The sequence below is a fragment of the Magallana gigas genome, chromosome 1 (assembly GCF_963853765.1).
Source record: "Magallana gigas chromosome 1, xbMagGiga1.1, whole genome shotgun sequence".
In the NCBI taxonomy this organism is placed as follows: Eukaryota; Metazoa; Mollusca; class Bivalvia; order Ostreida; family Ostreidae; genus Magallana; species Magallana gigas.
The window spans coordinates 20,460,971-20,595,278 of NC_088853.1; the positions used below are offsets into that span (position 1 = coordinate 20,460,971).

General features: G+C 32.7%; 4 protein-coding genes and 4 long non-coding RNA genes across 8 annotated transcripts in view; 4 read left to right on the forward strand and 4 right to left on the reverse strand.

Moving 5' to 3' along the window:
- Positions 1–36,144: 36,144 nt before the first annotated feature.
- LOC105333333 (uncharacterized) lies at positions 36,145–38,263 on the reverse strand. Its single transcript, XR_010711548.1, has 3 exons — positions 37,748–38,263; positions 36,579–36,752; positions 36,145–36,499 (listed from the first exon to the last, which is right to left on the reverse strand). It is a non-coding gene; the product is annotated as an uncharacterized lncRNA (long non-coding RNA).
- Positions 38,264–49,590: 11,327 nt separating this feature from the next.
- Positions 49,591–53,537, forward strand: LOC117685039 (uncharacterized). The gene is made up of 8 exons (XM_066085458.1): positions 49,591–49,835; positions 49,946–50,023; positions 50,613–50,648; positions 50,735–50,755; positions 50,885–50,969; positions 51,079–51,126; positions 51,255–51,308; positions 53,515–53,537. The coding sequence occupies exons 1-8, from the start codon at positions 49,767–49,769 to the stop codon at positions 53,535–53,537; spliced, it is 414 nt and encodes a 137-aa protein (XP_065941530.1). The 5' UTR covers positions 49,591–49,766.
- A 3,359-nt stretch (positions 53,538–56,896) lies between these two features.
- Positions 56,897–64,102, forward strand: LOC136273363 (uncharacterized). The gene is made up of 4 exons (XR_010711554.1): positions 56,897–57,164; positions 62,987–63,233; positions 63,540–63,617; positions 63,799–64,102. It is a non-coding gene; the product is annotated as an uncharacterized lncRNA (long non-coding RNA).
- A 13,645-nt stretch (positions 64,103–77,747) lies between these two features.
- Positions 77,748–79,326, forward strand: LOC117687383 (uncharacterized). The gene is made up of 3 exons (XM_066085464.1): positions 77,748–77,963; positions 78,212–78,280; positions 78,567–79,326. Exons 1-3 carry the CDS (start codon positions 77,748–77,750, stop codon positions 78,786–78,788), a joined length of 507 nt encoding a protein of 168 aa, XP_065941536.1. The 3' UTR covers positions 78,789–79,326.
- Positions 79,327–94,995: 15,669 nt separating this feature from the next.
- Positions 94,996–99,358, reverse strand: LOC136273370 (uncharacterized). The gene is made up of 3 exons (XM_066077788.1): positions 99,039–99,358; positions 97,895–98,068; positions 94,996–95,358 (listed from the first exon to the last, which is right to left on the reverse strand). The coding sequence occupies exons 1-3, from the start codon at positions 99,340–99,342 to the stop codon at positions 95,108–95,110; spliced, it is 729 nt and encodes a 242-aa protein (XP_065933860.1). The 5' UTR covers positions 99,343–99,358; the 3' UTR covers positions 94,996–95,107.
- An 18,728-nt stretch (positions 99,359–118,086) lies between these two features.
- Positions 118,087–124,924, forward strand: LOC117692321 (uncharacterized). Its single transcript, XR_010714781.1, has 3 exons — positions 118,087–118,441; positions 118,898–119,076; positions 123,326–124,924. It is a non-coding gene; the product is annotated as an uncharacterized lncRNA (long non-coding RNA).
- Positions 124,925–127,500: 2,576 nt separating this feature from the next.
- LOC105333349 (uncharacterized) lies at positions 127,501–131,913 on the reverse strand. The gene is made up of 5 exons (XM_066085470.1): positions 131,273–131,913; positions 130,664–130,913; positions 130,094–130,165; positions 129,041–129,208; positions 127,501–127,763 (listed from the first exon to the last, which is right to left on the reverse strand). Exons 1-5 carry the CDS (start codon positions 131,288–131,290, stop codon positions 127,501–127,503), a joined length of 771 nt encoding a protein of 256 aa, XP_065941542.1. The 5' UTR covers positions 131,291–131,913.
- Positions 131,914–133,867: 1,954 nt separating this feature from the next.
- LOC136273380 (uncharacterized) overlaps positions 133,868–134,308 on the reverse strand; it is a 4,775-nt gene continuing 4,334 nt past the window's right edge. Inside the window, exon 4 of the long non-coding RNA XR_010711574.1 lies at positions 133,868–133,967. This is a non-coding gene — a long non-coding RNA (uncharacterized lncRNA). The remainder of the gene's footprint in view (positions 133,968–134,308) is intronic.

Below are 134,308 nucleotides of genomic sequence, written 5' to 3' on the forward strand. Positions count from 1 at the left end.
GGTACAAAAACGGTAATTGAATGGAATAACTCTACCAATAAGTTAACTTCAAGACTTTTCAGTCGACATGATTATATACTGTGGAATCAATAAAATTCGTGGTGGTTCAATTTTCGTGTTATTCGTGGGTAGCACTCACCTACGAATTAACACCCTCGGCAATAATAACTTATGAAAGCGTTACTTTTTTTTTTACATAAACAGGAAACAGATGCATCACGAAATAACACCTCCAAGAATAAAAAAAACCCCACCATCCAATCGAATTAAAATGATTCTACATTAGTTAATAAACTGACATGTGTTTATCTTGTATAATGTATATGATAAATTAATTGGAAGTGCCGTCACGTAAAATGGAACTTACTTAAAGAACCTGACACGGTCCAAAGCCGGATTTCCTGGTCGTCGTATGCGAACACGGTTTCACATAGGGATTGATCTGCCTCAGGTATAGAATTAAAGGTGACCCCTGTAAAATTGTTAAGTTATTAGAAAATAGTTAATATGTTCATGTAAATTACATGTAGTATAAAAGGATGCCACTATGAGGCATAAAAAGAGAAAATCCATTATGATGATGAAATGATTGCACATTCAAACCTATTAAAACGACACCACTAACTTTTTAATTTATATGATAAAACGGTGAGCTTTCCATCCATACCAAAAAGTAATAAGTAATAGAACAATTCTTTTCTGTCTAGAATTTATTTCGGTTTATCTATTACTTTTCAAAAGCAGTTTTCAACTTTTCTTAAATTTACCGATATAGATAATGATATGAAATCTAATTCATGTTTTAAACTTAAAATAGAATATGGAGTGATTATATCTCACCCCCTGCCTCCGAAACATAACCATTGTTTAGCTTCAGCTGTACAACAACAAGATCGGGATACCTCCCTATTCCATGAGACAGACTCTGGTAGTTATTTACTGTAAGTATATAAAGAACTGGCAATAGTACAGTTGGCAATTGTATACAGTAAATACAGTCATGCGTATATATTAAGTGATCACTCACCACAGAACACAGCACAAACTAAAGTCAAGTTTATTGAAATGGATATACTCTTGCCGCATGATCATAAAGCAAATTCAGTCAGTCTTAAAAACTATATTTTATCATAAAATGGCGAATGGGATTTGTAATTCAAACCGTTTAATTCAGCCACGTCTAATAGCTTTTAATATTATTTGAGTTTCAACCAAAACTTATGAATTTTTTAAATTAAGTTTAAAATCGTTTCATTAAATCTGGAGCTAAATGATACTTTCTTTATAAACCTAACTATGTATGCCTATCCGGGCCCGAACAAGGCAAAGATAAAATGGTGAACATAATAAAAACAGATTTCGACAGGAAGAGACTGTAAATCGTACTTATAGATATTCTCGTTGTTCCCGGCAAGGAGAAGCTTGCTTTTGGAAGATCACACAAGCCCCATACTTTCACTCTGACTATCGCCTGTGCATGCGATGCTTGGAACGGTCCAACAAAAGAATCGTTGCCTATACAGTGAGGTGAAAAAACCTCATAAGAACGTGAATTATGTAAAATATAATTTAAAATGACATATTACATAGAACACAGTTTAAAAAATATAAGTTAATATACCATGTTACCGTATGTTAAACTAATTTTAAGCCATTTCATTCGGATAGTGTATACTTGGTATTGTTAACATGATGCATTTATTTTAATGCCAACTTTATAGGAAAACAAAAATACACAGGTTTGGCTGTAGCAATGGCTTTTCATATTTTGAATTGGCATTAAGAATAAAACAAGGATCTTGAAATATAAACCATATACACAAAAAGCAATTAATCAAACAAAATGAATAAAATGTGAATGTAAAAAATAATTATATATTTTTCAAAAGATAGAACATCACAGCTACAAACGAATACGGTAACATGTGTCACATATCATTGCAGTAAGACCGTATCATTAAAAAAAACAAGGATCAAATGCTGAGATGCCATACCTGTATAGATAGCAAGTCCTTTGTCTGATGTATTCTCTTGGACGGGCACGAATATCTTTATATGGAGCTCGTTGTAGATAAAAACAACGCCCCCGTACACATTGTCACTATCGTCATCACGTTGTGCTGAACCGGAAGCTGGAAAAATATACTGACTTCCGCCTTCTATAACTTTTACCTGCACTTCGACCTTTGCAGGTATATGCCCTAGAGGATGTGTAATTATGATAGGACTGGTCACCTGGGCTTGTATTGGAACCCATGGACTCAAATATAAGGAATTAACTCCAGTAGCAATGACTACAACAACAAAAACCGGATTTAATTTGAAGAGTTTTATGCAATAAAAAGGAACTCTTTTTAAATTTTCAATGAGCATAAACATTAATATATCAAAGTGATTCACAATATAAATCAAAAAAGTGCAGAGCGTGTTTATAATAAATTATGCTAGACAAAAAGCAAAACCTAATGTTAACGTTAGTCTAATTTACTTTAGTAATAAGATCAAAAGTTTTTAACATAACAATCTTATCTTTAAAAGTTCAGTTCAAATATATATATATATATATATATATATATATATATATATATATATTATTTGACACAATGCACTCTTTTAATTGCTACGATGTAGATAAATGACATCGCACGAATCTTTTAAAAACGTGTTGAATAAAACACATTTTTCATTGAATTACTGTATCCAAGGTGGGTTTTTTTCGCGACGGACTATTTTCGTCATTTTTCCATTGCAAAAGTTTTTTCCATGTTTTGAATCTCCCCGACATAAGTGTGTTTAAAAAGCGATAGTTTGAATTACAGTTTTAAATTATCCCGCTGTCAGCAAGGAAGAATGAGCAAAAAAATAACAGGACGAATATTCCCCTGTACACAGTAAACGTTGTGTTATTTATTCTTCAGGCATTTTTTCCTTCGGTTTAAATTATCTCAATCAACCCCACGTTGTTGCCCTTAATAGTAAGCGGTGTTCGTTTCCTCAAAGTCACATCTTTTGTTTATAATAAAAGTAGTCAGTACCATAAAAAACTAACCCTAATAAATCATTTCTATTGTTAACCTTACCAATGCTGAATACTATGTACCAATCACAATTCATTCCTCTGATGTACGGTACCAACGAGTAGTTGTTAAACTAGTTATATCACAGCTTTTTAATGACACAACTACTTCAGTGACCTCTATTAAGCCTTTATATCCGGTTCGATAGCTGATCACGATGCAACCAAGGTTAAAACGACATTGCCTGATATTTTCATTGATTTCACCAATTAACTGTTCATACAACCATTATTGTTAAATGAACTTTATAAACGGCGAAGTCAAATGTACATTTTAGACTTATATATTTAAAGGCTACACTTTCAGTTTAGTTCATTCTATTTATCCAAATCTAAGCCATGCAAATGGATTGAAAATTCGTTAATAAAAACGAGCAAAGGAATAAAGTATTTTTTTAAGGAATGAACATATTTTGTAACCAAATGTATGACCGATTATTTTAGATTGTCCAAAAAATGTTTTCGTTATAGCACTTTACTAGAGGACTCGTAATTATTAGATAGCTATTTCGTTGTTAACAATTTGTTTCAATATTAATTAACAATACACATTTTCTTTCTAGTCTGTATAATAAAAAACAATCATATTTTTACAAACAACAAATTTTATGGACAGCCCAACTCATCAACGCATGATATGATGCATCACACAGATGGGTTAAGATATATTAGAGAGGGGTCTTAAGAGTTTGAATTTGTAATTGCCTGCGTTTTCCTCAATTATGCTTAAAGAGGTTATGAGTTTGAATAGGATGTTTCAATATATGATAGGATTTGGCTTTTTGCGTGATATTTTTTTCTAAAATCTTCACTTAATTTCATCAAGGACAGTCCTTTGTAATGTTAAATAAATTTAAAAAAATAATAATAAAATTGACACAACGGTATTTTCTGTGAAATAAGAACGCAAGGAGGAAATAAAAAGTCAGAAGTCGGTATCTCTTATACATTGTCTATAAAAACTCAAAAAACTCTCCAACTGTTGAAATACCGAACAAAGTTAACATCTCTCTTTAGATACATGTAACAAACACAAAAACCTGACGTTAGATATAATTCATTTATTATAAGATTAATCCAAGTACTATAATAATAACAAGGTTCGTTAAGGTCGGCATTTTGATTTTTTAGATCGGCTCATTTCTTTAATTTTCTGGCTGCGATTTTGGTAAATATGATAGGTAAAAATGCTTCTACCACTTGCAACTTCACACGAATTTCGATAAAACCGTTCCTTTTATTGAAAGTCATACTCTGAATTTATTCCACTGCTACCTAAATCTATAAAACTAGTAAAGGGATGCCGGTAGTGAATGAATAACGTCATACTTCCGGGTAGAATTTTCCCGATTGACGGTTATGTTTGTCGTTAAAAATAAAGCAAAAGAATGATGAAGACGATAACTGATAAATACACCAAGAGAAGTCATTTAAAGGACTGGTCAGAAAAAAAGCAACTTATAAGTATCCATATCAGTCACTTAGTGCATATAGGAGAGGGGTGTCATATTTTAGGGAAATAATTCATATGGCAATCATTATGATATGTTGTATTGACAATAGATAAAGCAATTTTTATTGAATGATGGTTTGAAGTCGGTAATTAAGGCGATTAATTAAAAAATAATCGATTTTGAAAATTTCTAATATGTGCATTTTTTGCGTGGACCCTGAGGTCCACGCAGAAAATATATAAGCGAGGTTAAACCGGATGCTATGGGGAAAATTCAGCCTGCGCATGAGCTAGCCTGGTTCCTGTGCGTAATGGGTAGCTCAGGGAACTTTATCTGAATCGGGATCGGGATTCCATGCCATATGCACACATAAGTTCAAAGGCGCTGTAATTGTAAAGTTGTCGGTAAACAGTAGTCAGTACAAAGTATTCCTTTTAAAGAAATAATCGGCATGTGATATGAACTGTCAGTATTATGAAATAAGTTAATGTTATGCCGAAACTACAACATGCATCAAATAGCATAATATATATTTGGCTTGCAATGATTTGTTGTTTTCCGTATACACATGTAACTTAACTTTACTTGTATAGTAGGCGAGGCTAGAGAACTTCCCGATCAATTTTTTTAAGCATTTAGGTGTGATTGAATTATTATGTCACTGTATAAAAGTTTAAATCTCAAGAAAATGCATCAAAATATGAATTTAATTTTAACAAAGCTGTCACTGCATATATAGTTAACAAAGTAGTGCGAATCGTAATGTGTGCGCAAATAATAGAATTAATAATAATATCAAAATCAGCTATACAATGCCAGCGATATTTATATATTCTTTTAAATTCTACAATCTAACATTAGTCGCCGGCAGCCAGTTTATCTCGGAAAAATCGTAAACTAAAGTCGTCGCATGATATCAATCAGTTTTATGTACATGAGATCTTAAAACTGTATATTCTTACAATATATTTAAATAATTAGAGAAATTGCTGTTTCATGACACAATATCGAAATCTGAGTGGTTGCGATAGAGACGATAGCATACTTTCGCCCCGAACCAGTCTTACTAAACATTATTTACATTGAAGCAAGCAGACTTTAAATGTCACTATAATTCAAGTTTACCGAGTAATTAACACACATCAACTTAATTTATGTGTATCAAACAATTCTATATACATGTAATGGAGTCAGTTGGTAAATACATAATTTTATTGTTGATGTTTTTATTGTTTAATAATAGATACAACAATCTACAGACAATACCTCTTCAGGAATCTTTAGAATGATATATTCTTCGGGCGTGCAAAGAACTCCCTGGGTCAAAATGATTACAACAATCTTCACATATTTAAAATTGTGAACTATCGTTTTGTAAAAAGAGAAAAAATGACGTACTACAAACTTTAGCCTTGGCGCCAACGATCTGTCAGACGAAGTATGAAATATTATCAAGTTACAAAACAATAAATTCAGTTATTTTTCATACTAAAGTCTGTACCAAGTTTGATATTGCTTCCATCACCTTTTGATGATTTTTTAATAAAAATACACACAGTGAATACTGTGAAAGAAATAAGTTGAAATCGATAATGGGGAATACATCAAAAATATCTTTATTGAACAATTAAATTTGTTCACTCATAAAAGTTCACAAAAATCGAAAACAAATTTCTTATGAAGATTTATAATGGTAAATGTTTACATCTTTTCTCATTCGGAAGTACTCGGAATACCTCGCGCAATTTTTCAACGTTATCATCCGGGCTTATCAATGGCTGATGCAATGCAAAATCCCTGTAGACTTTCTACTTTTGGATGTGTATTGATACCTGATCCGGTAGAGGGGGCGTTTCAAAATAGATAGTCTGGACATTTTTCATATCAGTGGATGAACGTAGTTGGACACAAAAATATTCATGATTACGAAATATTAAGCGAAAAGTGATGGAAGCAAAAAATCGGAACATAGTATCAAAGAGTACGTTTATCAAATATCGGACGGTCGATTTTATTTGTTTACTCTGGTAAACAGTATTGTAAGTTGAGGTTTGCAAAAATAGGGTTTACTTAATTCAATTGTATTGCTTATTATTATTACTCACTAACACTTTCAAATTTGGGTCTCTCCCATTGTCACTTCCATTCAGCGCCGATAGGTGACAATTGTCCACGCTGACATTACATGGTTGGTTTCTTTAAAGCTGACATAAATTCATAAATACGCATTATTTCTCTTTATCTTCGACTACCGCCATATTAGTTGTCGATTTATATTGTTCTGGCTGCTCATCGCTACACACCCTCTATATAAGACCGATATAACTATTCATGCTTCACCGCATTCATGAATTTCATGCACATGAACACGTTACCTTAAACGAAAAGACGTGTAGAAACGCGTTTTGAAGAAACATTAAATGACATCCATTGCACTGGCAAGATATATCCAATAAACGACGGAACAAGACCGACTGAAATCCAGGCGCAGATACTTATAAAATTCCTCGATAATTGTGGACCTTTTCCTGTGTATGTACTAACATCGCACATGTGTAAACCATGCACTGTGGCAGAACGAGCAATGTCAATGATCGCATGGATTTTAGAAACGATGTGTTTTTGTAGGAACGGATGGAAACGATGTTACGTTGCTATATCTTGGTTTCACTATCATTTATGTACTTTGTTGTATGTATTGCCGCCGGGGTTTTCAAAAAGATGCAGACGTTATTCACTCTTTATGAACGACACACGTGTTCGATGTGCATGCAAAGTAAGGCAGCACTGTCTGCGCAAAGTTATAAAGATACTTTGCAATCTTTTGAAAGAATAAATATATTTTGTATTTCATTGATAGTTGTTTCCTTTATTCTTTACTATAAACATTTTACTACAATATGTAGTTCATGCTTTAGAAGTCCGTGCAACCTGAATGCCTCGATAGGAAAGCAACCGACCAAACTTTCTAAACCGGTATATATACCCCAGTGGCAGTAGAGGAACGATTCAAACTAATATGGCGACCAAATGCGTTTATGAATTCATGTCAGCTTTAACTTCTAGCTCAATAATTAGCGGGCATAAAATATTATTACGATTCTCCTTGCTTGTGTTATTTTAAGGTGACTCACTACAGCGTGAAATATCTTCTCAAATCAGCAGAAAATTAATTGTGTAAATTAATTGGTACTTGCCTTTGCGATACAATACACATGCCAAAGAATCGTTTTACAATAGTATGTACATTAATACATTTTGCTACCAACAGGAAAATCACACATAAGGTCTAGTTCATCAACATTTTTTTTTCCTCTTTCCTAAAATTGTGTCCAAAATATTGTAAACGTATCAGTTGCTGATGGCCAGGACACGATAGTGCTCGCACACGTAATAATATTTGCTGTTATCAGTGTTGTCAACGCACGTAAAACTAGTTATCCCGTAGGCTCGCAGACGAATTTCCGAGGAAGAATTGCTCATGCTGATAGGACAAAAGTCTGGCATTGGGCTTCCATCATGAAACTGCCACTGCTGGCCAACCTTTTCTCCTTGTACCCACACCTGTGTCACTGTATTGTTGGCGATTGGTACTAAAATATATTACATCAAATTTTGCTTTACTTACAAATTATCAATGCTTCAGATGCTCCGATTTGAGCGTAAAAAAGCCGTAGTTTCTTAATTATATGTTTTTGCTAGAGCATTTTCAAAGAAACTCTGGTATGCACAGTTTAAGTAAAACATACACAAAATGTAAAGAAAATGGTTAAATGATGGAATGCTACTAAACGTTTTGTAGCGCATATTATTCATCAGTCGAATACTTAGAAAAACTTACAATAATTATAATAAATCATCCGCGAAATGAGCGAAATCTCATTTTGTTACTTGAAATATACTTTTATATATATAATGAATATATAATATACACATTCGTACCAACATAGTGTTTGAATATGTCGAACTTTTCCTGTGAATCAATCTTAATAACACTGCTTCTTTCCGCTTGACAGTTTGCGACAGCTGAAGGATACGTGACATTGACACCAGTAAACTTCAAACACGTTTGGAATGAGAACAAGTCGTATGTAACATAATGGTATCCACATTGTGCTGAAAATAATTTTATAAAGATGAAAACAAACACGTCGTACAGCGTCACACAAACTTTTCCCTCCATTTTTAGAATTTGTTATACTACAGAAATTAAAAATGGTGACGCTGCTTTGATTATGTTAAGGAAAGAAAAAAAATAGTCATTAAGTTTTCACTTACGTGGGATATATGTCTTCCAGTTTGAACCAATGATGTCACTTCCCGTAATGTCATCACAACACATGCATGTATGTGTTTCCATATTGTGGCTGATCATAATGAGCATTTCAAGTGTAGTTCCGCAAACCGCGAGACATCTTCCCGTACTTTGAAATTTACCAATGTCCAGGCAAGAGGATTTTGGGTAGTCATTTGTTCTTTCTCCGTAAAACATTTTCAGGTACGTTTCTTTGCTAAACAGGATGATGATTGCAAGAACAACAATACTGTATGAGTTTTTAAACATATTGCTTGTGCCTCAAAATATTTTCATGCACAAAATGAATTTTGTAAAACAGGTGAACATATAAGTAAGTAAAATGTTTACTTTAAACCGGTTTCTATTAACTTGTCGACGAACGAAAGAAAAAATGTTTGCCTATAAACATATATAAACCTTATTGATGATATCTTATGCAAAAAGAATAATTCATAAAAGATTTCCATTATAACGATATGAAATCGTTTAAAAGCATTTGCATTTATTGGAAATATATAAAACGTCTAACCACTTTAGTTCTTTGAAATAAATTGATTATGGATATAATGGTAATCTATTATACTGTCTTGAAAACGGAGTGTTCTTAATGGAGTTGAAGGATTGATTTCTGTATCATATTCATATTGATGGATCTTAGTTGGTTCAGGCTTAGTGTATGTAAGCAATGTTATATCAAAATTGTATCAATTAAGAAACGGCGCATTAAAAGCATAAAAAGCTTTATCGATATTCTGTGTATTTCAATCAACGATAGCTGAAGATTGGAGATTTGGAATGTAACAGTGCTCGACTTATATGAAAAAAGTGATTAATCATTACGGATGATTGTGCTATATGAGTCAACACTTTTAAAACAATCAATTTCTACTGCATTTATTTACCTTTCCATCAAATGCTTGGTCATAAATGAATCGCGCATAACTCTGAATAAAATATTCATTTTATCGATCGTACTTAAGTTATCCCATGGGTAGTCATTCCTAGGCATACAAAACAACGCGTATTATCAAACAGACCATTTACAAGGAAATCGGGAATAAGATGTCCTAGTTTCCCCAATCTCCCATTTTACATTTGACACACACAAAATTGTCTTGGTTTGATATCTTATGGTAATCGGTTAAATATTTCGTAAGGAAATATCCAAAAGGTAATTCCTTTATTTTAAACAAAATATCTGTGTCGCGTTTCTTTTCTTTTTGAATTCAAAGGAACATTCTTTATAGCCCAATCATGTTAACATATAATAATTTTAATAAATGTTGTTAGAATATATCCACTATAAAAATTCGAAAGTTCTGCAAAAAAAAAAAAAAAATAGATTTCGAAAATTAAATCTTAAATATTTTTGAAGACAATTATGTGCACTAGTCTTTTATAGATCCACGGAATAAGTATTTGTTATGAATATCTTAATATATTTTTTAACACATTGTCTCATTTTGCAATCAATAACATAAATTCAACAGTGATATAATGACTATTTACTGAATGAAACAAAGGCTCGCAAAGTTTACAATAAATTGAATATATAAATGAAAACAAGTTCAATCATCATAACAGAACAATCTATTGATAAAAAAAAGATCTTAAGGGAGGATTAAATGTATTCCAACTACTTGCTTAATAGTGACTTGCAACATAAAAAAATGCATATATGATATACAACTGTACATATGTGATTATAAATTTACTATTCATATTATTATGAAACAAATTATAGCATGATGTAGGCATTACTAATTTTTTTTTTTTAAATACATATCATGACAATATGTGTCTAGTAAATATGCTATCTTTTAAACATCTATCTAATTGATACATTTGCCTCAAAACAATACTTACATGGTTCAACAAAATAGCTAAATAGTTTCATTTTTAAGTGACAGACAGATAGAAGGATGGGTACAATCTTTGAACACGGGGAACACTAAACCTTGCGATTTATCGAACAGTGTTCTTATGGTAACTGTATATGGCTGATTATCGAATGTACTCGCACGAATAGTGAAATGTACTGCTGCTCGAGGAATCTTCATAGTATAGATCTGTACTATCTTGGACGTGGGCTCGGACGTGTACCTCAGATTGATATCCGCTCATTTCGATATGGCATAAGAGTGGCATGCGAGAACCGTCATGAAACTGCCACTGACCATCGACCTTGATTGATTCTATCCACACTTGAATGAGTGTATTGTTGGCAATTGGCACTGAAATTGAAACATTTAAAAATGGTCAATTTTAACAATCGAATGACGGAAAAATAAAACGAGCTAGATAGTATGTCCTTACATATAACATTTTGTTTTTAGGAACAAAGAACCAATATGATTACGTAAATTAACAGTTGCAGTAAATATACAAGATTTCGTCTTTAATGCTTTTTAACTACAAAAATGTATAAACAGATCATACCTTTCAAAACATCACAGAAGTATAAAAATGTCCTTTAACATTTTTAACTTAATTTTTATTTAATATAACTTAATATAAGATCAATATTACTTAATGAACCAGTATTAGCGATATAAACACTGACTTGTCTTTAACTTGATGATTCGGAAGCCGGCACGAGTAATTCCGTGAACTCGCTTTCGGTTTACAAATATTGTAAATCAATATAAGCGTTAAAAACAATAGAGAATTAAGTGCGGTATTAATAGTGTCAGATTTGTATTCATTTAAAGACGAAGCTAACATCACTATTATTATTTGATTGAGATGCTAAAATTATATATATATATATATATATATATATATATATATATATATATATATATATATATATATATATATATATATATATATATTGTTCGTTATAATGAATAAATACATTAGTAAGACACATTAGGTTTTCAAACATATGATCATACAACTTGTTTTGTACTCAATTGTACTCTAGTCAATAATATATATATATATATATATATATATATATATATATATATATATATATATATATATATATATATATATATATATATATATATATATAAAACTTAAATGAATAAAAACACAAAGTCCGAGTAAAACATAAGCGCTTTCATTTTCATCTTCAGATGACAGTTAGTTGTAAAACATCTGAAGATGAAAATGAAAGCGCTTATGTTTTACTCGGACTTTGTGTTTTTATTCATTTAAGTTTTCTATATCTTATCCGACCATTGTGAATTTTTTCTGGATTTACCTATATATATATATATATATATATATATATATATATATATATATATATATATATATATATATATGTGTGTGTGTATATATATATATATATATATATATATATATATATATATATATATATATATATATATTTTAAAATTTGTATGAAGTTAGATAAGTGATATCAAGAAATATTCTTATTAAATTACAAAATTAAAATCAGATATCATTTTTAAGCTCTTTTAAGCAGATGTTGCACTTTTCTGAAGTCTACTCCCGTCTTTAACGAATATTTATTTTGTAATCGAGAAATGATAAAAAAAATTATTTAGTTGTATAAAAATACAATAATTTCAACAATATAAACATACCATGGTAGTCCTTGAATACGTCGAACTTTTCCTTGGAATCAATCTTAATGAGATCGGCACCGTCCGCCTGACAAAGGGCTCTAGCTGATCCATATGTGACTGGTACTGGGAAATACTTCAAACATATTTGGTATGACATCACGTCGTAACTCACATAACCGTTAGCACAGGGTACTAAAAATTAAAGAAAAAAAATCAATCGTAAACACTTCCTTTGTTTTGCAGAATATATTGTTGTTTTATGCCCGTTCTCATATGATAGTTAAAAGGGTTGAAGAAACTGTGGTTAAACATATCCCTCTACAGTTTGTATTCTTGCCGAAAGTCATTTTTTTCATTATGTTTACTTAAAGTGATTTAAAACCGTGTATTGACTTGATGATTTGATAGCAAATGGTTTGAAAGCAATTACTTTTCACTATAAACAATAACAGATAACCATAACTTATTAAATTAAACTTCATGTTGATAAAATGGGAATTTTGTATTACATGTTGTTGTGAATTCAACACTAGAATTTCTTTTTTTTTATTCTATAGGTAAATAAATATTAGTAACACTAGCCTTTAACCCGTACGTGCACGGGTTGACATTGCATATGACATCGGACATTTACGAAATAAGTACATCGACACACCGTATTGGTGACATTTACATATCCAAGCTTTAAGACTACAATAGTGCTTTTTATTTCACTACACTCTGCTTAGTTAGAATAATCTAACTGTGTCTCGGAACAGGCCTTAACCACAGTTTATATACCTCCCATATACCCGTAAAGTAGCAAAAAAAATTCAGAATCGCTTCGAAACGATTTTGGAGAAAATTAATGAGGCTGCATTGAAAATAACAGTCAAATTTCCATCTAAAATTTATATTAATTTTAATGAGGAATTCAACACTTTTTCACCAACGTTTTTTACTCGCTTCGAATTTACACAACTTGTTGACATTCGGAACTCTTTGGGTATTTCATTTTAAATGCACTGAATTAGAGTTATCTCCCGTTTTCTTTGATGAACAGAATATAAGACACATTTTCAATGAAACAATACACCTACTTGTAATATCCTTTCTGAGTTTATCCATGCAAATGTGATATTGTGGAAACATAAACTAAAGAGCCTCCTGTGATTTAGCATGAATGTAATGCACATTTGCAGGATTGTAAAATTAAAAAAATCAGATAATTTCTGGATTTTTAAAAGGAATTTTCGTTGATTATTAATTGGCTAAGCTTGATTGAGAAAAAATAAAAACAAATTGGTAATCTTCAAGTACCAAGTTTAAAATAAATAAAACAAAAGACAGTACTCTTCCGATTTCTCAGTATTAAAGGCCAAGAATTTAATATTAATAGTAGTATAGATTGAAGCTCAATGTCAATTGACAAAGTCACGGAAATGTTCAATAGGAGAAAAGTATTACAATGTACTCCTAATACCTTGTCCTCCTAGTTCCTTAGAGTTTAACAGAACCGAATCATTATTTAAATAGCAACGTTATTTTTTAACATCTATTAGCAAAAATAAGTCTCAATCAAACCACCTATTAAAAAGTACATATCTTCACGAAATTGTTTACATTCCAGCAAAATCATCTTAATTCTATTAGAAGAAAAACTAAAGTGTAACGAACAAAATATTATGTAAATGCAATTTCAATAAATCGAATTAAAATTCAAGCCGCTAACCTTACCTCTAATGATAAACTGGATTTTTCTGTCTATATAATACTGTTTATGATATCATGTTTCCAAAGAACTGCGAACGCTAACGTCCGTTTCCCGCTTACATTTTACATCCAAATATTTCGGAATTTCTGTCAGATATTCAAAATCTAAGTTTTCTACTAAAAAGTATAATCAAATCCTGTTCAATTTATATCAAAATAAAATTTGTAATTAATTTATTATTTTTTTTTTAAAGTTTTGCCAACGCGGGGTCTTAAAAATTTCATTGAAATCAGTCTCTATGAGTGAGGAAAATATTATTTAGCGGCCAATATGTGCATAAAAACTTAATAATAACATATTTACGAGATATATTAAAGTAAAATTTCATTTTAATTCATATCTGTTAATTATTTTTCAAAAATTTACAAAGCAAAATTCTTTTTTTAGAATGTATTTCGGTCTGTAGACATATGTCCCCCCCCCCCCCCCGTGAAACAACAAACCCCTTGGTAAAAATATGCTAAATAACAATAATTAAAACCCCTCAAAAGGTTTCACGGGGGGGGGGGGAGAGATGTTTTAAAAAACATTTCCGTTTTCCGTTATTTTCTATTATAAAATGAGCTATTTTAACCCAAAATACAAAGTTATCTCTCTTTGTTTGACCAAATCATTCATGAAAATATACATAAATGTTTACATTATTAAAAAAAAATAAATTTAATTAGACAACTTCCAACAAATGACTTTCAGTTAGGTGGCTAGACAATGCTATCGTTCGCAGTCTTTTGTGAGAGGGAGGAAAAGGGATTGTCTGAGAATTCAAATTTCTTTATTGAGTAAATTTGTTTTCCTAAAATTATTTGTATGAATGCAAATACTAGTAAACAGATTAAATGCTGCAATTTGTTGCAGAAGACTTATACAATATGTTGATACGAAAAAAAAAATTACTTACATGTACGTCGAACATACGATTTCCAGTTCGGACCACTTATGTCATCCCCAGTGATATCACTGCAACACATACATGTGTTTGTAGAATCATCATGGCTGATCATGACAATCGTATTCGTTGTATCAATGCAACGGTGCAGACATTCGCTCTCGCTAATTTCATTCTGAATTTTGTTACACGAAGATTTCGGATATTCCTTTGTTTTAATACCATAAAAAGTTTTAATGGCAGTTGCTTCAATGCATATATGAAGAACCAGAAATATCACGCGAGATGCCGTTGGTAACATATCTTTATTCTTGGTGTACCATTTAAAGGGAACATTTACGCAATGAGCCACTGCTGTTCAAAGTTAAGTTTCATACTTATAGGAATGTGTGTATAATTGTATGAGAAATTGTAAAACAGCACGTGTTTTAGAAAAAAAGAGCAATAAATAGGATATATATTCTTGTAATGGTAATTTTGTCTTGTCTTGTAATTGCATGATTTTCTATTCTGTTTGAACGTTTAAATTTTTATTGACTAATTGCTTTGATGGAAAAAATTCCATTGACTTATTTTTCTAATAGTCATGGAAAACCAATTATGATGTTGTATATATTAATGGTTAATCGGTCTTTAATGTTTCAAAATTATCACGGCGCATCATACCAAAGTATTTTCCATTGACTTAACTTTATAATATTCATGTAAAATTAATTAAATTGCTGTATATAATGGAAGGTAAAGTGGTCTTTAATGTTTCATAATTATCCCAGCTCATCATATCGAATCCAGGTAAACAATTAACATGAACACAATGTTCTGGTAGCAAATGGCATGACATTATTAGTATTAATATCTTGAAGATATATATCTCTCTACATATATTATTTACAGTTCAGCATTAAAACAATCAATACCTATTGATTAACTTTGACGAGATTCTTCTTTTTAGACTACGAAACCATGGCTTGAAGAGGTACTTAAGGTCTAAAGTTCTAATTACTTAAAAAAAATAACAATATCAAATTGTCAACCACCTCAAAAATCCATAAAACGAAATACAAATTCAAAGCAGAGCAACACGGACCTAGAAAAAGATAGAGGTAGGCTCAGGTGCCATGGAGCAGTGGGCATCATCTGCTGACTGGTCACACCCGCCCTGTGCTCGTTGTCGAAAAACGGAAAACTCCGTTGACAATTAGGTGATTAATTATAGTTTTACCATTAGTGTGTAAAACATTAGTCAGCATGCGACCCAATGAAAAATTGTATTTGCTGACGATATCGTTGTATCGATATTAGAACTTATGAAAAGATAACCGCAAACGAGACTGTTGATAGTCCTGTTTATTTAACTTGTTTGTCAGTATCTTGCCTCGCCTTAGAAACAGTTTATACGAAGGCTCTTTCGTATAGAATTGACTGAGAGACCAAAACACCAAATGCAGGTGATAAAGGAATATTGCTACATAAGTAAGTAAAGTTGACTATAGAACAATTGAAGTCATAACGTTTATCATTAATTTGTGTTGTAAGGTTACATTCAATGTCCATTTCCAGTAAGATATCCAAATATGAAACAGATGACACAGACTCTGAGGTCTCTTTTATTTCAGGTTCACTGTCACTGGGATATATCGAGTCGACGCAAGTATGGAAATAACAATTGGTAATTGATAATACGTCGTCGACATACCTGAATGTTGAGTTGAAGGCCACAACAAGTGATTTATTTTTTTCCAGATACAAGTTTTTGAATAAATTCTGCGTCAAAAGAGTACAAAAATAGTTCTGCTAACAATGTGTCACAATTAGTACCCATGGGAATTCCAACAAATTGTTGGAAGACTTGATATCCAAAACCTACATAGATGTTGTCCATCTAAATCTCAAGCATCTTTTTTAATGTCAACTTCAGAGTACTTGCTTTTTAACAACATATTTTTTTAGATTTCCAATTACAAGGTAAGCACATCTATCACATTATTACAAATATCACATTACGTCAGAGGTTTCTATTCGTTAAAAAAACAAAAACAAAATACTGACATGTAGGGAAAATGTCTTGTTTAAATGATGATTTGCAACAGAAGCAAGTTATATGTTTGCAAGTCTGCTATGTAAACTAATATGAAACAGGTTTTAGCATGGTTTAAGTATTATTTATTCTAGCAATTTTTTCATTATTTTTTTCCATACAAAAAAAATCCAAAACGGATTGTGTCAAATCAATATTTTTTTCGAAATATTCATTTCAAAGAAATGCTTTCTTGGCTGAACCAAAAATGCATTTTCTTTTGTTTAAATAAGAGAAAGACGAACATAAGACCAAAGACGTTGGACTGCGCGGGCAATTAAAATTTCAATATCTAGTTTTTTGGTAGCTGTATATGGTCGACAATTGACTGTACTCGCACGAATAATGAAATAAATCTTCGTTAACGTCATTTTGATAGTGGAGATTTGTATTGCACACGGGCCCGTACATGTACTTCTTCCGGTCCTCTGCTCATTTCGATATGGCATACGTGTGGCATTAAAGAACCGTCATGAAACTGCCACTGACCTTTATTGATTCTATCCACACTTGAATGAGTGTATTCATGGCAATCTGCACTATATTAAAATAATTGAAAATGATTATATTTTCAAATGTATGATGTATATAGAGAGGGTTATAATTACTTGATGGATTTAACGAACAAGATAGTTTGCCCTCATAAGATAATTGCTATTTGTTTAGATTGACAAATGATAGATATAACATAGCTTTGACATCTGTATAAAAATGATCGATTCCCGCTAAAAGAAATCAGCAGAAGACATTTGATATATTTGTATTCACAGCACTTCAATTCAAACATACCATGGTATTTCCTGAATCTGTCGAACTTTTCCTGGGAATCAATCTTAATAAGATCGGCACCGTCCGCTTGACAAAGGGCTCTAGCTTATTCATATGTAAATTGTACTGGGAAATACTTCATATATGGTATGACATAAAGTCGTTACTCACATAACCATTACCACAGGAACCTGCCAAAAGAATTTATTAATCTTATACTGTAAAGCAGGAAATTAAATCGCAGAGCTAATTTTCGCTATATTCGCTGAAAAAAATCCGCGTATTTAACACCCAGTGAATGATTATATGCATTTAATAATGATGAAGTAATAAGATTTACCAAATTCTCTTTTTATTATGAAAAGACACACCACAAAATATGTTTCTGTTTTAATGGTATACATGCAACAATATAGTTAACCACACTTAATATGATAATTTTTTGTCAGGAAAAAAAATGTTAAGCAGTCTATCGTATTATACGACCATGACTATTGCTAAAATTTTCGGGTGAGACCTCTTCAGCGATATACTTTTAACTGATATGAGAACTGCAGCTTTTAAAGGGAATGTAGGGATAACGGTGGTTAAAGAGAAATATGGCGGACAATTAATGCATATCTTCAAAAAGGTGTTCAGCTTTAAAAGTTCAATAAATTTTGTTACTTGCATATGAAACTGAAAAAAACAAAGGCTTTTTTTCAAATAAAGTCATATCCATGCACAACATCAATACGATATTTATGTAAAAATAAAAGGGCCTCATATAGAGGAAACAGTTTTCCCTCAAACAGGGATAAAATGATAATTGTTGATCAAACCTATAAATCTACCCAAAAGACCTAGCTGATCATACAAATATGATCTGTCGGCATCTGTCATCTCTCGTTTTAATGCTTTGAATTCACATTTTATAGAAATTATATTATAATGGTTTTTATAAATCTTATTTTGCCTAGCACTGACATTTTAACAAAAATGCAGTGCATAAGTGTCCTGGTGATTTACCTATAATCTTGTTGCCTGGGTGGATACATTTCCGCCATGGTTGTTGTGGATTTGGGAGGTGCCGATTTCGGATGCTTGATCCAGCTGCACTTCACATCTGTCTTACTTGCTCTTTTATATCTTAAATATCATCATAAATACCAATGTTAAGAAAAACTATTGTAGCAGTCTCATATTTTATGATTTAATTACAAGTACATGTATATTGCATATGCATCATTTCATTTTGATATTTTCATGATTTTTTGAATGCATACATATTGGATTCTATAATTATTTTATTGATCTTAAAATACATTAGTGTGCATTCATTCATGACAACTTAATTTGTAGAAAGGTCCAGAGTTGCCTTTAGGGCAGTAATTATATTTTGGTCAAAGTTAAGTTGTGTCTTTTAATCTCATTGGTGTTTTAGTTTGTTTCTTGTTTGTCTTTTGGTTGGTCGATTTCCCTCCAAAAGTTCTATGGGTTTTAGTTTAATCTTTGTCAAGAGTTTGAAGAGAGCGGACTGTAATAAAGGTGTGCAGACGTTTTTGACAAATTAGATCTCTTCTTGGTAAGTTAGTCTAATATTACTAATATTTATATCATTTATAATATTCCTACTAAATGTCAAATCAGTATTTAATCATATTTATAATTCTTTTGCACTTTCTCTGATTGATTGAATAGTAAGAGAGAGACTTTTGAATTAATAAGTAAAAGGTAAAATAGTTATAACAACTGAAGTCTCCCTAGATGTGCTTTAATTAAAATTACTTTTATGATAGTGTAATAAATGTATAATTAATTACAGAATGCACATATACCTTGCAATTGAGTCGCATTGAACTTGGTTCAACTTGTACATGGGGCCTATTCCCATAGAATGGTATGTGTATGTTCATATGCTTAGAATATCATATTAATGTATTATATGCATTACATAATTATAGCAATGGTTTTATAACTGAAATGTAAATTGATATAAAGGAGATACTATGTAAATTGTAGTTTACTTATATGAGTTATCTCCCTTTATAAAGTTAAATTACTTCAATATATTGATTGTACATCAATACGTAATTACTTGAAGTTTATGTGTTTTATGCCATATATTCATACTTGTTATATTGTTTTTACAGGGTCAAATCAATCTATTTATATAACTGGTGATGATAATAAAAGCCCGTTATTCGAACCCTAACAGGAGTGTTGATTTCTTCTTTACATCAACGGATAAACCTGTTACACTATCATATAGATGTATTCTTTAAACTGAATTAATAGACACTGGAATGCCGAAAATCAGCTGACAATATACATTAAACACTTATTACAACCATGATTAACACAAGAAAGCTGATTAGCATGTGTATGAGAATAGATTATTAATGATTACCCAAACAGAAGTGCAGCAGCTATAAACATTTTAGAATGAAAAATATAGGCATTGCCTTTCTGCTAGTATTTTAACGTGATTTTTCATCGATTACACAATTTAAGGCTAAATTTGTCATCGGTCGGAAACTAACTCAAAATAATATTGCAATCAGGACAATTCTTTAAAATACTACTGATATGCTATTCAAACGATGCGTCAATATTGTGAAAAACGGTAAAGTTTAAATTCACGCTAATAGTGTAAATATCTACGTAAATTCTACATTGCAAAAAAAAAATTCTATAAAGTACTCAAATGATAAGGTTGAAAGTTACGCAAGGAATTACGAGTGACCTCAGATGTAAAAAAAAAGTTAACGTTCACCAATAAAATCTCCGTTAGAAATCGTTTTTGTGTGAATTATTTTGAGTGAAAAAATAATGTGTCATTCAAGATATACTGATATAATGTTTTCTTTCATCGAACTTAATCGCACCTTTATCTTGCAGGCATATTTAAACAAAAGTGCTGCATAAACATATTGGGACATACTTTAGACTCGGAACGCAATGTACGGCAATGCATTGTTTTATGGTCTGAAGACAGTTGTTCAATTTATTATCCTTGAACTTTACAACTCATCGGAATACAAATTATAATACATATAAAATTATATACAGATGTGCAATATGCAGTAAGTGAGTGGACATATTAAGACAATCTAATCATATACATATCTTAAGATATGAATGGACATAAATGTATGATAAGTAGCTTAAACTGTAGTATTATTACAATGCTGCGCTCTCATTTTGGAAGCGCTAGACAAATATTTTCCTAAATTATTAAGTTCCTTTGTATTGTTAACACTTAAAAATTTTAGATAGCTTAAAAACACTTGGTTTTTTGTAATAAAAACTCTTTATATATTTCTTTCGTAATTCAGCATAAAAAGGACATGAGTATAAAGTGGAATTCATCTTCTAAATCTGTTTTTATTACAATGATTGCAAAATCTTTCCTTTTTTGGCACCTTGTTGTGTCGACCTTTTTCAATACTTAAAGATTGTGATGAAGTTCGAAAAATACTTATAATTTTTTTTAATTTAATTAATCGGTCTCCTAAGATAAGTTTGCAAACAAAAATTATCCACAAGGTGTTGATTTAACCTACTCTTCGGAGATGTCGAAAAAAGATGACATCAAACTTTGTGGATAAATATCTAATATTCTACACTCTATTATCTTGTAGGTTTTACATTGATTTGAACAAGTTTCGTCAAACTAATATTTTAGACCCATGCTAGATAACTCGCTTTGTATGGAAACCATCCAGTTATCGTTATTGACAAGCATGCTTTCGTACGCCTCCTTCAAGATAATGTTATTTGTATTTTTAATTTTTAACAAGTATTTGAAAATTCGTAGTTTTCTTCTAATATACAAAGGAAATCTACCCATTTCTACCCAGTTCATAATTCACTAAATTATTTGTAGTTTTTTTTTTTGTTGACCCCCAAGAATTCTCTTTCAAAAATTGAGATGTATCTTTTCTATATCGGGTGCTTTGTGGAAACCCCAAGTTTCACAGGCATATGAAAGAATACTATGCACATACGTATCAAATACAAAACATTGAGTTTCAACATTAAAAGAATAATTTTTCATATTGTTTGATATTGCAAAAAGTGCTTTCCGTCCTTGATCTGCTACATATTTTTGTGTTTGTAAAAATTTGAATATTCCCAATTTAAGCTCACACGCATCCCGATGAAGAATATACTTACTTTATAAATGCTACCTGAGAACTCCTGATGTATCTACGAAAGCCGAGAAGGATCATTTGGGATTCGAGATTCAAAATACGAGATTCGAAATACGAGATTCGAGATTCGAAATTCGAGATTCAATATCTAAATTAACCAATCAAATCATGGATCTGAAACCTGTATCCTAGCAACATCAAACTGTTCTAAATAAAGATCATTCGTACATGCTCTTTCCTACAAATAAATGTTATGTTCACTTCTCCCTACCTAACTAAATAATTATTTGTATTTACTTTTACACAGAATATCTAAGTAGACTAGTAATAATGCAGTGTGCTTCGCGGATCTAAGTGATTTTGTTTGCCCTGGTGCATTTCCACCTGATGCGTTTGAACCCTGGGGTATCCCCGAGTACCCAAACTCCGTCACCATATGCAGAAAACAGTCCGCGTTTGCCCGCAAATTATTTTTTGCGGTTTTTATCATTTGCAATCACTAAATATAACATGAAACGTTACAATTTATAAAATTATTTACAAAAATATTTTCATTATTATTCAAATAAGCCCTCTGAATACGACGTTTATCACACGTGCTATCATAACTTATGAACCTAACTCCGTCACCCACATGATCTATGATACGCCAAGGAATGAAGACACATTAACAATTTAGTTTAAAGTCAACTTGTATCTAGGCCAAGTTATAATAAGTAAAATCGGTGTATACAATTTAAATTGTATATCATTTCATCAAAGTGAAATGATCGCCAGAATTAAAAAAATTGGTCCTTGTAACAACAATCACAATGACCTTTTCAGAAGTATGGTTGTCGTTTGATTTCTGTCCTTACATGTTTCAAATATATCATATCAATAATGAATATATTAATGATTATATTATTTATTTATTACATGTTTAATAAATGTAGCGTATTCTATAACTACCGACACACCGTATATATCTGTAACCCTGTATAAGGCAAAAATTACGGCATGAGCGATTTGACGTTATCATCAGTGTAGTGCATAAAGGCTATTGAGGACTGAAAAAAATGTATTAATTACCTTAATAAAAAATAAATTACATGTAATGTTTCATTTTGACCTCTCTTAAAATGACTGACCACAGTAAATAATCAAAAAGGCGCGCATGTCAGAAATATCGTTATTTTAGTGCACCCGTAAAAAGGTGTTAGCTGATTTCACACAATTATTGTTGCATAAAATGAACAGGGTGTAATTTTGTTATATTTTAACACATTCTTAAATTTAAACGTTGTAAATTGTTGACATTTGATTGAGGATTTTTGACATGCAAAAAATGACGTCATAATCGCACTTGATTTCAAACGGCGAGGAGTTTCCCGAAAGTGACGGAGTTAGGGTAGTGACGGAGTTAGGGTGCTATGCGATATTTCACCACCAGTAATATTTTAAAACCCGGGTTTATTCACCCCTTTTGTGTAAAAATGCAGTTATGGTAGAGAACTTCATAAGCGTAGCTAATTTTTTCTGTAGGGGGTCCTAGGCCAATTTTAAGAAAATGTACTATGTTAATTTAACAAGCTCCAATTTTCCCGAGGAGGGGGTCCAGATCCCCTGACCCCCTCCTTTCTAGACCCCCGCATGAAGATTAGTACATGTATCTAAATAATCTAAATACAACTAATCTGTCCTGTTTCACTATTAATATAAGCATTACTTATCGTTTTATGTATGCATACAGTGATACACTAGTACTATGATTATAAACAAATCATTGAGATATTATCACATCATACGGAATTATTAATAAATACAATTTTTTTTCCTTTTCCTCAGTAAAAAACTTATTATGAGTCTTACTTTTGGAATTGTTTTCAATATAGAAGGATACCTACTCTCTACAATTAAAGGTAGGGATGATAGGGTGCCAATTTGTTCACATTGCCGATTTCTTGTGCAGAAAACAGTAAAACTTTTTAAAAATTTGATTGTGCATGAATATTTCAAAAATTAATTGTTGTACATGTATTTTGTTATAATTCATTTATTGATATATCAACAAGAAAGAATAAAAGCATATGTTTCACAGCCAAGTTAAGTTTCTCTGTAGTTTCCTACCCCCCCCCCCCCCGCACCAAAATTGACAATAATTACATATAAGTCATACAAATGTTTACTTTTTTGTAAGTAAATCTCTAAAGATGTAAATAAGCACTGCAAACAAAGTTATGTGTATTTAATATACTACTACATTACACTTAGCCAGATAAAATGTAATCAGGATGAAGCTACAAGGGGTGAGTGGTGCATATTTACCAATTTGTCGCCATACACACAGAAAACCAAATAAAGAAACAGTGAGTGGTATGTGGAATGCATAAAAGATGGCGGCAAATTATCTCAAATAATCAGTGCAAAAACCCACAAATAGGCTGTTATTTGTTACCTATCCTGCAAAAACATTGATAAAAAATGTTATCGTCCCATAACATAGCCGACTAAGTTAATGTATACATATGGTCAACGTACATGTAATTCTAATATACAAGAAGGCGGACGTATCAGGCGGGGATCCAGAAAATTAAATTTCAAAAATGATCGGTTGAATTACATAAAATGCTTTGAAAATTGTTTTAAACTATCGCACGGGTCAAAATGCATGATAGAAGCTATGTACAGTGTAATTGGAAACTTTCATTTTATATCAATAATTATGTAGTATTACCTATTATAACAAATGAGAGTATAGCACAACTGCCACAAGCAATACATGTCCTTTACCGGCACCACCTCCCTCCCCATAAAAAATGAAACAATTGTCGTTTTATTTGCTAAAATGTGTGTGGTTCAAGATTTTTCTAAAGGACATACCCGATTAGAATTGAAAACGAGTCGTACGTTTAAAACTAATTATGTCAAAATTTTTAGATTCATTTGGTTATATTTTGGTCCATTTGGGTAAATAGATGCACCAGCGCAGCTCTAATTTGTATATAATCAGGCCATAAATTCAAAATATTTTCAAAAATTAATAGCTTTAAATCCAGTGGATGAAAAAAAGGAAAGCAAGTCAAACTCGATGAGTGCTAATACCTGTGTTGAATGAATGGTACAGTAGGATATGCGCAAAAAAGTCTCGCCTACTCTTCCTACCCTATATTTTTTGGAATATTAAATCCGATTATAAGAGTCAAATCAAAAATCAAGTACGGATATGTACCTGTTTATCAAAAGTAAAACTACTCATAATTTATCTACAGTGCATCGTTATGGAGCTACACAGAAAGTTTTATATTAATTTGCCGAACCAAAAAAGGAAATGCTAGGTGATGAGAGAGAGAGAGAGAGAGAGAGAGAGAGAGAGAGAGAGAGAGTAGATGTAAAATTAAAGCTTGCTAGTTGGTCTGCCCTACCCTAGCTACCTCCTCTCTTTTCTCCTTTTAGAGGCTTAATTATTGTCTATATATGCTTGTAACAAATCAAATTAATTTCAAATTCTAAATCAAAACTGAATTTGACACTACAAAACTCTCTGTCTGTCTGTCTGTCTGTGTCTGTCTCTCTCTCTCTCTCTCTCTCTCTCATCACCTAGCATTTCCTTTTCCGTGAGGGGGTTTGGGGTATTTGTGATGTCTTACATTAGCTAGCGAAAATGATAAAAAAACATGAAATATTCCTATTCCTATCTGGATTGTTGTCGTTGAGGTTGTAAATCATTATATCTTCTATGGTTTAAAACTTTATGATAACCTATATTTTGACATGTCGATTATTTCATTGAATTTCGTTTCATAGCTAAAACCACACTCAGTTTTTATTATTTAGATTAAACAGATCTTTCTTCGCGAGCCGATTTTTACACACTTGGGGCGAATACACAACGGGTTAAAATGGTTCGGGGGAAATACATACAGGACAAACAAAATCACATAGATTTGCAAAGCCCACAGTGTTATCACTAATTTAATTGTTTATCCTGTGTGGGGTCAATTTATCAATGTTAATTTAACCATTTTATAACCACAATATAAGAGCTATTAAGACATTTATTTGTAGGAAAGAGCATGTACGAATGATCTTAATTAGAACAGTTTGATGTTGCTAGGATACAGGTTTCAGATCCATGATTTGATTGGTTAATTTAGATATTGAATCTCGAATTTCGAATCTCGAATCTCGTATTTCGAATCTCGTATTTTGAATCTCGAATCTCGAATGATCCTTCTCGGCTTTCGTATGTATCTGTATTGTTTTTCATAATTTACTCTTCCGTCATGAATTCTTTGAACTGGACATACATACCGCAGGTATATACTTAAATTAGATTAAGTTAGGTGAAGCAAACTTTAACTGTTTTAATTAAACACTTTGTCAAACATGTTTTGTGTTGTTTTGATTGAAAATACCGTTTTCCGTGCAAACTTTATAAAAGTTGGGAAGGTTTTACGAGAGCCGGATGAATAACTATTTAATCAAGAAGCATATAGAATTCTAGCAGCGGTTTTAGTTAAACTGAGATGTTTTGCCTTCACTTGGTACGTTTATTTTATTTTGGAAACCGCGGGGTAGTGTTGTTCTATCACATTTTATGTTAAGGAATATACGTGAGCTTTTTACATGGCAGTAATGTACTCCCGATTTAATTGCACTGACATCTATTTTAGAGGATAATACTAAGTTTTTTCTCTTATTCAAAAACGTTATTTAATTTCACGATTTTGAATATAACAGTCAAAAAAGACGCTAAATAACCCATATGCTTCTTTAACACCCCTGTGCATAAACATGTTATCCTAAACCTGAATAACTAACATTATATTTAATAGTTACTTTATGTCAAAGTATCAATATATAATATAGCAAGACATTTCTAATGATCAACCAAAATTTGAGCGTCAATCGTAGAATTATAAGCAAAATGCATAGCTTGGTTTGAGTCATGTTTTTGTTCAAATGAGTTTATTACATTAAACTTAAGATTTTTGAACTTGGTATTTCCTATTCAGCATAGCTGCATTTAAAATATAAACGAACTGACGCATGATCTCAGCTGTGTGTACAAACATACAGTAGCATTGTGCGCAAAGCTCTGTATCTTGCTTATAACTCGAAGCTTGACTCTCAGATAAGTGAATAGAAATTTGTAAACAATTAAAACAAGAGAAAAATGCACTTAACCAAAGAAAAAACACAATTTATTTTTCATCATATATATATATATATATACTTATATATTTCTAGCAGTGAGAATAATCTCCGTTTAGATTGAAATTGCTGAGCATCTTAATAAAACATGTTGCATTAATCAACCATTACGTAGAAATCGTACCGAATTACAATTCATGTACAGTACCAACATAATGAATAGTATTTTATAATATGTTGTTAATGCATCAGATTTTGCGCAGGTACATGTAAACAATCAGCTGACTGATTTACCGGTCTACACGTAAATTAATTTAAATTCTAAAATAAAAACAATGGTTGTTTCTGACATAGATTGGTCCTCTAAACTGGTTTTCGATATATGAAATATCGAGCCCGAAGTTAAACGGATTGACCCCCATTCTCTCTGTCTTATTATTATTTTCGTAAATTACTCAAATTTGAAACAGAATTAGACCTAAATTTTTGCAATTTGCATTTTCCTTCCCAAAATGATGATTTATGCTAAATTACGTAAATTTCGACTCAGTAGGTTTTGAGAAGAAGATTTTTAAAAATGAACCGCCTTTTTCTACAGTTTCGAGGTTTTCTCCGCTTTGAATAAAGATCGGTCTTTCATTCCTGCAATTGATATTTGCCTTCCCATAAGGATTCTATGTGACAAATTTGGTTGAAATTGGCGAATTGGTTTTTGAGAAGAAGTTCAAAATGTAAAAAGTTTACAGACGGACAGAAAGAAAGACAGACAGACAAACAGACGGACGACGGACAAAATGTGATCAGAATAGCACACTTGAGTTTTCAGCTCAGGTGAGCTAACATGGTTGGCTACATTTTCTGTATTTTATGATTTTGTCACATCATTGTCAAATAATTGGACCAAAACCCGTATATGCGCAGTTTGAGTAAAATATAATCTTTGAATATATTGCAGGTTTAAGCATTATATCATTATAAGCATATCCAGTGTATTTCCGCAAACCTGGAAACATCTTCCCGTACTCTGAAATTTGCCAATATCCGGACGGAAGGATTTTCGGTAATTATTTGTTCTTTCTCTGTAAAACATTTTCATGTAAGTTTCTTTGCTGCACAGAATAATGGTTGCAAGAAAAACAACACTGGGTGAGATGGTGACATGTTGCCACTGTCTCAAATATTTTCATGCACAAAGTGGATTATGTAAAACAGGCGAGAGTAAATAAAAGTAAAGATGTTAACTTTAAACCGATATCTAATATAAAATTGTTTGCATATAGTTATCCATTTTCGATTGTATCTCATGATTAAATAAATGATTTATAAATGGGCTCCAGTTTAACGATACAAAATCGTTTAAAAGCATTTGCATTATTTAAAAATCTCAAAAATGTCTAAGCAATTTTGTTCTTTGAAATAAACTGATTATAAATATAATGCTTAGTTAAATATACTGTCTTGAAAAAAGAATTTTCTTAATTGAAGGATTTTATTCTCTGTTATTTCCATATATATGAATTGTTATTGGTTAAGGGTTGTGTTATATTAAAAGTATATCATTTAAGTAACGGTGCATTGAAAGAAAAAAACTAAGATATCTATGAGCAAATGCTCACTAGTAATATTCCCGATCTTATACGAATATACAAAATAAGCAAACCGACATTTAACAGGAAGTTGACATCCGATTAGTTAAAACGAGTAGTTTTCAACATATGGCATGCCTAAACAAAGAGTGTACTTAAATTTCAAGCACCTGCAATGAATAGTTGCTGAGAAAAATGACAAAAATTTTTGTTACGGGCAAATATAAAGACAGCCGGACAGAAAAACAAACACGCAAGGGTAAACCAGTATACCCCTCTCCTTCGGAGCGATATTTTGTATATCACAATCAAAGCTAGTGGGCAATGAAGATAGAATTGCTGTTTGTTTATACTGAGTTCAAAAATTGTTTGACAAATATATGTAAAGTATGTACTATTGGTTAATAATGTGCTTTAATTGAGTTGTATGTCACTAAAGTAATCATATTTTTTCAAGAAACGAGAATAACCAGCAATTGAAGACACAAATTTGATGATAGTTATATTTTATCAGAGATATTCAGGACGCATACTTATGATGGAACACTATCTGGTTTTGATATTAGAAATATAGCAGTGCATTATTTATAAAAGTAAAGAGTTTAATCGCTACAGATGCTGATGTTATATTATTTAACACTTTAAAACAATCAATTTTTGACTGCATTACAATTCCGTCAAATGTTTGGTCATAAATGGATCGTGTTTTACTCTGAACAAAATGTTTTGGCATTTTTAAAATCGATCTTACTAAATTTATCCCCTGAAAAGTTATTCCTGGACAATACTTACTGGAATACAAAACAACGCATGTTATTAAAGGTGTCCATTTACTAGGAAATCAGGAATAAGATGTCATGGTTTCCCCAATCTCCCATTTTACATTTGACACACACAAAATTGTCTTGGTTTGATATATTATGGTAATCGGTTAAAAATGGTGGAATGAAACATCCATAATTCTCATGTGGTAATTGAAAAATGCTATTAATTGATAAATTTATTCACTTGGTCAGATATTAATTGATACAGGTCTTTGGAAATTTAATTTATGACATGGTATTTGAGATTTGTTCACTAAATTTGGTTTTGAACTTCTTTACAAATTATATTGCAAATTATATTGCTGCTACTATCTTTTACATCGATGCATTAAAGATTAAAAAATATGGCAACGAAGGACAATCCTTCAAGGCAAAGGTTCAAGAATCTCTATACACGAAAAACATCAAACTTAACGTTTCGACATACATAAATACCCTTTGTTTTGGAGTACTGCGTCCCGACTTGGTACATTGTTCTATAAGATGTATGAAATGTTTACCGAACTCTAATTAGAGACGTATTTACTTAAAACATGATGTCTCAAGTCTTTTAAATTACATTAATATTCAAATAAAACTATCCACAATCAAAATGATAACAATATGCAAAAAGGTTGCAACTGAACAAGTCCATTTGTTCCAAAACATGAATTTTAACGATCGCACGACATAGAGTTTTTATGTCGCGGTAAAAAGGTTATTCATTTTTTTTTTTGTTTACATCTAATGTAAACAAAATATCTCTGAAAATAAACTAAAAAATATTATTTCAAAACAGGTGACGAAATAATAACATGTTCGATTATTTTTTTGAACGTCTTAGGTGATTGTCTTTTAAATATAAGCCCAATTTAATTGAGTTAAGACGTTCTTTATAGCCCGATCATGAAAAATATAATAAATATATCAGCTATACAAATTCGACATTTCAGCGAAAAAAAATATCTTTAAAGATTTTATGAATATTAAATATTATTAATATGAATTATTTAATAATAAATAAATTTTTGAAGACAATTTTGCGCACTTGCCTACACAAAGATTCATGAAAAAAGTTTAAGCTGTGAATATCTTTTTCATATATCTTATAAAATCTCTCTTTTCAATCACTGATAGAAATTCAGCAAATATACAATGACTATTTACTGAATAAAACAAAGACTCACAAGTTTACATCAAATTAATTATGTTAACAAACACAAACTCAATCAACTTAATAGAACTTTCTTTTGATAAAAAAATGGTCTTTAGGCGGGATGAAATGTATTCAATCTACTTTTCAAAACAATGAGTTGCAACAACAACAACAAAACACATACGTGATAACATATATGATTTTACTGTGCAAATTAATATGATACAAATTATCAATAGTTTGATTTAAGAATTTTTTATTAAATCATTTTTTTCTACTAAAAACATTATCAGAACAGTATGTGTCTTATGTTTCTAGTAAATATTTCTAATTCTATAAATAGATGTCTTTTAAATAGATAAATTTACCTTAGACCAATGTTTATAGGGGCATGATCACGATTTTGGTCAAATTTTGTTTTTCTGTTTTTATTATTTAAAATGCTTTAGAAATTCATTTCTAATGATCAAATGGAATTTTAGAGTCAGTTGATAAGTTATAAGCAAGATACAGAGCTCAGAAATCTTTGTCATATAAATAAGACTCGTGTCCTGTTTTTGTTTACATAGGTCAATATACCAGTAAAAACATCTTTTTCAAGCTGATTTGTATATTTTTTATTCATTTTTAGCAAAAATAAAAGGTTCCTAACGTTAAAAATATTCATTTTAGGTCTAAAATTTAAACTTTTACTTCAACATTTAAATTTAAAAAAAAACTTTATTTACACAGCAAAAAATTGTAAGCTCGGTAACTTGCCTATAACTCAACAAATGACACTCAAATTTTGGTTGCCTATTAAAAATGCAGTGTAAACATTGAAATTGGAAAAAAAAATGATTTTTGCCCAAAATCGTGGCCATGCCCCTTTAAGTGGTTAAAATCAAATAAGCCAAATATTATTTCCTTTTAAGTTACAGACAACAATAAGAATGGAAACAATGTCTTTGAACCCCGGAAGTAATAAAACTTGCTATGTTTCGAGAAATGTTCTTATTGTTATTGTAGATGTTTTACTATGGACTGTACTCGCATGAATAATGGAAGGGCGTGTTCTTTGGGGCATCTTGGTAGTAGAGATCTGTACTGCCATGGATACGGGCCCGGACATGTACTTCTTCCCGTCTTCCGCTCGTGTTGATAAAGCATACATTTGGCATGCGAGAACCGTCATGAAACTGCCACTGACCATCGACCTTTATTGATTCTATCCACACTTGAATGAGTGTATTGTTGGCAATCGGCACTATAATTAAAATAAATGAAAATGATTTTATTCTTCAGTTGTATGATGTATGAAAAACGCGCTAGCCTGTATGCCCATATGCACGGCATATTACTTTCTTTTCTTTCTTTTTTTGGAAAACGACAGATCACTTACATAACGTTGTTTGTTTTGTTTTCTAATAACAAATTATATATTGATGCATATATCGTATCGTGTAATGCCAACTTAAAAAAAAACAGCCAAAAAAAAAAAACCCCCAAAAAACCCAACAACAACCCATACATTTATCAATATGATTATGTGAATATAAAAACTATTGTGGTATGATATTGTATTTGATGTTTTTAAGTTAAAAATATAAACGATTAATATATATCAAAACACCACAGAAGTATGAAAAATGTCCCTAAACATCTTTAAATTCATCTTTTAAATGACTGGACTAAATTAATTTTGCTCCCTCGACTTGTATCTGCGGTAGAAACATTGCATTGTGATTTGATAGCCGGCACGAATAATTCCGTGGACTCGCTTTCGGTTTTCTAATACTATATCTCAAAATAACCTTAAAAAACAATATAAAATTAAGTAGGTGCAGTATAGTGTCAGGAACGCATTTATTTAAAGACGAAGTCATTATCACCATACTAAATAATCAAAATTTATTTTGTAATCAAAAAGCCTTTATTTGTTTGTATTAAAATACAATTTCAAAAATGTCATCATACCATGGTAATCCTTGAATACGTCGAACTTTTCCTGGGAATCAATCTTAATGAGATCGGCACCGTCCGCCTGACAAAGGACTCTAGCTGAATCATATGTGACTGGTACTGGGACATACTTCAAACATATTTGGTATGACATCACGTCGTAACTCACATAACCGTTAGCACAGGGCACTGAAAATATAATTGATCAATTTAAAACACATCGTATGTTTTCCATAATATATTATTTTTATCTTACATATGATACATATTATCTCAAAAACATGTGCAACCTCATGTAATAGTTAAACGAATGAAGTGTTTTCAGTGAATTTTAGGTTCTTAAGTTAGCATTATTCTTATTGAAATTCAATGCCTGTGTATCTACATTCCACTTTGAATGCTGAAAAATACAACATCACTAGCGAAAATCAATGTTCACGCTTGTGGCTGTTACAGTGACCTCCATTTGTATGAACTTACCCTTAGGATAAAATGGGATTTGAAAGGTGTAAATGAGATAATTGTTTTTTAAAGATATAGTCTGATAACTGCAGCGTTTTGGGCATGAATATTTTCATAACGCGGCAACTCGCGTTACTCAAGTGGTATACACACAACGCTGCAGTTATGGAACATACATTCTTTAAAAAAATAATGATTCAATGCTCAATTCTTGTAAAATAGGATAAAATGATAGAGAGGATGATGTTGAGTTAATGCCTCTTCAATATTTATCTTCATTTTGGTAAAGGATATTAAGATTTTTTTTGTAGTGGTAATTTTTTTCATTACTTTTGTTTTTGGCTTCAAGGTAGGAAGTACACATCTTTGAATAGGATAATTCATATGTATTTGTGTTACAGTTACTTACCATGTATCGTTATACGGAGGCTTAATAGTCAACAAGCTATCCATCAGATGTTCCTTGATTTTTTAGACAAGGTTTGTTAAGATATAAACTGTTACATGTACATGTATTTAGATAAGAAAATCAAATAGTTCAGCATTGACATTTGAGGTTTTCCAATGTGTATATATAGCTCCTTTTCTAAAGAGAACCAATACAGTCTTAAAATGCCACGAGTATTAAACTCTTAATTGTAATGCTTCCAAATATATGATTTCATTCTTTTCTATTGCAGTCATCGTACTGGAATGTGTCTTTAATCACCCAAGAACAAATATCGTAAATGACACTGGATGTACAAAACGTACACAAAACATACACACAGTATAGAATACAAATAACTTCAGTGAAATATCAAATCAAATAGGTTGAGTAATAGATACTGTTCATAAAGACATGAGCTGAAGGTAATAACTAAGGATTCCCATTGTGACTTTCACCACCTACCCTTTATTTCAAATAAGGGGTCAACATTTTAAATGAATTTCTGACTCATTTCAAGTTATTTATTTTGCGGATGTTTTCAGTTTACCGGTAACAAGTACCAGACCACAAACCTTTTACCAATTTCCCGAGTACAACGATGTCTGTTTTATGTGTTTTTAAATGCGTTTTCAAATACTGTTTTAGAAACACAAGATTACATACTGTGGAATCATTATATTTCGTGTAATTCGGGGGTACCATTCATCCACAAAATAACATCATCCACGAATTGATGGGTAATTAAGTCATATTTCCTTTTGTAGATATAAAAGAATACACAAAATTATGTCCCTTCGAATCTGAAAAATTTAAGCAATCCACGAAAATTGGCCCCAACTAAATTTAATGATTTCACAGTTTATGCTATGATGATTTACGTTGACTTAGAAATGTTTTAGTATACTTTGTTTTATCAACATGGAAATAGTCCAAAAGTTTGACGTGTGTTGTATTTAATTCCTTTTAAAGCTAGTTTCACAGTTTTATTGAAAGGAAATATGATATAGATAGAAAACTAAAACATTTTTAGCATGAATTTTTGTCAACCAAGCCACATTTAAGATGAACATATTTTCATGAATTTGTTAACATTTCATCAAAATGACTTTTTGAAATTGTGAACTTTTATGGTAAAAAATTAAAACGGGTCCGACAAAAGCATTTTCATTTTGTTCAAAGAAAAAAAGTATAGAGAACAAAATAATGTGTAACTTAAATGTAATTTCAAAAGAAATAAAAAAAATGTTACATCTATTACAGTGAATGATGAGGTATTACCAAATGTTTTAGGGGTCAGAGGTTCAGAAAATTTAAATTTCATTGTCAGGTACAGTTGTTTTTCTTCAAATATTTGTATGTACCGGGGGTATGTCAATACTTAATATGTTAAAAGTAGAAGTAGACGGATTAAAAACTGCATTTTGTTGAAAAAGACTTACACAATTGATACGAAACAAGTACTTACTTTTACGTCGAACATAAGATTTCCAATTTGGACCAGTTATGTCATCCCCAGTGATATCACTGCAACACATACATGTGTTTGTAGAATCATCATGGCTGATCATGACAATCCTATTTGTTGTATCAGTGCAATGGCGCAGACATTCGCTCTCGCTAATTTCATGTTGAATTTTTTTACACGAAGATTTCGGATACTCCTTTGTTTTGATACCGAAAAAAGTCTTCATCCTAGTTGCTTCAATGCCAATAATATAAACAACCAAACATATCACGAGAGATGTCGTTGGTAACATATCTCTATTCCTGGTGTGTCATATAAAAGAAATATTTAGGTACCGGGCCGCCGCTGCTGACGATACATTGAAGGTAAAGTTTTGTACTTATAGAAATTCGTTTATACTTAAATGAGAAATCGTAAAACAGCACGTGATTTAGAAAAAAGAAATATATTAGAAAAATTATGTCTATGAAGTAGTCTTAAAATTATTTATTTTTCCATTCTGTTTGAATGTTTTAATTTCTTGCTTTGACGAAAGAATTTTCCATTGATTTAACTTTCTAATGTTCATGAAAAATTGATTATAATGTTGTTTAAAACTGATGGTAAAGAGGTCTTTATTGTTTTATAATTATCCCGGCCTATCATATCAAAGCAAGGTAAACAATTAACATGAACCTAATTTTCTGCTAGGGAATTGCATGATATTAATGGTATAATTATCTGGAAGTTATATAATGTTCTATATCTATTACTGACAATTCAACACTAAACCAATCTATACCTATTGATTAACATTGATGAGAATCTCTTTGTTAGAATACGAAACCATAGTTGTAAGATGTACAAAGATCTTAAGGTTTGTTTCTTTAGATATTACCTTCAATATTCTATTGAATAAAAAACCCTGACATAGAGAGAGAATGTCTTGTTTAAATTTTGATTTGCAACAGAAACAAAATATATGTGTTTGCACGTCTACCATATAAGTTAATATGATACAAGTTATAACATGGACTAAGCATTATTGATTCTAGCAACTTTTTATTATTTTTTTTCTTTAAAAAAAGAGTGAAAACAAATTATGTCAAATCGATACTTTTATTTGACAAAATTGTCTCAAAACATTTTTTATATGATTAAAAAGCAATAGCAAACTGTTTTGTTAAGAGAGGGACATAAACAGAAGATAAGATACGTTGTCTTCGGACTGTGGGCACATTTAAATTCCAATGTCTTGTTCTTATGGCAGTCGTGGACGATTGACTATCGAACAGTGTTCTTGTGGTCAAGTAGATGGTTGACTATGGTTTGTACTCGCACGAATAATGAAATAAATCTTCGTTCACGCCATCTTGGTAGTAAAGGTCTGTACTGCCATGGATACGGGCCCGGACATGTACTTCCTCCGGTCCTCCGCTCATGTTGATTTTGCATACATTTGGCATCGGAGAACCGTCATGAAACTGCCACTGACCATTGACCTTTATTGATTCTATCCACACTTGTATGAGTGTATTGTTGGCAATCGGAACTATAATTGAAAATGATTTATTCTTCATTTGTAGGATGTATATAGAAATAGTTACAATTATTAGATGTATTTAACATACCATGGTAATCCTTGAATATGTCAAACTTTTCTTGGGAATCAATCTTAATAAGATCGGCACCCTCCGTCTGACAAAGGGCTCTAGCTGATTCATATGTGACTGGTACTGGGTAATACTTCAAACATATTTGGTATGACATCACGTCGTAACTCACATAACCGTTAGCACAGGGCACTGAAAATATAATTTATCAATCCTAGATACTACCAGTGTTTAGCAGACTATAAAGTTAATATCATTCAATGCTACCTTATGTGATAGTTAAAACGATTGACGAAATCTTAGTAAGCACATTACTTTTAAGTTTGTATTATGCAGATTAAAAATCAGTTTTAGTTCTTTTATGTTTTTTTTTTAATATTTATTTTGAGGTTTGGATCTCTCATTCAAAAGTACGATTTGGTTTAGACATTGCCTTTTACTAAAAGAAGTAATGGGTAGCCGTGTCATTATATTCTCATACATCACTTATTTACATCAACTTTTAGATCGTATAAATAAAAAAAGTGGTGTTGCTACATATACTGTAATGAAGACTTCAATATTATATAAAACTATTTAACTTCACAATATAAAATATCATAATACAGTATTTTTCTTATATGATGATGGTCCATTGCTGTCACATGATCGTGCTATAAATTATGTCATAGACCTTACTATACTAAAAATAGAAAATATATAGACCTCACTAATGTGTATATCTAAAATAGATTTTCATGACAAAATACTGGTTTTGGCTCGTGCGACATTGTGACGTCATAATAGCGAAATCAACACCTATAATTTGTAAACAAATATTTTATTATTACACGCTTAGAGGAAAATGAAGAAAATTAGTTTTTGATTTATTATAATAAAACAGTTATAGCCTTTTTATATCGGTCAATACATGGTTTTATAGACCTGATGAGAGTATATCAACCTCGATCTACGTCCTCGGTCGATATACTCTCATCAGGTCTATAAAACCATGTATTGACCTCATCAAAAGGCCATAACTGTATATAATCGAGAAAAAAAACACGTTATATTCAAGCACATTCATTCGTTTTTCGTACCCCACACACTGAGATAAAACAAAAACATACAAGTCTTTGTATTAATTTAGAATACCAACTTCACATCACTTTGATACAAAAATTTTTATTTGAAAAAGAAGTGCTTACATATACGACGGACATATGATTTCCAATTTTGACCAAGTATATCACTTCCGGTGAAATTGTTGCAACACATACAGGTTTCGGTGGAATCATCATGGCTGATCATGACGATGTCATCCATTGTGTTTACGCATGTTCCCAGACATCTGCTTTCAATTTGAATTTTGGAAATTTCATGACACGAAGATTTCGGCAATTCATTTGTTTGAATGGCGTAAAAGTCCTTCAAGATGGTTAATTCCTTTGCAATAACGTTTAAAACCAGAAAATTAAAGCCAAAAACCTTTGATAACATATCTGTATAGATATGTAATGTTACACAATTGAAGTGTAGTGCAAACGTTGAAAACAACGCTTTAATGAAAGTGAACACTAAACCTTTTTAAGAGCCTTTTAAATATCTGTATGAGTAATCGATTAAAACGATAAAGTTGTTTAAAAATATCTAGACAAACGTAACACCCATAAAGAACTCAAAAGTAAATATTTTTCGATTTTATGCTGTTTGAATGTTTCAATCGTTCTTGCATCTATTGAACAACTTTTGATTTTGTCTGTTGTTTGATCAAAAATGAAAAACTTATAATTATGAAAGCAAAGTAAATATTTAAAGGAGGTCATTGTCATAAATAGTTACAAATATTTTAATTAAATTTTTAACAGATTTGATAAATTCAATTATATATATATATATATATATATATATATATATATATATATATATATATATATATATATATATACACCTCGTGTTGTTGTTTTATGTAACAGCCATGCACAGGGCTCATTCATAGCAGCTGTAGATAAATGTTGTCAGATAAATTTAAACCATGAATGCCAGTAAATTTAATAATATCAAAAAGCAGGCTAAATGCGTAACTAAATGTTTACAACCATCTCGACTTCCTTGGTCGTGAAACATTCCGTCAGAATTAATGGAGAAAAATCGTCACAAATGGACGTTGCAATCTACAAATTATATAACAGTACCGACTAAGATAATATAATTAGCATTATCATATACCCCATTATCAAATTAAATAAACATTGATGTTTTGCATCCCATCAAAGTCGTTTACTGCAATAAGCAAACACACCTGTAGACTTACATATGCAGTAACAAGCCCCATGCATGCAATGCACAGACGCTTTGACAATATTTCATCGAATAACCCATACAATTTTTGAAATTACGAATACATGTAAATCATAGAAACATGTTAGTCCAGTCAAAAGATTAGAAATTGACAAGTAATCCGAGTTTCGGCAGGTTAAATCCCCCCCCCCCCCCCCAAAAAAAAATTGGAACCGTAGCTTATTTAGACCTTAGAATGTTTTGTTGTTAATGTAAATCTTTTTATTGTTTTGTAAATCTTTTAAAACTGGGTAGAAATAGTTTTTGTTTGTGTCTTGTTTCCGAAGGTTTGATTAATTTGTCGTGCAAAGTTGTGATATCTATGACATATGTACATATATTTTTTCCCAGTACCCTACAGCGATATTTCCAACTTAGATAAAATAAATTTAATTGCACCAGTATTTTTATTTTTTCTATTTTAAAGTATATTTTTTGTCAATTTATTCCTTTGTCCAATTGTTAATAATAGCAACATGTGAGTAACAATAAAAACAGGGAAGTGTTTAATGAAAATGTGCATCACTAATTGGAACTATTCCGACATTTTAAGAGGGACGAGACATACCGGATTCTTTCTGGTTCTGTAATTAACAATTTTCTCCAAAATGTATTTTTACGAACAGTTTTTTGTCGGAATAAATAGGCCAGCTTTTGACATAATAATTTGCACCCAAAACACTTTAAATGACACGTGCCAAAGATCCTTAGGAAATGTTTTATAGTGAATATCTTTAAATATTTCATCCTATAAAGGATTACTTGTTAGAGCCCCCCCCCCCTCTTTTTGTGATTAAATTTAATTTGGAACCAAATATTTTTGCTGATCGGAGATAAATGTCGGACTTAAATTTTTTTTTTTTGAATTTTGTCCTTTTACCCCGTATCAGAATTCTTTAAAATGTTCAAAATATCATGATTTCTGAAAACATTATTTAAAAAAAACAAAAAAGTGATTAACTGAAAAGAATTAACGGTGTTTCACTATTGCATTGCATGTGTATAAAAATGGCATCGGGATATTTACAAGCATGCATTTTAGAATGGCAGTCAATAACGGAAGTCATATTAATATATCTGGAATAAAACAGGTCTTTTCGTTTCATTGAAAAGTTCATGCACATTTATGCATGTTTATGCATGGTTTATATAAATTAAGATTATTTACAAATGTGCAAATTTCTCAATATATCTTGTCTAAATCTGAAGAAAAAAAAAATTAATCAATGTTGCAAAATTATGGAAAATAAAAGACAAATTTCGATTTCTTTTTTTCTTAGATTTTAGAAGCAAGTCAATGGATGAATCATTGTAGATTTAGCTTCGACACAAATGAAAAAAAGATTACCCCAAGCTTAGAATGACAATTAGAGAAGAGTTACTATACTAGATATTGCTCATGCGTCAGACTTCAACACTAAAATACTACTTCATGTATTAAACGTACGGAATGTCATCCAAACTGATGTGTTAATTTATATGTAAGAAACGAGAATGGAAAGATGCTTTCAAGCTGCATGTATGATAGACGTTCTAAACAGTTTCTTTGCCAATTTTCTTTTCAATGGTGGTTGTGCTAGCAGATTCCATTCAACAAGAAAGGTTATTGATCAATCTTCTAGATAAGGCGACATTTGTCGATGCGTTCACAATAATGATATGGTTTTTAGCTATACGCGTACATCAAGCAGTAGATTGTATTGGGGTTTTAAAAAAAATGTTTATTATGATATTACGTGATTTACAAAATGCAGTCATTTGCAAAATCATGCAAAAACTTTGTAGAAGTACACATGAGTGCTAAATTAAAAAAAACAACAGTTTTTACTACATTTATAATATTTTTGCACCTCTGATATAAATCCTAAAGGGAATCTGTTGTACAAGTATATAAGTTGTTATGTGTTCTGAGTGTCCCCTACACCAAGATACTGTTGGTTATAGGAATTGCATAAATCAGACTGGTTTACAAATATATGCAGTGCATTTAACCCATTGCGTTATATGAATTGCACTCCATTGACCAAAGAATGGATGCCATTAAACAGAACTCGGATGGTGCTAATAAGGGCAGGCGTTCACACTAACATGCACCAGTAGCTGAAACTGCCATTTTGCAGATTTGCATCCTTGAAAATTTGGCATAAGAAATATGTTGAATTTTTAGAATAATCATTGCTAACGTGTTGTTGACCAACTTGTAATATTCATTTTGAGCCTTGATTTGGTAACATTGCACCACGAACAGATTGAAATAAATGATATTAATAGTAGAATGATGTTAATACGTGTTATATATTAAGAACAGCATGGCAATGATGTTAGACATATTCATAATTCAATGGATTCTCGTGGTTTATCAAATCCCCTTGCTACTAAACAATAGGACCAGTGTCTAAAAAAGCTTACATGTAAAAATGTGCAGAGCAGAAAAATAAACAAAGAAAACATCTGGTAGGGTAGAGAGCACTGGATAAGCTGCCCTAGTTTGAATCTTCTGATGAAAAGACCTTTTAAATTAAGCCAAAAAAAAAACGTGTATACCGTTTAACCCAATCTACATCTAAGCTTTTATCAAATCAACCTGATACTTGCACAATCAAATGGTTTCTTCAGATAATTAAGAATAGAATGACATAAACGCATTACATACATATACATGGACAAACAGGTTGACATTAAAGCAATACATGTATGAGCTGCATTTTTAATGTTGAATTTTTTTTAAAACTAAAATGTTCTTTTCTACAAAAATGACAAAAATATCATGGTTTTTAAAATTTCTGGTAGCCTTATTTTTGTGGAAAAGGCCGTTAAGAAGCCTTATTTGGAGCAAAATTGAATTATTGTCGTCCTGTACAAAAATTCATTTGCTTTATATTCCACAGGATGAATGACCATCTTTAAGTCCTCCTTAAATATAGCTTAAAGGTGTTTAAAGGTAGCTTAAAGACGATCTTTAAGCCACCTTTAAGCTATATGTGTTGCTTAAAGGTGGCTTAAAGAAAGCGTAAAGATGGCTTAAAGGCAGCTTAAAGACTATCTTTAAGCCACCTTTAAGCCACCTTTAAGGACAACTTATAGGTCCTTAATGTCCAAACTTCTTTAAGCCACCTTTAAGCCACCTTTAAGCTACCTTTAAGCCACTTTTAAGCCATTAAAAAAAATTTAATTCAATATTGTGCTTAATTTCCAACAAAATGTATTAACTTTATGAAAGAAAAGGTATTAAAACGGTTTTTGTTCTAGAAAGAAAACTGAAAAAAAAACACCAAAAAAAACCGGCCACGGCGAGAATTGAACCCGGGACCCTTAGTTTACTAGCATCAACACACATTTTTTTTTTTTTATCTTTTATTTGCATCAACACACATCCTCTACGCCACGGCAACTTACATATATTTGAGCGTTTTTATATCCTATATATTAGTGGATATTGAATCACAGTATTGAATGTGTTTACTTACAAGATTTTGACAAACCATTCAGTTTGTAACAATCAATTATATCTAATATATAAATTACATGCATGCATGTATTTAGAATGAAATACGGAACTTGGTCTTCAGTGAACAAAAATATATTATACCTAAATGGAAACCGTTAGGTTCACTATAGTAGGCTTTCTTAGTTAATAAATTTAAACCGAGTAGATATACGTTCATCTAATTTATAGCTATAAAAATGTAAGAAAGAAAATGAAATCATTTCTTTTATTAAATGCATTGATACTATTAGGGTATATGATCGCGGCGCCGTTCCAATATGTTTAAATATTTACATGTAATTGTATGTACATGATTTTTAAACTATCAATTCTATAACAAACAAAATTACCAATTACGTGTGACGTATTTACTGCATGTGGCAATTGCAAATGACTTGTATATACAATTGTATGATGTGCCAGGCCGGGTTTATTTGACATATTTACCCTTATACATATATTTAAATAATCAACCCCTATTTATGATCACCGGTACATTAATTAATTAGCCTCAAGATTTTACTCTTACATACATGTATCGTTAATTTGTAGCCGTAACATCTTTGAAACCCAGAGCTAGGAAATAATACTTTGAAAATGAATTACAAATGTAAAAAAAACTTTTGTTCACTAGACTTATCGTATACTCGTACATACTAAGATTTAGCGCCTTTAGAAACCCTGACGTGCACCTGGGCACACGACACACCTGTTGTGTATATCTTGTATATTCTGTGTTAGTTCCAGGGGTTTTCTTAAGTTGGACAAACAATAGATATACACAATTAGATATACACAAACATGCACCTGGGCACACGACACAACTGTTGTGTATATCTTGTATATTCTGTGTTAGTTCCAGGGGTTTTCTTAAGTTGGACAAACAAGAGACTCTAATTAGATATACAGAAACGAACAAAACTATGTCTAGACAAACAAAGCAGTAATATCCCGCCCGATATGACAAAGGCAGTTGAGAGTCTTTTCAACTTTAACATGTATCTAGAAGATCTAGAGTTAGAAATAATGAAAATTGAAAAAAAAAAAATACAAACCTTAAACCGATTATCAAATTAAATCATGCATTTTTGGTTCATTATCTTTATTTTGTTTATTAACCGGATGAACTGTGAGAGAGAGAGAGAGAGAGAGAGAGAGAGAGATTTTTCACCGATTAATTTATAATAGGAAACAAAAATACTTTAATTAGTTTTATGCACATATTAAGATACAGAGACTGCGCTCATCCCTACAATAATTTTGAAACCCCCCAAAAATTATAAAGAAGTTTATAACGGCAATCTGTGTCCATCGGAGCGGTGCTGATGATAACGATCTGTGTTTAATGGAGCGACGATTAAAACCGCCTGGAACACCCCCCCCCCCCTTCCTTGGAAATTATATTATCACTCGGATGACCCCCTCCCATCTCTATAAAAGAGCTTTTGCATTTAATATATGTTTTTATTGTTCAACTTGATCAATATTGACTTAAAGGCCACTTAAAGACAGTGTAAAGACAGTGTAAAGACAGTGTAAAGAGAGCGTAAATGCCACTTAAAGGTGCTTAAAGGTGGCTTAAAGAAGTTTGGACATTAAGGACCTATAAGCACTTGCTTAAAGGTGACTTAAAGGCGGCTTAAAGGTTGTATAGCCTTTAAGCTCCTTTAAGTCACCTTTAAGCCACCTTTAAGGACTTGCTTAAAGATGGTTTTTCGCCCTGTGTTCCTTAGAGAAGAAATATTTCCTTTGACAAAAATTAATGATGTTTTCAAATATTATTTATCATAAAAGTTTAAGTTATATGCAGACTTATCATACTAGCAGGTTTTAGCAGCAAAATGAAATTCTAAAAAATACAGCTCATATTGCTTAAATGCATATATGTGAATCAATGCATTGTCGGTGCACACACACAAAACATTGTAAGAGAGTTCACATCAACGATCTGCTTGGTCAGAGTACCCTTCAGACTTTTAAAAATCAAATAGTGCTTTTTCAAAGCGAAAGATTGCATGATTTATTCCGACTTAGCTTAATTCTAAATAGCTATTTTTGTAGGATTTGAGTTTTGGGTGGTTTATTTGCATGGTGTACATATTTAATATAAAGTGATACTTATGAGATATTTTTATAATTCTTGTAATTTACAACATATTTCTCCTGCTTAGAGAGTGATTGAGACATACTGTCAACAGGTAAGTTCAAAATTGTTATTCATGTCTTTACCTCTGCTGCCTATTAATATTTACACTTTTACTGCAAATATTTCAATTTGTCATATTCTCGATCTTAAATTGGTTTTGAACAGAGTTTGTAAATCATTTGCAAAAATATAAGCAGTAGATCTATCAAGTTGCAGTGTCTCCTGGCCTACACTAACTTAATTGTTCATCATTGCATGTAGTATATACTCTGTTGACCACATTTTGTAATTAACTGTTCTCGGTTTAACTTGAATGTGTATTTATAGCTTTCTTTCAACTACTGATTTGTGATTATCAGTCAATACACAGTCAAGAGAAGATAAAGATACCGTGTCTTATCTAACAGGACAAATTGCTAGTGAAATAGCAATGACAATGAACATGCATAATCAGCATTTTCAGTTTTGCACCGCATCTGTAGGTGCATCTGCAATGGAATTAAAAAAAAATAAAAAAAATTGTGTGCGCTTTTCATACATATATCGTGGTATCTAGCAATGCTGAAAAAAAAAACCACAAGCCACAGCAATCTTCCATCACGTTGTATACATTCACCGCAATTGACTGGATAAAACGTATTCCAAACAAAAAGTTTCAATAATATGGCTAGTGCAATTTCACGAGTCAAACCGGGTATGATTTTAAATTATCTCATATTCATAAAAAAGTCACTTTCTATTCTATGCATTCGCCGCAATTGACTACATACATGTATAACGTATTCCAAACAAAAACTGTCCACATTAAGAAAACTTCAATACCATGGATATGGGGAGTGCAAATTAATATTATAAAGACGTTTGTCTATAAACTTTGCGGTATGTCATTAATATGATGAACTATGAATAGTGTATTTTTTTAATCCAGGTATTGTCAGGGAAAAGAACATATGTAGATGTGAATTGATATTTCTATAATTTGAGATTAATTTGGAAACTATGAAGAATTAAACGGATTGCCGTTTCTAATTTCCTTCTTTTTTTTCGTTTAAATTCTAGTCTAGAAATATTCGTTTTCACGAAAACTATTTGTTTCCTTGGAAAACTTCCCTATTACAATAAGCTTTCTAGTCAATCGTCCACAAGGTTTTGGCAAGTATAGTCTTATATAAATCTCGATTTAAACTTTTGTACACAAAATGCTTTAGGAGGCAGGGTAAATTTTAATGCTTCCATTTTTGTCTTTTATGCTTTTATGAATAATTATTTCTGTATAGATTTAGATTTAGGAGAGAGTATCAATATTTTTAGAGTGAATTGTAAAAATTCAGTACATTTAAGCAATGTCTTATACATTTATAAGTTCCTGTTGCAGGAAATCGAATAACCAATAGACATACAAATTCGTATTAAATAACACATACCTAAAGAGCATTGAAAGGCTTTTCAACGTCCGCCACGCGTATCTAAATTTTCACTTAATTCGCATTCTCTCTCTCTCTCTCTCTCTCTCTCTGGATGGGTCCGACAGGAATGTAAATTTTGTTATGAATTAAGTATAAAATGAATAAGTCGACATTATAGGATCAATTATCAAGTTTAAAAATTTTCTCCATACAATTAATTTATTTAATTTTTTTTATGAATGAAAAAACACGAAAGTAACCTAAGTGCTACTTTTAATAGTCGTAGTGTGAGGAAATAAATAAGAAAACATTATTGCCTTGTAAATTGCATTCTTTGAGAGTGAAAAGTGATTTCAAAATTTGATTTTTGTACTCTCATTTGTTTCAGAAATATAAAAGCACGACTATTGTTTTTAATCTAAATTTAGTCAAAATAGATAGTAACTGAATTCTATTTCCAACTGAAAACTCATAACGAATTTGCAACTATACAAACACTGAACGATGTTCTACAAGTAAGTCATGAAGCTTATAATGCTAGCAGGTTTTCATTGAATGATGTACATTAAAGCAACCCCCTTTTCTCCTCTCTCCATCCGGAAAGAGAGTTCATTTAAAAGTTAAGTAGGATAGCTTTGTATTTGATTTTGTACTATGAAACACTTGCGGCTATGCCATTTATAAAAATTGTCTGGAATTCTCAAACATGACGCTGGAAAATTCCTCTTTGGTAAACTGACACGGGATAAAATATCGCAGACAAAGGAGCAACGGGTTTCAGAAATATATTTTGGTTTATTGACTGCTCAAGCATTAAATAATTGTATACTATTTTGTTTGTGTATGCAGTTTTGCTTAACTATTGAAACCGTTCTATTAAACTGCTGGTCAGTAGAGTGCGACTTATTGAACCGCCATTTAATAGACTGCCATTTATTGGACCAGCAACGTATTTCAGAACGCGAGTATGATAAGGCTCCCCGATTGATTTCATAGCGATGTGTAGAAGGTCACTTATCTGTATGACGCCATAATTAACTTTGACGTCACGATCTGCGTCCTTTTTATATTTCTCTGGGAATGTAATTGAACGATATAAGTGAACACTTATAAAACCGCTTGTTTCTTTTGCATAGACGCTGCTTTTATTTCTAGTGATACCATATCCAATATTATCAAATAATCAGCAGCTTTAAGTCTCGAATATGGCAAATGACTATTTTTTAACTAATGGTTTGAAGACTCTTTCTTCTACATAAAACTAATAAGTCTTACTTATGCATGACAGCTTTGGCGCATCTGAAAGATCAATACGATCTTATTTTATTGTATACATCGTAATAATTTAATTCTAGTTTGTAACGCAGCATTTGATTGGATAGAAAATCTAGTTAAATTTATACAACCTGGTTTGCACGTCACAAGATACGTCACAATGCGCCAACGTCAAAAGGTTATGTTTGAATTTTGAACAGATTAATATCATTTTTTAAAAGCAAAACCGACCCAATTTGTACAGAAAATTAAGTTATAAAGGTATGAACTCAATATCTACCCAAGTTATACTCGTATAACCAGGTTTGGAGAAATGTACGCTTTTTTATAAACAGCTTCGCGGATTATAAAGCGTTAATTGCCCCAACCCAGGTTATACGAGTATAACCTGGGTAGATGTTGAGTTCATTCCTTAAATATTTGCATATTCATTGTTTTTTCCTCCTGTAAGTCCATACGGAGGTAATGCAATTATTTTTCTATAATCACAACTGCTCTGTCTGTATAACTATGATGTCATAAAGGTAAGACGTCATATACTTTTTTTTTGACGTTATAGATTTAAATCACTGTACTATTCGTCATGTGTTTTCCTCCAACTCCATAAAATTGATGTGTTTAATATTAAAACATGTCTTCGAATAATATTTATTGTAACATTTTAATTACTATTATAACATACATGATTTATCGCATAGCTCCCTTACTCCGTCACCACCCTTACTCAGTCACTTTCGGGAAACTCCTCGCCGTTTGAAATCAAGTGTACGATAATGAGGTGATTTTGACATGTCAAAAATCTTTTATCAAATGTCAACAATTTGCAGCGGTTAAATTTAGAATGTGTCAAAAAATAACAGAATTAAACCTTGTTCATTTTATGCACTATTAATTGTGTGAAATCAGCAAAAAAATTTTTACGGGTGCACTAAAATATCGATATTTCTGACATGCTGGCCCACTCGATCAATTACGGTGGTCAGCCATTTTTAGAGAGGTCAAGATGAAACATTTCACATGTAATACTTTTTTGATTAAGGTAATTAATATATTTCTTTTCAGTCCGAAATAGCCTCTATGCGCTACTCTTGATGATAACGTCAAATAGCTCATGCTGATACTACTGCCTTATACAGGGTATAGATATATCCGGTATATCGCTATTTAAAATATGCTACATTTCTAAAAATGTAATTAATAAATAATAAAATAAGTAATATATTAATTAATGATATAAATATTTGAAATATATAAGGACATATATCAAACGGCATCCATACATTCTGAAAAGGCCATGGTGATTGTTGTAACATGGACCGATTTTTTACTCTGCATGGTGATCATTCTATTTCGATGAAATTAACCATTTATGTGCAACAGGGCCAATTTGGGCCAATTGTTACAAGACAAGTGTCTGAATTGAAAAAAAAAATTGGTTTTATTCTTTAATAATTTATTTCTAATTAAACACGCTTTCTGATTGGCTAAAAAATTATTTTATATCATATAAAGAATGTTGCCTACGTCATAATAAGACTAACGTCAAAAATGTATAAATACGCCTGACGTTATGTTTGAATTTTGTACAATTTTACGTCATTTTAAAGGTCAAATGGCCGTTTTTATCTACAATGAAAAGTAAAAAAAAATTAAATTATAATCAATGAATTCAATATCTATTAGTTTAATACGATATAAAATGGTTTCACGGTTTATAAAGCGTAAACTGTCCCAAACCATTTTACACGTATAAAACAAATAAACATTGAACTCATTCCTTAATTGTTAAGCTTAAAGATGCACATATTTACTTTTACTTTTTAGTTAAAATAATAATGAAGAATGTTACTAAAAACCAAAACATCAAAACATTGCTAAAATGACACCACAAAGCGCCACGTAGCTATATCAATAAAGCCGGGTTAAATGATGCAGAAATATTATGTAAGCCACAATCGTAGCTGTATCTATAAAGAAGATAAGATATAAGAAAACATTTAAACTAATTTTTAGTTGAACAAATCTTACCTTAAAATTTAGGTTGATCAGGTGGTTAAGTTGACCATCCGGCCTTTTTAATTTACCACATGACCTAGATTCAATCCTAATAAGATAACAAGATGACAAAATTGTATTCTTTAATGAGCATTGCTAGCGCGCATCATGGAATATGCCAACAGAGCAATTGCTATTCATAACGCCATGTTCACTAATTAACGTTGTTTATTTTTTAAATGGCACGAAAACCTTCTGTAATATACAAATTGTTTTTTGTGAACATTTTAAGCGATTATTACACTGGCATTGTGTGAGTAAATGTTTCATTGGTGGAAATATATTTTTCATGCGCAGAGGACAATATATAGTTCTAAGTAACCGATTTTTCTTCCAGACTGAGCAGTGTAAAGCAGTGTAAATGTAATCCAGTAATTATCGTTACGACCCTGTTGCTGCGTCTGATACGGAAGATTTTGTGATCGACAAAAGACAAGAGGCTACTCCAAAAAGAGACCTAGAACACAAAGTGCTGTGTCTGATCCCAGGAGACTAACGACAGTCCCCTCACAACTCCAATGGCTGAACATTACGAACTAGAACCTATTGACCAGGATGATCCACAACAAGAATATTTTTATATACATGTAAGTACTGAATGATAATTATGTGAATTAGGTTTTTATATTTTTTGCATTCATGTTAATTGATTACCTAATTAATTAATTTTATTACGTAATTTTTTTTGTTCCTCTAGACTGAGGAAGTCAGGCTAAATACCGAAACCTTAACAGATAACAACGGCAAATACTCTGACATTAGGGATCCTCCAAATGTACGTCAACTGAATTATAATAAAACCCACAAACTCAAAGAAGACTGAAAAAATGTTTATAATCTATTAGTGGTTCTCGTAGGTTAAAATAAAATTAAAGATATGCACGATCTCTGAAATCAACATAAGAACTATTTTTTATGTTTATGGAGAGGAATTAGTATGTGAAAACGTGTAGTCAATCATATTGATTATTTGTTGATAAAATATGATGAATAAAGAACAATATGATAAAAAAAATGAAATAACTTGCAATGCAAACTCCCCGTAGATATTTTTTTATTTATAGCTGTGTAATGTTATGAGACAATCTAGAGGAGCGTTTTAAAAGGGAAATCTTTGCACTTTTGCATAGTAATGAATAAACAGCGTTTGAACCTTGGAGTATTTATAAATATCGAATATTTTTTTTTCTGAAAATGTGCTACTGTATCTCTTTGGACAGAGCACACAGTCATATCTTCTGGAGCTTTCTTTTAAAAAAGTGTTTTTGTTGTTATAATGTATGTAGTTATAAACATTCATAATTAAATCGTTAGTAGCATGATCTCATTAAGACTCTGAACTAAGTCTTTTATATTTTTTTAAGGCTCCGGTAAATTACAGAATCCTGGCTATCGCTGCAGTAAGTATATTTACCATATTCTATCATATTTTAGGCTGTTTCGAACAAAAAGAAAACAACTCATGTATTTATATGTAACATTTCAGATCCTCTTCATAGTCTTGTTGGTGAGTACTGATATGTCTTGATTTATATGTTTACATGTCTAAAGGATTAGACTTACTTTACTTGTCAACTGATTAATGATGTAATGCAGAAGAGTAAACTAAAAAAAAACATTTCTGTTTTTAATAAAGGTCCTCCTTTTCTATTGGCTGAGCATTTTCTTTACGAAAAACCAGGACAGTGCTGATAAAACTCAGAATATAACAAATATGCAAGGTTCGTTCAAGGGTTGGGAAAATGGTAGGTTTTCTAATTAGAATGTGATCAATTATTAACACAGTATTATGATTTTAAGAATGTTTAAATGTTTAAAAAATATTTTTAGGGAAAGTTAAATATCTCCTTCCCATCCGTTATACAGATTACGTAAAAGGTAAAGCATTTTTTTTATATTATAAAATTAACCGTGTTGTTATTAATATTCTTTCTAAAATAACTACGTATCCAATGCAATTAAAATAAGGCGTTACAATAAAGATAAGTCGGTTTTTTTTAATACAGAGATCGATGACACAACTAGAAATTGCACAAAAATGCATAACGATGCATACGAACGTAAGTATTATATATCTACATTTTCTAGCGTCTTTTTGGTGATAACACTTCGAATCAATTTTGTTATATAAATCCAATACATTTCATCAATGTCTATATTTCAATATTTAATCGTACAAGTGCTGAAAATTATATAAGTAATAAGGAATCATTCTTTGAATATTATGAGGTGATCAAATACGGCCGGGGTGTGATCATATACATCATAAAGCCATTCGTGTCGTTTTTTGGGATTTGATCACCCCTGATTGTATTTGAGCATCTTATAATTCTAAAAGAATGATTCATTAAACATAATAAGTATGACACCAGCAATTATTACACAAATGTCGCCCCCACTAGCATATTTAACTCTCTTTCTTAAAGCTGTATATTGATTTATAAGACTGTTTGTTGTCTACAAACATAAGCTAATGCTTGTAAGTTTTAGGCCTATCTGTTTATTTTACTTAATTTATTTGTACTTCTTGTACACATACTTTATATGGTTTTGGGAGAATAAATTAATTGAATTGAATTATCATAAAAAAATGTCGACGGTCATTCAAATCGACTAATTTAATATATATATATATATATATATATATATATATATATATATATATATATATAATATATATATATATATATATATACAATAAGATTTTCATGCAATGACATCACATATTCTTGTTTTAGTGATGGGAATCGGAGATATACATATACATGGATCAATGCGCTTTTCTAAGAAGTGTCTTTGCACAAAACAGATACCCCTACAGGACCAAAGGGTACTGAAAACAATAAAATGTAAGTGAAGATATAAAAATTCATAGTTGTTGATAACCACTGTGCCTAAGCATACTTCTGTTGCTATTCAAACAATAATACAGGATATATGTGTTATTATTTAAATAGTGCCTCGCGTAAGTTGACAACGGTTTTCTCGGGGTGCCAATTTCAACAGTTACCCTCCCAAAGGGGCACTAATTTTTTAATTATATCGAATGTCTTAAAAAAGATTAAGTGAATTCTAACGCGAACCGTATGCGCATAATTTACGTGCATGTAACAATTCGTTGTTTTATCCATTGCCAAGTGTGTTGCTAACGCTGGAGGTAATAGAACAAATTACAAACTGCGTCTAAACCAATCAGATTTCAGACATTAAATTACCCTCATTAGCGGGTTATGTGGAGTTTTTTTTTGCAATGATCGCTACCTTTATTAACCGCACGAATCATCAAAGTAAGCATTTCATTGTTTTATAGCTACAACTTTCTTTTAACAAATAATAAATTGATCGTAAAGAGGAGTAATTAATCTTTGAGGTGATCAAATACGGTCGGGATGATGAAATCGATCATAAAACCCAATTGGCTTAAAGCTTTATGTATTTGATTACCCTCAACCGTATTTTATCATTTCATAATACTCACAAATTGATTCCATATTCCGGATCAACATCAAAAATAGATATGGTCATACTTTGTCAATTTTGTTTTATTGATGTGAGTAAAGGAGAAAAGGAGTTTTCATGAATTAGACATTCTTATGATGCAAGGTGATATGTATCAAATTCCGGTGTTATAGAGTAGGTATTATCCTCTCATAGATCGACCCCTCCTAAAAGTCTACTCTAGATAGGATTTGCCTAGACGGAAGAATTATAATTCTTTAAGTAAGTTCAGTTATATAAACTTATTCTTTAAACGATGGCGATGATTTGTTAACTCTCCAAAATAACGTAATAGATTCAAAATTTGTTAGGGGGAACTGCACTCTCAGCTGAATAGTTTACATTATACACAATTTGTTACTCTTAAGCCATTACTATGTGTACTAATGTTTAATAATAAACTAGGTCATATTGACAGAGGCGTGTTCAGCTGAGCGGGTGCGCGCGAGTGCTCGCAAAAATGTGTGTGTTGTATGTATAGGATAATTTGGCGAGCGCTTGCGAGCACACTCTCTGCTGAACACGCCACATGTTCAAGATACACATCTCTGGTGTGACTGTCCGGAGAGGGCGATTGCAAAAGCCAATTAAATACGTTCCGCCACAGAACTCGTCTTCGCACTTACACAACTTTGCACAACACGCCATTGCGCTGTACCAAAACACGCCGTCGCGCTAACACAACCAAACATAATTCGCCGTTGCGGAATTTTTCACGGTTAAACGACCTTATAGTTCTATTTCAGTGGTGTAATTTCTACTTTGTAGCAAGTTTCAGTAAGGAAAACTAATTTTTTTCTAAGCCTGTTTTTCCAAGGGAAATCCATTTCAGTCAAGGGAAGAGGGGTGTATGGGAGATATCCTATTTTACAAGAACGGGTAAAGCGTAAGATGTGTACATTTTCGCCTAAACATTACTTTGGTAAATCATACACGATGATATTTGATGTTACATTATGCAAATATGCGTTGATGAATAAAAAATGTGCATGATAATTAAGGTATTCCGCTTCAGAGCGGAAGACCTTACTATTATTCTGAAAAAAAATCAGATTTCTTATTTATTTTCTTCTTGACGCCAACTTTGATCCTTAATATCTCGCTCGCTTGTTCACCGATTGTTTTGAAATTTTCAGGTCTGATCACCTTCATGCGCGATGTTGTCGTTTTATATTTTACTTGATCCTAATCCGGTTTTGAATTATTACCCTTTTAGTAAAATTCAACGAAGTCTTTTGTCAGATGTGTTTAGCTTTAACGATGACTGGCAGTTTTAAAGATGGTGTGGACGCTGAAACATTAAATCGGTGCAAGACGTATTGCATTTGTTATTTAAATGCAAATAATTGGAGTGGTTTTGAAACAAAGGTTAGAAAAAAAATTCAAAAAATTCCGGTATTTTCCGTTTTAGTCTTCTACCTGATAATAATTTATTATAAGATGTATTTTAAAAGTTCTTTGTCTTACCGAGATCTGTCAATCGGTATACAGAAAAAGGGGCTGACCCCAATTATTAGAAAGTTAGATGTGTCAGAAGTTTTTTGTCAATTACCTGTAAAGGAATAAAAAAAAAATAATGCATTATTAAAGAAAATTGTAAGGAAATAAATTCCAAATCTTTCCGTAGTATTCAGTATGATGTTTTCGTAATTCATAGTCAGTATTTGCAGAAACAATTTTTGTCAGTTCGGTCCATTTTTGTGTGGGTGTGCACGTTAAGGAGGTTGTGAAAGGACTTCTTGTGATGCACTAACTGATACATGCAGCGCTTAAAGAAGATTCCACAAAAAATTCCCATTTTTTAAAATTATATGCACGTTTTAATTACATAAAGAGGAACCTCTTTGACCTTATTTTTGTTGTTTGTTTCATAACTGTGCCCCTCTCTATATTTAGATGCATTAAGCGACTCAGGTAACCGATCGATAGCAGAGTCGCTGGCTGTATGCAGGCCGTCGCCCAGACGACAGTGCATGTGCTTGTAGAGCTGTACATATGTCTAACGCCCCAATGTTTTACTGTAACGAAGGCATCTTTAATTGTTTCCGTACTTGGAGACGTGACAATAAAATGGTTCCACTGCATGGTAATTAAACTCAATTACTGACATGACAAATGTACTCTGTCAACAAACACAGGATTCTTCCGATAGAACATTTCTTTTAACGCAAAACAAAATATTGATTTACGATGAAAATAAAATTATCATCGTGGAGATTTTTTTAAAAGGTGAACTTAATATTCGACTACGATAATATTTGAATCTAAAGCCGCTTATTTTAAGTTACGGTTACTAGGGATCTTAATTATGACTTGCCCCGCGGTTGGCGTTTTTTATTTGCAAAACATCTACAAACGAAATTTTCAAATTTCTTGAATATTGCCATTTCTTTCGTACGCGGACTCATGTTGGCCGAATACTCACCGAGACTTAATATTTCATACTTTAAGTTTTAACTGCGTTGAAAGGTAATATTGGCATTCCGATTATTTTGAAAATGATTTATTAAATGAAAATGGTTAAATTACCGGAAATTACCGGCATGGGTCTTCCCCTTGCGCGGATCTAGAAGGGAAAAGGGAGAGTTCCAGACCCCACCCCAACATTTCTTTCAATTACATGTACATTATCAAATTACTAAAAATATGCCTCGGACATCCCCTGGCAAACTTAAATAACCGTCAGACTCTCAACCCCCACCCCCGGAAATATTTTCTGATCCGCGCATGCTCCCCCTCCTCGAAAGCAAAATTATTCTTCAAAACCCCCTGTAGAATTTTTAGGATCTCTTCACATATAGTACAAGACTCATTGGGTTTGCGTTTGATAAAAAATGCGTGTTAAATGTTTGGTCTTTTTTCTTTCATACCGGGCATACCCACTGTGTAAATATAATCGTCGTCAATATTCTGCCTATATTTAGTAAATTATGATTATTAAAGCTGAAGTGTCGCGATTTAAATAGCCAGTTAGAATATTTATTACCGCTTTGAGTCCTAAAATCGGGGGTTACTCTAAAGGTTCGCTATGCGTGACTAATTTTAGGCGAGTGTAGTCGAAATGTAAACATCTCGGGTAGTACGTGTCAAAATTACAAAATAGGAACTCTCAATCTGAATAGCAAAAAAAAAACAACAACGTACAACTCTTATCCACAAAATAACATGAATTTCGTGCAGACATGTGTATATCAAGAGACACACTGGCCATTTCTCCTTCTTTCGAACACGGTCGCATTCACGGGTAGATGAATTATAGAAGAAAGTACATTGAGTAGATTCCTGGCAATACAGAAGATAGCGAAGCAGTTTTATGGGATACAATGTAGGTAAGAAGTGTTTCCGACACTATTCCTAAACAATTTCCATTAGTTTATAAAAACTAACTCGTCATGCAGCCATTATCCGTGCTCAAACTGCTATATAGTAAACATTGCACAAGACCGGTATTCTAAAACCGAAAGTTCGATTTGTTGAGAAGTAATGTATAAACAGGGAAATTTCTTTGAAGTCCCAAACGCAAAAAAGATAAGTAACATATTAATTTACGCGATTCACATGTAATTTATAATGTTGCTTTTATGATATCTGCCATGTTTAGCACATTCATTGCCGTAGTGACTATGCATTTCATATTAAATGAATAATGTTACTTACAATGTGAGCTTTGATTCAGCTATGTATAATAATGTACGCAGTACAGTTAAGGCGGCCAATAAAAATATCGGCAAATTTTTGTGATTAAAACACGTATATATACTTTAATTTAAATGGCATGCCTTTTTTAAAATCAATAACAGTCACTCAATTGCAATTTATTTCTAAAAAATATATATAACAGATCAATATTTTATGTTCATAGTGGCAGTCGCATGGAACAAGCTGACGTATTTGTGGTTTTGAGGTCATTTAAAAATTTCAATATTGAAAGGGCATAATTATGTCAAAACTCACAACTGAATATTAAAATAACTTGATGTTATATCGTAGATTTTGAAAAACGTTGAGAACTTTGTTAGATAAGATTATTTGTTAGTAGAGACCGTTATTAATACTGCACATGTTCAATAAATTTGAAGGTGACAAGGTTAATTAATTAATTAATAATAAGAAATTGTGTTTAAAATTTCTATCAGGTACTTCCCGATAAATTCCAAATTATAGAAATCCAAAAACAATTGTTTCCATTATTATGCTTTCAGGATTTTGTGCAAGTAGATCAACTGCAGTATTTATGGATTTTAACACCAAGACCATAATACACATGGAAGTAGGCGATTCCAGGGAAGTTGACAGGCACAGTTCCAAGATGGAAAGGCTTTTCATTGACAGAGGACTACAACATCTAATCACTACCTCTCCTCTTGTTATATGGGAAATCATTTCTGATGCTAGTAGAAACATAATTTCTTTGATGAGTAAGTATAAATCTGTGTGACAAAAGGTTGATTTTATTAACAGAATTGCAAATACATTATATGTCTTACTCAATCATACATGCAACTACAGTTAATTTATAATGCCTAGCTGTTGCTAAAATGTCATGTTGTATTACTTTCGCAGAAATTCTATTGAAGTATTCAAGGAAACATTAGGAACATCAGCAAATACTAGTAATGTTAAAATATGTATACATGTATGCAATCATAAACTCCAAAGATTGACTGCTACTCAACATTTACTTTCCTCGATATTTAAAAAGCTTGCATGTGTCTTTTAAGCCCCTTTCACAATGGCGCACGAGCAGAAGCGACCAAATATTCGTGCGACCGAAACAATTAGATATGAATCGTTACCTGTTGCCGAAATAATCGCATTTGAAAAAGTATTCGTGCGAATTTCGCACGATCTAAGCGAGCGTTGTGCGATGTAAACGCATTGAATCTTGCGATGTATCTTGTGTCTGTATGTGACTGTTGTACAATGAAAGCAACTGTTAAAAGATAATAAGATAGGAACGCTCGAGAGACTAGGTGATCGGACGATTGAACGTGCGCCAATGTGATTGGACGTGCGATTATACGTTCCATGGTACGAAAGATCGTGCGAGTCAGAGGGGGTATACATACCGCCCATATTCAGTAGACATAGTTGAAATCGAGAAAAATATGGATTTGCAGCAGCATTTATTATTACCCAGATAGCAAGCTTACGTTGGGCCAATGTTGGGCCAACGTCATCGGTTACATCGGACCAACGTTGGCAAATGACATTGGTCCAATGCAATTTTGCTCATCGGCCCAACGTTGGCCCCACATGTTGGGCCAACGTTAGCAATATGTCATCTTTTGATATTGGCCCAACAGTGGGCCAACGTATGTTACATATAACCAACGTTGACCCAATGTTGGGTCAACGTTTGACTAATGTTGGTTTAACGTTGACCCAATATTGGTTCGACGTTGGTGTAACGTTTGGTCAATAAACACTACAACTGCAACAAAATATAATAATAAAATATGAATTTATTTTGAATTTAGAATACACCAACCATGATAAACATCCTTAGAATGAAATGACGGCCGACAAAGTGTTATGGCAAGCATATTTCACAGGGTAGATCTATATCCACACTTTCAAACAAAGTCCCAAAAATTGAATGTCAGTGTTCATTCAAATTGGTTTATATTTTTTATTGCTTCTTGTTCCTTTTTCTTCATAGTCAATTGCACAACACGCTAACCATGAACAGCACTAGCTCCTGAGAGTCAGTAAAATTTCAACAAAATGGTTGCAGGCCCAAACATTTCCTGTAAATAAAAGTACAAGCATTAGATATAGAGGAGAGTCATAGGATTAGAAAACACAAAACTCCATTAAAATATGCAATCACTTGAGATAAATACTTACATTTCTGTTTTATTTGCTGGGCTGTGACTGTAACATCCTCTCTAAAAACGAAAACAGCATATATCACGAGTTTCTTTGTTCGCTAAATCTGCTAAGTATGAGCAGATTTGGCCATCCCAGCAGATCAGATATCACGATTACCATGAAAACTGGCCAGTCTCACGCTGTGAAATCTCTTTCTTAATTGATTGGTCAGTGAAAGTGCTCTTATCTCAGGGTCGGCTTGTTAAAATTATACCTTTTAGAACAATTATGCAACAGAATATTATTTTGCAGAATCTATTTGTTTTGTTTTCGGCTTTTTAGCTCACCTGAGCTGAAAGCTCAAGTGAGCTATTCTGATCACATTTTGTCTGTCGTCCGTCTGTCTGTCCGTAAACTTTTTACATTTTCAACATCTTCTCAAGAACTACTAGGCCAATTTCAACCAAACTTGGCACAAATCATCCTTAGGCAAAGGGGATTCAAAGTTGTGAAAATTAAGGGCCACACCCGTTTTCAAGGGGAGATAATCAGAAATTAATGAAAAATTTCGAGAAATTTTCAAAAATCTTCTTCTCAAGAACCAGAAAGCCAGGAAAGCTGAAACTTGTGTTGAAGCATCCTCAGGTAGTGTAGATTCAAAGTTGTGAAATTCATGACCCCCGGGGGTAGGGTCGGGCCACAATGGGGGTCGAACTTTTACATAGGAATATATAGAGTAAATCTTTAAAAATCTTCTTCTCAGAAAGTAAACAGCCAGGAAAGCTGAAACTTGTGTGGAAGCATCCTCAGGTAGTGTAGATTCAAAGTTGTGAAAATCATGATCCCTGGGGTTAGGGTGGGACACAATGGGGGGTCGAAGTTTTACATAGGAATATATAGAGTAAATATTTAAAAATCTTCTTCTCAGAAACTAATCAGCCAGGAAAGCTGAAACTTGTGGGAAGTATCCTCAGGTAGTGTAGATTCAAAGTTGTGAAAATCATGACCCCTCGGGGTAGGTTTGGGCCACAATTGGGGGTCGAACTTTTACATAGGAATATATAGAGTAAATTTTTAAAAATCTTCTTCTCAGAAACTAATCATCCAGGAAAGCTGACACTTGTATGGAAGCATCCTCAGGTAGTGTAGATTCAAAGTTGTGAACATCATGACCCCCGGGGGTAGGGTGGGGCCACAATCAGGGGTCGAAGTTTTACATAGGAATATATAGAGTAAATCTTTAAAAATCTTCTTCTCAGAAACTAATCAGCCAGGAAAGCTGAAACTTGTGGGAAGTATCCTCAGGTAGTGTAGATTCAAAGTTGTGAAAATCATGACCCCTCGGGGTAGGTTTGGGCCACAATTGGGGGTCGAACTTTTACATAGGAATATATAGAGTAAATTTTTAAAAATCTTCTTCTCAGAAACTAATCATCCAGGAAAGCTGACACTTGTATGGAAGCATCCTCAGGTAGTGTAGATTCAAAGTTGTGAACATCATGACCCCCGGGGGTAGGGTGGGGCCACAATCAGGGGTCGAAGTTTTACATAGGAATATATAGAGTAAATCTTTAAAAATCTTCTTCTCAGAAACTAATCAGCCAGGAAAGCTGAATCTTGTGTGGAAGCATCCTCAGGTAGTGTAGATTCAAAGTTGTGAAAATCATGATCCCTGGGGTTAGGGTGGGGCACAATGGGGGGTCGAAGTTTTACATAGGAATATATAGAGTAAATATTTAAAAATCTTCTTCTCAGAAACTAATCAGCCAGGAAAGCTGAAACTTGTGGGAAGTATCCTCAGGTAGTGTAGATTCAAAGTTGTGAAAATCATGACCCCTGGGGGTAGGGTGAGGCCACATAGGAATATATTTAGAGTAAATCTTTAAAAATCTTCTTCTCAGAAACTAATCAGCAAGATGATTCTTTATAATTGTTAAGACTTTGGCTTTAGGACAATTCTTCGGCCTCACAAGAAGGTTCAGAGTTTGATGTAGCTAAATATCCCATATATAAACAATTGTAAAGGATCTTTTTGAGAACTGCAATACTCAACATGTGATATGACTATAAAATTGAAGCAAGCAGCTATTTTTTCATTAGAATCTTTTTGTATTACTGTTTTGAGTTATTGCCCTTGATTGATTGATTTTTGATTATTTTAATTAATGCATCGACTGTTAACCAATTATTGTGATGATTATTTTTATACAATAATAAATATTCAATGTATATAAGTTGTTCTGCATAAGTAGTTTTGGGTTAGGCCAGATTAGTTTGTTTATTTTTGATTTCCAATTTTTAGATACTATGAATTATTTTAGGCCGGCACATATATAGGGACAGTGTCTATTACATTGCGACGAGCGACTGTTTGGGGTTAAACTTGAACAGGTACGGAGAGATTGGTCGTCTTTTTCTAACCTACGATACAGAGTGTTCGGTCATTCCTGCCTTGTATTGCATTAATACAAGTGTGCGGTCATACCTGCTTGTATTGGTGGTGGTTGCAGCAGAGCACTAGTGTATGGTCATCCCTGCTGGTGTTCTGGCCTTTCTAGCGCACGTGTGCGGCACTCCCTGCGTTAGGTTGAGTTGTTGGCGTAAGTGTGCGGTCATCCCTACTTGCGTTATCTGTGCTTGTGTTAACGTTGGTACCTGTTGAGTTATGTAGGTGTGCGGTCATCCCTGCCTGCGTAACGTTGAGTCCCTATATATGTGGAGGAGCGGTGATTAAAGTCTGCTCTTGTAAATATTGGCAGCAATCAGGGCTATCCAAGTTCCAAGGGGGAAAAATTGATATTATTTATACAGGATCTACATGTATTATTGTACATTGTCCAGATTGTTTGTATTATGACTCCATTAAGCTGACTTTATCATACCTATTGTTCCTCAGGTGAGCGATGTGGCCCATGGGCCTCTTGTTTACATACAATTTTAAATTCAACTTGTATATTTTCACATCTTTTCGTTGATAAAATAATTAATAGGCGTTAATTATGTATATATTTAGATTTAATATAAATTAAATATCACAATTCTATTATACATATCAAATGTTTCAATGTTTTGTGTATATATATGTTATTGACCAAAAAATCTTTTAATTAAATATTTAAAAATTGGCAATTGACACACATTGGGTCAATGTTGGGCCAGTGTCATGGTCTCAGTAAAATATGGAAACATTTTACAACATTGGGCCAACGTTGTTTACCCAACGCCAACGGACCAACCAGTACCCAACGTTGGCCCAATGTATGCATGCTATCTGGGTAGGCCCTATACCTTAATATGATTATTATATTATATCTGATTGGTCTAGAAAGTCACGTGACATGGCGATGTCATAAGAATGAAAAAGCCGAAATGAGCATACGATGTAGACAAATATGATTTAATCAAACATATTAAATCATTATGATTCTCTTTATATCTCAAAACCAACTTAACTATCTACATGTATGATTTATGAAAGCAAAAGTAAGATAGTTACATGGAAAATCAAACAATCACGACTTTTGAAAAGTCAAACATTATTAGGTATCAACGTATTTTGTGTAATCATATGTTGCATGTTGTATTAAAACGTTTATTGCATTATTGATCAGGGAATATGAAGATTTATTCCCATGAAAAAACAATTTTTTTTCGGGCGAAACCCTCGGGAAATATGATTTTTCTTGAGGAATAAATCTTCATACATGTATTTCCCTCACCATCAGGCAATAAATGTATATTGTAAATTTTGTTCTTAAACAGAGAATATATGAAACAAGGTATATATACTAGTAGCAAAGCATGGGATATTGAGACTGATAATTCGTGCAATGATAGTAAAACGTTGCAAGAAAACATGAGACACGTTGAGCAACAGTCTTACGGTCGCCAAACAGACGCATAAATACCAGCGATTTATCTTTATAAATTGTGTAACACTCTTACGAGTACACAAAACGTTGTAAAAAGTTCGTACTAATGTTCGTGCGTTTCACTGCAATAATTTGGATCGCGTTTGGTCGCGTCTGAATAGTGTGCATGTTCCCTATTCAGAGGAGACTTGTTGCGACCGGTAAAACGTATGTAACGAATGCGAGAGCCCGTGCAACGTAAGCGAGGGCTCGTGCAACGTATGCGAGAGCTTGTGCGAAGCTCAAAAATTTCGATCGCAAAGTGGTGTAAAGTGGTCGTGCGCCAATTGTGAAAGGGGCTTTAAATGATTTGAAATGTTTGACATTTACTCACCATCTCTTATATACCCCAGTAAACAATATGACACTATAATTTTCATTTTAGCCTCGAGGTTGATGTTAAACTGCATTGCATGATTCTAGGACCAATAATTAAATGAAATGTGATTTGAAAATTGTGTACTGGTATTTATATTTTTAGTACTCCCTATTTCTATAAATAAAATTAATTGTAGAATCAGAAGCATACAAGCACCTGCAGCACAGCTTGGACATTTGGCATAAGGCCAAGAAGCTCACAACATCTCTTTCTGATATTGCCAAGAAACCAGGATGCAGAGGAGTGTTGCAATGGATACGGCCTATTGTGAAACATTTTTGGTGGTGCTGCAGTACCTGTAAAGGCAGTGTCGAGCGTCTGTTGAAGAGATGGATGGGAATCCTGCACAATATCAACAATAAACATATGTGGGCAGGTGGACGGTAAATATAATTTAGTGTTTTTGTCGACATTTATCATATACAGTACCACTCTTGGTTTATTTTGGGTTTATTCAGGGTTTACTCTGGGTCTGCTCTAGGAAACTCCAATTACACCCAGAGTAAACCCCAAAATTAAACCCAGGGTTTAGTGTTGTCTTACATTCTTTAGGTTTGTTCTGATTGGTTTTTTCTTCTTTCATAAGCAACATACTATTAATTTTTTTTTTCTGATACCATTTTATTTTGTAAAAGATTGGACACATTGATAAAAGATATGGGCACTTACTTATAATTTAATCACTTTAGTTGTCGACATTCTGAGGAACAAGAGGCTGAATGCAGCAATTGGCTCCAGAGAGACACGATGGTTTTCAAGAATCTACAGTTAGTTCATTTCTTTTTTCAACATTCAAAATTAAAAAATTTATGTGCCTATTGAATTAGTCCCCTTCCATGTACCGGTAAGTCTACATAACTTTGCTTCTTATTTCATGCTGTAAAGGTTTATGCATTTAATTCATTGTGTTTATATGATCTGACTGAAATGTATTAATCCTTTTTCTAGGATGTTAGTAACAAAAGATTGGTGTGGAAGCATGAAATTTTACACCAACTGTCGACAAACCTGGGCTGTGGATAACTTTTTTAGCAATACACTCCTTCATTACTTTCCAAAACAGAAATCCTTTATGTATGACGCCTATCATGTTAGGAACATGCTGGCTGTCATGGACCACAACAACCACCTTGAAAGGATGCCATTGGTTGGACAGGATGGGGAATGTATGCTAAAGGCCAGGTATCCAGGAGTACCAAACAGTTGGTTGCATATGAGGAGAAAGCACCAAAAGATTTTAAATACATGTATATTCCAGGTTAGAAACATAACAGATTTGTGAAGCCTGGAAAAAATAATCTAATAAGAATCTGTATTTGTTTAAATGTTAAATCACTATTATGGAAATACTTATTTTGAGCTGTCAATCAAAATCGCATTTATTAACTTTAGACACACAATAATTAGTCAGATTTTCTTATAGCTTTTAAATTTTTGATTGCATGTCAATAGAAATGTCACATTAGCACATTCATCTATTGTAAATCATATGGCATGGTCATCTCTATTTTCATAACTACAACATTTATGTGAATATACTGATACATTGTATATTGAGGTACGTCATATGCAGAGTCTTGTACATGCATATACTTTATATATCCAAGTACATAGTATACTGTACACATTTACATTCAATTTTTGAAATACTTATCACCAAGTATAATTTTTCAGAACTGATGGCTGCTTGCATGAGAACAACATATGGTGTTTCTGAAACCTAGTTCAGAAAGAGCAGAAAATTCATTTCTTTGGATTCAATTGCCAAGAATCTTTCTGTGGAAACAAATCCTGGATCACGAATCCTTTTAGCTAAGATGCAGAGCAGAAAAAAGACTGATGAGAATAAATGAGTTCGTTTAATATTTATTCAGAGTCACCAGAATTAGCAGAATGATAACCCATGTATTGTCCGCTTGCCTCAGGAAAACGTCTTCTAATGGCAACACAAACACAGGCAGGAACTGGTATTCGCCTTCCAGCTCCCAGCCGCCCATGTTGCCACAGGACAAAATTTCTGTAGGCCTTGTTTCTGAATGTCGACAGTTGAAAGTATGAATCTTAGTTGGTCTCCACTTCAAAATGTTGGCAACCTCCAATACATCATGCTTCAAGCACAAATTTCTGAATTCAGCTTTTGGTGTGATGCATGAAAATTGCCAACAACAGATGTTCATGCGAGGATCATCAAAGCTTCGACATACCCCACATGAACACCATTGCACAATTGAATTGGAGTTTTCATTTTATCCTTCATCTGCCTCATTAGAAAAGGTCTTACAAAATCTGGTTCGGCAGCGGTCATGTTTTTCATTCTTTGCCGCAGCTCATCAACAGGCATACTGTCAACAGCATTCTATAAAAAAAAATCAAAAACTATAGATATAAAAAAAATATCCAAAACTTTTTTTTGTGTATCATTTTGTAAAAAAAAAATCAGTGAAATACATTTCATACCATCAACGAAACTCTAAGCTCTTTGTCATTGTTGTTTTCAGGGCCAGCCGCCAAAGAAAACTGTTGATTGCGGCTTACTACTTCATTCTGGCACACATTACGACTGCTGCTTGGGGCATATAGATGGTGTCGATGCTACAAAATACAATAGAGAAATACAAGAGAGAAACCTAGAATTTACATATACATGTACTTACTGTGCTTACTGGCCTAGTTTGGTTTGACTTGTACTGTCAGTTTGTGTTGTTACAATTACTGCAGGGTCTCCGCTTGCATGCACTTTTACACTTTCCCCTGTTATCACAAGGACAGCATCTATACCAAAAAGTTTTGTATATTGGATGTTTCAGGTTTTTATTTTGAGTGATATTTATATATCTTTCATACTGGTGTGTAATAAGCAATACTTCTGTTTATGCATATATTGGGCCTTTGACAATTATTGTAATTGTGGTTGTGCCAGTGAAATTTATGTATATATATTGTGCTTCGAGTTTTGAAGTGGTATATATAATAATAAAATTTAAAATTTAGGATCAATCATTCATCAAATATTGCATATGAACATAGTTCATGCTTTTATGATTATTTGAAGAGGTATTAGGCCTGTTATTGTAAAAAACTATAAGGATTCCAACATCAGTATACTCTTTGTATAAAAAAATAATATCTCATCATATTTCCGTCCTCTCTGTGCCTCCCCAGTCATTATTTTAGAGACAGTACAGCACTTTATTGCAGTCAAAAATATGGCCGTCTAGGCACATTATTTCAGTTAGGTAAATTCTTGTATGTAAGAATATTTTCAAATTAAATGCAATTCACATGCACCACAGCATATTTAAATATTTTTTTATTCTGGGGGGGGGGGGGGTGGTTGGTTGGTTGTCTGGAACCCCCCTCCCTCATGGGACTCGCATGAATATATTTGATGTGATAAACAGGTAAGTATCAGTCATATGAAAATTGTTTACTTTATGTATTTTTCTACAATTTTCCCCTACATGTTACAGTTCAAAGTCTCTAAAACGATTCCTTACGAAGGAGATATGATCCGCCCGTTTGTTTTGTTCTCTTCCCACTTTCATTTTGAAAAAAAAAATAATTACTGCTTCCTGATATGAATTCTACAAACGCTTGAAATCTGCAAACATCTCATGGACTAAGATGTTTTGATTTCATGGCTGCACGTGACAGGACGTGGCACCTGCGTATTATTATAACTGTACGAACATGGATTTTATCAAAAGTGTTACGTGCATTGATGTGATTTGCTTACTTGTGCACTAGTTGATTATGCCATTCCTTTGCTTGGTCACCCAATTCTTTGTAAATACTATTCCGCTACTCGGGTGTGTATCGAACTGGATCGATATACTCGAGTGCTCGATACGTATTAGCCTGACCACGCAGCTCTATTTTGGAAAGCAAATGCATTAAGGCGTGTCCATTCACATAGCGTATATACTGATTTTATTCTAAGTGTTAGTTCATTTACTTTTGTATTTAAACCAGCCGTTTAAATCAGCTTTAAATACGTTTTTCAAAATAAAATGCACATGCAAAACTATAGACAATTTTTAAAGATCTCTATCTGTTCATATATATACATGTAGTATACATTGTTTCTTTTACTCAGTGTTTATGCATCTAATATTGTACCATGGTCATATATCAATTTTTTTGTATTACGTCACAAGTATGACGCAGCTACGACGGAAGACCTAATCGTTGCTTGCAACGAGCTCGTCTCTAGTTATTTATACAATTTTGTTTTTAAGGTGATGGATGCAGCGAGATTTTTCCGATATGTCAAAATGGTGGACACCGTTATCCTGGATTCACGCTTTTATTATCTGACGTTGAATGTGGAGTCTGTTTTTGCCCCGAAGGTATTGCAAATGCTATTTATTTTTCTTTCTTTTTTTTTTGTTTTTGTAAATCGGTTATTGTATAAATATAAACAATTTATCAGTTATTTTATCTTAGTAAGCTAAAAAGTTACGATCACTCTATCAAAGTAAAGACAATAGGGCTAAAGAAAAAGAAATTCTAAACTCTGATGAATTTAAAAAAAAATATTTCTGCCGTCTTACACATTAGATTAACTGATACACGATCAAAGCTTGATAAAAAGAATTACTGACACACAATAAAAAAATGTTGAAAAAAAACCTAACACACGATCAAACATTGATAAAAAAAAAATTACTGACACACGATCAAAATTTGATCAAAAAAAAGATTACATATTTTACAAACTTTAGTATTAGGTTTCGGTCATTTTATGATTTGGTTTCAAATCAGACCATTGTATAGATTTTTTTTCAATCAATTATATGATGTTTGTATTGTTTTATTATAGAATACACCGGTAAATACTGTCAACTTTCTAAGGTAAATATGTCTCATTGACATCACAGTGATATTTTAAGAAGGACGAACCTGATTCATTTCTACAATAGATGATTTTATAAAAAATTCAAAATGAGTTTTTTAAAATTAATCTTATCCAGTTAATAAATTAACTGGATAATCCATTTTTTTACATTGTTTTTTACTAAGACCCTTTAAGAAATCTTAATGTAGATACAACATATTAGGATGGCTTTTGGTAGAATCTGTGTGCATTTTATGTCGATATTTTCCTACAAAATCCGTTAAACATGCTTTATAAACTAAAAAAAACCTATATCATTTTCAATAGTTGATTTATGCAAATACAACAAAAAACTATTCATGTTATCTGTTTAAGATTAACTATTTCAACATTTACGCACAATAATGATTAAGGGATCGTGTCTTTAATTTAGAATTATTTTATGATATCGTTGGTTTTGAGACAGGGAGGTCTTGCAGATTCTATTTTGCAATAAACAAAATTTGCATTTCTTCTAGAAATTGGAGTGCGTTAAATGTAATGGAACGTTCTGCGACGATTTGCAACCATGTAACAATTCTACTGTACGCCCTTGCGGGGAATCCATTAATTCACAGAAAATGAGCTGTACTAATCCAGGTACTTTGCACATTTCGTTTGAATAAGATCAAGTGAACATTTATCAAAAGTTTCTGGCGATAAAATAAAAAGAAGACCCCATAATAATAATGTTTATGGATGTTTTTGTTAAGGACTAGATAAGGTTATTCATATTTCAAATTTCACGATGTAACGTTTTGCTAAATGCTTGTAGGTCAAGAAAGAGACATTACGTCACACAAGCCTTATAAAAGAAGTCGCTATTAAAATTCCCAAATGTTTCCTTGGTTATCAGTATGATTCTATGTTACATGCCGGAACCGATCTGGCCCCAATGTTATAAAACTGTTTTGAGTACAAACTTCAGCAGCTCAAACTCGTACTCGGTACTCGAGAATTTCTGAACTCTGATGAATTGAGAAATACTCTATTTCTTCTCTTACACATTAAAATACACGATCAAAAAATTGATAAAATAAATTACAAACACACGATCAAAAATTGATAAAAAAAATACTAACATACGATCAAAAATTGATGAAAAGAAATACATATTTTACAAACGGTTAGTATTAGGTTTCGGTCATTTTATGATTTGGTTTCAAATCAGGCAATTGTATGGAATTGTTATTCGATTTTATGATGTTTGTGTTGTTTTTATTACAGAATACAGCGGTGACTACTGTCATCTTCCTAAGGTAAATATGTCTCACTGACGTCACAATGACATTTTAAAAAGGACGAACCTGATTCATTTCTACGATAGATGATTTATACAAAAAAAATTCAATATAAGTTTCTTAAAATGAATCTTTACCAGATAATAAATTCCATGAAAATCCATTTTTTAATTCGGTCTGACTATCTTTATGTAGATATAACATTTTAGGATGGCTTTTGATAGGGATCAGTTTGCCAATTATGTTGATATTTTCCTACAAAATCGTTTAAATGCTGTGTGAAGGGGAAAAAAGCAATATTTTTTTTTTCAAAAGTTGATTAATAATGCTATACAATTACAAAAACGGATTTCATATTATATGTTTAAGTTTAAATATTTCAACATTTAAGCACAAGAATGATTAAGAGATCGTATCTACAGTTAAGAATTCATTTATAATATCGTTGGTTTTGAGACAGTAAGGTCTTGCAGATTCTATTTGTTGATGACGCCAAATTTTGTCACTGGACAATAAAATTTGCATTTCTTCTAGAAATTGGAGTGCATTAAATGTAATGGAACGTTTTGCGACGATTTGCCACCATGTAACAATTCTACTGTACGCCCTTGCGGGGAATTCATTGATTCACAGAATGTGAGCTGTACTAATCCAGGTACTTTGCGTATTTTATTTGAATAAGATCAAGTGAACAATTATCAAAAGTTTCTGGCGATAAAATAAAAAGAAAACCCCCAAATAATCATGTTAATGGATGGTTTTGATAAGGACTGGAGAGTGTTGTTCATATTTCAAATTTCACGATGTATCGTTTTGCTTAATGTTTGTAGGTCAAGAAAGAAACATTACGTCACACATGCCTCATTATAGAAGTCGCAATTAAAATTTCCCAATGTTTTATTAATTGTCTGTATGATTCTAAGTTACATGTCTAAAACTGATCTGGCCCCAAGGTTATAAAACTGTTTTGAGTACAAACTTCAACTGGAACTTGTACTCTAGAATATCTGAAGTCTGACGAATTAAAAATAAAATTATTTTCTTATTTTACACATTAAAATAACTAATACACGATCAAAAGTTGATAAATAAATAACTGACACACATTAAACAAGCATTCTGAGAGTATTGCATAAGCAATACACGTCCCCTACCGGTTTGTATTATTCTCTGAAAGCTTCCAAGCACACAACTATTTCAGAGCTATTGTAAAGTGTAAACGAGATATCATGCTTTAATCAGAGAAAAAAGAACAGAGGAAATTAAAACTATATGGTTGATATAGAAATTAAATACAAAATATTTATTTCATCTCCTGTAATTTCGCCAAGTCTATTCTGTATTCGCTGGTAAAAATTTGTGAAAACAATGCACTGTTATGCACAATATCATTTCTTACCGTCTTCTGTACCCCGAATCAAACCAAACAGTTAAACAGCCCAACCCGACAACGAACCCGATTGTAATAATACAAAAAAAACCCCTGCCGATTAAATTTACAACACAATGTTTAACACTATTTTACAGAATTTATTTTTTTGTTAGATATGATAAAAGGAATGGTACAAGTAACGCACGAAATTATAACTGACTACATACTGGCCTCGTTTATTCAATACACTCCGAACCCGATAACGAACCCGAACATTAAAAAATTAGAATATAAAAAATTAATTTTCTCGAAAATATGTCAATCAGACGCTACAAAAGTGTAAACTTGATCTGTAGTTTGACATTTTGAAGCTGTTCAGCAAGTTTCATATTATTCCTCAAATGCATAAAGAAAAAAAGTGTGGAAAACTGAAGTGGGACAGACAGACGGACTGACGGTGAAACCGGTAGGGGACTAAAAATGTTGAAAAAAAACAAACATAAAAAACACACGATCAAAAATTGATAACAAAAAATTACAGATACACGACCAAAGATTGGTAATATTTTTTTTTACATTTTTTACAAACGTTTAGTATTATTTTTCAGTCATGTTGTGACTTAGATTCAAATGAAATAATTGTATTGATTTGTTATTCAATTCCATGAAGTTCGCATGTTTTAATTGTAGAATACAGCGGTGACTACTGTCATCTTTCTAAGGTAAATATGTCTCAATGACATCACAAAGACATTTTAAGAAGGACGAACTTCATTTATTTCTGTAATAGATGATTTTAAAAAAAAAATCAATATGAGTTTCTCAAAATGAATCTTTTTCAGTTAATAAATTCCATGAAAATCCGTGTTTTGGGGGTTTTTCTTAGTTTTTGTCGGACCTTTAAGAAATCTTTATGTAGATATACCATTTTAGGATGGCTTTTGTGGGCATTTTACGTCAATATTTTCCTACAAAATTCGTTTAAATGCTGTGTGAACTTTTGAAAAAGCAATATTTTTTTTCAAAACTTGAAGCTATACATATACAAAACCGTATTCATATTATATGTTTAAGATTAATTATTCAACATTTAGGCACAATAATGATTAGGGATCGTATCTTCAATTAAGAATTCATTTATGATATCGTTTGTTTTGACACAATAAGGTTTTGCAGATTCTATTTATTGATGATACCAAATTTTGCACAATACAATAAAATAAATTTTGCATTTCTTCTAGAAATTGGAGTGCGGTAAATGTATTGGAGCGTCTTGCGATGATTTGCTACCATGTAACAAATGTAGGTACTTTGCATATTTTGTTTAAATTAGATCAAGTGAACAATTATCAAAAGTTTCTGGCGATAAAATATCAAAACCCCAAAACATCATGTTTATGGATATTTTTGTTAAGTACTGGAGAGGGTTGCTCATATTTCAAATTTTACGATGTAACGTTTTGCTAAATGCTTGCAGGTCAAGATAATGACGTTACGTCACACAAGCCTCATAATAGAAGTCGCTATTAAAATTCCCCAATGTTTTATTAATTATATGTATGATTCTTAGTTGTATGTCTGGAGCCGATCTGGCCCCAAGGTTTGAAAACTGTTTTGAGTACAAACTCCAACTCGGTACTCCAAAACCATTTCTGTTCGCAAATGTTGAGGTTAAAAAACTTATTTATTAATTAAACTCAGAGTACATACTCAAGGTTTTCTAAGTATGCTTTGTAGCATCTTTAGAGTCAAACTCCTACACAAACAAACATGGCTGCTCACAGACGACAAGTTTGTCAAAGGTTGCTTCAACAACAGCACAGGCGTCCTAGATTGTTTAAGGACCGTTTAAATCCTCTAAAAGATTTACACGAAGAAGAGGTTTTCGAGCGGTACCGGTTTCGGCCACTTACGATCGTCTACATCGTTGGACTCCTCACTGGCTTATCATGTGCCACAAGTCGAAATCAGCTAATGAAACCCCTTATCCAAGTTCCTTTGTTTTTATGCAACCGGTGCAATGCATCATTTAGTTGGAGATTCGCTTAACATTGTTCGTAGTTCGGCAAGGAGATGTATCTGGCACACTGTGAAAATATTGCGAATCTTGCACGTCGATTCGTCGAGTTTCCAACCGGCATATATGCTGCCTCCACTAAGCGTGACTTCTCTTCGATTGCTGGTATATTTTTGTATCCTTAAATGTGTCACTAAGCGGTATCAATTTACCTTGCTTCCTGACTATTTGGCTACCTTTTATAAAATGAATCATTAATGGGGCATGGTCTCGATTTTGGTAAAAAAAATATTTTAATGATTTTTATGTTTACAATGCTTCCGTTGGGCATTTTTATTGGTAAGTAAAATAATTTGAGCGCCATTTGTTTTATTAGTTATATTGAACGTATGTAAACAAAAACAGGACACGAGCCTTGTTTATATGGCAGAAAATTTTAAGCCTTGTATTTTGCATTAACTCAACGACTAACTTTTAAATTTCATTTGATCATTAGACGTGCATTCCTAAAGCATCGTAAAGCAAGTTAAATAATTTGAGCGCCATTTAGAACTTACAACTCTTTGCTAAGTAAACAAAGCTTTTGTTTACATTTTGAATGTTGAAGTGAAAATTACAGTTTAAGACCTTAAATGGATGTGTTAAACGTTAGGAACTGTTTATTCATGATTAAAATGAACAAAAGACAGACAAACCAGCTTGAAAAGATTTTATTAATCTTATATTAAACGTATGTAAACAAAAACAGGGCACGAGCCTCGTTTACATGGCAGAAAATTTTAAGCCATGTATCTTGCTTATGACTCAACGACTAACTTTTAAATTTCATTTGAACATTAGAAGTGCATTCCTAAAGCATTGTAAATAATAAAAGCAGAAAAAACAGAACTTAACCAAAATCGTGACCATGTCCCTTTAAAACATAAATGAAATTTATCATTATTAGGGCCCCGCAAGGATTTGCGGGTGTCCTATAGTAATCACTCTGTCCGTCCGTCCTTCTGTCCGTCCGTCTGTCACTCTTCCGTCCACAAATTTTCTGTTTTTTTCTAATAACTTTTTTTATGGTTGCCCAATGAAGTTCAAATTTGGTATGGTAGTTTAGTAGGCAGAAATACATATTTTGATGCTAAGTTTGGTTCTCTATGTCTTCTGGTTTGGAGCTGGGGTGGTGGGGTAGATTCCTTAACTATGCATAAGAATGAATGAGCAAAGAGAGATAACTGCTGAGAATGTCCTTTGGGATTAATTTTAAACCTTCCACAGGAAGAAAATCCTAAGCTTTATCTTTATCTGTCACATTGAGATTAATTACTGCACTGCCTGTGTCTGCAAATGAACTTTGTTTTGAAGTTAAGGTCAATTTTGAATGATGTGTAGTATTGTGTACAATCTTTGAAATATGGATTTAAAATATAATATTCATACTTTATTTTGGTTAAAATACCATACACAATGATTTATGATAAATTTATTGAATTCTAAAATCAAGATATATATTAAGATATCCTTTTTCACTATTTTATTTTTTAATTATAATTTATTTTATTTTTTTCTGCCTTAATGCTGTTAATTCTAACAGGTAATCAGATAATAACCCCATTTTGTCATTTCTGAAAGAATAAATCTTATTGTAAATTTAGAAGAAAAGGATGAGAGAGCAGAACAATTAACCCCCTGGGATTAATTATCTTGCCTGCTGCAGAAAATTTAGAGGATTATCTCTATCTGTCATATGAAGATTAATGAACACCTTTGTCTGCAACTGATGTTTGTTTTGAAGTTGAGGTCAACCCTGGGTGATACAATGTATATTCATTCACTGAAGGCTTGCATTTTATAAAACACCTGTTTAAATCTTTTTTAAATACCGGTACACATTTAATTTAGTTTTTTTTTATAAGACATGAGGTTATCTCAGTTTTATGCAGATACAAGGTTACATGTACTATTTAGAGTTTTTGGACATTCAGGAATTATCTTGAAATTTTAAAAATACAGTTGTTACTTATATTTTTAAATGTAATCAAATTAAACTCTCATTCCATGAGCTGCACCCTTATATTTTTACCCCTCAGTTTAACACTTTAATTGTTAGATGAAAATCATATCCAACTACAAATCATGAGATCCTATATATTGCAGTTCTTTACATCTTATGCCGGGCACTTATTTTTCATCATTGTTGATATAAAGAGGATGGAATTCAAAGTTTTTTTCACTTCTGTATATTAATTGTCATAGCGGGGCCCTTCCTGACTGGTCAGTTTTCTAGTTTTTTTAGTCCACTGTGTTTGTTCAAATACATTATATAAATTCACAAATGATTCAATTACAGAAAAACAAGGATAAGCATCTAATCAATTATGTTAACTTAAAAATTAAATCAATTACATGTTTAAAAAAATGCAAAAGATAAAAGACTAAAACATGAATTTATCTTTTAAGGCTTTCCTTATGTTCTTGGAATTGTGGATGACTCGCAGATCAAAATACTAAAGCCACGTCAGAATAAGCAGATTTCGAGAACAGGAAAGGATGCCATTCGCTAAACGGCTAAAGGTTATTTACCATTTTAAATAATGATCATAACATTCTTCTGAAATTCCAAAATCTTCCAATTATATAAACAACATAATGTGCCCATGGAAAATGAAATAGAAAAATGTGCACATCAAAACAAAGGGAAACACCTCCCACCTCACCATTTTTTATTAAAGGAAAAATAATTAAATTTATTTTCCTTTAAAAAATGAATCAAATTATTATAACAATGATCAAACCTAACTGCACTATAATTAATCTGGGAAATTTTATTCTCCGTATACATTGTGACGTCATACTTTTTTCTCATTGAGTTACATTCTACAACGGTTGTAAACAGATCAGCTGGGTAGACAGAGTGAAGAATTTTTTTTGGAAATGCAGTACCGTCAGGCTTCCCATTCAAAGGATGTTCAGCGGACCAAAACAGGAAATGGTTTTTGCCCACGTCATACAAGTATGGCATCGCAGTCATATTTGACATGGAGCGTTTCCAAATTGAGGGCTGAATTGGCGACAAGGGGTGCCAGTGTTGGTGGCAGAAAAACAGATCTTATTGAAATGTATTATTTATTTTATTTGTTATGGCTATGTTCCTCTTTATTCCCGACAAGTTCGATACAATCATGCGCAACATGCACTGTAGTAAACAGACATACGTTACGAACGACTTCACCTGCTTGCTTGCATTAATTAACATAAATAACGTCACCACAGAACGTATACTGCATTTTGAAAACTTATAATTATTTCTTATATAGACGTTAATTTGTTGCAGTAGCTTTTGTTATATTTATACACAACCCCGAATTTTCTCTACAAATGCAACCCTACGAACTAAAACCGCTTCCTAAAATCTATGTTTTAAATCTATGTCTATTTTATTTTGTATATTTTTTTACACATCAAGTCAAGGTGAGTTTTACTATTGGCAATGTTATAAAGAAGTATTCAGAGTATGTAGATTGAAAGCTTATGACAGGAACAGAGATTTTCAGCCCCCTCCATTAGAAAGTGTCCCTGTCCCTGTATCCGTCGGCTGGTCAGTGTCAGGCTATCAGCAGTTGCAGAAGGACACAGAGTTTTCTTGCCAAAAATAACAAAGGAACAAATAGACCAGTACTTTAATTGTTTACCGTATGGCAGGTAAAAAGTTAAACTTGAGAATGAGAAGCTTGAAAGTGTTACCCTGTAATTACTTGGAAATCATGAGACTTTTTTAATTTCCTAAATCGTTTTCACTAATTAAATTATATTTTTTACAAATTAATTTGAATTTACCATTTATCAGTTTTAATTAATTTATATGGTCAATAGTTATACTTGTGATACACAAAAATGTTTCCCATTAACACTAATGAAAAGATGACCAAATCTACAAACATTGCCCTTCCTAAAATACCACAATAGTACACCAGAAGGCATTAAATTTGTTGTTCACAGTGATAATTAAGTCATTGTAGTATTTTTGTGCTTCATAAATGTGTACATTTCTTAAATATTTTCAGGTGAAAAGCAATTTACAAAGGACATCAAGGCAGTGTCAAAGGGTAATGCCATGTTTCAAGGGAATAGAGTGCAGGTATGTTATGTTACTGTTAAAGACAACAGCATCTACTTCACAGGGATTGTCGGGGCAGCAATGAAAAACAAGGTAACAGCTCAATCTTGTAAATATCTATATCTCCATGCCATCAAGTTCAAAAGACCTAAAATTGATTTTAAACAAATATTTATCATGATATATCAGTAATATATTGAGATTCTAAAAAAGTTGTAGAATTGCTGCATGAAATAATTGGGTAATTTGATAGACCATAGGAAATTATTTCTTATGGAAAACCAATCTGACACTATCTGTATACAACAAGCATTCTAAAAGAATTGCTTAATCAATACACGAACCCTACCAGTTTGTGGAAATTGTGAAAACAATGCACTGTTTTGCAGAATATCGAAACCGAACATTAAAAAAATGGAATATAAAGAATTAATTTTTTCGAAAATATGTCAACCAGACGCTACTAAAGTGTAAACGTGATCTGTAGTTTGACATTTTGAAGCTGTTCAGCAATATTCAAATTTTTCATCAAACGCAAAGAAAAAAAGTATGAAAAACTGAAGTGGGACACACAGACGGACGGACGAACAGACAGACGGACAGACAGACGGACGGACTCAGAGGAAAGCTATAGTCCCCTCCGGTAAAAACCGGTAGGGGACTAATAATGTACTTTAAAGGTTTCTTATAACTATAAACTGAAAATGGACAAACGTACAGGTGATATCTTGAATAGTGACTGCGAGTGTCCAGCAGGAAAAGGACCCCATGGGACCTGCAAGCACTTAGATGCTGTGTTACTCATGCTGCAGCATTTTACATAAACAGGAAGTGCTGTAATTGACAAAAGCTGCACTGAACATCTGCAGCTTTTTCACAAGCCAAAAGCACCCTACCATGGTAAGGACAATAGACAAAAATAGGTTTGGTATATATACATGTAGTAGGATATTTTCATTTTATTTGGACACATATTATACACTATTAACTAAGGAATGTACCAGCAGATATTATAGTTAACTACTAAAGTCCAAGTTATATTTATGTTGTGTATTGTATCCCAAAGACCATTCATAACATAGTCTTTCCATTTTTACTGTTGATTATTTTCTCCATCAGTTCTGAGTGACCTATAATTATTGAAAATTTTAAACAGTTCATAGGTACAATATTTATTAGTATAATTGTCATTGGCTAAATCTATAGAGCAGCTCAACTGAACAGTCTTTATTAGTTAAGTACTTCTAAATTTAATAAATATCAATATCGTTCTGTACATGAAATAAATGTATGATTGGTATTTATTAGGGGTCCCAGTGGATGCAAAAAGTATTACATCAAGGAAAAGGCCTTCCGATGAGTCCTTGGAAGATCCGCGTCCTGCAAAATTCTGTAAAGTGTCAGGTTACCAAGATTATGTTAGAAGTCTACTAATCAACTACTGTTCCATGACATCAGAAGATATTACTCTCCGATATCTTTTCGGAAAGGCCAATATACAGGTTTGTTTGCCTGCCATTCTTATACAATAATTTATTTTACATGCATATCTAGCTCCTTGTATTAACACGTTAAAAAAATCAAACACTTTCATTTCTTTGTAAATCTTAACTGGCCAAAAGTTATATTCGTTTGAATGTGTCCCAATGAGTATTGCTCAAGCTTAAACTTTACCAGATACATACCTAAAGATTAAAACATTATCATGTTTATAATTCTGACCAATTTTCCTTAAATGTTTAACTTTAAGGTTGCAGCTGTTAACCATTATTATACTAGAATTCCAGTGACAGAGTACTGGGTAGATGAAGCAAACAAGGTATTTTTTGTTTACAAACCATCAAAGATCTTTGCTAAGCTAAAAAAGGTCACAGTATAGATCTGCATAAGATTTGAATCTTTCTTAACATGAAAAAGACTTCCATTTGTTTGATTAAATAATTGATCTTTACAGTAAAGAGAAAACACTAAATAAAATAAATATGGATATCAACAATGCACTGTTTTCAAACTTTAAATAGGAAACTAAAGCAGATGTTGGGAGAATCGATAAAGAAACTCGACAACAAGCATCTTCAAATTTATGGTTTCATCAAAGATCCTGACGTCTGAGAGATTCAAGATTTGGAGAAATCTGCAAGCTTACTTTACAAAGAAATATCACAAAACTATGTCAAAATCTGATGTCTGTTAACAATGCTATGCAAAACAGTGCCTTGGCACATGGTAAAAACTATGGGTCAAAGGCACTGAGGTCATTTGAGTCAAGATACAGCTATAAAACAAGACCAGTTGGTTTATGCATTTTAAGATCTAAACTCTTATAGGTGCAACACCAGATGCATTATTGTATGATAATTGTCTTGTAGAAGTTAAATGTCCATATTCAGGAAGAAATGAGAATATTCTTCCTGGCAAGCATTTCAGATTTTTAGACTATAATGAGCAAATGAAATTATTTTGAAAAGGACAAGCAATTATTATTATCAAGTGCAAGGTCAACTTCACACTTGTCAAAACAAATCATGTTACTTTGTTGTGTACACATTCAGTGACTTGTTTGTTGAAAAAATCAATTATGATGAGGAATACTGTACTGGGTCACCTGTTCAAAAACTTGAAACATTTTACACTAAGTTTTTCAGACCTTTCATTGCTTCTACTCTTTGATTTGTTATACTATCTGATGAAAGAGAGAACATAAGTTAAAGTGCTTAGTGTAAGTACTGCAAGTGTTTCTAAATATGTTTACTAGCATTTCTGTCACGTAATGATTGGATTTTCAGATAATTTAACATTGTTCATGTAAAGAAATGAAAATCTTTGTAAATTTACATGGTATAAATACTTTATTGTTAGGGTATATCAAGGAAACCATTTTTCAGAAATTATGAAATTATGAATAAAATATATTAAATCTCCGTTGCGTTTAATATGCATGTTTCTAAGTATAGAAAACAAAATTTGTCATTAAACTATAAATATGATTTGTCTGGACTTCTGTCTGAAAGTCAGTCACTTCTGCCCATATGATTATGAAGTAATTAGTCACACAAGAAATATATTAAGCATTTCTATCAACAATTGATTTCCTAAAATTAGGTAACGAAAAGCAAACAAAAACAATTCTTGAGCCAATGTGCAATTTGCTCTGTGGTAGAGGATGTCTCAATATTTTAAACCCCTTGCTGAGTCCTATAACATGGTTCTTTGTGTATTCTCTTTGATGCCACTCTGCGATCACGGATAACTTCGTGTGGATCCAGTTGGGATTTTCCTTTCAACATCGTTGGGGTGTTGACATACACATCTTTGAAGTCGAAGAGGTCTTCAACCATGATACCACGACCCGCCATTACACTGTCCCCCTTTTCAAACGTTTTCAAATCTGGATTAAGAAGCTCAGAATTTTCAATGTTTTGTCGGTCACTCGCTGATCCACCATATGCTTTAGAGACAAAACTTACAGCACCTTTTGTTGTACAACCTATCATAGTTTTCAGTGTGTTCTTGTGTTTATAAGCAGGCCATGTGATACTCTGAGCATTCACACCTGATTGTTTGGAAGCTCGGTAGCATCAAAAATGACAAGTGTGTTGGGAAACTTTCGTTGAAAATCAGCAGGCATAAACTGTTGAATAATTTATTTCGACAAAACGTTGAACTTCTGTACATACCGGTGCATGTTGGTAATAGGTAACAAGCATGCCTTCTTTGTTTTCCTCCGTAAACACCTAGGGCTTTCATCATTCAGGAAATCATTACTAGATAAAGAAAGGGCAAATGTGAATATCGAAGGCACTGCACCTTTATTCAGTCGTTGACGTTCACCTAAATTAAAAAAGGTTTTTTTTTCCTAAAGTGCTCCATAATACCAATGAATTTTATGTACAATTTTAAAGCTCTTGCATATAATTTAGTTTTTATTTTTCATTTGAACAAATGAACTCTATGATTCATAAAATAATTGATAATAAAAGAACAAGAATACATTCATGAAATGTCAAGTGCTTGTCAAATAAAGATAAAATTCTGAACTAAAATTGGAATCTTATGTTTCATGGAACAAGTGGATCTTCATATTTGTCAAGAAAGTTGACATCCAGCTCTTTATCATCATTTATCGGTTATTGGAGGCCTTGAAAAATAATAACAAACCACAAAGTAAACAAAGCTAAAATAAAAGGATAATAACTGAAATAAAATGTAAACAAATGAACAAAGTAAGTCGAATTTTAAAAAAATCAAGCTTTTAACAACCACAGTCCTAAATTGATTGTTTATTATTTTTATATGTTGAGGTGAATAATAACTATGCTCGCGGTTTTCACCAATGTAAACATGCATGGTATAGATGCCTTTGTACACAACATATATGGCCTAGTTTGTTATAGGCCTAGTTGATTAAAATTTATCCCATGAAAAATATTTCATTGGAAATAACTAATAGAAACATTACATTTGTTTTAAAAAAAATTATATTCTAACCTTATAGTGTGATTTTGTAGTCCGTGTCCTTAAAATTGGAGGAACACACGACATCGTATTTTCCCGGTTGCCATAACCGCTTCGTCCGGGGGTCCATTTTTCGTTTGGCCACGCGCCAGTTTTGTCGTAAATTGATGTCTTCTGGAAATTTATGACCCCCGTACAATTCGGTAAACAACCATATTGTGTCATCAGGGGATAATAATTTAAGCAAAACACTCGACCTCCAAGCACACTATGACTTTAATTATTTTTTTTTAGTGTAACACGCTAGGTGTTCCGAAAGTATAACTGATAGTACACGAGCGCCATCATCGAGCGGGAAATTCGGTGGGCGCAAACCATTGGCCTGGAAAGCTCGCCTACCCGGTAGGACTAAGAGATCGAAACTTCAAAACGTACCGGACCAAACAGACCCGACGGATAGCGGAGTCAGCATCGAGGAATTAGCTGCGTCTGTATCTCAAATGACCCTCCCAGAATTGACACAGACGATTCAGACATTAATATCCCAGAGGGAAGACAATGACATGGTTTCAAGAAACCAACAACCGGTTAAAAATTCTTCACCAGCAATCAAAATTGAATCCCTGGCACGCCCGAGTACGGACTCTGAGCAAAAAATTGAAACAATCATCAACCCACATCAGCCAGGTTCATGTGAAAGTACCAGTTTTGATTGTATTATTGTTCATTCAAACAATGCAGATTAAGATGTAGAAGTTAACAATGCTATGATTAGCGTTAATGATGAACTAGGCATGCACGTAGCTCATGCTACAAAACAAAAAATATATAAAAGGTGAATTCGTGGAAATGACAGTTTATTAGATAGACATCAAGTTAATGAACACGAAAACAAAACTGTTTTGAATAACGATTAATTGTCTTTCAAACCAGTGAATCAAAACAATTTTTTTGATATCCAAACATGGTTAGATGCTTTTTTCATTTACATGAGCACATACTTAGTACATTGTAGCCCATCCCGACCAAGCACAAAAGATGCTAAAATATATGGCAAATGTAAAAACTGCTGCTAGTCGGTCACATGGATTTGGTTGAAGGGAGTATTATAGACGATTTCGCATCAAGAAAGCAAGAAATGATTATATTCCCTGGAACCAAATCGATCAAGAATTATGGCTTTTGTATATTAATTCACCATCAAGCGCGGTGCCTGGGCAACAACCGCCTCAGCGAAATGCATGCTTTGACTTTAACAATAAGGGGTTTTGTATGCGACAATATTGTCATTATTGTCATACCTGTTTGAAATGTTCTGGTAAACACCCGGCAACTAATTGCCATGAAAAATATTAAAACAACAAAAAAGTTATGTCGCAACCAAGTTCCGATAAGCCTGTTCCTCATCACTTTTTTCGTGGTTCATTGAAAATAAAATTCCCAAACAACAAACTATCCAAAAAAAAGGAACAACACCTATTAAATTGTTTAATGTGCATCATTACCTTTCTTTCTATCTTAAAATTAACTCTGGATGCTAGTGAGTTGAGGGATGGCTTAAAATATGGTTTTAAAATCAACTATTTTTGTCCCCGTTTTGCATCAACCTGTGATAATTTAATTTCAACCAAACAGCACCCAGAGGAAGTAAGACAAAAAATATAAAAAGAAACTGAATTGGGTCGTCTTGCAGGTCCATGCGATCAAGTACCTATGCATAATTTATTTTAGATTATCACCTATAGGCATTGTTGTTAAGAAAGATGGGGGTTGGCGTTTAATACACCATTTATTATTCCCTGAAGGAAGTAGTGTGATTGATTTCATTGACCCAGATTATTGCACGGTTCATTAATTACACACCGTTTGATGAGGTTCTAGAAATAATTGCTAACTTAGGTACATACTATTTCTTGCAAAAATGGACGTGAAGTCAGCTTTTCGTTTATTACTCGTACATCCAGCTGACAAAGAGTTGCTAGGTTTTAAATTTAACAATCAGTTTTATGTGCCTCCCTATTTGTTGTTCAATAATTTGTGCTTTATGGGAAAAATTTGCGAGTTTTCTAGAATGGGTGACAATAACAAAAGCAGGTAACGATACATTAAGTCATTACCTTGATGATTTCATTTTTGCAGCCAAAGATATTGAAGGGTGCAAATCATTAGTGTCAAGTTTTCAGAATACTTGTAGAGAATTTGGAATTCTGCGAGCAGATGAAAAAACAGTTGGGACTAAAAAGCTATTGGTTTTTCTAGGCATAGAAATCGACACAGAAAAATTGGTTATAAGTATACCTGAGGATAAAACAATTGCTCTGAAGCATAGTATATTACAGATTTTGGGCAAATCCAAAATAACACTAAAAATGTTACAGTCCCTGGTAGGTACTTTGAATTTTTGCGCCAAGCCAATTTCTGCAGCCCGTGCTTTTAACCGTCGTTTCTGTGACGCTATGTGCAGTATTAAGCACCCATCTCATTTCATAAGGGTCAATGAAGATATGAAGAGTGACCTTCGTGTTTGGCTAAGCTTTCTTGAACAATTAAACGGAAGCTTAAATTTTTTAGAAATAAATTGGCTTTCCGATTTTGATCTTCACCTATATACGGATAGTGCAGATTATCCACAACTTGGCTGCGAGGTTTATTTACAGGGTCAGTGGGCTTATTTCCAATGGCCTCATGAATGGCAGGACACATGTTTTATATCTGATATTACTTTTTTATAACTTATTCCAATAGTTTTGGCAGTTATGCTATTCAGAAGCCATTTTCACAATAAGAAAATTATTTTTCATACAGACAATATTTTCTTTAGTGGCAATTTTCAACAAGAAGACATCAAAATCGAATAAAGTAATGCAATTGGTTCGCCCTTTAGTTGTTTATGCTATGATTAATAATACATTTTTCAAATCAAGGCATATAAGTGGCTATAATAACTCAAACGCCGATTCTATTTCTCCTAAACAGTGGACAAGGTTCAGATCGCTCGCACCGGAAGCGGACGTTCATCCTTTGCCCATTCCAGAAGATTTCACGATGATGATATCGGAGCTGAAATAGAACTGCGTACACTTCACTCTGTAGCCGCAAACACAAAAAATTCATACAATAATAGTTTAAGAATTTTGTCAAGTTTTCGAAAAGACTATGGGTTTTCCGACATTTGGGGTCCTCCAGTTTCCCACTTATGTGTTTTCTTTGCTCATATGTCCCTGGAAGGTTTAGCATATAGTACAAAATCATCATATTTAGCTGGAATAAGTTTCAAATGCAAACTTTTATGCACCAACGATTGTACAAAATACTTCCTAGTTAGAAAACTTTAAGAAGGTGTTAAACCTTCACGCAAATCAATTGACCAATGTTTGCCTATAACTCAAGATATTTTAGAAAAGCTCATATCAAGTTCAAGCTATGTTTGTTCATCTACTTTGAAACCTTACTATTTTGTGATTCATCTTTTTTGACATATCATGCCTTTTTGAGAGTAGGTGAATTTACAAGGAACAATACCAACTAGAAAACTGACCAGTCAGGAAGGGCCCCGCTATGACAATTAATATAGAGAAGTGAAAAAAACTTTGAATTCCATCCTCTTTATATTAACAATGATGAAAAATAAATGCCCGGCAGAAGATGTAAAGAACTGGAATATATAGGATCTCGTGATTTGGAGTTGGATATGATTTTCATCCAACAATTAAAGTGTTTTTTTCTTGAGCCTTAGTGAGGGGATAAAACACACAAGTTGGATAAAAATCATATTATACTACAAATCATGAGATTCTATTTATCCCATATTTTATACACCGCAATCAATGTTTACACTGTTTATAAAACTCTACATTATTTTTACTTCATTATGCCTAGGCAAATCCCATTGTAAAGTCACAACTCTGGAATATCAAAAAAATATCCAATGAGTCATATCCACGGGATAAAGTGGGTTAACATGGGATGAAATAAAATTTGTTCAAAAAACAAAGAATTGATACCAATGCAATGATACCTAGGCTTTGCCTCTAGACAATAAAACTATCATAAATCATTGTGTACGGTATTTTAACCCCAAAAAATATGAATATTATATTTCAAATCCATATTTCAAAGAATGTACACAATACTACACATCATTCAAAATTGACCTTAACTTCAAAACAAAGTTCATTTGCAGACACAGGCAGTGCAGTAATTAATCTCAATGTGACAGATAAAGATAAAGCTTAGGATTTTCTTCCTGTGGAAGGTTAATTAATCCCAAAGGACAAATATTGCACAGCCTTCCATGTATACAATGGTAACATTCTCAGCAGTTATCTCTCTTTGCCCATTCATTCTCAGCAGTTATCTCTCTTTGCCCATTCTTCTTATGCATAGTTATGAATCTACCCCACCACCCCAGCTCCAAACCAGAAGACATAGAGAACCAAACTTAGCATCAAAATATGTATTTCTGCCTACTGAACTACCATACCAAATTTGAACTTGATTGGGCAACCATAAAAAAAGTTATTAGAAAAAAACAGGAAATTTGTGGACGGAAGAGTGACAGACGGACGGACGGACAGAAGGACGGACGGACAGAGTGATTACTATAGGGCACCCGCAAATCCTTGCGGGGCCCTAATAACATTCACCATATTATTGTTATTAAGGACATACAGATAATCAACGACAAATCGATTAATAGGAAACTATTAAAGGCATTTAAAGCTTACTGTTCCGTTTTCTAAAACTGACCAATCAGGAAAAAGTTCATCAATTCAGTTGGTTGAATCCGATACTCAAGCTATTTGCCCTATTTTGCTTTTACTAAGATATCTGTCGGTCAGGCCAAATATTGGTGGGCAACTCTTTATTCACATGGATGGCAGTCCACTTACGCGCTATTAGTTTCGTCAGTACTGAATAAATCAATAGATATCATAGGTCTTTCAAATTCACTCTACAATTCCACTCTTTTTGAATAGGGCTGCTTCTGATAGTGTTTTAAAAGGTCATTCTAAATCAGAAATTATGAAAAAAGGCAGACGGTCATCAAATGCGTACAAAAGCTACATTAGAATTAAAAAAAATTCGATTCAGTAAGAATTTTTGTTGTTTTTTTTTTCCTGATATAAACATTTGTTATCATATATAAGTCAAGAGGGGATCATTTGGATACTAGGTTCATCTATTATCAAGTGGGCTTTCCAACGCGCTTGATTTTCTTAAGAAAAAGCTCATCTAGGACTTCAACGACAAAATTATCGCATCCTTTGGCAGGGCAAGGGCGGTTTATCGTTGAATTAGTTGTTCTCTCGAATTCAGTTGCTGTTGAGGTACGAACCGTCTCCTGATATTTTAATCATTCTTTATGTGGGAAATGATATTGGTAATGTTCCTCTTCTTGAAATGAAATCAAAAAAATATTTCAAAGAATTCAGACCAAGCTTCCAAACACCATTCTTGGTTGGTCTCATATTCTTCCTAGATGTTCATGGCGTTAAAGCAATAATGTAAAATCTCAAACTTTTGCCACCAACAGAATTAACAGCTTTACTAGCAATGTTTTTATATCAGCTATCCAGAAATTGCATGGAATTCTTATGTCTTATTCAGAAAAGACGGAACTTGGAAATGACATACTAGTATACAATTTACAAAGTACATTGCAACAAATCTGCTCTTTTAATGGCGAACGAAGGACACGGCCAGTGTACTAAGCGTCGCTAATCCTCCAATGTCATTGGCGGTGGTTGTTCTCTCAAAACTCGAAAAACGATGGGGCGATTTTTCGCGACGCTTTTGGTTTTATAGATTTAATTGCAAAATAATACTCAGCATCTGTTCCCAGTACCAGTATTGTTTTGTCTAACTTTCAAAATCATTTAGCCAATAATGTAATGTGTAATGTCATAATGTATAATGAGCATGATGCTTTAATGTAAAATGTTGACTTATTGTCTGAATGTTGCATAATGAGTGATGGATGATATAATGGTCATAAATGGTTGACATTCATAATGTAATGTATGATGTAACACATAATGTAATGTATAATGTAATGCATACTGTAATCTACAATGTAATTTATAATGTAATGTTTTAATAATAGGGCTAGCCATTTTACATACGGTAGTCCTAAGGCCGTGGCCACGTTCGCCAACAAAATAAAACATATATATATATTAACAGTTTACATTTGCCTTCATTGTAATAATAAGTATCTGGATCTGCATATAAGCATCTGACTAAATGTTACTTTGATTTCTACTAATAACAAGAGACCCGTTGGTCACATCGCTCACCTGAACAATAGTCCGTCATATAATTCTATTTCATGTTTGTTTTTTATATGAATCTATTTGAAATTAAAGTCATAACCATGTAATTATATTCCATGATTTGATCATTCTTTAAACTGACGTGGTCACGATTTTGGTTTTTTTTTCATGTAATAATACATTTACCTGTTTTCAATCTTGAGGAGCTTACTATAACATATTGAAGCATAGTATTTTTTAATTTAGAGATGTTTGATTTTAAAATTCCATTTACATGGATATCTAAATATTAATCTTATAGCCCCTTTAGGTGCACTAGATTGGTTTGACGGTCACTGGTTTAAAATTTAAAATTTTGCACAATCGTAGAATGCTTGATACACTATGGTTTTGTATGTTAAACAAAGCATGCTTTGAGAATAAGTAGATAATGTACAGAAGTGTTTGTATATCTCATACATCCAACAGCTACTTCTTTCTATCTTGTAAAAGAAAAAAAAAATTCATTCGAAATGATACCTTCAAAAATTTTTTAATGATTAAGTGATAATTGACTTGGTTGTAAAATTTAATCTATACGAGTTATTTCAAGGATTTGCATTTTTTCTGCCATATCTATACATGAATGAAGTCGTGTGTTTTTTAGCCTGTGGCAGTTCGTATTTTGAATATTTAATTTAAAAGAACAATCTGTTCTGCTTAAATTTTCCGGTCTCTTAAAGATTGCTACCATAGCTATTTTCTTATTTGTTTGTTTATAGGATGGGTTACGCTATAGTAGTTTATTTTGAGAAGGCGACAATGTCTTCTTCATAGGTAAATCGAACGTGTTTTTATCATCGACAATTCTTGTGTGTTTTATCTATACTTTCTCTAATCGATTCCTTCAGACATTTATAGATTGGTATTAGCCGCACTGTGAGTACAAATTAAAAATTGAAATTATAAGATAGGAAACGTTTATTGAACAACTAGTTTTGTCTATGAAATGTGTTAGCGTGTTTTCCTTTTTACTCGTCTTGACATTTCACTGTTTGGTTTAATATAATGGTTTTATTAAAGAAAACAGGACATTATTCCAATTATTCGTGCACTACACTTGCGTATTCTTTTTCCAGTTCATGAAATTATTACGAAAACAAATTGTTAACAATTACTTAACACGGGAATTATATGCGATGGATTTTGATATTATTCATTGTGCAGCAACATCCGTTAAACTGGTTTTAATATCAGTAAGATAGCTCGAATACGCAACTTGGCATAACCATGCAAGGAAACGCGATCGTGGACGACATTAATTGAAGAATAGTATGTATTTGCGACTTTTATAAATGTTGTGGCAGCTATAGATAACCATTGAGATACTTATCTGATGCTTAAAATACGCTGAAGGACTTGATCTACAACTAAGAAACTTGCTAAAGTATGTTTTTTTTGATGACCGATCATGAACGTATCTTAATTTAAAACTTATAGTTGGCTAATTTGAACAGCAGTGTTACCGAGAAAGTGTAAAGGCAACCCAGAAAGTAATCCCAGGGTTTAATTGCGGCTCACTTTCTGTTATGTTGGGTCTGATCGGTACTGCATATAGTTAATCGGTGGTATTGTTCCCAGATAGAAATGTACCTCTGCATTTGACGCATGTCTTTACAGAAAAAAGTGCTAGACCTTCTAACTCGAAGATCTAATTCATCTTCAGACTTGTTCAAAAAAAAGTGTACAGGTCGCATTTAAATCTTTTGACATTTTGAACTCGTCTTAAAAGTACCACTCATTCCCCACTTTTTTCTCCTTTATTGGATCCACAAATTTATTTTGAAACCATTGCCTATAAACATAGAAAAAGAATATGCGAAACATGTACCTCTATTTATTTTTTATAGTTCTTATTGTCCATTTTTAAACTTTTATGTTGCTATTGTTGACATCACATCAGCTTGAAATTACTTATTTTTGATAGAAAAACAGTAAAATTATATAGAAATCCATCAAAATATGCTTATCTCAAAATCTATTCGTTATTTCCATACTGTTACTCGATCAACTCGTCTATCATGTATCTTTTCTAAAACCATTTATACATTCATACTCTTATCTACATGCATTTGCTGTGAGGTGTTATTAAGGTCTTCCGTTTCCAACGGAAGACCTTATTGTTATTGCTTTGTTTCTTCTTCCCTATTATTAAGGTCTTCCGTTTCCAACGGAAGACCTTATTGTTTTCGTTCGGTTTCTTTTTCCCTATTATTATTATTATTATTTTTCTTTTTTTTTCTTACAAATTTTGTGCACGCGATTTCTCAGAAACGGCTCGACCGATTTTCATGAAACTTTCAGATCTGATAGATAATGATCTAAACCTTATAGGTTTTTTATCATATTGATGACGTCACTTCCGTTTTTGAGAATTTGACGTTTTAGCGATTTTTAGAGGGGTGGCTTGTCCTTCTACGTTCTCCTAAACTATAAAAGATATTGAGTTCAAACTTTCAGGGATAGTAGACGAAAGATTGTAGATTTGCAATTTTATTTTCATTTTGATCTGACTTAAAAGGCCCCGAAGCTCGCCTGGACCCGAAAATTGAGATGGAAAAAACGTCGTCATTTTTTCCGGTTTTCTTTGATTATCTCTTTTCTAAAAAATATTTTGTTAAGACATGTAACGTAAAAAAAGTTTGTATTTACAAGACCTTTTCTTTGAAATCAAGAAAAAGGGGCTGGCCCCTCAAATAAGGGGACCAAAGGGCTCTAAAGACTTTAATCTGTAGCCCTTTACTGTAAGATATTTTGTGAAATGTTATGAAGTAAATATGTTTATCTCACAGTAATGTATCCAAGCAATGTAATGATTTTATTATGTGTTACGTAATTAAGGGTTTTTAAGGGCCAAAAGTCCAAAATTTCGATCACCCATATCTCGGAAAGAAAAAATATTTTGTAATGCAATACAGAAGAAAAGTTGTTCAAATTAATGTTTTTAACAAGATGCAACCTTCAAAATTTCGTTAAACGGCCCCTATAAGGAGATAAGGGATCGGCCCCTAAAACCTTCTTTCTAATATATCTCCAGAACGGTAACGATTTTCTGAACAATTGTTGAACAAAAATTGTTTAGAATTAAATGTCCTTTCATTTAATATCAAGAAAAAGGGGCTGGCCCTTTTAAAAAGGGGACCAAAGGGCTCTAAAGACTTTAATCTGTAGCCCTTTACTGTAAGATATTTTGTGAAATGTTATAGAAGCAAATATGTTTATCTCACAGTAATGTATCCAAGCAATGTAATGATTTTATTATGTGTTACGTAATTAAGGGGTTTTAAGGGCCAAAAGTCCAAAATTTCGATCACCCATATCTCGGAAAGAAAAAATATTTTGTAATGCAATACAGAAGAAAAGTTGTTCAAATTAATGTTTTTAACAAGATGCAACCTTCAAAATTTCGTTAAACGGCCCCTATAAGGAGATAAGGGATCGGCCCCTAAAACCTTCTTTCTAATATATCTCCAGAACGGTAACGATTTTCTGAACAATTGTTGAACAAAAATTGTTTAGAATTAAATGTCCTTTCATTTAATATCAAGAAAAAGGGGCTGGCCCCTTTAAAAAGGGGACCAAAGGGCTCTAAAATCTTTAATCTGTAGCCCTTTACTGAGAGATATTTTGTGAAAGGTTATAGAAGCAAATATGTTTATCTCACAGTTATGTATCCAAGTAATGTTATGATTTTATCATGTGTTATGTAATTAGGGGTTTTTAGGGGCAAAAAGTCCAAACTTTTAATCACCCATATCCCAGAAAGGAAAAATATTTTCTAATGCAATACAGAAGAAAAGTTGTTCAAAAAAATGTTCTCAACAATATGCAACCTTCAAAGTTTCGCTAAATGGCCCCTAAAAGGAGATAAGGGATCGGCCCCTAAAATCTTCTTTCTCGTATATTTCCAGAACGGTAACAAATTTCTTAACTTTTGTTGAACAAAATTTGTTTAGAGTTAAATGGCCTTTCATTTGATATCAAGAAAAAGGGGCTGGCCCCTTAAATTAGGGGATCAAAGGGCTCTAAAATCTTTTATCTATAGCCCTTTAATGGGAGTCATTTTGTGAATGGTTATTAAAGCTAGATTAGGTATAATACGTTTATATATCCTAACAATATAATGATTTCCTCTTGTGTTACCCAATAAGGGATTTTAGGGACCAGAGGTGAACATGGTTAATCTTTTTCATCTAAATTGGAAGAAATGCAAGTATTTAAAAAAGCAATGTAAGAGAACCTATAAAAAGCGATACAATAAAGCATTAGTACTTCACTCCTTTTTCCATATGTTTTTGTGGTCAAAAATCAAAGTCGGTGATGTCATATTTCCTTCTAAAAATCAGACGGAAGACCTCCTCGTTGCTCGCAACGAGATCGTGTCTAGTTATTATTTTTTTTCTTACAAATTTTGTGCACGCCATTTCTCAGCAACGGCTCATTTAATTTTTATGAAACTTTCAGATCTGATAGGTATTGATCTGAACCTTGTTGCAAATTTTTTTCATTGATGACGTCACTTCCGTTTTTGAGATATCGTCGATTTTATGATTTTTATAGGGGTATTTTGTCGGTGGAACTCCTCTTTAACTATTGCAGATATAAAGTTAAAATTTTCAGGGATGGTAGACAAAAGACTGAAGTTATGCATGAAGGTCTTAAATCATTTTTATCTCGAATAGCGCCGACGCTCGTCTGGACCCGAAAATTGAGATTAAAAAAACGTCGTGAATTTTCGTGCTTTTCTTTCTTTATCTCTTTTCTGGAAAATATTTTATTAAAACATGTAATGTAAAAAAGGTTTATATTTACAAGACCTTTCAGCTGATATCAGAAAAAAGGGGCTGGCCCCTCAAATTAGGGACCTAGAAGACTCTAAATTCTTTAACCCATAGCGCTTCACTGAGGGATATTTTGAAATAGATTATAGAAACAAATATGTTTATCTTACAGTTATGAAGCCCAGCAGTATAACGATTTTCTCATGTGTTACGTAATTAAGGGTTTTTAGGGGTCAAAAGTCCAAAACTTTGATCACCTACATCTCAAAAAGGAAAAATATTTTGAAATGCAGTATAAAAGAAAAGATGCTCAAAATGATGTACTCAACAACATGAAACCTTAAAAATTTGGTTCAGCGGCCCCAATAAGGAGATAAGGGACCAGCCCCTAAAACATTCTTTCTCAGATATCTCAAGAACGGTAACGAATTTCTAAGCACCTGTTGAACAAAATGTCATTATAATCAAATGACCTTTCATTTGATACCAAGAAAAAGGGGCTGGCCCCTAATTTTAGGGACCTAGAGGGCTCTAAAGTCTTTTTGCTATAGCTCTTTACCGAAGGATATTTTGTAATAGATTATAGAAGCAAATATGTTTATCTTACAGTTATGAATCCCAGCAGTATAACGATTTTCTAATATGTTACGTAATTAGGGGTTTTTAGGGGTCACAAGTCCGAAACTTTGATCACCTATATCTCAAAAAGGAAAAATATTTTGAAATGCAGTATAAAAGAAAAGATGCTCAAAATGATGTACTCAACAACATGAAACCTTAAAAATTTGGTTCAGCGGCCCCAATAAGGAGATAAGGGACCAGCCCCTAAAACATTCTTTCTCGGATATCTCAAGAACGGTAACGAATTTCTGAACACTTGTTGAACAAAATGTCTTTATAATCAAATGACCTTTCATTTGATACCAAGAAAAAGGGACTGGCCTCTAATATTAGGGACCTAGGGGGCTCTAAATTCTTTTTCCTATAGTTCTTTACCGAGGGATATTTTGGAATAGATTATGGAAGCAGATATGTTTATCTAACAGTTATGTAGCTTAACATTATGATGATTTTCTCATGTATTCCGTAATTAGGGATTTTTAAGGGGTCAAAAGTCCAAAACTTTGCTCACCTATATCTCAAAAAGGAAAAATATTTTGAAATGCAGTATAAAGAAAATATGCTTGAAATGATGTACTTAACAACATGCAACCTTAAAAGTTTGGTTCAGTGGCCCCAAAATGGAGATAAGGTCCGGCCCCTAAAATATCTTTTTATAAGATATCTCAAGAATTTCTGAACACTTGTTGAACAAAGCTCTTACACCTGAAACAAAATAGTATCTGACCCTTAAAATGTAGACTCTCTTTTCCTGTTTTAAATCATGTTTAGCTGTTAAATAGCAAAATCAAGATCGAACATAAATCTAAAGTTCTAAAATCAGACGGAAGACCTCCTCGTTGCTCGCAACGAGATCGTGTCTAGTTTAATATTCTAATTGTAAAGTATCATTGAATTAATCGATGACAAACACAATTCCTTTAAAAGTCAGTACCGAGGCAACCGTGTAACAGCCATTTTGTTGCATTGTTTTTGTTTTTAGATTGAATGATCAAACTTATCAGGGTTTGATTGGCAAGAGGTGTAATTAGATAAACATCCAACAGTGTTCTGGGGTATATTCAATCTGGTCACATCTTAAAAGGATCTATAGCTGACCTAAATGATTGGTCCAATACTTAATCGATTAACACTTTCAATTCAAAAGACCCGTGCATGCATCAGTGAGATATCACTTGGGAATTTGCAGTCATCGAAATGAAACCACGCGACAAAAATGGGATGGCAGTGTTTCTGAAACATGTTATAAGAAAACGTTAATGTTGACTCCTAAATATAAGGACACTATTTAGTGCACTCAGATGCTATGTAAAATCATGGTTTTACTCTATAGCAAATTAATTATGTCAGATATGAAAAAGGGATTCTGAACAGACGTCTTTAACATCATAAATATGATTCTTTTGATAGAGGCATTCTGGACAACAGGCGGGGAAAAATTGTGTCTTTCTAGGTGTAATAACTTTGCTATCATTGACTTATTCGATCACTTTAAGACCTATCTATCAGTTCCGTGCGTATATTGTATTTTATTCTACTGTCTAGTCTGATTAGGTTCCCTTCATCCGCTTGGTCCGTATGTTCTTGGTACCGAACAAGGTTTGAAACACACTTTATTTATGCATAGAGTGAAGTAGAATATTTTTAAATGTTTTCAGATGATCAACGCAAGTATTTAATTCACAAAACAAATTACGATGCGTTTGTTATATTCCCTAATGATTTGACAATTGTATGTCTCATCGGTTTACCTGGATTAACGTTCAATGGTAAATAAAATCATATAAATGACTCAATCGCAACTTCTCGGGCCTTTCCGGCAGGCTCAGAAAAACACCTCGAATGTATTAACATTACCGGATGTTAGAATTTTATACAAAATGGAGTCGCTTGCAATTAAAATAAAGGTCGGCTAGAAAGCCTTATAAATCGCTTCTCTGTTATATTTTAGAGTATATCATTTACTTTAATGAAGTCTAGCTTGCATCTCAACAGATCGTAAAATGTGTTGTATTTATATCAAGTTTTATAAAAAGGGGATTGTCATGGACGCCCAGGTAATACATTCGAGGTTTTTTTCCGAGCCTGCCGGGAAGACCCGAGAAGTTGCGATTGTTAAATGACTATATAAATTTCTAAAAGCATATTTGATTAACCCTTTCAAAATATATTGAATGTCGGTATTTAGAGAGAATTCGGTATGGTAAAATACTCATTGGAGGAAAGAAATCATCGATTTGGATAAATATGCATAATTATACGTATTTAAGAATCTGGGGTATTTCTGCATATTTATAAAATAAAACCCGTTGAACAAAATAATAAATGATTTATCATTTTAATTTACACTGAATATGCGACCCAAATAAGAAGCACTTCTACGCAAGACAGAAAAACGCAACTGAGGCAATGATTTGCCTTTGATTTTCAGTGGCATCAATCTATATTATATATGCAATGTTTCCATCATTATTTTTATTCCTTTAAGTTCTTAAAGAATAACATGCGGTGGTATTCGCATGAATAATGAAATGGGCCGCCGTTATGAAAATCAACACAGGTAAACGATGTAGATCCTTGGGCCCGGAGATGTACTTCCCCCGGATTATTACTCATACTGATGGGACAGAATCCAGGAATTAGAGTTCCGTCATCAAACTGCCACTGACCTCCAACCTTTTCCCCTTGAACCCACAGTTTAATGACTGCATTGTTTGCGATTGGTACTGAAATAAAATACTTCATTTTTTAATATTACCATTTCTTTAATACTTTAAAAGTACAAAACTGGCCTTATAGAGTGAAAAACAAATATGTGACTTATTATTACTTTGATTTTGATTACCCAAAATTCGTGTTGGCATCTTATTGACTGTTAAAAATTTATGAAAAGTAATCATACTTTAAATTTTGACTATTATTTTTATTATCAATTGACTGCGTGTTATCTGTATTTTGACACGCTTAGTACATTTTTCTTGTAAACAACATCTAGTGAAGGAAACAAAGTTGTAGTATGATGTTTTTTTTGTTGTTTTTTATAAAAGAGAATCAAAGAGCTATGAATTATAAACTTGCACAAAATTTTTAAAATGGCTTATATAAATATTAATGTTTAAACATTACTTCACCAGAACATTATAGTTTCTTCGACCAAAGTCTGAAATATGCACGTGCAAATTCAAACTACATTGTATTTTATTGCATAATGAAAGGTCGGATACGACGAAATTCTTTTAGTTAACTTATAGATATATCGTATTTTAATTTCAGCGTAAACAAAAGCCACATAAGAGAAGTGAAAATCAGTATACTTTAAAAGTAATAGATTTAAAACAATACCATCAGCCATATGCGATTAAGATCAACATCTTTTATTTAAATTATAATAGTCTAGTTCCCATCTTGATAGAGGGTCGTCTCTAAATTAATTATTTTCTTTCTATTGCATCCATTTGCGAATGAGTTTCAAATGTGCAAAATGTTGATAATGACTCCATTTTTCGTGTTGTACATGTATATCTACCCTATGGTTTCTGGGGGGTTTTTTTATACGTAATATAAAACTGTTAAGGACGACGGACCCAATTCCCTTCTACAATAGTGCTTATCATGAAAATTTTACATGATTTAGAGTTACTAAAGATATATTAAAATCAATCAAAAAATAACATGAAAATTGAATTTGATTTTTAGTAAGGATAATTTCAAATTTGTGTTACTTTTCTTGTTCAATTGAACATACTTGGAAAAGACGTTCTTGTGAGAGAATTTTTTTTTTTAAACTGCCATAGATTTACTATCCAAATTAAAATATGACACTTTTATAATGATTTTGAATTAATATCATTTAAAAAATGATCAAGTCATTGGCTTTGTTTTGACGGGGGCATATGCCAGACTGCAGTTTGTCGTTATTCTTCTTCAATTGTTCGTACGAGTATTGAAGCTGATCGAAATGTAAATGATTTGTTCATTGGCTCAAATTCTGCAAATTAACATCTGTAGTTGGTTATAATTGGCTTAAACTAATATAAACTCACCACAGTACTTGACATCCCTTAAAGATATTTTGTGCATGTTTAATAATGTTGAAAAGCATATTTTAGCATTTTCATTCATAGCAAGGTCGGCAACTACTTGCACTACATGAAGTGTGTATTGATGACGTTGAACAGCTATATATTTCTTCATAAGCGATTTTTCATCGACTTTTAGTGATTGTGACGTAATATTGAGATTTTCCATGTTCGCAACAATTACTCCTTTTAGCTCTGCGATAAATCTGCGCAAATGAAACTGGGTCCATCGTCCTTAAATGTTATAAAATGATTGAATTTTAAAATAAGATCTAGAATTCCAGGTTTGGTCCAGGGATCATGTAAAATTGATTTCTGATCTGAATAAAATGCATTGTATTAGTGATCCTACTCTTTTAGTTATTGTTGTATCTGGTTGGCTAATATTTTTTAAGATAAAAAAATGTATGAAAGGTTTTAATGGGACAACCCTCTTTTGTGACATGTCACCTGTAAGTTAGAAATTCGAATCGAGCTTAGGTTTTTACTTTTTTCACCTTCCCAATATATTTTAGAACATATGGTTTGTCAAATACGAAACAATTTGATTTATTTTATAAATTTACTAATTTTATACGGCGGAAGTATTCTAGATATAACGTACTGTTATCCACATAACGATTTACAGGTGTTTAACACCAACATGAACTGCTTGTGTAATTAGTTTTATGCCACGTCAATACATTATTCTCATAAGACCCTAATTTTTCAAGTCAATATGTTGCGGCAAATATTGATTTTGAATAAAACAACGACACAGATACCTCAAGGACTGATTAAAGATTAAAAAAAAAACTTTGCAAACCCCAGCGCAAAAACCATTCTCAAATAATAACGTCAGTAACCAATTATGTCTTGATTGTAGCCCATTGATGTTTGTTAAGACATTTATTTTTTACGCCATTACAATCATGATAGGTATATTCAAAATATACAGACTGTGGGACTATTTTAGGATACTTAGTAGGAAACAGTAAAGAAGTAATTTGAAGATCATTTTTGCGTTAAATATACTCAGTGTCAAAATTTAACTTAAATTAATTTGATCATTTCTCTCTAATTTCAAATCGTCTTTTTTTTAATAATCTACATTTGTATATAAAGAATCTTAATAATTTGTTATAAGCGAGCTATCAAAATTACCGTGCCATTTTATCGACTCAAAATTGAAAAAAAATTATACCATGGAAATCGTTGAATATGTCGTACTTTTCCTGGGAATCGATCTTTATGAGATCGGCACCTTCAGCTTGGCAGTTGGATTGAGCTGTTGAATACGTTACAGGCACTGGGAAATACTTCAGACATATTTCGTCTGACATCAAATTGTAATTCGCATAACCTTCAGCACAGGGTACTACAAAATACAAAGCTAATATATCACTACTTTAAGCAGAGTATGATTTTTAGCCTCATATGTGATACAATTTTCGATTGTTTTTAACTAACTTACTGATGATAGCACTGAAGTCGATGTCAAAATAGGTGCACCAATGGAAAAAAATATACCAATCTACCATCAAAAACTAACATTTTGAATATTTTGCTGAAACGTTTTAGTGAACTGTAGTCTTTTAATCCATACTATTCCTACTCAAAGTCAGTTTTAACTCTTTAAGAACTGTGCGGATTTATTGCATGTAAATGAAAATAATTAACTTTCATTTATAAAGATAACATAACTTTTACTCATTGCAATTATACAAATCATTGACCTTTGAAGTTTTTAATTTAGTGATATTCCGTTTGATAATGATACATTACCTTAATAATGTTTACAACAATATTGAAGAAATACGATGCATTTCGATTTTTGATTGATTATGTATAACATAGAGATAATCAAACAAAAATATAATTTTCATTTAAAGGAACATTCGATTAGCTGTTACTCATGGGTCAATGCATTTAGAAAACATTATATGAGAAAAAATTAAAAAGAATGTATGGTGTAAAAAAGAAACCATAAATTCAAGAAAAAATATTATTTCAGCATTTAAAACGTAAGTTAATTGTCATCCATTATGCATTGTAACAAGCTTAATAATATATTTCTAAGTATGAAACACTAAGGGATATTAGAACGATGTATTTTTTTTATTAAGGCACATAAATACTGTATAACCTGTGTCGTGCCCACCTTTTGCAGATGGTTCAGGGTATCTTTATATCATAATGAAATAAATATATTTGATAAAAAATTGGCAATGTAATTTCTCACTTTACACACAAAAGGTAAAATAAGAATTAAATTCTGCTTTATTAAAGCAAACTTTACTTCACGTCACAACTAAAATAAAGCTGTTATTTCTTTAAGAATTACTTACATGTACGAGGGACATATGACTTCCAATTTGAACCAGTTATGTCACTTCCTGTGACGTCATTGCAACACATACAGGTGCTTGTAGAGTCATCGTGGCTGATCATGACGATCTCATCCATTGTGGCTACGCATGTGGCTAGACACCTGATCATACTTTTTACACTGGATAGTTCGTGACACGAAGATTTTGGATAATCATTTGTTTCAATGGCGTAATTACTATTGAAGCCAGTTTCCGCACTGCGAATCATGTGTACAAACAGAAATAAGGCTGCATATGTCTTTCGTGACATTTCCTTATCCATAGTAAACAATATATAAAAAAAATTGTTAATATGATGAGAAATACAGGCTCTGGGATTTAAATATTGAAAGTGCAGATCTTATCTTCTAAGCAGCATTTATAAAGCTGTATCAGTAATCGTTTCAACCATTATATTTGTGTAGAATAAACAAAGGTAAACAATCTGTCCATTTAGTAATTCACATTCAAAAATTTTATATATTGTATTGTTTCCATAACTTTATTTCATGGTCTCTATGTATTTATTTATGATAAAGACGAACAAAGTGATATTGATTTTGCTATCAATTTTTGTCCGGAGAAACTACCTGGTAGAATACTCGGTATCCCACTGAGTACTGATGGCCTAACTAAAGTTCCTAGCTTTCAGTCTGAAAATAAATGGGATGAAGTGGATATATTGTAAAGCTGAATAACCTTATTTTCACATAATTGTTGTGATTTGTTTATTTAGGAAATCATCACTAAATGTATTTAAAATTATTTTCAAATTATTATTGAATATTTTATAGAATGAACTGCTTTCGGAAGGAAAATACACGAGCAAAAACCTTGTTATACAATTAGACACAAAACAAATTTTCGACCCCTCTCTGGGAAATTGTAGAAACAAGGACTTGCGGTTTCTTTGTTTTTGTGAGCTTCTGTGTACCAAAATATAGTCTCAATATTAATTTTAAGTATTGTTGAGTGTTTATTGTCGCTTTTATGTGAGTAAAAGGATATCGTTATCTAACCAAAAAGAAATAGGCATATTTATATGCTACCTCTGTTCTTGTTAGTGATGTGTTTTTCTTATGCTTCATTTTTACTAACAATTCATGGGTCAACAAACACACCTCGTTTGGCCTTTACCGAGGAACAAATGCCAGCCGCAATACAGCATAATTAAGTCACATTTTAGTACACATTTATTTCATATATTGAAACTAACAGACGTCGATCGACTTTTTACACAAATTTTGAAGTTAATTGTAAAACATTAACACGTCAAAAAATAGACTTGTTTATGACAGAAATACATTCGCTAATTCTTTGAATATTTAAAATGTTATGAAACATATATTACATTTTTCTTTGGCTACAATGCCATACATGTAATAGCGGATAGCTCTGGATTCATTCTGCAGTGGGCAACACGAAACGCGGGGCTAATAGTCTAGTGTATCACTCTAGAAGTAATGTAATATGTGTATGGTATTTACAAGAAATCCACTACAATAACTTCTGTTGGAATTTGTTTAAGTCGATATTACACGAATCAAAAGCAGCTGCAATCTAGTACTTAACGATCATAACCACTATATATTGAAGAAAAAAGCGATGTTTAGCTTGATAGATGCATTTCAAAGAAGTTTAAAATACATTTTTTTGTCAACGTTAACAAAAGATAGATTTAGGGTCGACTCTAGTAAATCCGGAGTAAACCAGGAAAGTAAACCCAGGGCTAAGTTGGGGTTTACTTTTTGTTATGTTTTGTTAAGTAAACCCAGGGTTAAGTTGGGGTTGACTTTTTGTTATGTTTTGTTAAGTAAACCCAGGGCTAAGTTGGGGTTTACTTTTTGTTATGTTTTGTTAAGTAAACCCAGGGTTAAGTTGGGGTTGACTTTTTGTTATGTTGGGTCTGAGCCGTTCTGTAAACAGTTAACGGGTGGTATTGTTTGCAGTAAAACTGTACCTCCGAGCTGATGTAGATGTAATTCATCTTCAGAGTTGTGAAGATAAGTGGACAGGTCGCACTTAAGTCTTTTGACAATTTTTCGCAAGCACGATTTACATTGGTACTTATATTCTTAACCAACTTTAAGTAAAATATTCTAAAATTGTGTTGATTTTTCACCTGCGCCAAGCTGTTTTTTTATTTACATGCATTTAAATTTCTTCATTTAGTTATTAACACGGAGCAGGGAAAGTATCAAAACCACAAGTTTATAAATAGTATTTTACATCACACGAAGCAATAAAACAATATAATTATTTGATACTGGTTTTAAATATGAATGAATTCAGTACGTCTAGCATTAATGGCAGCAACTATGTAAAGAAAACATGCACATACTGGTTTGATATCATTAACTTTTTACGTTAAGATACATTCCCTGAAAAGTATCGATAAGAATGCAGATCGTGACGTCAAAGTAAAATATGACATCATATCGTATGAAGTACAGATAAGTGACTTTCTACACATCGCTGTAAAATCAATCGGGAAGCCTTAACATGCACGCGTTATATTTGATCCAATGGTGTGTATTTACCAAAAAAAATAGGATCGGGTCATCTTTTTAAAGCAATATGGACCCAGTTATTTTATTTTACTCTTTATGTTATGGTGTCTGTATTTCTATCGCGGAATAACCAACAACAATGAACATTGACAAAGCTCTGAAAACAAATAATCCATCTGATTTTTATTACATACATAAAACCATTATCCATATTTGTTTTGATACCTTTCAACTCTGGGTCAATTTAACCCGCAAACCTTTCGTTCAGTATGACAAAGGAGAATAATTGTGTCCATTATGGATATTTGTTATTGCAGAGTAATCAAATAACAATAAGAACATTTGCGACAAATGTAATATAACGAATATACAATATGTGGAAGAGAATTGATAATGCTTGAATCAAAGATGTAACTTTTAAACAACAATAGATTCTTTTTAATTTGGCTCTGATGTTCTAGAGAAGAAGTAAAAAAAAATCTTTTGACTGTTCACAGAGGGGCGGACTGATATACGGACTGTCTGACAGACAACAGGCGAAAGTGCACTTGAACATTCGGTTCAGGTCAGCTTAACTGCTGGCTTGCAGTCTTTGTGGCCGATGTTACATATTAAACACCATGCCAAAATTACATGAATTAACATTTTAAAAATAAAAGTTGAATTGTTGACTTGGTGTTCTCAACATCTTGTAATGCTTCCTTTAAATATTTTTTTTTCGAAACCGGTATGTAAAGGGAATAAACTTTTGCAGTGGGGTGGTATTGCTTTAGAATAAAATATCAATTATTCGACCACATTTGACGATTACCATGTACACATACAGACTACTTTGTCTTTCTAAAAAGGCAAGAATTTTGCATCCCCTTACGTACCTCATTTATCCTGTTTCAATAAAAGCGTAAACAAAAACGATGTCAGATCCTTAATAATGGTAAACAACTATTCATTTCAAAGGATAACTATCATTTAGATGTGTTGAAGAGCGAAATACAAGACGAGCAGAACGTAACAGAATAATGGTTATCAATACTTGCATACTGATATGTCATAATGCTAAACAAAAAGTATTTTATTGAGTACAGAGACAGCACAGCATTGATTTTTACATGTAAACCAAATTTAGTGTTATATAAGTACATGTATGCAGTTTTTAAAATTTAGTGTATTTAGGTATATTATTTATGTTCTTAGCTTTTTATGCCAATAACTTTATTATGTACAGCGCTATAGAGTAATTTGATATAAATTATATATGGCGCTTTATAATTTTGTATAATAATAATAATAATAATGAATTTAAAAATAGAATACGCTTAATGAAAAGTTTATAAACAAAAAAGTTATTGCAACATAAACTGTTTCTATTAAGAAAGAGGATTTTCTACTCGTGTCCTCTTTTTTTCAGCGCAAAATGAAAAATGAACACAATGCAATAACAGAAATGAACATGAATTTTATTCATTTTGGTCGTTGAATACAACATAAATTGGTGAACCCACCATCTTTTTTACACAAAAGCACATTTTACAGTATCTTTAAACCTTCATATTCCACAATAACAGTCAAAATATTAGTGATTCCACCAATTTCATTCATTGATTATTTCACTTACGAATAAACTTGGTGGGTCCACCAATAATAATATATTGGCGATTTTATATTTTTTGAACAGCATAAAATATCTCATTCACAGAGGACCCTGGTGGTTCCACCAATTTTATTCATCGACTATCTCACTTACGAATAAACTTGGTGGCTCTACCAATAATAAGATATTGGCGATTCCAATATTTTGAACAGCATAAAATATCTCATTCACAGAGGACCATGGTGGTTCTACCAAAAATCAAGTGTTAAATTGTCTGTATACTGTTTTGTATTTCATTCAAAGAATTGGTGAACCCACCAACAAAGCAATAATAGAACATATGACAAATACAAAAACCTTTCGAATCCCTAAAAATTAACAATTCTGCAAACATTGTTTGGTGATTCCACCAATGGTCAAAGAGGTAAAATTTTCTAATATGTCAAAATATCAATAACTACTACACTGAACAAATTTTAAGAACATGCCCGAAATGAAAATGCTGTCGCTATTTCAATACTTGGTGGATCCACCAACATAAAATTATGCGAAATGTAAAATGAAACTAGAGTTCCAAATTGGTGGACTCACCAAGAATTTTAAAAGGTTAAAAGCTGTTTATAAATCGCTGTGTTAAATATAGCATTGGTTGGGCAACCAACAAGCTTCTATACAAGACAAGAAAGTTGGTGAATCCACCAGAAATATCACATGTTAACATATTTTTAGTTTTCGCTGATGCAGACTAGTGGAATAAATTTACTTTGTTAGATTCACTAAAACAAGCATTCTAACTTTAAATTTACATATACTTTGTGGATCTACGAAGACTTGTTGGCCAAAATAGATTACAAACCTGGTGCATGCACACACAAAAAATCCCACAAAAACACTTTTTTCAGTGTCAAAAATATAGATTTGTCGGAGTCTGCTGTTCCTGTGAGTTAAAAGTTTTCCTTTTTAACGGGATTATCAGTGACAGAACATAATTATATTATAAAAGATAAAAGCAAATATTATCATCACTAACTCCTAGGAGCAACTTATAAGGATTTCCACCGATGGTAGGTGTTGTAAATAAACTAGTCACAGTCACTATTATCATTCCAATAATTTCGTTGATTATTCTCGTAGAAAATCACCGATACTACTCTCTGGTCATATTTTAGAGTTCTCGAATTATCGACATACGCATAATTTGTATATCCTCCTCAGGCTTCTATATGAAGTTGGTGCCACAGGGATTTTATGTGTAAACCAACGAGGCGATCTGTAAAAGAAGTTCAAAACTAATTACTTTACTGGATAGTTATGAAAATGAAAAGAAATCATCCACTTTCTTTTTGATATGATAAACTTTCACAAAGATGATTTTACTTGATTTTGTCAGCTCAAGTACAGAGAAAATGAAAGAAAATATTGTCACATTAAGTCAATGTTGAGGTCATGCGTAGAAATTTAGAATAATCAATAAAATGTTGATATCACGAACATAATTGCAAAAACAAAAATAAGTACCCAGTTTCAGTTTAGTATCTAAATGATGACGCAATAATCAATATGTAATCAATAAAATATGAAAAAGTACAAGTCTCTCATGATAGTAAATAATATTTCCTAATTTGTTTGCTTCCAAGATAGTTTTACATATGTATTGTTTCATGAAGATGGCTATAAAATACATGTTTTAACTAAACAACCCCTCAATTATCTAGGGGCCGGAGAGCAATAATACCGGATTAAATGAAAAATAGAAATAAAAATTTGTTAACAAAACTCGAGCCTTGATATTATTTACATGTGTGTTATATTGATATAAATTTCAATCTAATGTTATTTTTTGTTGTTGATAAAATTATTTATGAGCACATTGAATTGGTTTATCTTGTTTCCACAAATTATTCTGTCAAAGAAATTGTAATTTCTTTATTTTACAAAAATTACATTATTTGTTAGCAAATATAAGACTCGAGTTTTGTTTACATAACAACGATTTCTTTTCTCTGTATCTCGCTTGTAATATGATTTCTAACATTCAAATCTGGGTAAATCGTTCAAAGTAGACAAAAAAAAACTATTTTATACATACAAATCAAAAATAAAACTTTCATCTGAAATCGTGTCTAAGTCCCTTTTAAAGTCTTCTGTACTTACATGGGCGTAGTCTAATTGTAGAAACCATATTAAATAGTATACGTGTACCTAATAGAATAGATAGGGTTATGGTGAAAGAGTGATCTATGTTTGATCAAGGGCAGATAAGCGAAAAATCTCCTTTTTTCGAAAGTTGTAAGGAGAAAAAAATAGTTAGAGTAAAGAATCACAGTCCACAATCAGAATTCATATTGGAAATGGACTAGACTCCTTAAAATTTTTAACAAAAGTGATACTACGTTAAGAAATAAACGCAAGAGAAGCGACAAAAAAGGGCCCAGAACCAGCCAAAACCTAGAAAAATCACAAACTACACGAAATTATCATGTACATATACATCTTGCTGATGTATATGCATTGTAATTTAGATAATTTTTAATTACTTATGGCAATCCTTTTATCAATTTGTTAAAAGAAAGATGTAAACGATGGTATGCTTTATTTGATGATTCATACAGGTTATATGAAGGTAGCGAAAATTGCAGAAAAATTAACATAACCCGAAAACGCGAATTCTGGCAACGGCCTGTGATAAGAAACCCTACCCTGTTGTTGTTGAATGAATAATTTTCGACTTTATAGTCTTTCTTAAAATTCATTCAGTTTCACTAGAGATAAATAAGATGAGTTTCAACCATTTTAAGTGTTCATTAACACTGTATGACCATATTGGCCTACTGAGTATATCAAGTGACAAAACAAAATCATATTTGCGCGTATGTTAATTCTAAATCTGTTAAAGAAAGTGTGCGCTTTTAAAAGATGTACATTCGGCGGGAATCTAGGCGAACACGGAGAATGAAAATTCCATTGATTAATTTTGCACATTTTTCAAATTATAACGGTTTTTGTTGGACGTGAAATGGGTAGAAAATGTTTGTAGTGGACAGGTTGTATCAAAATATTGCATCCATCACTTTTTGATGATTTTTAATTTAAAAAAAAAAGACCCACATACCTGTGAAAGAAATGCTGTTGAAATCGATTAAAGGAACGGAAACAAATTTCTAACGGAGATCTATAATGGGAAATGTTTACATCTTTTCTCCATTCGGAAGACTCGGGATACCTTGCACAATTTTTCAACTTTATTATCCGGGCTAATTGATGGTTGATGCAATGCAAAATCCCCGTAGACTTTCTATTTTGGGATGTGTATTGAAACTTGAAGCGGTAAAGGGGGCGTTTCAAAACAAATAATCTGGACATTTTTATATTAGTGGATAAACGTAGTTTGGACTCAAAGGTATTTATGATTATCGAAATATCAGGCAAAAAGTGGTGGAAGCAAAAACTCGGGACAGAGTATAAATATACATGTAGCAACACGATGGAATTCATGCAAAATCCCACTTATTTATTGCTGTCTTTGAATGTTTTGTCGTCTCTGGGTCTTCTCTATTAGTTATAATAGTTATAGTTGTTTACGTGCTAAAAAGTTGCAATCTACGTGGCTTAATAGCTAAAGCTGATTTTTGAACTGATTAATCTTACTTCCACAAAGCTTGTGGATATGATGAGTATCCTCGATATCTCCAGACAAGTTTTTTTGCTTTAAAAGCCTCGGTATATCTCTATAAACCGTTAACCGACCTCTGAAAAAAGTAAGCTTAATTCACGTGCAGATCAAATGTCGTCATTTATACGTGTTAGATCCCGCAAGTGACATCCAGATGCTAAAATCATTCAATTATGTTTGAGGAAATTAGGTAGCCAGGTAAGAATGGTATGTATCACAGGCACGTAGCATCGTTTTTGTAAGTGTGTGGGGGGGGGACTCATCCTCCAAAAAATATTGACAAGCAAAAAAAAAAAAAGGAAATTTGTGGGGGGGGGGGGGGGGGGGGGGGGCGTTGTGTATAACTTCAATTTCACTCCTCATTCCCTTATTTTCATATCAATTTTTTACATACTCCCAAAAAAGTGGAGGGGGGGGGGGGCGCAACTCCATGATAATTCAATCTGTAAATTTTAAAAAAATGTGTTGCTCCGAGAAAACGTGGGAGCCAGCCCCCCCCCCCCGCCCTTCCCTGATACTACGTGCCTGAGGAGAGCATTTCGCTGAATAGATTTTTTGATATCATAAATATCCAACCCAACCCATTAATTACGTCAGACGAAGGAATAGATTTATAATATATTTAGTGCATCTTCCTTTACACAGTCAGTGAGTAATGTAGACCTTCTCGTTCTTTTCTCTTTGAAGAAATGTGGTTTTGAGACATGATTATTACATTTATAGGTCTAGTATTTATTTCGCGCGTGTTAAAGACTTACATTAAAAACAAGTAAAACCAAAAACACTGAATATTAAAAAAACATTATGACAGCAGTTACAGGCACGTAGCATCGTTTTTGAAAATGTGTGGGGGCAAACCCATCCAAAATATTTTGACAAGCAAAAAAAAAGGAACTTTAATTTCAAAATCATAAAAATCCTAATCCGTGGGAAGGGGGGGGGGGGGGTCAGAATAGAGCATATCTATCTATAACTTCATATAACATCAACTTCCTTTCAATTCAATCTTTTTGACATTCTCCCAAAGAGGGGGGGGGGGACTCCATTTTAATTTCCCTCTTTATATGTAGATTTAAAAAAAAAAATGTTTACTGTGCAAAAAAGCAGGGGGGCGGGTGGGTGGGCTGCTGCCCCCTCACCCTTACCATACCCCACGCCCGATGCTACGTGCCTTAGTTACATGTACAAGGTACTAGTATGCATATAATGCTAAGTTATGCTTGAAAACAGAAAAAAGGAAAGGTCAGGTCAATGATGCAGATATAGCTGTTGCATTAATTTGTAATGTTTACTTATATAACTTAAGCAATCGTCATAACTTTGCGCATTTTTTCTGTAGTTAATTGTGGACACGGTTAAGTAACATATTCACAATAATGCCGAGCATTCATGTTGATGTATAATGTATGACTTACCATAACTAGGCCGACTTCATTTGTTGCCTTTATTTCTTTTTTTCTTTCTTCATTTATCCAACCATCGGCATCCATATAATTCTTTTCTTCTCTTTCACACACAATATCCAATATTTCGGTCTTTATTCAAACAGATGAATTATTATATTTCGTGGTAATTCAAAATCCGTTGTTGTTCATTTGTATGTCCTATTTTAGAATGTTGATCATTCGTACTGTAACTGTTCTGTGCATGCCCCATTCACCCAGCCTTCCATTGGTTGATGGTATAATGTTTCAGAGGGAGGCACAGCAGGAAGTCTTTATGCAACCGTTATTTGTTGACTGTGCCGTCCATTTCAAATTCAAAATAAATAAAATACTATATCTAGCTACTTTAAACTGTATTTATTTGTTGAATAGTGATAAAATTAAGCGCAATATTTTTCAATTATGCGATCACTTTGTTCCTGTTTTTCAAGTTTTTCCGAACCACTTTTTTCAACCACGTTAGTCCATAATACATCTATTCATAAAGTACATGTAACCTTAAAGAAAAACTTGTTAATCTTATTCTAAGATTAAATCGTTACAATTAATTGTCATAAATTTTTATAAACACTCTTCTCCTAGAATAAACAGAAAATTTGATTAGATCAATACTCTCTCTCTCTCTCTCTCTCTCTCTCTCTCTCCAAATTATTTATGCACCTTTTTCTTTCTTTATCTCTCTCTCTCTACGATTTTGCTGACTTTGACAATTGAGTCAATGTGGGAATTTTACGACATCCAAGAGCAGTGAAAAATTATCTCTCTCTCTCTCTCTCTCTCTCTCTCTGTGGGGAGGGTTAACTATTACTATGACCTACATACAGACTCAGAGAAGCAGTCCCTGTCTAATGTTCGGCCGCCCCGATTACGACACCGAGTGCTGATTTTGAAGCAGACAATTTCATCGGATAAAGTTCGATTTCTCCGCTTCACAGGCGGGTCCGATTTTTTAAAATAGTTTTCGTTTTGTTAAAATAAATTTCGTTACCGTCCAAATGGAAACTTGTTAAATAGAAAGAGCCGTTGAATGCATCAAAAAGAAAAAAAACCAGAGGATGGGGTGTTTGAATTTTACGTATTGCTTGATGATGAAGAGTTTGGGGAACAAAGTCATCATAGCGTACATAAATTGCTTTAAAAGCTTATCATGAATTAAGTGTCTGGTAATTGGAATGGGTTCTTTCACATCAATCGGATTGTTTTGAGTACAAAATATCATAACAAAGAGACATGTTTAGAAGGGCATTGTATAAATCAACATTTTTTTGTATTTATTTGAATTAATCAGTCAGCAATGTTTTAGCATTCCTTCGCTTTTTGTGGAGACATTCATATCACATTGCTGAAAAATGCTACTTAAGAAAACATAAGCATGTATATAACCAAAATATAAATGCATACATAGTACTCTTAGCATTTTCTTCAAATATCATTAAAAAAAACTTCATGGTGGATTTAGGTCATATAATATTGTTTTTCAAATTGTAAACACACAAGATAAGGTCGCTAGGATATAGAGGATATTTCGAATCGTGATAAACGAGACACAAAACGCGGTTCCGCTTGTCCTGCACAAGGTCAGCAATGTTTATCCTCCCTCTGGTGTAAAGACCCAGCGAATTCAACAGAATGTAGCCTCCCGCGGTGTCGACCAAGAAAGTGATCTTACAGGTGTTTGTAATTATTTTATCAAAGACCTCCCTCTTTGCTGAGCTTCTGTCACGGAATTATTTTGAAATTCTCAGATATTACTGAATTTTACGTAAATTACATTACGTTGCAATGATCGATGTTCAAATGAAACATGCTCCTGGAAAGTGACGTATATCTCAATGAATATAAATATATATATTTTCAGTTGAATACATGTAATTGTCAAAAATTAGCAGCAATTATTAAAAAGTCTCTACGGAAAAAAGTATTTTCCTTACAAAAATACGAATGAGATGAACAGAATGAGCACCCACAGGAATGTTAATGCAGCTATATATCTTATAGATAAGAAACTTTCGAGAGGCGGGTATGACGCATATCTTACATGAAGGTCCATGTGCTGCTGAATATTTGTGTATTCTTATGACAACTTCAGATACTTTATGTACATGTATGATGTACTTATTTCTTTTTTATTCATTCTCAGTCGCATCAGATCCAACAGTATCTTTACGCTGCGATAAGCAAAATATCAAATTTGAGAATAAATCATTAGATTAATTTTTATTCATTTATGTATTAAACAGATACATGGTCTCCTTTTCCCACGAAAAAAACAGAATTGTCTCTGACGCTTTTAATAAATATTCGCACACATAAACGTTCTGTCCGCCGCCACTTTTTTATTATGAAAAATGTTTGCATTTTTTAACGGTGAACAAAATGTGACGGCGGACAAAACGTGACTGACCCACCTTATGCGTAATAAGAAATATAAGTTTATAAGACAGAATACATTGCATTTAAAAGTGCAGTCTGTCTCCAAAAGACAGTTTTATAGGTTGATACAGAGGGGTGTTATGGTGGTATGTGCCCTTTCCCCTCCCAATTCATCCGAGCTTGCAGAGATATAAGAAGTTCACACATGAACAGTATGTATATAGTATTGAATTAGAACCCCCCCCCCCTCCTCCTCGGGAATATAGGGATATACCAGGATGGTATACAACGCTTTCTCCTACCGTTGCCACCCCAAATGTTGAGTTATTTATACGTGCACACTTTTCACAAACATGTGCATGTCTATTTCCCCTTTTAAAACAAAAAACAAAAAAATCCTGCATTCGCGCCTGAATATTGAGAGAGAGAGAGAGAGATTGAAAGAGAATTCACATAATTTTGTTACTTTCGCTGCTAGATAGCTACTGTATGACAAGCTGATCATCTATCTATACTATATCTATAAGCTTGAATATTAAGCAATTTTATTTTCAAAGATATCTAATGTGTTATTTTATTCACCAATGACGATTAGAACCATTTTGATAACAGCTTGGACTTTGGGTAGTTGTGTAGGGCTCTTTGAAATCGACAAGATTTGTCTGGCTTTTCAGCTAAAACTAACCCTAAACCTAACCCTTTCACGCAAGAAATGGATAGTTTCGTCCTACTGAAAGTCCAAGGCCTTGATAAAATGGTTCTATTTACTTTTTTTGGCTTGGTTTTTGATCACCCATTACAATTACATCGTATATACGTTTAGTAAAATGCGTGCCTTATATAATTTTATCATCGCCAATTTTAAAATATCAGCGAGCTATGGTCACCTTACACTGTACTTAGAATCAAATTCTCCGACAGAGAGTTTCAAACATCCTAAAAGGTAATGGTACAGAACTCATGTACCTCCATGGGAGGGGATAGGGGTTTTCAAAGCAGAAAAATAGGAATCCTCTCTGTGCCGATGCATAGTGGAAACTTTCAAATTCTTCGCGTGAATCTGATATTTTAAAATATTATACTTGTTTCTTGCATTTCTTACTCAGGTAAATGTAGACAATGGTGTGTACATGCATACATGTATATATGAAAACATGTAATAATACTTATCATATTTTCATCAAATTTTAATTGTGTGTATTGTTTTCTCACACCATAAGATTTTTTGGATCTATAAATATTATATTTGATCAGATATGATTTGCCGCATATTAGATTTTTAATAAAATGGAAATTGCAAAAGGTTTACTGAGATCTACATGTAAATATTAGGTGGGAATCTTCTTAAAATTAAGAAAACGGATTTTGTACTCAATATATGTAACACAAGTCATGCGTGGATTTGGGAGAATGAATTTAATCTGAAAAAAATCACATAGTAAAGTTACTAAACTAGTGCTCGGAACCCCCACCCACCTTTTGCCGACATGCAAATTTAGATATGATCAAAAAAGTGTCCTTGTTACAGACCTGAAACGTTTTTTCGTGCATTCACCGTGCGCTCATACTGCGCTCCCTGTGCGTTCACTTGCGCTCTCCGCTCCGCTCCGTTCGCGCTCATCGTTCAAAAAGCTCTCACCATGCGCTCACTGTGCGTTCACAAAGCGTTCACTGTGCGTTCACAAAGCGTTCACCGTTCGCTTAGCGTTCACCTATCGTTCAGTCAGTTTTTATTCGGAACTCCAAAATGAAAGAATCGGTCTTTGCGAGACACAGCATACAGCGATAAATTACCACAATTAGACAGTTAGTACATTATTGGATTATTCGTTGATAAAATCATTATAGTCTTAAATTTGGTTTAATTTAAATGTTATTCCTCAACATAAATGATATGGTATACGATATTATACATGTATAATAAATTTTATTTGCAGGATATTGGATAAGATAGCCTTGTTTTATTCATATTCACGATAGCAGCACTGTACATTTAGTAAATAAGCTATTTTTTCCTGATTACCGACGAAATACAATGTAAAGATAATCTCCGAGGCACTCCAAATAAATCGTTCCTCTTGCGTTCAAAAGCGTTCACATATCGTTCACTGTGCTCTGCGTTCACTTTGCGCCCCGTTTGCGCTCTGCGTTCGCTCATCGTTCGTTAGCGTTCACCAAATTTCGTTCAGCGTGCGCTTACCGTTCGCTCAGAGTGCGCTCACCGTACGTTCACCGTTCAAGTGGGAAAGTAGAGCGTTACCGGGACTGTACCCCCACTGTAAAAATATGTACTGCGACATGCAGATTGGTTTTCCACCTTATGCATAATTTGTAAACAAACAAATGGTGTAGATACGTCTTTATGCATATGGATAATTTTTTTATGCATGAAACGGGGAAGATGAAGGGGAGGGGGTGACCCCCTACCCTATTTTTTTTTTCAAAACAGTATTTTAACTGATATTCTTATTTGAGTGAATGACAAAAATAAATGGGACCAGAATCACAAAATTTAGAGATACAAAGAATAAAATATACCCACTTACTGGTTTGATATTTTAAAAAAATATTTTTTCAGTCACAATGAGTCAGCTTCATAAAAATTAAGAATTATGGCCACGTACATTACATGAATTATCAGCTTAGATATTTCAACCCTATCCTCTCCTATATAACTTTTCATTTTGCAGTTGTGTTGATTTTATTTTATTTTTAAGGAATATGTTAAGAAAGTTATTTTTTTTAAAAATGGACACGATATGTACAAAATTAACTAAATATTTTAGAAATGAAGATATTAAGCATTTCATCAAATTAATGTGTAAGTGATACATGTACATGTAATCTCCGAGCTTGTGTGGGATATCATCTAGTTTTATTGCAGGGACGTAGTATCGGGGGGGGGGGGGGGCTTTTTTGTCGCAACAATGATTTTTCTTAAATTTACATATAAAATGTAAAAAATAGAATTGAAAAAAGGAAATGAACAGTTAAATCCACGGATTAGGGTTTTCATGATTATGGAAAGGTGTCTTCATTTTTCCTTCCTTTTTTGGGGAAGGGGTGGGGTGGGGGGCTTATCAAGATTTTTTGGATGAGTCTGTCCCCCCCCCCCCCCCACTTTCAAAAATGATGCTACGTTCCTGTTTATGATGGAGACTGGGTCTCTTAATCATAAATTTCTCTTCTCCTTTATAAATTGCTGAGAATCATATTGTCCTTTACAAAAATTTAGATTATTGATAATCAAAATTTGTACATGAAAACAAATTTTGATTATCAATAATCTAAATTTTTGTAAAGGACAATATCCTCAGTACTCTTTCCTGGGGTGGAAAACATTAACCTTTTTAATAGGTTCTGTTTGTGGATACTGTACTTTACGAAAAATAGGTCATTCGGAATCAATCCAAGTGCAAGATTTTCATTATCAGGATCACGATTGTTTCTCGAAACTTCTTTACAATTGCTTTTAAATCTAGCATACATGTCAAAAGGATTGCAGTAAGTCGCTGGAAATCTAAATTTCATTTGATTAGGTTTTACATAAAGCACAGGATCCATTATAACTGCCAAAACATCCCTTTTGTCCATAAAAAAATGCGTGCGCTATGAAGTCGTCAGTTACATTTGCATCTACATTTAGCGACCTAGAGCACACCGGCGCTGAAAACTGCCACTGTATTAGTGGTTGGACCTTCATGTAGGTCTATGTTTAAGTTGCGGGTCCTGATACATGTAAGTTGAAGTTAAGGGAAACTCGTTTGAACGGAATGGGCGTGGATCGTATACCCGGTACACATATCTGCACCAATAATCCGTTCAGGAATTGCTTTAACATTTGCTAGCAATTCCCAGTGCAGAAAGGATTTATTTGGAACGATTATCGACATAAAATTACATGCAGCACCACCAATTAGGACCACTGTACAACTCGATCGATCCGGCTTTACTAAAACCTGATTGTCACTCGATCGGATTGAGGTCCTCCAATGTTAATTCACCAAGTAAAACCCAATTAGCGCTTCGTCATTTATCATAGATCTGAGATACATTTTGATTCAGAAAGGTGATATCAGGACGACTGTCCGATTCCGGCTGATGTTAAGAGTTTCAACAATTTTTCAAACAAACAACTACATGTATATGTACATGCAACATGTGAAAAATGACAAATGGATAATACATGTAAATGTAGTACCGACTATGGAAGCTAAGTAAATCCCATTGTAAAATATACATGTACAGGCACATGTAGCAAATGGACCCCCTTTAAATAACATGCAATAAAAAGATGATAAGTGAGGAAAACCAATTTTTTTCACTAGCTTGGTATATTTTCCGTTCGTTAAAATAGTTTCCTGCGCATACATAGATCGTTGAACTTCCTCATATATAGAAACGAAGTTGAGCCTCTCTCTCTCTCTCTCTCTCTCTCTCTCTCTCTCTCTCTCTCTCTCTCTCAAGTATAATTAAACTAATAAATTAAGTTCAGTAAGTAATAAAACAAAACATCCACACACAAAAAATATTCGGATATTTCATCTGACTTCATGACCTAATGTGAATGGGTAAATTGCAAACCCTTGTTTCATTTATTCACACCTAAGACAGATACCCCAATCCCTTACACCCGCGCAGGTGTTACACGTGTGAATACACCAGTGTACATTGTATGTAATACATGTACATGTATACGTGTTTTACTATGATGAAAAGATGTTGTTGTGATCCCGTGTACAATAAATTGTAATTTTAGCGAACGCGAATAACTTCCTGTAATTTTCTTTTAAACTGACCTTGGAAAAAAGTTATTCAGATTTAACATATCAATTTAACCCTCACCCTAATCCTGACTCTGGGGAAGTTTGCTTCAGTCTGGACGGACCGGGAACACAAAGACAGTGCTGTTTTGGGCCCGGCTACGGGTGCGGTAGCCGCCTCCCAAGCGAACACAGAACGTACCCGTTGACGCCCGACTCCGCATAGGCTCTGTGGTGATGCTCGTCTTTTCCGAGCCGGCGCGACGGATACGGCGGCAGACGGGGAAGAAGGGCCTGTCCGCAGAGGCTTTGCGGCTATGGTCCGGCAAGTCTGCTCCGGTTCTGGAAGCTATGACTTACTCGAAGCACGGATCCACAGAACCATCGGACGAAATGACAAAACCCGGCGCTCGGTTGGAAGATACATGAACATGTATCAAGCAGGGGCCTTCTCCATGAAGTGGATAAATCGCATTTTACCCGATGAAATTCTCCATTAGCCTCAATATCTGCACTCAATGTCAAAATTCGGAACCCGCCTGTAAAGCGGAGAAATCGCACTTTCCCTGATGAAATTCTCCAATAAAAAAATCGGCTCTCGTCAAAATCGGGGGGACCGAGCAGAAGACAGAAGCAATTTCCCTGGTTGGTCATGGTTAGGGTTAACCATCACCCAGAGAGAGAGAGAGAGAGAGAGAGAGAGAGAGAGAGAGAGAGAGAGAGAGAGAGAGAGAGAGAGAGAGAGAGAGAAAATTAGAATTCAAATGAGGCATCTACATGTCGTAAGATCCTTACATAGACATATCAATATCTGTAAAGTTTGGGAGAGATAAAAAAAGAAAGAGGTAGATATTTGTCGAGTAAGTGCAGCTTTTTAATTCGGAAAGGGTGGCCAATAAGAGGGGTCTTGAAATTCAAGTATCTTGACCTCCTTTTGATACAGAAATTGTTTCTGTTCTGAATCATTCATCAAATTAAGGTGATTGCAATAATTATTGCTGTCCAATTAAGAAATAAACACAATTGTTACAATGTAGAAAATGGTTTGCGCTCACGCGATTACCATTAAGACTTAGAATAAAAGAGAGTTCTTAGACTACGTTTTTGCTATTTTGTAGCTTGACTTAAGGGAAATAAAATACATTTGCAAATACTTATATTTACATATAATTAATGATTTTACATCATTAAAACGTTCATATACCGGCCCTGAAATCAATTGTGTGTATGTAAAATAAATGAGATGGAGATGTGTGAATATTTTTGGAATCAATATAAATGTTTTCTTCAATAAAATCACGGACTGTGTTGACTCTATGAACAAATGACAGACTTCCAACCGTACACCATGTAAAACCTCTGTCTATTCCCTGGTCATCGTCGGTACCGTCTGACATAGGTATTCCATATATTATTGAAGATTCGTTGTTCCTCTAAATCACCACCAGGATCGAAAATACTGCACATACTATTGCTTATTTATTGTTTTGAGAGAGAGAGAGAGAGAGAGAGAGAGAGAGAGAGAGAGAGAGAGAGAGAGAGAGAGAGAGAGAGAGAGAGAGAGAGATTACATCCTTACAATTTTAAACGTACAAGTCATATTATTAACGGAAGCTTCATGATACATATCCCCAAATTACATAGGAAAAACTTAGATTAATCGTTTTATTATTTTAACAACATCAGAGAAAACATTTTCCTTGAACATGTCTCCAACATGCATATTTACGATGTCTCGCTTTCAAACATGCCTGCGTCAATTATTGTATAACGTCTGTCTATCGATGGAGGTTTTTTCCACTTGATGTCATCTTACTCGCAGGCACGTAGCATCGGGGAGGGGGGGCAGGGCCTGCCCCCCCCCTTTTTTTCGCAACAACAATTTTTTTTAAAATTTACGAATAAAAATTTGAATTATCAAGGAGTTGCCCCCTCCCCCACCACTTTTTTGGGAGTATGTAAAAAATTGATATGAAAATAAGGAAATTAGGATTGATTATGATTTTGAAGATTTTGGGAAATTCCCAATTTTTTTTTTTTTTTTTTTTTTTTTTGCTTGTCAAGATTGTTTGGATGAGTCTGCCCCCCCCCCCCCCCCGCCTTTCAAAAATGATGCTACGTGCCTGACTCGTATAACGACTTTTTTTTGTTGCTTGACTATTTGATAACACAATTCATTTCTAAGCGATTATGTAAATTTTATATACTTTTATATCACCTGATGATCTGTTTAAAGATCATTACAAAAGTTGTTATTTTTGCGTCACCTCAAACGCTGACGTCGCCATTTTACTACGAAATGAATTTTTTTATTGGTTAGAAAAATGAGCATGAACAAATGTTATCCTCTATTTGATTTTTTTATTATTTAATTTGAAAAGTACTTTTCGTCACGATATTCATATCTGTATGCTGATTTTAACTTTTCATTTTTTATTTTCATTATTGAGTGAATAACGCTACTTATCTACGCAATTTTGGGACAATCCTCGTATAACATTGTGCTTACAAATTACAAACAGTGTCTATTGTCAATTTTTTTGTACCTACATGTACTTGTATATGTCTGTCCGTCTCTCTCTCTCTCTCTCTCTCTCTCTCACACACACATAACAGTTTGTGACATAAAAGGAACATCTATTCCGTTTGCCAAAACACTTGAAGAGAGAGAGAGAGAGAGAGAGAGAGAGAGAGAGAGAGAGAGAGAGAGAGAGAGAGAGAGAGAGAGAGAGAGAGAGAACTTGAATAGATCGTAGAGCATGTTACATATCGAAAGAAAACACGTCGGATGTTCATTGGGAAATAAATCTAGACTGAGTGAGTGGTCTAAGGTGCGGCCTAATTAGTGAAGAACGGTTGCCGTGGAGCCATGCTGTGTCGTTTTTGTATTAACATAAACAGGTCAGTCCAAGCTATAGAATTGTTTTGAACAGATGTTTACAAGCTTTGCATTTCGAGGATACAAACAACGTATTCGATTACGGCATGTAAATCATGGATGAAGAGGAGAAACATTCGAAGTCAAAGGTACGTTTTTAAATTGTTGAAGTCAAAATATAAAGAGAAAATAGACTACTTTGCGTACAAATTGTACGTCATGAATATTTTCCTTTTTTTCCAACTAATAAAAGCATAATCTAAAGAATCCCCTATATTTATACTAACGATGTGGACGCTGAGAAAATGGGTCAAGGAACAGACGATTGAGAAGATTATATAAATTACTCTCGATGTTTCTCTTTTGAATAGCGGGTCATGTCGAGAACAATTTAATTGCCTATCATGCCTATTGGCAAATAACTCTATAGTTAAATCTGGAATTTCTATTTCATGCAGTGCAGTTTAAGGAAAAATATCTCAATAAATTTGGTGATAATTTCGGCATTTCACTCGGCGATTTGTCAAATTCGTCTGCATTGACCATGTTAAGAGATGGCACAACATCACTGCCAAATTATTCTAATGTTCTTTTTTTCCGTCTAGAAGACTCTTACAAAGCCTCCGTGATTTTCTCGAACACATCGTAAAAGGCTACACACTCGGACTCGGAAGTTGCTGTGATCATTATCCTACGTTTGAATCAGATGTCACAATACTAATATTCAAGCACCTGTTAATGAATATACTGGCTGAAAAGATCCATTCAAAAGCATTACCCGAAGGTAGGTTGTCATACACTAAACGTTTATAGAATATATGCTTCGATCTAGAACCTTATATATAGTAATGATTATGTTTATAGTCTTCCTTTAAAAAATCACAATATTGCATCAATATTTGGGCTACTGAACTTCGAGCTAGATAAATTCGTCTTAGTCTTTAAAGGTCTGACAAAGAAAACACAAGTACAGGTAGAACGGTTTGATTTTCATGCATAACTAAGAAAAACGTTTTAGTAGTCAGGCTACATGAAAATTCAGAACAGTTTTGCAAATTCAAAAAGAGCACACATTTTTTTTAATGTGATGTATACCGGTATTTATAATGATATATTTGCCTCTAAGATTATAACACATGTTTAGATGTTGGTGTCTGTTAAGGTGGATTGCGCTGTCTATTTTTATGAAAGAAATGAATTGCAAATGTTAGTTTGGATATAGACAAAACCGTTGTATGGATTAAGTGAACATACCTCTTTCTATTTACGTATGACCACTGTTCTCTATCATTTAAATAAATATTATTGCAATACAGAAAAATGTTATTTGTGTAAAGTTTATATACAAAAATCTGCTTTTATGTATAAAACTCAACGTCACTGAGGGTCCCATAGTCTACAATAATGCATGACAGATAATGATCCCATGTTAAGTAATTCAAGATCACGTGAAGTATTGATTAAATTTAGATTTGAACTACATGAATTTTCAATCTCCCAGAGCTCTGATGCAAAACAGCGTACTGATTTTGTATGCATCATACAGAACAAGTTTTGTGTGCAGCGATATTCATTTTTTTGTCTGTAAAAATACCAAACATTCAAGGTAAATCCCTGTTGAAAATCAAATAAAATGAAGAAAAATATGTTCAATTATATAAAAGTTGCAATAAAAAAAATATTTAAAACTTGTAGTATACAATGTCCTTATAGTAAGTAAGTAAAAAAATCCCTAAATAACTACTTGTCTATTAATTGAATTAATTATCTGTCGAAATGCATTTTTGTCATCCACACAAAAATCGGAATTTTATCTTATCCTTATTCATGCTATCAAAGCGAAGTGCCTTGCACAACTCAGCCGAGATACACACTGCGCATTATCTCATTGTTATCCCCTCGCGCAACTTGTGCGAGGGGGATACAGCATCGCTGCTGTGCGTGTGTGTGTATGTATGTATGTATATACATTATGTGTGTGTGTCCATTATCAGCTCTTTAGCAAAATTCCAATAAACACTCTAATGAATATTCATCAAACTCTGTACACTTCTTTGGCATGGTAAAAGGACAAACCCTATTGATTTCCAAGTCAATTGCTTTAATAGTTTTTAGATTATCGTTAAAAAGCGAAGTTAAAACTTGAATTTTATGTACGACTTGACAATAGACATGTCCGGTATTTTATGTACGACTTTAAGTAAATCGCTACCGTGTACAGTTCAAATCAACAACTTGATATTTTTGGGATGTTAATATAGTAAAGGTAAAAAAAAAAAAACCCACCAAACGTTTTGTAGTATTGGGGGGTAAGAAGATAGCCCATAGGTAAAAGTTGAAGCGGGCAAGAAATAAAAGTCATCCGATTTACATCGAAACAAGAAGTCGACTTTCGGACACATTTTTCCGTATTACTTACAATAGAACTAATCCAAAATTCGGAGGAGACTTTGACAGATCACGCGAAGATTGTTTCAAATCAATAGTAACTACATTGCTTTTTATGAATCAAACTGATGCATAAAGTTAAACACTAAATTTTTATTAATGAATCAGCAGTTTATAAAAGTTTTTACATTGTAAAACTGTTTCCTTTTCAAGATATGATTTTTTTTTCGAGAAATTGATAACAACTGATAAAGAATCTGTTTGTCTGATTTGCGTTATTTAAGGAACAAATATTCTTGAGTCTCTATGTCTTCTGATTATTATTAAAGTCATCTGTATCCAAATTGAACGCAGTTGAAAATTCAGATTTTATTGATATAACCAAATTATCTTAATTATTTAGCAACTTCTTTTATAAATAGTCAAATGAATTAACAGACAGTTAACATATAAATTATGGGATGGAAATTATAGTAAAATAAAATACATGTTAAACAAATGATGCGTATTTGTCTATTTGATATACTAGATGATAAACCTTAAAGGGCTTTGTGTGTTCAACAAGATTTTTTTGTACATTATACTGTGTCCGAATTTTTCCTTATTTGTTTTTCTTGACTTATGGTTTAAAAAATGAAATCAAGTAGCAACTGGCGTGATATTTAGAGGTGTTCACAATGCTAAAAACTTAACTGAAATTGATCAAATATGAATGTGAACAGTTAATTGATGTATGTTGCTTAGATTTTTTTATTACATCTGACTGGAAAAATACAAACTTTTCCGGCTTTCCACTGTTCAATATGCAGTATAATGATGCAGCTGGAAATATTTCCGTGTTTGAAATATCTATTGTATTAAATTTGAACCCGCAATCGCATAAATACAGCTGTACCTGCATTAGGACATTAATTACAGAAGGGGGAGGGGATGATTAGTGGGACGTGTCTCTTCTAAATTTTGTTCTTTATAGGATAAATGTCACTATTAAGTTTTATCACCGTCCCAATTCATCAAAACGTATAATTCATTTCAGTCAATCATAAACAGTCCTCATGTTGAGTTTGTAAATACATCGATTTACCTGACTTAAAGTTAAGACATAACTTAGGAATTTCCTAAGATAAGACTTGAATAGTGAAACGGATAAGTAATGGACTTAACAAAAGTTTTTTTCACAATATATAACTAAATCAAAAGTATGCTTTGTGAAACGGGCCCTTGGGGATAGATTTTGAACCTAAGTTGTCCGATCCAATGTATATGCCCGAAACTTGATGAACTCGCCCTACACGATCTTCTATGATTCTTTGTTAGTTAATCCACGTTTTCCACGTTCTCGCTAAATATTCTTACTCTTAACGTATTTATTCAATAATATGTTTTACGGTGCTACCGTTCTGGCGAGTGCAGCAAGAATTACACATATCTTGCATCATTGTCAACTTATTTAGGTATCAACGAAAGTCAACGAATTTTTGAGAGAGTATTGCTCTACAATAAGTATATCAAAGGTACTAATTTTAATGATTATGATACATACAGCGCAACCCCCTTCCCAGAGAGAGAGAGAGAGAGAGAGAGAGAGAGAGAGAGAGAGAGAGAGAGAGAGAGAGCTGTACCTGTTTGTAGGTGTGCAATGTCCCACTTTTAAATTTAATGGTCTGACTGTATGCAATATCTACATAATTTTTTTAACTGTTTATTTTTTCATTTTATTCCTTTTTATTTAGTTCAAAATGTCCTATTGTTTATTTCCTCCCTAGTTATGCATGCACAATTAGCTTTAAAATGGATCGATTTGACAGTAAAGTATTGCTCTTGCTAGTATATATACATACATAAAATCTGTATATTAAAACAATTAAAAACAAATCATATGTCAATGAGGCAGGTATCGCAGTCTATACTGAAATAGCTAGTACACGCATTACAGATGTTTGATCCACCTCTAAATTTATCGCGGGAAATATAGCGCGAGTGCATTGTGACGTCATCCATGACTTTGTTCGTCTTTGTTTACGTTTCTCGACTCAATACGGAGGTATGGACGCATGTTACATATCGTTTGAGTCTCGCCAAAGCATATGCGGTACTCAAAACGTGTCTTCAAACTTTAAGTCACTGTAAATTACGAGTTAAAAGTCGGCCATTTTTGGCATAGCACCACGGGTGCAAATATTAGAGAGCATTATGGGACGTAGACAAAAAATTTTGTTTGATGAACTGTAGGATTAGCTCGTTCTTTTTCCCTCGCACACTGGTTCTTAGAGCTTCGCTCGCCGGCGCGCTGCGCTCGCTATTATTTCATTTCAATTATATATCTTTCATGCTAACTCCCACTGATTTGGATCCGCCAAAGCGTGTCCACTACCTCACTTTCATTTATACTATATCAAAAATGAAAGTAGGTTTTTTTTTTAAATTAATTTACAATTATATAATTACATGTATTGATCAAGCAAAAATGAAATTACAACTTAAGGACATTTTCTCACAAAACTTAAAATACAGAAGGTGCAAGCAGTTACAGTTATAAGGATAGAAATGTATTATCCTTTTTGATATAGGAAACATACGTCATAGATTTGTTGCCTTTATCGAAGATCTAATTAAAAAAATTGAAAAAAATGATGTATTTTCAGGTGCACCTTTTCTTATGCACATGAGGATGTCAATGCATGATTCAGCAACGAGGCTAAAAAACTGAGGAGAAAATGATGCCGACACATTCGATGATCCTACTAAGCTTCTTCTTAATGTCAACATGATTATTAAATTAATTTAGTTATTACATGCACACCCTGATGCAAAATAGTATGTGTGATTTAAGAAAATTTACTCGTCCACTTCACTACAAGATTACAAACAACGATTCGATAGTGAAAACGTTCTACATTGGGATTGATGACTCAAGAAACCTTAAGGAGGCAAACAAGCATGGTTCAAACGTCGCAAATTCGTAGCATAAGGAATACCAAAACTTTTCCCATTCATCTTTAACGGCATTTTTAAAAGAAAGAATTTTAATCCACTTGACTGATTGGAAATGGTCAAAAAGTTATCATATTGATTACTACAAATCATCTGTGAAAAAAACTAAGCTATATAAGAACAGTAAGAAACAATGCTGTGAATAGATAGAAACATTTTTTCGCACACGCGCAGGAAATATGTCAAATGTTTTCTAAATAGTCAACTCTTCATGAAAAATGAAAAAGAGAATATACGTGCAGACACAATACAAAACGTGATCATGGATGATGAAAAAGTTATATGTAAACCCTTTGTTTAAAGCAAGTAATAACATGTTTCACAACTGTAATTAAAAAATACTTCATGATATTTCAATATCCTTTGAAATTTCTTTCTACACGTATTTCTTTTTTTTATGGCATTGTAAATCCAAAGGCAATCATGAGTTATGATGATTCATGTATGTTGCTCTTTCTGGTGGATTCACCAACGTTCTGATCTTTTATGTAAACTGAACATAGCAATCATTTTGGTGGGCCCACCAATTATGTATTCAATAGCAGCGATACACTAATTGTTACCGGGTTGGAGTTTCTTTGGTGAATCCACAAATTTTGTAATCTTTTTTTTTTATAATTCGTATAACTTGATATCTGGTGGATCCACCAAGTAGGGGTATTTTAAATTTCGTCAATCTTTTAGGTGGCTTCACCACCTTTCTTGTTTGTATATAAACTGACTTGTGTTGCGGTGTTTCTGTTTATGTAGTGCCATCGATAAATGTTTAGTAGAAACCTTTGGTGAATGCACCAACTTTGTACTCTATGTTTGTAAAATTTCATTTTGGTGGATCCACTAAATATTTGGATAATGAAATCTGTCTACATTTTTTATTTTGGTGAGTTCTCCAAATTTGATCAGTTAAGTATAAGACAAAACGATTATTGCATATTTGTATTTAGGTGGAATCACCAAATGTTTGATAACATGTTTTGCTATCATTGCTTTGTTGGTGGGTTCACCAAATCTTTGAATGAAATACAAAACTGTAAACTAACAAATTCACAACTGATTTCGGTGGACCCACCAGTATCCTGTGTGAATGAGATATTTGATGCTGTTTAGATAATAGAATCGCCAAAATTGTATCATTGGTGGACCCACCAAGTTTATCCGTAAGTGAGTTATTTGATGAAATACGTTGGTGGAGTCACCAGTATTTTGACTGTTATTGTGGAATTTGAAGGTTTAATGGTACTTTAAAATGTGCTTTTGTGTGAAAAAGATGCTAGGTTCACCAATTTATGTTGTGTTCAACAACAAAAATGAATAAAATTCATGTTCATTTCTGTTATTGCATTGTGTTCATTTTTCATTTTGCACTGAAAAAAAGAGGATGCGAATAGAAAATCCTCTTTCTTAATAGAAACAGTTCATAATAGATTATCAAACTTAGTTTAACTTTCTACCCTTGATATGTTAAAGAAAAAATATCATGTAGATTTTGTCATATAGCATCTCAAAGATTATTTCTTCCATAAATTGAGACCTTTACGCGTATATTTAAAAGGATTTTGAATTTTACATTCCCTAAAGTTTTTTTAAAGTTCAGGTTTTTTGTTTCTGTATTTTTAATTTGCAGTTCCTTTTCATCCAAAAACAGCAATCTACTGTAAAACGTCACAAAGTGGTGACATGTTAAAAAACTCAAACTCTTGCTTGGTCAAGGGATCAAATTAAATTTCACATTTATCAGCGCTCTACCTAGATATCAATAAGCGTATTTAGATATTGAGTTTGAAGGTTAAGAATAAAACAGAAAATGAAGTCCATTTTAAATCTGATAAGTAAATGAGTTAAAAACCAATTATTCCTTAACTCTTAAGATTATTCTACTTTAGAAATTTGAAAATTAGGTACTAGGATAATACCATATAACCTAAATTCAGAAAATTAAACGTTGACTTCTAAAAAAATACCTATATCGTACTTGACGTATGACAAATCTGAAATAGCTCGAATAATCATATTTCTTTATATAGGTCATTTATGTTACATAATATTTCACTCATTTCCCTCGATAATTCAATAATGTAAAATTCTTGAAATTCTTGGTGGCTGAACTATCGTAGTATCTTAATAGTAAGTTATCTTCAGTACCCCCCCCCCCCCTAAAATTAAATTTAAATATTCATCGAAAACAGATTCAGGAAGAATTAAAATGTATTTTTGTTATTGATACTAAAAAGAGACGCATCGATGAAAAAACGTCCCCACGAATAAACATCAAGACACAAATCCACGAAAATGTGAACCCTATATTTAAAGAAATCCTGACAGTATCGCATTAACATGCCTGTGCTGATATATTCATAACAGCTGTTGCCAAAGCAGTGTACAATTTTATCAAAGCTAAAGTGTTGCACCTGTAACATGAATTCTATATATTTTCAATGTCCAAGTGAATGCCACTTTTTCCCCAGGATTTAATCAATCGCTATACCTTTCTTTGGTGTCTTTTTTTTATGAAACATGATGAGCTTCATTGACACATTGTTTTCAAAACAAAATAAGAAAACCATACATATTATGTTAAAGACCTCGTACATTAGAATATACTGACCCGTTCTCTGCACCCTGAGAAGCCTATCATGGTCTATTGAGTTTTAGGTATAATATACCTATTTTATTTTGTAGCTCTACTTCTAATACACATTGAAAGAGTTATATATTACATAATGTTTTCATTTGATTATGCTTTCATGGTAATGTTAGTCAATACATGTTTCTAGAAAACTTGATGATTAAGAATCTTTAAAAACGATACTCAAACAAACATAATATCTTAAGTCTTATTGCAATTTGAAAAAAATCTAAAAGATAAATAAATAGATTTAACAGCTGGCATCTTAGCTGTATATGAAAATTTGTTTGAGTTATTAGTTCTCATTTTGATTTAGCAAAGGACTATGTGCGGTATGGTCAAATATCTGCCCGATTTCAACCAATTTTTAAATAGTATCGTATAAAAATTAAATCTTCACAAATCATTGTAAAGAGGATGCCTATAACTTTAATCTTGATTTTAGTCATCATTGCTCATTTGCTGTTTATCTATGACGTCACTTAAATGACCGAATTCCCGCAAATTTGCAATAAAATGAAAATATTCTCATTTTTGTTCCATATTTTGCATTCGGAGGTATAGAGCGCAGGTCTGCTCAAGTGCAATTTTAACATATTTTTTTTGTCAGATAGTTATACACATTATATTAAAAAATGGTACTTGAGCATGCCTGCGCCCGATGTTTCCCAGTCGAAAAACCATCGGAAAACACCCATATTTTGCTAGAAAATATCAATTTATCAAAATAATGCAATCTTCATGACGTCATTTCTACATTATGACGTATCGTGGTGATAACCTTTTACACCTTTATTTCCAATATGATTTTAACTATCTTTCATCTTATTTTTAGAGCTCTTTCTAAAACTTTGATTTTGGGGGCAAAAAAAGCATAAAACCGCACATAGTCCTTTGCTACAATTGTTTACAACTGTCGTCTGTGCAATACACATATTTGAAACATATCTTTTTTTTTCAAAATACGTTACCAGTCCAAAAGATTGCATTCTTTTGACCGCATGTATACTATAACATAGTTTACTGACCGCCAGTTTAATATATTGGTTTAAATTGTTTTTTTAATGAATACATATATGAAAAAAAATCTAATCTGTATTAATTAAAACAACAAAATCCTTTCGATAAGATATTATATTTTTTTTTAAATACAGACACCCCCCCCCCAAAAAAAGAAGTTAAATCACAAAACAACTGCACTTAATCCTTTTCATCAGATTCATTACAGTATCTGAGAATGTTAATTATATCTGGTAATAGTAGAATAAGGCCTGCCAGGCAGATCACTGCAACCCCCGCTCCCCCGATGGCTACAGCACTCGGGCGCGATTCATACACACTAATTAGGCTTCGTGTGTAAGCGCTGGTTGTCTTCCTGTCTATTGTTAAGTCCTTTTTAATGTCCTCGATCCATTTCTCTATGGTTTGGTTTAATTTAACATAATGATGGTGTGTTGAAATTGCTGAAAAATGATATAAAAGGTAATACCATGAACTGCTGAACGATAGCTATTATACTTTAGAACTATATTAATTGCTAAATGAACAGTATTTATCTTTACAAAACTTTGTAATTTTTTTGGTATATCTTTGAAGTTTGAGAATTCCATCCAAACCATAAAACTACATGTATTTGTTGCGTATTATCATTTGTGAATGTATTTAAATATTTAGGTAATTATCTAAGAAAAAAAACTCGATAGTGTTGAATGGTTTAGAGAATACATCCCCTCCTCGGGCCTTCGGCCCTCGGAGGGAATGTTTTCTCTAAACTATTCAACACTATCTCGTTATTTATCTTAAAAATTCCCCCCTTGAACCCCCAAGAAGCATTGATCCATTCATATGTCCAACTGTGCTGTAATACAAAAGCATCAAGCTCATTTGAGATTCCAATAGTACCATACACAATAGCCTAACAAATTGCAAACACACCTTTTATTCATGGATGAGTGAACAGGTGCACATGTTATAGTAAACCATTCCGCTGTACTAAGCAGACTTAAATGTAAATGATGAATTATTTTAACGCAAAGTACATTTAATGTATATAGATCTACCGGGAAAGGCACGAATACCGTTTGAATGATATTTTAGACTTGCAAGGAGAAAGGACAAATCAGAAATTTGACGAAAATTAACAGACGATGATTTGTTAAAAAAATTTATAGGAGTCTTATGGAGTCAAAGTGCGACAACATTCCCTTTATTGTTAAAACTAAGGAAAAGGAGCGATATGGTTCAAGGTTCAAAGAGGAAGTCTATAAAAGTGTTTACGGAAGTGATCTATATGTGATCCCAAATCTATCAAAATTAAGTAAAGGAGATATTTCTGCTGAAATTTCATTTGTTGTTTATCGGATATACATTTACGGATGACACGATTCTATAAATTTGGATTTATGTTGGAAATACATGTTTTAACATTTTGTCATTTTTATTTGTTTTATGCACTGTTGGATATCTGAATCCAACTGACGGGCAGTTGGATATTAAAAATATCAAACTGCCCATCAGTTGGATATTTATATATCCAACCACTGTTGATTGAATAGTGAAAATAAACGTTGACAAAATACAATGGGTGACGTCATAGAAGTTTTTTAAGTGTGTGTAATCCCCAACCCAAATCCAATGCTCAACTAAGAATCTTATGACTAATCTCAACATTTAAATACAAATTAACGTCATAACCCCTTAATCCTGAATCCCCCTCTTAAAAACAAAAAGTAACACTAACCTTCACAATGCATAGCAGCTGTCGTCCATGCCTTATTAACGCAGTGTGTCATGGAGTCGTTAGAACTTCCAGAATATCCGTTTGCGCATGAGTACAAAGTTCGACTGCCATTGGATACTCCGTCATAGAGCTTATTCGCATTTGGAATATCAACAGGAGTTGGACAATCTATCCACAATATATAAAAAGAAGAATAGTTCCAGACTTATTGTTTAATAAATTAATCAAGTCCTAACGGGATAATGCCGATAAAAAATTCTGGTATTAATACGCTCTATATATGATGTGAAGTTTGGCGAGTGGAAATTTTGACGAGAAAATAAAAATCGCCAACATAGTCAAAATTAACACATCGTCAAAATTTCCACGTTTACAGTAAAAGCGATTTCTTCAAACAATATACATGTATCACAATTTCACAGAACAAGATATGGATGCATACTATAATATTCCAATACCGGTATATCAATAAATGTTTTGTAAAACGTTTCTGTTCTCGATATAAATGTCATTGTGAATACAGTGCAGATTTTGTTTTCGATGGATACATTAAAGCATAAAACCAACCGGAATACACAACATATCCTTTTCTAATATTTGGACAAAACAGTACCGAAGATGATATTCAATGCAAAGGACACTTCTGAAAAAATTATTCACTGTTTGATTGTGAATTATGATTATAAGATACATGTATCAACATTTCGATTTTGTTATTTTGTATTTTCAGCTGAATGCCAATATAAGAAATGGTCATACTATTTTAACTGGGCTTGACAGAAATATGTTGTTACTGATTTTGTCTTCTACCATATGTGTTTATCCATAGTAGCAATGTTTCTATTACATGAAGTGGTTAAAAAAACTATGTTATCTTTGACGGCATGATTATTTTTAAACCTTAATAAAAAACAATGGTGTTGGATTTTTAAGAGGTAGGATATTCATTATTATTTAAACGAAGTTGAATTAAATCTTTTGAACACACATATGCCCACCATATTTGTAAAACAATCTACTAAGTACTATGCAATAATATATATATGAACATACCTGTAGAAGCACAAGAACTTGCCAAATAGGCCCAGTTAGGTTTGCAATCATGCGTTTCCGAACAAGGCGATCCTGTTTCAAATATGTAAATAATTGAAAATAAGAATCCAAATGACATTGGTAACTGATTTGCAACTATTTTACACGGGATGGAGTTCTGCTATTCGATGTCTTTCAAACTATGTAACAATTGCAATCAATTGAGATTAAATGCAGAGCTTTATCCTGTTTTGATACGTATCTATATCATTAAAATTTTCAATCGAAGCTTTTTCTTTGGCCAGGTTTGGGTCAAGACGGTTAATTTTTCTCTTAGTCCAATCAATTTTAAGTTTGGTAGAATATGCACGGGGAAAATCCAAGCAATAGCATTACTACAAATTGAGGCAGTCTTTTTCAAATAGTTTTTGCATTGAACAGTGCTATCTATGTCAAAATGCATTCTTTGTGTGTGCCAACTTGAAATTGATTGACGAATGATGGAATCGTACCATGTTGACTTACAACATTACCACCGATGGTGGCGAAAACTTTTCTTTTATATATAATATTTAATAAAGGAGTTCTCACCATTGAAATCGATGACCTTGACCGTAACTTCAACCACTGTATCTTGCTGGTTGTTGGTCCCAGCTCCCCATATACCGCCCACATAAATCAAGTAGCCATTTGTTACGGCTATATCCGGTCTCCATAAAAACACTTCCGTCTCCGTATAAGCGTAAATAATGGCACCATATGCATCGGATGATTGATCAATCATAGCACTCCCTCCAGCATAAAATGTAAAGCCGGTATTGTTACCGCTCAATGCTTTCATCTTAATAAGAAAAATAAAGTATTTTATATTTTTGTTAAATCGTAAATGTCGAAATTGTGTAAATCATGAGCATTTTTGTGTTTCAAATATGTTAATGTTTGGGGAGAACTGAAGTTATTTTTTTTTCCACAGGAGGAATCTCTGCCATTCAGTCAACTGAATGTTAACTGAATGGTCTGGAAACGTGACTGAATGACATGGATATGCCATTCAGTCACCTTTCAGTAACTTTTCAGTCACATTTCAGTTGACTGAATGGTAGAGATTCATCCTGTGTTCATTATTTAAACAATTGAGAATTAAAGATGTCAATGCTGATTGCCACTTAATATAAACGCTGATGTTTGATGTTAACCTACTTCCACAGACACCAGCATGGAATCGAGGCTGTAAACCGACTTAAGAGGGACTCTATCTACGGTTGGTGACGCAACATCTGCGTTGTTTTTATCTATGAAAAAAGTCCTTGTAAACTGGTTGGTACAAAGTACCCAGGCTTGTATGTAGAGGGTGGCGGTCTTGCTCTGTACCGCATCCTTCCCCCAACCATCACTTGCACAAAACACGTAACTACCTGAAATTTTACTTTGTTATTGCCTGTTTGAACATTACTTATACATTAATAAATATAATAAACGTCAAGCCAACATGATAGACATGCAGAGTCTGAATCATACAACCCATTTAATAATTTAAACGTTGTAATATTTAAGATGACAGTATGTGTACTGTTACATTTCGAGGTTTCTGTATTGTTAAACAATATAGTTGTTCCCCTTGTTAATAAGAACAGATTCCGGAATAAATCCGCTGTTTATATAAACACATTTCCTACTGGCTTTTAAAATAGATTTTTATTTCACGTTTGGCAGCTTGTAATTTGACATTGATTGATTGCAAAGTTTGAATATAAAACATTTGAAAATCGTTATAAGGTTAACAAGAAATGCATCTTTATCCACAGGAAAACCACAGCAAGAAAGTGGTGCAAACACATACCGGTCTTAAAATTGAAGAAATGGGTCATGGACATTTATGTATGTAAATTGTCAGGGGAAAAAACATGCATAAAAGTTTATTTTTTTGTTTATTTTTTTTTTTTTTACAAAAGATCAAAACATCGCAGAGTTCTAACCTTTCTTTGTATGAAATAAATAAACCTATTAATTACCAGTATTTATTTTATGTCTATTTAAACTTTATCGCTGTGCCTTTTGCAGTGCGGTCACAGTGCAATACAAGTTATTAATGCAAAACGTCAATATATACTGTGTCAATTATTGTCGAATTATTGTCGAACAATGGCCTAAGACTGTAAATTCGAATTACGTAGCCTAATGATCAACTCAGGTGTCCCGGGACAGTTTCTTTGTTACAATTCACTGTAGCATGGGGACGTTTGTTTTCGGAACTCTGTAACTAGTGTATATTCAGCGCAAATACATTTAATCTTTTTATAAGCCTTATCGCCAGTTTTGTGGGAAATTACTCGTCAGAACTTCTAAGAAATTTTATTTCTGAGATTTCTACTTTGTCCTATTTCGCTCATTTTTATGATTTTTCAACTTTTTAGACCCCCAGCTTAGTCCCTGTTAAGTGTTTATAATCCGTATCATGTACATGTTGCACCATCACATGTCAAAAACTAACAGGTGTATAGTTACAATGCCCTTTCCACTTTCTTTCGTTTTATTTCACCTCCCGTATGTAACTTGCAATTTTACTGTGAAAAGTCAGCACAACAGTCATAGCCATAAGTTTTGCATTTTGTATACATTGCTCATATACCCTGTGTAGGGCCATTATTTTGCATACCAATATCAACAAGATACATCTCTCTTACCAAGGAGAAATATTTGAAGGTCAGTTAATGAATTTAAGCAACACTCAGAAGCCTTCAAATTCACCGACCCTCATAAAAATATCGTCAGTTTCTTTTTCCTTAACTGTCTCTTCCTACCCCAAATATAAACCAAGGGCGTAAAAGCCTAAAGGCAACAATCTCATATTTCGCCGATAACTCGTGGCACGGGGTTTAAATATGGAATATTAAGGTTATCTGTACAAATGTACTTTATACCCCTTGTCTGGCCACAGTAACGACGGAGTTCTTAAAAAAAACAATCCCATTTTACAGAGATTACGTAAAACTTGTTCAATTTTTCATTTCAGATTTACATAAATACTTTTGTCTTTTTTTCAAACATACGAAAACTTGGTGGTCTACAAAGTAACCATAAGATTTGCTTTTTTTCGAAATTATTGTTGCAGCCATTAACTATTTTTTAGTCAAAAAAAACAAATCATTTATTTTGGCGTTAAATTTGAATATTTTTCTATATATCTATACAAGCTCTTTTTCTCAAGAAGATTAATAAAGTCTAAAAATGACTACAACTATTTAGTTCTCTAAACCACTGCCCTCATGTCGGCAATCATTTAAAGGATACTAGTAATTCTATATCATATACATGTATCGATACGTTCAGCAATAGCAAGACAGATGGAGAAAGAAAAAAGAAAGTAAGAAAGAACCTGAAGCGGACCAAATCCGGATTTCTTGATCGTCGTATGCAAACACTGTTCCACAAATGGTTTGGTACTGGTGAGACACAGAATTAAATGTGACTCCTGTTATGTAAAAACAAAATGTACACAAGTGTGTGTTATATCAAATTAAAAAAAGGTGGAAAAGTACTCATGAATTGCAAAAATTATTTTTGCTAATAACTCTTTTAATGATAAACAGAAAAAAGTTATTTATTTCATTTTTATCTCCATTACGGTGAGAACTATAAAACACTGATATTAAAAAAGATAAAAACAACCGACCTTTGCATTGAAAACAAATTTGCTACCTTCAATATTTAAGATCAAGCTTAATTACCGTGAAGTTTTCAATGAATGGATTGAATTCATTGAAAGATATAACTACTTTTTGGTATTCAATCTTACCCCCTGCCTCTGAAACGTAACCGTTTGACATCTTCAGCTGCACTACTACAAGATCAGGGTACCTGCTCAGTCCATGTGTCACGCTCTGGTAGCTGCTTGCTGTAAAATGATTATAAGATGACACTTTAACACAGGTAACAACACGTTCAAACGTACGTTATATATTTATTTTGTTAATGAATACACTGGACACAAACAGGGTTTCCATAACAAGACTGTATGTTATGATATAAAACATGTATACGATAAATGTCAATAATGCTAAGTGAAAGAAATGCATTAGATTACTTATTGGGGAAATAATCAAGGCCGGTGCATGATGAAAAATGTCATAAAGTCATTGAACATGTGCCTACTGTACTCATATCATTATTAAAAATGATTCATTATATCTTTGATATTTTGTTAAACCTCGCGGTGTAAAAAAGCATTTAATAGGG

Excerpts from the sequence above, each read along its gene's own strand:
- LOC117687383 (XM_066085464.1), top strand. The coding sequence starts at position 77,748 with ATGTATGATTGGTATTTATTAGGGGTCCCAGTGGATGCAAAAAGTATT. Across the intron at positions 77,964-78,211 it reads TCGGAAAGGCCAATATACAG|GTTGCAGCTGTTAACCATTA; the intron begins GTTTGTTTGCCT and ends TTTAACTTTAAG. Across the intron at positions 78,281-78,566 it reads GGGTAGATGAAGCAAACAAG|CGTCTGAGAGATTCAAGATT; the intron begins GTATTTTTTGTT and ends CAAAGATCCTGA.
- LOC117685039 (XM_066085458.1), top strand. The coding sequence starts at position 49,767 with ATGGCTGAACATTACGAACTAGAACCTATTGACCAGGATGATCCACAA. Across the intron at positions 50,970-51,078 it reads GAATATAACAAATATGCAAG|GGAAAGTTAAATATCTCCTT; the intron begins GTTCGTTCAAGG and ends AAATATTTTTAG. Across the intron at positions 51,309-53,514 it reads GCATAACGATGCATACGAAC|CAAGTTTCAGTAAGGAAAAC; the intron begins GTAAGTATTATA and ends TCTACTTTGTAG.
- LOC105333349 (XM_066085470.1), bottom strand. Across the intron at positions 130,166-130,663 it reads CAAGGTCATCGATTTCAATG|GATCGCCTTGTTCGGAAACG; the intron begins GTGAGAACTCCT and ends TATTTGAAACAG. Across the intron at positions 127,764-129,040 it reads AGCTGCTATGCATTGTGAAG|CAATTTCAACACACCATCAT; the intron begins GTTAGTGTTACT and ends ATCATTTTTCAG.
- LOC136273370 (XM_066077788.1), bottom strand. The coding sequence starts at position 99,342 with ATGGATAAGGAAATGTCACGAAAGACATATGCAGCCTTATTTCTGTTT. Across the intron at positions 98,069-99,038 it reads GTCATATGTCCCTCGTACAT|TACCCTGTGCTGAAGGTTAT; the intron begins GTAAGTAATTCT and ends TGTATTTTGTAG. Across the intron at positions 95,359-97,894 it reads CATATTCAACGATTTCCATG|TACCAATCGCAAACAATGCA; the intron begins GTATAATTTTTT and ends ATTTTATTTCAG.